At 40.7% G+C, this 143,506-nt stretch overlaps 3 protein-coding genes across 7 annotated transcripts; 1 reads left to right on the forward strand and 2 right to left on the reverse strand.

The window, feature by feature from the left end:
- Positions 1-22,017: 22,017 nt before the first annotated feature.
- On the reverse strand, positions 22,018-76,059 carry NHLRC2 (NHL repeat containing 2). The gene is made up of 11 exons (XM_080642455.1): positions 75,613-76,059; positions 72,030-72,182; positions 67,693-68,148; positions 63,594-63,715; positions 53,970-54,099; positions 35,637-35,736; positions 32,292-32,523; positions 30,937-31,059; positions 29,891-30,097; positions 28,134-28,359; positions 22,018-23,850 (listed from the first exon to the last, which is right to left on the reverse strand). Exons 1-11 carry the CDS (start codon positions 75,788-75,790, stop codon positions 23,594-23,596), a joined length of 2,184 nt encoding a protein of 727 aa, XP_080498581.1. The 5' UTR covers positions 75,791-76,059; the 3' UTR covers positions 22,018-23,593.
- Positions 76,060-76,266: 207 nt separating this feature from the next.
- Positions 76,267-96,091, forward strand: DCLRE1A (DNA cross-link repair 1A). 2 transcript variants are annotated; one of them, XM_080642454.1, is made up of 11 exons: positions 76,456-76,512; positions 76,840-77,775; positions 77,815-78,105; positions 80,285-81,985; positions 83,499-83,632; positions 84,986-85,104; positions 87,192-87,332; positions 88,811-88,956; positions 89,744-89,898; positions 93,087-93,228; positions 94,239-96,091. In XM_080642454.1, the coding sequence occupies exons 2-11, from the start codon at positions 77,517-77,519 to the stop codon at positions 94,397-94,399; spliced, it is 3,249 nt and encodes a 1,082-aa protein (XP_080498580.1). In that variant the 5' UTR covers positions 76,456-76,512; positions 76,840-77,516; the 3' UTR covers positions 94,400-96,091. The 2 variants fall into 2 exon arrangements, with proteins under 2 accessions (XP_080498579.1, XP_080498580.1); XM_080642453.1 differs by lacking the exon at positions 76,456-76,512 and adding an exon at positions 76,267-76,316 and having other exon boundaries at positions 76,840-78,105.
- Positions 96,092-123,443: 27,352 nt separating this feature from the next.
- Positions 123,444-139,852, reverse strand: PLEKHS1 (pleckstrin homology domain containing S1). 4 transcript variants are annotated; one of them, XM_080640895.1, is made up of 12 exons: positions 139,733-139,852; positions 139,504-139,550; positions 137,767-137,855; positions 137,548-137,654; positions 136,689-136,823; positions 135,350-135,425; positions 134,367-134,483; positions 132,391-132,516; positions 130,566-130,672; positions 129,897-130,103; positions 129,061-129,162; positions 126,889-127,823 (listed from the first exon to the last, which is right to left on the reverse strand). In XM_080640895.1, the coding sequence occupies exons 2-12, from the start codon at positions 139,529-139,531 to the stop codon at positions 127,616-127,618; spliced, it is 1,302 nt and encodes a 433-aa protein (XP_080497021.1). In that variant the 5' UTR covers positions 139,532-139,550; positions 139,733-139,852; the 3' UTR covers positions 126,889-127,615. The 4 variants fall into 4 exon arrangements, with proteins under 4 accessions (XP_080497024.1, XP_080497023.1, XP_080497022.1 ...); XM_080640898.1 differs by lacking the exons at positions 139,504-139,550; positions 139,733-139,852 and adding an exon at positions 123,444-124,132 and having other exon boundaries at positions 127,688-127,823; positions 137,767-138,401; XM_080640897.1 differs by lacking the exons at positions 137,548-137,654; positions 139,504-139,550; positions 139,733-139,852 and adding exons at positions 123,444-124,132; positions 137,939-138,107 and having other exon boundaries at positions 127,688-127,823.
- Between the last annotated feature and the right edge of the window lie 3,654 nt (positions 139,853-143,506).

Consider the following 143,506-nt stretch of genomic DNA (forward strand, 5'->3'; position numbering starts at 1 on the left):
GAGAGAAATAGAAATTTGCTCGGGCGAGGGAGGTCTTTGGCAGTTTGCTCAAATGGAAAAATGACAAGGATTTGTACTCTATTCATCATTCTTCTTTTTGTTAATCCTCACCTGAGGGTATTGTTCCCATGGGTTTTTTTTAGACAGAGTGGAAGGGAGGGGAGAGACAGAGAGAGAAACATCGATGTGCGAGAAACACATCGACTGGTTGCCTTCCACATGCAGCCCAACATGGGCGGGGTTGGAGCTGCAACTGAGGTACGTGCCCTGGCTTGGAATCGAACCCAGGACCCTTCAGTTCGTGGGCCGATGCGCCAACCACCGAGCCAAACTGGCTAGGGCTCTCATCTATAATTTTGACATTGCCTCCCACGATCTTTTTATCCTGTGGTTTATGTCTATCTGAAATGCGTCCGATTCTAAATTGACATTTTAATGAAACGGGTTTTGTTGCCCACGATGAGGCAGTATTGCTGGCCCAGGAGTCCAGGGGCTGGGTTTGAGTCTTGGCTCCGCAGCTCCGTCTGGGTACCTCCGGGTGCGTCATTTAACAGCTCCTTGGTTCCCTGCCCTCCTTGGTCAGTGGGACACCGACAGTGCTCACTTCCTGGTGGTGTGTGAAGATAAGAGGGCAGAGGCAGCACTGCCACTTACAGCAGGGCCGGGCACCACCGGAAAAGCCTCAGCTGGTGTCCAGGGATTTCTGAGAAAAGTGACAGAGCGTCTCTTCATTAGGCCAATGCCTCCATCTGCAAGCTCTCTGCTCTCCGCCACCCTTCCTCGGAGGAAACCAGGCGGCAGGACGCCTCCTGAGTGCCCAGGTTGAAGCCCTGAGTAAATACCCGACTGAATCTCGAGGGAAGCGAGCGCATTTTGTTATGGGCACACAAACATCTTATCAGTGTTGAGGCAAAGTAAACAATAGATGAAAGGACGTCAGCTTTCCAATTTTTTCTAACGTGTAGGCCCAGAACGTGGCAGGGTGAGTTTCTCAGCAGCGTTAGGGGACCCGTGGTACAATCAAGATAACCATGATGGGTTCACTGGGACGAAGGGCCCTGGACGACCTTTCTGATTGCCTGGGTTCTAAGCCAGTTCTGCCATTAGCCATGGGACTGTGGGTCAGCTCCCCCTGAGAACACGGTGGATCAGCTACTCGGTCCCCACAGTCCTGTGATCTCCTGAGTCCTCTGACCAGCTCCCCCAGGCTGTCCTTTCTCACTTTGGGGGCCCACCTAATACACCCGACCTTCCAAAAGGCCCAAGGCAAAATGTGCTTTTCCTAAGTCCGGGGGTGGGGGGACCCCCACCTGGCTGTGCTCTGAGGTGGCATAAGGTGGACCAGCCAGCTCCTCTGGGATGTTCCCTGCAGGGCACCACCCCACAGCAGGGTGATGGGAACCAAATGGAGGTGAGGGAGAGGGTCCTCTGCTTGGAGAAGAAAGGCTGTGACGTCATTTATCCAGATGGCCAGCAGGATGTACCCAGTGCTCCTTCAGAGACGGGTGGTCTTTACAGGGAGATTTAGAACTTTCCATATTTAGTTGCATTTTGCAAGCAGGCCAGCTGTCTCCCAGTAGGAGTGTGTGTTTCTTCCTGACGTGGGTTCACTTGACACTGTCGTGCGTGCTGCATTTGAAAACACGCCCCGAACGTGCAAATCGAATGCAGGTCTCCGCCGCGCTTAGATGAGAAGCCGCCTTCTGCTGGGAAACGGGCCGCCGGTGCAGAGGCGCGTCTGGGTTCACTGCTGATTCGGGAAGGTGTACGAGTCATTGCAAAGGGCTCCAGAGGCAGAGTAAGAGCTTGGGAACACACTGTGAGAATAAACACAAAGAATGCCTTCCCCCCTGAACGTGCCCCCCAAGCATGCTGCTTCCCTTCCGTTGGCTGGCCAGCAACCGTGACCTCTGAAGTGGGGATGCCACGACAAGTTTGGGCTTCGTGGCCGTGACGGGCTTGGCTCCCACAAAATGGGTGATTCTCTTGTGTTCTCTCAGTAATCGTGTTTACTCTACGTAACAGAATGGAGTTTAAAGGAGAAGACCTTTTTAATCCACCACTTTTTAAAGCACAGGCTGTGTTGCTGAACCCAAGTTTGAGTGCCTAATGCTTCAGATGGCCCCAAATCGCCCTGGCCGGGTGGCTCAGTTGATTGGAGCATCGTCCTGTACACTAAAAGGCTGCAGGTTCGATCCCCGGTCAGGGTGCGTAGTTTCTCTCCCTGTCTCCCTCCTTCTCTCCTTCTTTCCCTCCTCCTCCTCCTCCTCCTCCTCCCCCACTTCTTCTCCCTAAACATATCCTCAGGTGACAATTTTTTTTTTAAAAGGCTGAAACTCAAAACATCAGAGTTTGGAGTAAGGTTTATTGGTCAAGAAGACAGAAGACCTAATGGTGCCTCAAATCCATCTTGCTCGGTGGACTAGGTTTGGGAGTTTTAGGGGGTTAGAGGGAGCAGGTATGCAAAGTGCTGGTGGGGCAAGTTTTAACTGGAGGAACTTGGCCATTTATGGTAAAAGGGTGTCTTCCTGGATATTCCTGGACAATGGACCCTTTGCTTCTGAAAGGGTTCAGGGTTCAATTCTGGTTTTGTCCTGGTCCTTTGGTTCCATTTGTGTGTGTGTGTTTTTTTTGGGGGGTGGGGGTGGGGGAGGGATGCGAGTGAGACTTTGGTTCCAGGTGGAGCCGGAGGTCCAAGTTCCCTTCTGCGCATGCTTCGGCTGCATGACTGGTCTGTGGTCTCTGAAAAGCAATTCAGTATCTCATTTAACAGGATGGGGCCATGTTGAGCTGGCTCTGTGGGTACAGCTGGATTGAGACTTAATGCTGAATGTGTGGTTATAAGTGGTGCACTTGCATATAGACGGGTTCCGACTTACCATGATTTGACTTACAGTTTTTGACTTTACGATGGTGTGAGCATGAAAAACGCGCAGTGGAAGCTGTACTTTGGATTCTGACCTTTTCCTGGCCTAGCCAATTGCAGGACGATACTCTCCCGGATGCTGGTCAGCCTGCTGAGGCTGCCAGTCAGGTGATCACAAGGATAAACCACCAGACTCTCCAGTGCACGCCTTGCGTTAGATGACTTTGCCTGACCGAAGGCTCCTGCGCGTGTCCTGCGTGCGTTTAAGGCAGACGAGGCTAAGCTGTGGTGTTTGGTAGGTTAGGTGTATTCTTTTCAACGGGGTCGATGCGGGCTTAACCCCATTGTAAGTCGAGGAGCATCGTACGGGGCGATGGTGAATGCAGGATGATGGTAAGAAAGAAAATGCGAACTCTGGAAACCATGACAACCCCCGGGAATCAGCGAGTGCCCTCTGCCCGGCTGATGGGGTCCTGGGCGCACACAGCCCGGCCTTCGCTCACTGGCCAGCCTCTGCCAGGAGCGGGACTCTATAAAGTAGGTTGGGCTATCGCAGAAAGGACTCCTTTTCTTTTCTTCCTCCCCCCTCCTTTCTCTCTCTCTCTCTTTTAAAACTAGAACTTCCTACCTGTATTCGTTTTCTATGCTGTTGTAATAAATTACCACCATCTCGGTGGCTTCAAACAACACACAGTTACTGTCTCGCAGACCTGGAGGTCAGAAGTCCACCCGCCTAGGGGGAGCCTGGAGACAGGGGCCGGCTGCCTTCCTGGGGGAGCCGCTAGGAAAGAACGTTCCGCCTTTTCCAGGTCCTCGAGGCCACCCGCTTCCTTGGTGCCACATTCACGGTTCCAGGATTGGGATACGGGCATCTCTAAGGGCCGTTATTCTGCCTCCCACATAGTCAGGACCACTGAGTGCTGCTGGGAGTGGAGTGGGGAGAAGGGGGTGGGGACAGGACAGTGACTGCATGTGGCACTGAGATTCATGTCACGCTTCTTTAGCCGTCAGAATAGGCTAGAACTTCTGGAATGGATTCGGACCAAACCCATCACTCTGGCTTCTTCCTTGCGAAAATCACACAGCTCACTGTGCGTTTTTATCAGAACATGAACTCGACGGACGTGACAGAGACAAGGGTATGTCAATGTGTAAAAAGATTACCCAGCATCGTTTACAAATGGGACGGCACCCAGGAGACAAAAGGAAAAGATTTGCTGTCGAATGTATCTCTGACCTTCCCAGCGAGGCGAGCCTTCCAGGGGAGAGTTTAGGAAGGGGGTGTGTGTCTAGGAGGAGAGATGGACAAGCCCCACGTGCTTTCCAAGCAGCTGCGTTTCCCTTGGCCCTGCCCTGGTTTGCATCGTCTGCACCTAGTCCTTACCCGACAGCAAATAACGTTAGATGTTTCCTTAACCAGAGACCTTGGTGGCTTTCCCTCCATGGGACAGGGGGCCACTGCTGCTCCCCTACACAAGAGCAAGAACACTATTCTATGCCTTTGGGACCATCTCCATTTTTATTTCATTTTGTTATTTATTTTTAATATATTTTTATTGATTTCAGAGAGGAAGGAAGAGGTAGAGAGAGTTAGACACCTTCAATGATGAGAGAGATGCTCGCCCCTTCTTTCCCCACACTGGGGATCAACCCGCAACCCAGGCATGTGCCCTGACAGGGAACTGAACCGTGACCTCCTAGATCAGTGGTCGGCAAACTGCGGCTCACGAGCCACATGTGGCTCTTTGGCCCCTTGAGCGTGGCTCTTCCACAAAATACCACGGCCTCGACGAGCCTATTTTGAAGAAGTGGCGTTAGGAGAAGTTTAAGTTGAAAAAATTTGGCTCTCAAAAGAAATTTCAATCGTTGTACTGTTGATATTTGGCTCTGTTGACTAATGAGTTTGCTGACCACTGTCCTAGATCAACACTCAACCACTGAGCCACGCCTGTTGGGCACAATCTACATTTTTTTAAAGGAAATATTTTTGGGGGAAACTCAAGTTACTTTTAAAAGATCCCTTCTCAACCCTGCCCCCAATCAGAATCACAACCTCCAAAGGAATATTCTAAGAGAAGGAGGTGGGTGGGTTAAGTGATCATGAACTGCCTCAAGGCCTTTGTCACTTGCCTGGGGGCCAGCAGCCAGCCGGGAGCGAGGTCATGTTCGGTTGTGCTCAGGTCTGAGGCCGGGAAGAGGGGAGCTCACAGTCCTTTGACAGCTATGCTGTGTCCTTGTTTTAATCTTTAATCTGGTTACCATATGTTGTCTCCAAAGGATTAGTTAATTAAAGGGCCTTATTTTCAGAGCAGGCTGGGCTCGCATTTGGCAATATTCCAGAAAATGAGAACAAAATAAACTTGTTAACTGCAGAAGTCTGAAGAAATGCTTAATAATGTTTATATAATTTTTTTATAAATAAATTTTTAAAAATTAATCTGGGCTGGATTGACTCTGAATTGACTCTGAATTCATGAGCATTTGACCCACGAGAGATGAATACCCACCATTTTGTCAGAAAACATAATTATCCATTGGCAAGAATAAAACCAGTGCCTGTGGGGTTGGGATATCCCTAAATCAACTATTTCTTAGGTAAAATTTAGGCAAGTACCACTCAGTTAGAAAACACTATTGCATTGTTGTTGTTGTTGTCTTAAAACAGCGGTAAATATTTGCATAGAGTTAATGTAAATAATGACTAGTTTTTACCTAAGGTCTCTGGAGCAACCTTAAGACAACAGCAGTGTGTTCTCTCTGTTCTGGAGGCTGTAAGCACGAACCTGAGGTACTGATAGGGCCAGGCTGTGTCCGAGGTTCCAGCATTGTTCCGTTTCCTTCCCCCAGCTTCTGGTGGCTTCTGGAAATCCTTGGTATTCTTTAACTTTTGTTTTTGTTTTTTAGATTTCTTTATTGATTTCCGAGAGAAAGGGAGAAGGAGAGAGAGAGAAAAACATCAATGATGAGAGAGAATCATTGATCGGCTGCCTCCTGCACGCCCCTCACTGGGGATCAAGCCCGCAACCCAGGCATGTGCCCCTGGCTAGAATCGAACCCGGGACCCTTCAGTCCGCAGGCTGACGCTCTATCCACTGAGCCAAGCTGGCTGGGGCAGTATTCTTTAGCTCTTGATGCCTCTCTCAATCTTTGCCTGTCTTTGTACAGCCTTCTCCTATGTGTCTCTGTGTCTTCACATGGCCTTCTCACCAGTGTGTCTGTGTCCAAGTTTCCCTCTTTTTTTTTTAAGGACACTGGTCATTGGATACACCACTCTAATACATTATGACCTCATCTTAATAAATTTCATATGCAAAGACCCTATTTCCAAATAAGGTCATATCTGAAGTTCCAGGTGGACATGAATTCGGGGGAGGAGGGGACACTATTCAACCTGGTACAGTTTCCATTTCACTGGCTCAGCTTCTCCATAAAACGGATGAAATCATATGGCTTGCTCATGTTTGGCTTTAGTGTAATGGGTAAGTTATTAGTCATTCTTCAGGAAGGCTCGTTCTTAAGAGTCTTACTCCTGACATCTAGTAAGAATGGAAGCTAAGCTTCCTCTGGAATTATTTTTATGCAACCTGAAAATTATTAAGCAAGGAATCTCTTTTTCCATGTAATCTCTTTAGACTAGCATTTCCTGGAACATACATTGGGAAACATCAATTTAATAATTTGGGCTATGTGTCAAGTGGAATTAACAACTAGAGATGTAAGTGCTGTGGTCTGAATGTTTGTGTCCTGCCCACCCCGCAAATTCATCTGTTGAAACCCTACCCCGCAATGTGATGGTCTTAGGATGTGAGGCCTTGGAGAGGTGCTGAGGTCATGATGGTGGTGCCCTTAAGAGTGGGATTAATGCTCTTATAAAAGACACCCCAGGGAGTTAGCTGTCCCCTTGCCACCATTGAGGGTACAGGGAGAAACGGGCTGTCTACAACCCTTCAGAGGGTTTTTGCCAGAACCTGACCTTGCTGGCACCTTGAGCTTGGACTTTCAGCCCCCAGAACTGTGAAAAGCAAACTCCTGTGGCCTACAAGCTACCCAGTCGGCGATGTTTTCTTACTGCAGCCTGAACAGACTAAAGGAAAATAAGTAGAATTCTTGTCGTCAAAGCTTTGTGACACACACACACACACACACACACACACACACACACACACACACACAGAGTTTGGACCATGGTCGGCCACATGAGTTTTTGGCCTCAGGAGGGCTGTTTTGGAATTTCTACAAGGGCCACTTGACTGTTCATCAGTGATTGGGTAAACGCCTTCTTTCTTTGACAACATTAAGAGACCCAGGAGGACTCTGCAGATGGCTAGAATGGACAAGCATAAAGGAAAGAAGTAGCTCATGAGTGTGAGGTCCTCGCCTAGAGTTCAACACAAGTATCCAAGACACTGAAATCCCTGTATCAGGAGAGGGGGTTGACTTTCAGGAGGACTGTGTGAACCCTGCTGATCAGCTCTCCAGTGAAACTGGCAAAAATTTTAAAAAGCAACCATTTAAAGTCACTGGGACGGTCCTAAGGCCAAGCAGGAAAGGAAGAAACTATTCAAGAAAGTCCACAAAAATCTGCTAAAAAGTTGAGAGCCTGTGGCATTTGGAACAAGATGGCTCTCTCCCTTGTCCCTCCACCTCAGCAAGGGGAGGACTCCACTCAGACCGACAGTCAAGAACAAAGGACCCCTCACCCCTCAGCTCCCAGATGAGGGGCTTCCTTCCTGGGAGGAGCAGGACCTGTGTTTCCGACCCCCAGTGACCTGTTGCTGAGGCTTCATCCCGGGCAAGTGTGGTTGAGAGGTGGGGGTCCCTTCTGCCCCACTCGAGCTCCTGGGATGAAGGCTCTCCTTGGATAAAGTACACTGAGAACACTGGGGCCCCCGACTGCCCCTGCCCTGGCTGATTAGGCGATGGTTCCTTGCCAGGAGAGGCAAGCCAAGAGGACCTCGGGCTGCTGCCGCCCCACTTGGCACTGAGCACTCAGCTCCTAGAAGCTTGCCTTTGTGCCATCCCAGTTCCAGAGCCCCAATGGAGGAGAGGGGGAGAAGCAGCGTGTGAAAACAGTTAGCTCCTAATCTCTTCCCAGGAGAACTGAATTCATTTACAACCGAGGGTGAGAAAGCACAAATGTAAAGGCAGCCCCAACGACAGTCAGTGGAGGTTGTGATTAAAGGCCATTGAGAGGTGATTCATGGATTTAAGGGACAAGCCTGGACTCACAGCCTACCTAGACTATAGGCTGGCTAGTCTGTAGGAGAGAACTGAGGAGTCAGACATCTGGGAGAAGCCCTCCTGAGGTCAAAGCAAATATCAAATTCTGACCTAACAAACTAGTCCTTCAAAGGAGCCTCGATTTGATTGGGTTCATCTGCAGAGCGATTTATGCCCCAGGGTACTGTTGACAACAATAGAGCAATTAGCTGGAAGTTAGTATGAGTTTTCCAGCTGGATGTCATCAGCGAAAGAGGAAGGAACCCCTACCAATACCAGAGTCATCCCAGGGTGACTGTAGGCCAAGAAAAAGCCGTGCCTCCCTGGGGAGCAACATCAGAGGCTTCGCAAGGTGTGTGTGACTTTAATGAAATACAGCCAGTCACTAAAATTAAGCAAATAATAAGCAGTGAGCCTGTATCCAGAGTTGCTACAATATGTTATCTAAAATGATCATTTTAAAAAAAATGATTATGAGGCATGCAATGAAAAAGGAGAGCATGACCCATACACACACCAGGAAATAAGTAGGCAACAGAAACTGTCTGTGAGAGCAACCAGATGTTGGATTTAACAAAAAATGACTTTGAAATAGCCACTAGAAATACGTTCACAAAACTAAAGTGTGATTAAAGCACTAAAGGAAGGTGGGTATGATGACAATGTTGCATTAAATAGAGAATATCAATGAAGAAATAAAAATTGTAAAAAAAAAAAGGCAAATTGAAGTTCTGGAGTTTAAGAATACAGTAATTGAAATAAAATATGTACTAGATCAAGAGAATGAGAAGACAAACCACCAACTGGGAGCAAATATTTGCAAAAGACATCTCCGATAAAGGACTGTTATCTAAGAACTCAAGTAGAAGAGAATGAGCACCCTGGTTTTAAAAGGGAAGACATCAACAGACACTTTGCCAAAGGAAAGATACAGATGGTAAATAAGCATCTAAGAAGATGCTTATCATTGGTCACCAGGGAAATGCAAATTAAAACAACCAGATGCTACTACATAACTATTAGAATGGCCAAAATCTAGAACACCAACGCCAACAAATGCTGGTGAAGATATGGAGCATCAGGAACTCTCATTCATTGCTGGTGGGAATGCAAAATGGTACAGCCACTTTGGAAGAAAGTTTGGCAGTTCCTTACAAAACTAAACGTGCTCTTACCATATGATCCAGCAATTGCACTCCTTGGTATTTCCAAATGTGTTGAAAACTTATGTCCACATGAAAACCTGCATGTGGATGTTTTTCACAATGAGCAGGTTTATTCACAATTGCCAAAGCTTGGAAGAAAACAAGATGTCCTTCAGTAGGTGAATGAATAAATAAACGGTGATACATCCAGGTCATAGAATATTATTTGGCACTAATAAAAATGGGGTATCAAGCATGAAAAGATATGGAAGAATCTTGAATGCATACTACTAAGTGAAATAAACCAATCTGAAGAGGCTATGTACTGTGTGATTCAACCATATGACATTCTGGAAAAGAGAAAACCATGGCGACAATAAAAACATCAGCCGTTGTCATGGGTTAGGCAGGAGAGAAGAATAAATAGGCAGATCAGAAAGGGTTTTAGGGCAGTGATACTATTCTGTATGATACTATAATGGTGGATACATATCATTATGCATTTGTATATACCAAAGGTTTTTAGAAGCTCCCTGCCAGGAACTTTGGGTAAATGTATTATTACACAGGAGTCATGGCATGTCATTCTTTTTATGTTGCTAGATTCAGTTTGTTAATATTGAGAATTTTTGCATCTATATTCATAAGATATTGGTTTATAGTTTTCTTATGATGTCTTTGTCTTGTTTCGGTATCGGGCTCCTAGGATGAGTTGGACAGTGTTTCACTTTTTGGAAGAGTTTTGTGAATAATTGGTATTAATTCCTCTTTAAACATTTGGTAGAATTTACTAGTGAAACCACCTGTTCTTGGGAATATTTTTTTGTGGGACGTTTTTAAGTTACTAATACAGTCTACTTATTTTTATAAATCCTTTAAAATTTTCTATTTCTTACTGAGTCAGGTTCAATCATTTTTGTCTTTGTAGGAATTTTTCCATTTCATTGAAGTCACATTATTCATTCACGATCCTTTTTATTTCTGTAAGGTCAGTAGTAATGTCTCCTCTTCCGTTTCTGCTTCTCTGTATTACTCTTCTGAAGACGGGAGTGAGGTTAGTGCCCTGCTTTCTTTGGACAGGTACTCATACCTTGTGAGCATGGCAGTGGGTGGGGGCGATGGCCTCTGGTGTTTTTGCTTGTGTCTTCTGTTGGGAAACCTCTGCTCTATGAGTGATGTGAGGTGATGGTGTCTGTGGCCCCAGTATTCTTGGCCTGCTATACCTGGGGTAGAGCCTCCACTGTCTGAGTGTGGCTGGGTGAAGGAAGGGAGCCCCTGACCTCTTGGCTGTGGGCACCTGAGATTTAGCCTTTTCAACACAACAGGGGTGTGTGGAATGAGAATGCTGGCAGCTTGCTCCCCTGGGGGAACTCCTGTACCCTTTACTGGGAAGGATGGGAGAGGAAATCTAGTCTTCTCAGCCACACCCACCTAGAGTGAGGCTTGTTAATTCTGATCTGGTGTAGAGAAAGGATTGGGTCATGGCTCAAGTGCCACAGACTTTCAAGATTTTAGTAGATTTTTTTGAATAAATGTTTCTTCATTTGCTGTATGCTTTTGGGACAATGAACAATCCTATATAGTAAAAGGGTAATATGCAAATTGACCCTAATGGCAGAATGACCGCTTGACCAGTCACCATGAGGTGCACTGACCACCTCTCGGTCCCTTCCCCTGGCCTTGCAGGCTCCCATTGCCCAATGGTGAATGGGGAACTGGGGGTGGGTGGTGGCGGACACGGGCGGCACCAGGCCAAGGCCTCCGCCCTGCCAGTCACCCCACACACACAGGGTGACCCACAGCGGGGCAGGGTCAGCAAGCAGGTGGGAATGGCCAACCTCTCGGTTTTTCCCTCCCCCCGCCTGGGCCAGCAGGCTCAAACGAGGAACCAGGGTGGGTGGTGGCAGGGGGCGGGGCCAGCTGCCAGCAGCCGAGGAAGATGGCCCTGACCACAGGCCAGGCCTAGGGATCGTACCCACGCATGAATTTTGTGCGCCGGGCCTTTAGTTTATAAATAACTGCCATCAGTTATGGTCGTTCACTGGAAAGAGGGTCCCCAGAGCGCCTCATGTGACATTTAGGAAGTATGCTTCGTCCCTGGCGTTGATTTATCTTTCCACAGAATGCATAGCTTAATGGTTGGCTTTATAAATTTAGGTGGCCATGGACAGGTCAGGGCGGGCTGACAGAAAACAGAAGACTGAGAAAAGAGACTTAGGAGGCAATATGTGGGGAATTAACAATGAAGAAAATGTTAAAATATGAGATGATTAACTTTGATTAGAGAAGGTTAAGGTTATGAAGAGCTAGGGAGGAAGTGTGCCTACTGAGCAACCGACAAACGAGAAGCTTACATGCAGCGCAAGGTATGCAGATTGGACACAAGGAGTCATCTCTTGGCAAGGCTGTCAAGTATTAGGGTGCACGGCTCATCAGGGGCACAGAATCGCATTTTAAGACTGGCTAGATCCCTTAGTGGCTGCTCTCATGGGTGACTCACAGGCAGCTTCTCTATCACCTTATCCATTCCAGAATTCGGCAGAGGCACTTTATTAACAGAAATTATGACAATAACTTCAGTTTTGTACCTTTCACCTACAACACTGAACCATGGCAAAACACCCAAGAACATTTTAAAGTTTGTAATAGCAGGTGCAAGTAAACCAAATAAGACTCTGGGCCACTCGGCTGATCGCCTTGCTCTTCCTTTAGAAAGATAAACAAATAAAAGCAGCTGTCTTTTCCACTTGACCTTCTGCAAGGCTGTCTAGGTGCCTTGATGCCCAAAGACCGGGCACAGGGTAAACAGACTCATCAGAGCCCTCGCAATGCTTGGATTCCTAGGGTATGTCAGTTTCCGGAACATGGGCAAGCTATTGTTTTTCCCTTTCCAGGAAATGGAGATAAGCTAGACTTCAAATATTTATCCTCCTTATCTTGCTTACTCTATGTAATAAGGTGGTGGTGTCATTTCAAGTGAAATGCCAAATCCAGAACAATTTCAATTTAAAGAGAGAGTCAGCTCTCTTTACTATTATGTAGTGAGCTGACTCCTTTCACATTAGCATATTAACAACATTAAGGGACCTGAATGCTCCTCTTCTTCTTTTTTTTAAAAATATATTTTATTGATTTTTTACAGAGAGGAAGGGAGAGGGATAGAGAGTCAGAAACATTGATGGGAGAGATCAGCTGCCTCCTGCACACCTCCTACTAGGGATGTGCCCGCAACCAAGGTACATGCCCTTGACTGGAACCGAACTTGGGACCTTTCAGTCCGCAGGCCGACGCTCTACCCACTGAGCCAAACCAGTTAGGGCTGAATGCTCTTCTTGTTGGCAGGATTACCCAAGCTGGCCTTTCTGAGGGACCCTCCCACTCTTCTCATGGCAGTTCAGGGATTGCCTCAATAAGAGGAAGAAGTAGCAACGGATACAGTGACACTGTGTGTCAGCTTCTCTTAGCCACAAAATTAAAATAGGCTGTATCTAGATTTAAACTGTGATTTGCAAAGTATGATCTAAGTTACTGCTTATGGAAGTTGTGATCTAAGATTGACTAGAATTTGAATTTTGGGTCCAAAAGGAGAAACTAGAGACTACAACAGGTCAAATACACACACAACTTGTGCATACTGAATTATATATGTATGCCACAAGTTAAAAAATGTTGATCTATTTTATGGAGAGAAATGGATAAATATATAGTCATAGCTAATTTGGAGCAGTCCTGTTTGGAGGATTTATAACCTCTTGGAAAATGATTAGCCAGCACTGCTGCTTCACAAACTGAAAGGTAAATTTTAGATTGTGAAAGTTTGGAAATTCATTTGCCTGTCATTTCATTTATCCAAGTTCCTTGATTATATCTGTTCCTTAATAGCTGACAAGATAAGAATTGAGCACAAAATATCATCAATGTGTAATGGAAAAAAAATCACATAATTACTTTTTTGAAAGCTTTAAGATCAAGGTCACAAATCTGTAAAATAGCACAATCACTACAAGCTGGGTAGCCCATGGTTTTTTAATAAGCCTTCATTTTAATGGGGTTCAGAATAGTCAGAGTAGTTTTGTATCTATAAAGGGTATGTCAAATCTTTTTGTGGCGTTTTCATAAAGAAAGAAGGGAGCAGGATGAATATTCAGCCCCCCACCCCCTCAAAATCCTTTTCTAGACGTTTCTTGCCTAGTTTGGAGTTTAAAAACGCCAATTGAATTAACGCGAGATTGGAGTTAACACAAAATCCTTTACACTAACAATGTTGCATTTAGTTAGCTAAAAGTGTTTTAGAGCATTTTCTGAGCCTTACTAAAAATCTGCGAATGCACCAATACTTGAGTTGGTTTGTAGTGTGTGTTGCATTCTAAAGAATACCTTATAAAAGCCTGAAGGAATAAATAACAAATTATTATTTTGAGGTGAAACTAAACAAACTGACTTTTCCATATATAATCCAAATCTCAGAATCCCAGAATGGCTCAGAACTCGGGTCACCCGGTTCCATTTCCCACCCACTGTGATAAATACTTGGATCAAGTACCTCCCGGCCTCTGTCTGAAGACCTGCATGGGGGTGGAGGGCTCAGGGCTCTTCACAGCGCGAATGACTCAGTGCTGGGGCATTTACTGGCTGTTAGTCACTGGGCGAAGCACTTTCCTAACATTATCATAAAACAATTCACGAGGTATTAATATCCAATTTTACAGACGAGGAAACCGAATGTTGATGGAGGTGAAGTAACTTGCTCAAGGCCATTCTGTTAGTGAGGGTGCCAGGTCAGCTGGCACAGAATTGGTGCTTTGGGTATGATATTATGCTGTGTGACCAGGGTACTCCCATCTGACATGATTTCTCTTCACATGGTCTAAGAAAGCACCAGAGGCTCCCTGAACATTTACTTATTCACTGCTTCTCGTTACTCTGGTTATCTGTTTTGGGATGCACACAAAGCAAACACTGCCACTGTGGGGAACAGAAATCTTTTCCCCATTTTAGTTTGCTCTAAAAAAAAAATCATAATATGCATTTGTAAAATGTCAAATAATACAAATATAGATGCTAAATAAATACTAGCTCCTCCCTATCCCCTGTATTCAACCCTATGTAGTCAGGTGTCTGTTGCGTCTGTTTTTCTATTTCATGCACAATTTCATTTACTACAGTTTAGATCAACACAATCCCAAGTTCAGTTACCACAGGGCATTAACTTAGACGCAATCATCCTCCACTGTTACACACTTCACTGTTAGCTCCTCGGTCCACAAATTGCTATGTAATCGCAGGCGCGTCCCATGATCAGTGACCAGTAAAGTCACTTCTTTCCAAGTCTGTTGGTGACTGGTCACTGGGCATGTTGCTAGGGCAGACTGTGGAGTTGTTGCCTTCTCGTGTCCTAGTAACAGAGCCACGTAGCAATTTTACTACAACAGATAATCAAAAGAGGAAACTGGCCTACAAGGCAGAAAGTAGAGCGGAGAAATGAAAAGTGAAGCCACGGGAAGGGGAATTTGAATTGAATGCAAAGCCTTATAGAGACAACAGCGGCCCGTGGGGATGTGTGATAGACTGACTCTCGGTCCGAAGCAGTGAGGGTGAACGTATCAACATAAATCAGTGACATGGCTGCGATGAAAAGGACGATGTCTCAGAGGAAGTGGCTCTGGCAAAACATCTAACATGAAAGGAACTCTTGGAAATAGATTAGCTGCTGCAAACTTGGAAAGAAGTATGACAATTTGCCAGGGCAGAGGAGAGATCACTTGCTCTGTCATACATTTTAGGAGGAAAGCAAGCATTGCTCCAATACCCTTGGAAAGTTTTCTTACAAAGAAGTCAAAACTTCATTTCTCAATATCTGCACTATTTTAAATTAGTGTGTAGTAAGTAGTAGCTTCATTTTTTTTTTCCATTTTCCATACATTTATAATGGACGGTTTTTAATATTTTAACAAACATTTTTAAAGGTCATAGAATAATAATCATCCTGTTCTCCCCATTGGTCAAGATGGCTTTGCAGTTTCAGCTGCACCGTCATTCTATGGTCTTTTCTGTGCAAAGCAAGGACCATCCATGTAGGTGTTTGTATAAACAAACATGCACATGGATAGGGCTGCTGTTTTTTACTGGAAGTTGTACCCTTTGACCCTCTTCACCTTCACCCATTTTGTGCCTCCCCCCACCCCACTCCCGGCTCTGGCAACTGCCAGCGTATTCCGTGAATCTATGAGCGCCGAGGGTTTCAGATCCCCATCCCTGTGCTCCTTTCTTTCTTCGGCATTTTTGTATTGTTTTTATGTTGTCATTAGTTCCTTTCAATTCTGGGTCCTGTTAAGTGGAGCTCTACTTTGTTTTTTTTCCAAATGTTCCCAATACCATTTCCTGAAAAGAGCACCTTTTCAAACGTTTTCAGAAAAATCTATGGTAACTATGATTGATTTTATTTTGAGTTATTTGCTTGCAGAGTTGCAGAGCTTTTTTTAAACAACTAAGTATTAATGCTCATTTCCACAAAAGTTCAAACAAGAAATCACCACTTCCAGGTTTCTAAGCAGTAAAATTATCTCATAATTTACTTAAAAAGCATACTGAAAAACAGAAACATGGCTTTAGAGAGAAAATATTTAATGTTTCATGGAAAAAATGTACAAAGCTTTAGAAAAGAGCTACTAGGCCTCAGTTTACAGCATAAGCACATTCTCGCTTTCCACAGTAACGTTTTACACTCTGATTCCGTGACAGAGGCCACCGCACACTCGTTCCAAACAATCTTCTGTTAACACAGGTACTTGAAAAAGTCACTGAAAATAGTCTTGAAATAAACGTAGAAATACAGTGTTGTATAAAAATATATTAATCTGGCTACACGAAACACTTTAAAAAATGCAAACCGAGTAAATTCTTTTAGAACTAGACCATGTCTAGAAATATCAATATATGTCCTTGTAAATTGGATTTTCATTGCATTTTTTTCATCTTTGGAAAAAAGAATAAATACAATCAAACCTTTGGAATGACAGGCATGAAGTCAGCACAGCAAACCAACTCTAGTCTCAGAAATAAAACCACAACGTTATCAACACAAAAGAGAAGCATTTGTCTTTAAAATTTGACAAATTTATGAGTTGTTACAGTTTGAAAGTAATTATATGTCACAAAGAACATTTGATTTGTCCATAATCCACATGTCAAGTAATGACAGCAATTAAAACATTTCTAAACTGTCTCTTAATGGGCCCTATCAGTAAGAATTTAACATTTTTTTATTAACCTACCTAAAATATAATTAGGAAGGTATACCTCAAAATAGAAATTAATCTCAAAGTCACATAGGATACTTTTCCTTTGAAAACTGAGATATTAGGCATTCTAGAAAAAAAAACCGACCACAACAAAATCTTGCTGTACCTGTTATTTCTGTAACCACAGTTTCTCAGCAAAAACTTCCATAGAAACTACTGTTGGTTTTAAAGAGAGGAAGCCTTAGGTGTGGACAGGAAGTGGTAGGGTCTTTCTTTGCAGGTAAATTTGGATGCTGAGTATCAGACGCATGTGTGAACAAAACATTTCACCTCTGTACACACAAAAACCTGTTAGCGTTCTGAACACTGTAATGAGCACAGTAATGAACACCATGTACAGGTTCACAGAACCAATAGGTTTCTGGTGGGACTCAGAGCAACTACAGGTTCTAAAAATAGAAGACTGTTACATGACAGAGCCCTACATCTTCAGAAAGGAACGTTCTATTTTTATTCTTCATTACCACAATTTATCAACTCATGTTTTCTCCTACATACCTTAACATTTTTCATGAGCAGAGCATGCTAAAGAATCATAAAAACAATGTTTAAATCGAGCCTATTTAAATCTGAGAGCTAGTTTTTCTCTCCACGTATTATGAGGTCTCATCTTGCTTTATTTAGAATGTAAATACATAACGAAGTATATTAAAAGCAAAAGGTGGCTGATCGTTTGCCCATCTGACTCAGTTTCAAATTTTGCATAAAAAAATCTGACCGTTTTGCTGAGCTCTGTGTCACTGTACAACTGGTCTGAAAGCTGCTGCTTCAGGGAAGAATCCGTGCCACACCCGGCAGTTACAGAAGGGCCCTGAGCACGGGCTTAGCTGCCGGTGTGGTGCTTTCCAGTGTGTGGGCGCGGGGACAGGCTGGGAGGGTATTGGAAATACTTAGGATTCCTCTTGTTGGTTGTGGAGCTTCCAACAGAATGGAACGTCCTTTGGTGCGCAGACTTGAGAGGGACATGCCCGCAAAGAGGAGGGACACACCGAACAATGAACACCTGTAACTAGGCAAACATTCCTCAACAAGTGTCTACTCTAGGGCTTTCGCTTTCCAGCTCCAGCCCTGACGATAACTAAACTGAGTCGGCAATGGAAGGGGTGCCGGCAGAGGCTGCCTCCTGCCCCGAGGCTCTGTGGTCAGACTACGCACAGCCCGAAGCAGACAGGCCCACCCACAGGCTAGCACGGGAAAGGGCCAAGGCTTGTTGGGCATGTAATACACGTGGGGCAGGTTAGCTGAGCCCCCAACTCTTAACACCATTGGTTCTAGTGCCCTATTGCAAGGAAATGGGGAAAAAGAGAACTTTTATTTAGGACAAGAGTGACTTATGGTAAGTGTGAATTCTTTATTTAAATTCCTTCTTTATGTGCCACAGGAAGAGAAGGAGGAATCTTGGTGACTAACAGTGAGAAGGGAAATTCTACTTCTAAAGGATGACAACATTACCCTTTTAAGTTGATGTACAGTTTCTTGTGGATTTTAGAAATAAGATTCAGCAAAATTAACAAATTCTAATATTACTTAATTTAAATTAACAAACTAACAATGAAACGACGTTTCTGTTTTTTGTACCTGCATGACAATGAATCATTTGTTCCATTCCTTTAAGCTGGAATAATAGGCTAACTGGGGAGAACTTGACTGCAATGGAATCGAATCTATCTGAGTCACTGTTGGAGGAGGGGGGTCTATATACCACAGTGTTATTTATGAAGTAAGCAGAGACCTTTGTGTGTGTTAACAGACTGGCCAAATATAATGTTTCTAGAGCTCACTCTGCTTATTAAAACAAAATTTCCTTAAATATAAATGAGTATTTTAGGCTTGAGGTAGTTCTGTGCTATGAATTCAGTTAAACTTTATGATAAGGTCTTATAATTACCTTTTGAAGACCAATTAGAATGACATTGTTGGAATACTGAAAAGCTACTTAATCCTTTAATACACTCACCTGCCAAGAAAAATCTGGATTTAAGAAAGCATGATAGAGAAAATCTTTTGGGGAACAATAATTACACAGATTGTTCCAAACTCTGAAGGATGAGTGATAATGAAAAATCCAAAAAGCTAAAATAATTGAATTGAATTTATATATTTATTAATTTCAGAGAAGGGAAAGGGGGAGATAGAAACATCAATGATGAAAGAGAATCATTGATCAGCTGCCTCCTGCACGCCCCTAGTGGGGATCGAGCCTGCAATCCAGGCATGTGCCCTTGACCAGAATCAAACCTGGGACCCTTCAGTCTGCAGGCCGTCACTCTATCCACTGAGCCAAACCCGCTAGGGCTAATTTAAATTTTAAAACCAATTATCACTAGGATTTTTTAGGTTCTTTGGATTGATTAATTATTAGATATAACTATGAAAGATTTGTATTGAAGACAACTTTGAGAGGCAATACAGCCTCTTCCTAAATGGAGGATCTATTATGTTTGTGTAATGGCTTATAACTTCGTTGTGTCTCTGTTTCCTCATCAGGGACATAAGAAAAAATAGCACCTTCCTCATAAGTGGTTGTGAAAATTAAATGAGTTAATACACAGAAAGCACTTAGAAAAGTGCCAGGCACAAAGTAAGCACTCAGGAAATTTAGCTACTCTCCTATTTACTTAAACCCTGCAAAGGCTTAGGAAAGCATTCACAGAAGGAAACAAGTACTCCTAATTGCTCAGTTTGTTCTCACTCTACATCTAGGAGTAGCGCTAGGAATGAGGAGACCTGCGTTCAGATAAAAAACCCACCAATCACCCCCGTTCAGTCACTGGCGCCAGGCACCGCTGCAGCATAGGGCATGTTCTGGGGCAGTGGTCGGCAAACTCATTAGTCAACAGAGCCAACTATCAACAGGACGACGATTGAAATTTCTTTCGAGAGCCAAATTTTTTCAACTTAAACTTCTTCTAACGCCACTTTTTCAAAATAGACTTGCCCAGGCTATGGTATTTTGTGAAAGAGCCACACTCAAGGGGCCAAAGAGCCGCATGTGGCTCGCGAGCCACAGTTTGCCGACCATGGTTCTGGGGGATCTGACCTTTCTATGCCACCGACATTCTAAAGCTGTTTCCTATGCTGCAAAATGGACATAACATCTACTTGTCTGATTCCTTAGGTTACCTGGAAGCTCACATGAGGCAAAATGCATGAAGATTTTGAAGATTTTGTAAAGCACCATCCATAGTATGTTACAAGGATGTGGTTTTGGGTGAGTATGTCTAGACCCTCTCAAAGGAAGTTTATGACTCTTAGTTCTAGGTCTTTAAAATAAAAATTAAACTGCAGATATGTTTCTTTATAATTATAATATAGATTATAAAATAGTAATATGCTTTATTATAAAACTGGATTTCTCATCTTGAATCCTAACTCTGGCGAATATTAACATATCAAATAGTTGGTAGAGAAATAGTTTCCTTTAGAAATTGTGGTTGCAGAGACAATGTCAAGTCATTTGTTTATGGTCATAAATTATTACTACTAAATCAATAATTAACAGCTTTACTAATTACTAAATGCTTTACAAACACTATTTCATTGAATCCTTAGAGCAGCCCCAGGAGGCAGGGGTAGTAGCCCATTTTATAGGGTTAAATCCAGTGACTGCAAAGTCCCTGCTCTTAACCACTACATTCCACTACACAACAAAACACCAGCAGAAAAAGCCACAATCACTTCTGTCTTCACTGAATCACATACTTAGAATTGGTAGATCCAAGAGCACTAAACTATGTTTTGATCTTTGGTAAGAAAAATTATTATATAGTAAGTGCTTACTATTTAGCTCATTTAAAATCTTTCAAAAACATTTCCAGTTGTTGTTTTTTAAATAACACATTGTTCACTGAAAAAAAGAATGCCATCAATAATTCCACCATTCAGGAAAACTAAGTTGAAATAGTCCCTCTGCATATATTTTTATGCAATTGTGAACTATGGAATTTAGGTGATTTGTTATTGTGTTAATCCTCACCTGAGGATATTTTTGCGTTGATTTTTAAAGAGAGTGGAAGGAGAGAAACAGAGAAGTGAGGAAGAGAGAGAGAAAAACAGCAATGTGAGACGCCAATTGGTTGCCTCCTGCACTCGTCCCAAGCAGGGCTGGGGATGGAGTCTGCAATTGAGGTATGTGCCCTTGACTGGAATCAAACCTGGGGCACCTTCAGTCCGACGCTCTATCCACTGAACCAAACCAGCTAGGGCAGAATTTAGTTGATTTTTTATGATGATTCTTAAATATGATGCTAATACAGTGGTTAGATTGAACATTTTTTAGCTGGCAGATATAAACTAAGGGTAACTTTTATATAAGCAGACAATTATTATATTACAGCAATAGTATTTTCAATATCTTTCCCAACTTTTTAATTATGGAGAAACAAACAGAAAGTATCTTATTTCAGTATTAGAGCTCAAAACTATATTGGCCATAAGAGAAACTTATGTGAGAAATTCCTGAGTTGATCTTTATATGTGTGTGTATATGTATACACACACATACATATATACATATACACACACACACTCATCCACACGTATTAAACCCTTTTTGTAGCTTTAAGTTTTATAGTTTTCTCCAGCCTGGCAATACTATAACTAAATATATTATTATAATAGTTAAGGAGAATTTTTTTTTTAAACCACTGAACTTTGCCAAAGTTATACTTATGGGTGATTAAACTATCAACTTTTCCCTTGTGAATAGTTGTTAAATATTTGCTCGAGACAGCATATTCAAGATTAGCAAAACTCTTTTCAGGGATCATATCAATCTAAAGTATAAATGCAGGAAAAAAAAACTCTACCATTTGTGAAATGCTATAAATAGTGGCAAACCAGTAGAATAATTTAGGGCAAAGATTCCAGGTATTATGTCTAAGTGTTTGTAATGCCACTCCCCTGGCACTGTGATTAAGGTGATTTACACCACCATCAGTGGATATCATCATTTATGCAGGAGAAAAGCAAAAGTTAAAAATATACACATTCCTATAGTAAACAGAAGGCAGACAAGGACCAAGAAATTTTTAAAAATAAACCTTCTCATACTTCCTCTTATGTAAGAGGTTTATGTTAGTCACAAATTCTAGGAAGCTATTTATATTGCTTTAGTATGATTTGCAAAAAATCCTAATATAAATAATAATTGAAATGTGAAAAAACAATGCAGGCTGGTAGCTGGGTAAGAATAAGAATGTTCATTAAAACTGTACTTTGAAAGTCAAGAAATACTAACCTAAAACACTGTCTAGACAAATATTTGATAGTCTCAAAATATTTTTGGGTTTTTAATGTAGATGAAAATGCATACGATATGTGTGTTTGTGTACAATATTAAAAAATTATTAGCAGATATCTCTGAATTATCAAGTTAAAATTGTATAAACTTAGAGAGTGAAACTGTTTATATCCTTAAATAGGAAAAGATAAAGTCAAAATATTCTCATCCTATCCAACTGGCAATGAGTATCATAATCAAATGATATTAAAAAATGGCCATGGCCTATTTGCCTTTTATTATAGAACTTTTTTTTTTTTTATTTTGAGGAAAGGTTTATGAGGTAATTACAAATAGAATTCTTTACATTTCTACCTCTCTTTAAATAGCATTAGCAGGTTACAAATGAAGCCAAAGTCCTGATCTGTGCATTTCCTTACTGCAGAGATTTAGGTAACCTGAATAAAGAAGAGGTAGGATGTTCAATTATATTTCAAAAAATGTAAGAAAATAGGTAGATGGTGGTGCTTAAAAGATTATATTTCAAATTTAGCACTGTTTTTGAAGGGAGGAAAGGCATACTGTCTATAAATATTGAATGTGGTTCATCTGATTTTAAAAAAAAACTTGTAAGCTGATTAAACCACAAACCTGTTGAATCAGTTTTTAGTAAAAATAAGAATAGGTTTTAAATAGTTATAGAGAAATTACGATAAAAAAAACTTTCAACATCTTTTGGGGTTAAAAAAACCCAAGTGTTATTAAGTCCCTGTATGTTTCAACCTTAATATTTTAAAGAGTAACGTATTAGGATATACTATACATATTAATAGCATGAAAGTGCATTACATGGAAATTCACTTTGAAGGCTTAGAAGTAATTTTAAAAAACATCACAATAAATGATAACTTAAATTCTGAATATGGGGCCTGAAAATACCGGCACCCAACAAACCTGCGTTTAATGCCTACATTATGTGAATTTCTAAAACACACAGACCAGTACACCAGGTTCAGCTGTCACAATTCTTTATCATTAAAAAATATCACAGGAATGTGACCCAAAGTCCTTTCTCCTGGAAAGTCCTATTTCTGAGAACTCGTTCATTGCCTGGTAAGAATGTTCATTCAGTAAACAGTTAAAAACAGTTAAGGGAGTGAGTCTGTATGTCCTTAGAGACTTTTCTGTATAGAGTTGTAAGGCATTAATAATGGTAAGTTAGAAGAGCAAGTAACATAATAAAAATAGAAATTCTCTTTTCAACGTATTTCAACTGAGAAAACTGCAGAAGAGAACGAAGAACACATTTACCATCCAGGTCCTCTAAGCTTCTACTCTGAGGAAAGATTTCTGGGGGAAGGAGAGGCTTAGAACAGACCTTATGCCCTGAATGTCAGGTGTCCTTATACAAACATGTGGACTGGATCTCGGGTATTCTTTAAAGTTATTGTGAAATTACACATTTAAATGTGCTGCTCACTATTAATAAAGGTAGAAAAAGTTAAAATATTTAATATCATTATTGTTATCAGCAAGCACTGCAAATTATCTCATGATAATATTCTGTAAGTGTGGACTTAAGTCGTGTGCCAAATAGCTGCATAGATAACAACATGGTTCAGTTGACGGTCAGTGACTTAGTTGGTACCGCCAGAATGAATGAATTTGCTTATAATAAATAATTAAATAAGGAGCATAGCTGTACTTTACTATCAGCTGCTAGAACTGAGCAGTGGGTTTCTTAGTATCCAGAGGCAGGAGTGAAGTTTCTTGTCATAAGTTACAGTGACAGTGAGGATGAAGAACAGACGGCTGTGGAGACTGGTTGCTAGCTAGCTTGCTAAAACACGTACTTGAGTTCTACTGGAGCTGTGCAGCCTTGCCGGGCATCGGTTATCTGTAAAGGCTGACTGAACAAAACTCCCTTCATCATACAGGCACTGCTGTCGGCGCTGCAGTAATAAAGAAACACGCTGACAGATATAACGGCTTCAGGTGACAAGCAATCCCCAGGAATCTGCAGTGAGATGGTTGGTTGATTGGCGATGTTCTCTATTTCGCCAGATGGCACCTGTCCTTGAAGAAGCCATTCATTGCCTAAAAGGTAAAAAGGTAAATTTTTAAGACTGTATAAGAAAGATAAAAATATGAAAACTACAAAAAAAATCTAGGGAATACAAATGTATGTTTAACTCTGCGGTGACTTGCAAATTAAGATTATAATACACTATTATCAAAAGGTAATAATAAAAAATAACAGATTTTTTAGAAATAATACTGCATATATTATTCTAATGTAAAAGCTAAGATATTATGTCTACCTCCTTATTACATAAAACTCTTCCAAGACTTAAATACATAGATCATCTACATAACAGAAATCTAATAAACCACTAAAAACTTTAATCTTCTAGTATTTAAAAGCTTTAAATGTCTTTATTCATCTAGTGCCTCTGTCAGAAGGAACACATGCATCACCCTGAGGAAGCACGTGCTTACAGACATTCAGCTTTAGGGGGGGTTAGAGATCAAGAGCCAGCAGCTGGGAAGTGCAGGGCACGCTTCCCTGACATCTGAAGTAGAATACACTGAGCATAATCTAATGACTGACCGATGGCAGCCACCTGCAAAAATGCAGCCACCTATTCAGTAGTGATGAGGTTCTGGGCCTACTCTTTAGCTTTCCTGTCTCTTTCTTTTGACCTCAGGATGAGCCAACACTCGGAGCACCTGTCTTTATTGGTCCTCTCCATCTCTTCTTTAGTTTACTGCATCTATTATTCTGTTGACCAAAATATCAAACTTGAGAAAAACATGCCAAATAAGAGTAAGGAGAAGGGGAAAGGTGAGAATCTAAAGAGTTAAATCCAGAGTTTTTATGCAGGAACTTTTAAAGATCATTCTTAAATAACTGTTTAAAATTCTTTGGCCTTCTTTATTTCTGAACTGAGGAGTATGTTTTATTTTATTGAATGTTTGATTTTGCTAAACAGCAGGCTGGTGGGAAACTTCTTATATTTTAAATCAAACAGCAAAGTAAACTGGGCCTTTTTAATACCTAATTCTTTTTTTAATATATTTTATTGGTTTTTTACAGAGAGGAAGGGAGAGAAAGAGGAATAGAGAGTTAGAAACATCGATGAGAGAGAAACATCGATTCAGCTGCCTCCTGTACACTCCCCACTGGGGATGTACCTGCAACCAAGGTACATGCCCTTGACCGAAATCGAACCTGGGACCCTTCAGTCTACAGGCCGATGCTCTATTCACTGAGCCAAACCGGTGAGGTCTTAATACCTAATTCTTGAAATAAAACACAGAAAATGTTACTTTAGATATTTCTCAGATACGTCACACGTGCAATTTGTGAAGTTATAATATGCTAGTGGTGCTTTGTTTTTATGCTGTGTTTTTTTTTTGCTTAAAACCTTCACATATGCTGAAAACTAAGATTATACAGACCAAAATTTAGTTAAAAATAAGTGTCTCTAAATAAACTGGCCAAGAAGAAAAAATGTCCTTTAATCATAGGTGTACAAATGTACCCTATAAAATAATTTCCAAAAATCTTCTTTGCTCCTATACAATAAAAATGGAACCGATATTTTAGACAAGTGATAAAATAGCTAAGAATTTGCTCTATAAACTACTTCACTTTCCTTTAATACTATCCCTATCTATGTTCCAATGAATCAACATTAATTTGTGTGTTTGACAAAGCAGAGTTAAACATGTCAATATCCTCTTTTAAAAATCAATACCCTGCTCTATAGTTCACACAGAGAAGTTACATTAACAGTGAGCTCCAAATGATGCAGTGCTTTCAAACCAATGGACACAGGCAGAGCAGCTAAACTGGCCGTTGAGAACTTGTCTGACTATGGAGGCATGGGTAGTCGGAAAGTCTGAATACTCTTCTGTCTGCAAAGCCAGCTCCAAACACCCTCCTACATACTGCACGACTCAGCCCTCTCTGGTGTGGGCAGTAGGGAGATGGCTTCCCCACAGGCTCAGACACCCCAGAGCCAGATTCTCAAGCTCGAACCCAGGAGTTCCTCCTGGCTAGCCTACCAAGATCTCTCTGTTCTCTTGGGTGGACACCAAGTGGGTTGTTGCAGGACAGTAGCTGCCGCCTGAGAATGTACCAAGGTGAGAAGGCACAGAGCCTGGATCTGGGTAACGCACAAAAGTGTGTGAGAGGGCACGAAGGAGGAGGGTCAGGGAGGAAATGGAAGATTGAGTGAGAACGTGTGAAAGAGCGTGGGAGACTAGGACAGAGGAAGATCATGAGACACAAGAAGTCAGCATTTAGTTCTGGACAACTAATATTTTACTTTAAAATTAGGGTCCAGTGTCTGTCAGAGATGCTAGAGAGCACTGCTGTAAGGCAGGCCGGTCACTGGTTCCTTACTATAAATTGATAAGTTCACATTGATTGAAATACATATTAAATCTTCACCTAATTAACTTATAGTAACTGAATACTTTGAAAATAGGCTCAAACAAGAAGGATACAAATTATTAGCCTGGATCCTGCTCACAGTAATTCATTTGTTTTCAATTACACATCCTTCAAAAATGTTGTATTTTTCTACTTGAATGGCATACTTTTAAAATATGGCTTTGGAACCTGTTTTCTCGTAGGAAGCGAGTAATGGAGCATAAATTCTGTCTGGCATCTCTAAAGAAAATGTGGCTTCAGGCTTAGTAACTGGTAAGTCAAGTCTTAATGATACTATTATATTGAAATAAAATAAACAGCAATTTGAAAGCTCTAAAACATTTGATAGATGCTATCTTGAAAAGCAAAAGATAAAACAACCAAAGAACTGAATTGGAAAGAGCTCACGTCATGTTACTTCAGTGAAAAGTAAGCGTATATTTTCAAAAATATATTACTGAAAGGCATAGTGGCAAACACAATTAATACTGGATAAGGACTCCAGAGACCCACGTGGATGGCACATGACCTGCCACTGTAGCAGACCTGCTTATAACACTACTCAACACTCACCTGCACCCTGTGGCTACACTTGGCTGGAGAGAAACAGCCTCCATGTGGACTAGTCTGGCTTTCCATCCATGATGGGTAGCCTCCAGCTATTCAGCAATCACACTGCATTTCCTTCATGTACTCACCCTCCCATCCTCTGGATGACCCCCTTCTCTCTTCAAACCTCCAAAACCTTCTCCCCTCTCACTCACTGTCAATTGATGGCCCGTGCTTCCCAAGAAAATAGAAGCATCAGAAAAGAGCCTCCACAGCTCTGGGTCACACATGGGGCCTTCTCTCCTAACTGTGCAAATGTCCACAATCTGCTTGTGCACCTGGTCTCATCCCCTCTCAAATCCTAAAGGATAGCCACCACATCTCATTAACTCTTTCTCTATTGGATCTTTGCCATTGATAACCATGCTGTTCTCTAACTCCATTCCCTCTTCTCTCTTCTAGCAACTGCTCTATTTCCTCTTATCTTTGCAGCTAAACTCCTGAGTTATTTGGATTTTCACCTCCATCATTCTGAAAGGCTCTCAGAAGACATCAGCTAACTCTCTAACATTAAATCAATGATCAATTCTTAGTCCTTATCTTACCTGATCTGTTAATAACTCTTGACGCAGCTGGACATTCTCTGAGTTTTGCTCCTGCTTGCTTCCCTGATCCCTCTCCTCCCTCTGCGCTCTGCATGTTGGAGTGCTCTAGCACAGTGCCACTCCAAGATAGTACGTGGACTGTTACTCATCCACAGACCATGAGTTACGTGCAGACACTGAGAGTAAGGTTTAGAAACTTTCATAACATCCAAATGGGTAACTGGTGGGGCTTTGAACTTTCTTTTAAAAAAAAATGAAATTAATTTTTAGGGCTAATAACCCTACAGCTAGTTTGAGAGGGAGTAGCACAATGGAAAAGACAAAACCAATTATAAGCAGAACTGGGTTCAAATTCCATTTATGACCTAATTCCATATATGTCCTTGAGCATTTACCATAATTAGCATCAGCAGTTATTATAATCACTTTATCTCTTTGAGCCATCAGTCTCTTCATAATAGAAGGTGCCTTTCACAGCTCTAACATTGGATGACCTACCGTTCTGAGACCACAGAGGTCAGCCTCAGGTGATGGACTTGCCTACTAGCAAATGCAGGCAACTATGACTGAGTAATTTTGGATGAGTTACACTGTCCTTAATAAAAGAGATAAGAGAATTTCAGACTAAAGAAAACTGCTAAAGTAGGGTTAGGTCTAGATCTATTTTGTCACAAGACTTCCCTCAAATGTTGCCCAAATAGTGAGTAAAAATATCATATACAAATGAGAAAGATTAAGCATCAAGAATTTATGGAATATTTGCACTTGCAAGATTATTCACATACCTTCAGCTGTTAGAAACCAGCAACTGGGTGCCCCTTCAGTGAGCTTTGTTCCTGATGGGAGGTCTAATCTCAGCTGGAACTGCAGAGTCTGTCCCGGAGATGCAGCCACAGGGGAGAGTTGAACAGCTGGAGCTGATTTCGGTAATTTGGGTACTGTCTGTTTTTCTACTTTTTCTACTAGGAACGGGCCATCTACCACAGCATTTCCAGAGCTGAAGACCGGGAGCTAGGAAATAAGAAAATTTGTTTATTCAAGCACAGGTACTTTAAAATAATTGTAGAGGGAGAGTTTATTTTTAGACTTCGGGCTGAAATGAGGTCTAGAAATATATTTTGTTTTGACAAAAAAATTACCAACATTTATGAATGAAACAGAATTAATTGTTCAATATGTTTAAAATAAAATTATATCTATTTAAATGTAGTGGATATAATATACATCCTATATAATAAAAGGCTAATATGCAAATAGACCGAACAGTGGAACAACTGGTTGCTATGACGTGTGCTGACCACCAGGGGATGTGTGCAGAACATGGTGAGCGCTGGCTGCAGTGGGATGGTAGAGCAGGTGAGTGGGGGCGCTGGTCGCTGTCATCGGGGCGAGCCTCTGGTGGTTACTAAAAATCTTTGCTCCCATGCGCCGCGGTCCTGCCCAGCGCTTGCACCTGCTGCCAGTGCCTGGCTCCGGTCCCCATCACTTGGCACCATACACAGGTGCTAGCAGTGGCTGCCAGCCCTGACCACCCCTGAGCACTTCTCCACCTCCCCCTGCTCCTGAGGGGTGATCAGAGCAGCAGCCACCACTCGCACCCACTGACAGTGCTGGCCCCGCTTGCACCCACTGCTGGTACCGGCCCCAATCGCGCCACACCGTCAGTGGGTGTGAGCGGGCTAGTGCCATCAGCGTGTGGGAGCAGTGGCAACAGGAGCAGGGTGGGGCTGCCTGCAGACTGGGGGCCACGGCAGGAGGGGTGCGGAGGATGGGCCGAGACCCACCCCTGTGTCTACCGTAGCCTTATGGCCCACAGTTCCTTTCAAGGTGCACGAATTCATGCACTGGGCCCCTAGTCCTCTTATAATTTTCATTGCCAACTGTATGATGCCATTCATATATCAGATCTGTGTTACAAGAATTACATGCTTTAAAATAAAAACAAATTGTCATAACATACCTTGGAAATTCCTAGAATTTTAGGAAAAACAAACTCTTGCATTTTTTTCAGGCAAATGTTATACACTCAGGGGGAACTTAAAAATTTTATTGGAGACCATGTGTATATCTTTAAAAACTGATGAGAACTTCTATCTTATTTTCAATGTCTTGAGAAACATGGCTTCTAGACCTTCCTTTGGAAGACTATTTCGTAATGAATTCACCATAGGAAACAAAGATTACATGCTAATTTAAGAATCATTAAAAATAAGACTAAACAACCCAACCCACACAGTATGTGAGGGTAATTGTATCAGTGTGACCACATATTTAAAAACAGAGGAGCCCTTTTTATTTTTTTCCTTTTCTAAAAGTTCAAATTCTTTCCAACTCCCAGTATCTTTCTCAAACACTCTTGACACAATGGAATTTTCACTTAAAAAATAATATGATTTCCTTCAGATAGACATTCACGTACTCCTCTACCTACATGCTTCACTTTCACCACTGCAGGCAGACTAACCAAAAGTGCAGTCAGTGCTGAAGATCTTAGAGTTACGCATAAAATGGTACCGTTAAGATATACTTTAAGATCACTTACCACAGAAATCGTTTTTGTTTCTAAATCCATCACTTTAATCTGATGATTATTCGTGTCTGCTACATATAGTAACTGGCCATTCTCTCCAATACACAAGCCTCCTGGTTCATTAAAGGTTGACTCGGCAAAACTGGAACTGACATTACTTGCATCTCCAGTTCCTGCTAATGTTGTACACTGTTTTGTTTTTGGATCCACAACTTTAATCTAGAAAGAAAAAAATCATATATCTGAAACTCAAGTTCATGTTTGTAGTATGGAAAAGTACAGTATCAAGCAAGCCAGAGAATTTCTGCTTATTAGTATTCTTAAAAAAAATCATAGAAAAGTAGGCATTTCCACAGTCTAAGGGGAGAGCTGAAAACTGTAAAATCCCTAGTTACATCTTACCCTCTGGAAGTAAACTTGGATGAAATTTTTTTAAGTTTCAAATGTTATTCTTTTTTCTCACAATGGGATATGGTTGGACTGACTTTCTTCTCATGAGCATCTAACATTGGCTGAGGATTGCTACTTATGTTAAACTGAATGATTTCCTTTGTCTCAATTGTATTAAATGTATAGTCTTTCATCACAAAATATCAATATTAATCTTCCACAAACTTTAGAAAAAATAAAAATAGAAATAGTTGGATAAATGAAATGCTTTTAATTCTGTTTTAACAGAATTATTTGCTAATAGGTGCTACAACTATGCAACTAAAAAATGTTCATTTGTTAAATGACATATTAATTTCTGTGCTTCTTACCTTCTTCTTATTTACTGAATTTGTTACTAAGCAGCTTTGATGGGTTGCAATTCCCAATTTTGGCTGTATCCATTGGAAGTGTGTTTTATTTATTAGTCTTTCCCCAGCTCAGAGTACCATCATACCCTCTTTGCAAAGAAAGGACCCAGGAAAGAAAAGAGGTCTTATATATAGTTGTCAAAGACCGTTACTCCTCTTTATGTTTTAGAGTGGCACCTGGAGGTGGCTCACAGGTTTTCAGCATTTTAAATACCACAGATGAAAAACAAGGTGTTACATAATTCTGTCAAGACTCACCTTGTGATTATATGAGTCTGCCACATAAAGTAAATTTCTTTTCTTGTCCCACGTTACTCCAAGGGGGTGCTGAAGCTTTGCACTGATTCCTACTCCATCAACATCACCAAAAGCAAATAAGTTCTTTTTTACAAAAGAAAAAAAAAAAATAGCACATATTAAAATTTCTACAGTGTTGTGTTAGCATATAAAGTGAAAATTAAGATGGCTGTATATGCTGCTTAAGTTAAGAAAAGATCTGATTTCATATAAATAGGGCTGGGCATTTCAGACTAGAATAAAAATGATAGAATTTTGAGTTTGTATTAATGTGTGGTACTTTATAGTTTTATTGACAATAATCACACATCTGGTCAGGAACAGGCTAAGCTGACCAATCTGGTACTCTATCCATCATCCTGCCAAATATCTAATTTACACTTTCCTCGTCTCTTATTAATAAACTAGAGGCCCAATGCACGAAATTCGTGCAAGGGGCTCAGCCCTCGCAGCCCCAGCTTCATCCAGAAGGTCATTCAGAAGGATGTCCGGAAGGTCGTTCGGCTGTCCAGTCTAATTAGCACATTATGCTTTTATTATTATAGATACTTTATCCTTCCTTTCTCTCTGAAGCCTGGACATCTATATATATAAAAGACTAATATGCAAAGTGTCCCCTTGGGAGTTCGACTGGAGAGAATGGGAGTTCAACTGCTCGCTATGACGTGTGCTGACCACCAGGGGGTGGCACAGAACATGGCAGGCGACCGGTGGCGGGGTGCGGGTGGCGAGGGGGAAGAAGGAGCCGGATGGAACCATGTGCTGGCGGCATGTGGGCAGCGAGGGAAGGAGGCGGCGGGGAACTTGATCAGCCCTGATCGCCGGCCAGGCCTAGGGACCCTACCGTGCATGAATTTCATGCACCGGGCCTCTAGTTTATACATAATAAACTAGAGTGAGTTTGCTTTTCTTACATGGTTTTGTTTGTGTTTCTTTACATTCACCTTTCCTTTGACTTGACTTACACTTTAACCCAAGGGTCCTCAAACTTTTTAAACAGGGGGCCAGTTCACTGTCCCTCAGACTATTGGAGGGCCGGACTATAGTTTAAAAAAAAAAACTATGAACAAATTCCTATGCGCACTGCGGGCCCGGGACGAGTTGGCTGCTAAGCAGGACAGGCAGCGGCACCCGGCGGGCTGGATAAATGTCCTCGGCGGGCCGCATGTGGCCCGCGGGCCATAGTTTGAGGACGCCTGCTTTAACCTATGGATAAGCCAAGAACGCTCTCTCTCCCAAATTTTATGAACTATTCACAGTTCAGAAAAGCATGTTTGTAAGTGTCTGGGCACCCTGTGCAGGAGGGATTTCATTACCATGGGATCTCTTTCTCCTCCTACGAGGTGCTTCACTGCTCCGTCTTTCAGTGAAACGGTTCTCACAGTGCTGCTCTCACTATCGGCTACAAACAGACAGCTCCAAGGATCTTCTGAGGCCAGAGAGAGACCTGAAGGTTGGGCAAAACCTGCCTTGTGAGGATATGCGTTATTTCGATTTTCTTCATTTCCACTTCCAGCAAACCGAAGGCAGGTTCCTTTTTTTAAGTCACTGGAAAAGACAGTTTATAGGTGAAATCAACATTGTTATATGTATCCAATTTAGTTATTAAACGAGTGTTAATGATGAAATCAATGGTGGTAAGCATTGTAAAAAAAAAAAATCTAGTGATCTTGGCTCAGTTAAATTGTGCAAGTCAGTTTTCACTGTAGTTTACTAATTGTTATCTAACTTATTTATCCACTGTGTAGGGACCTTTCTATATTTTTGACATACATGAAACAAACTATTCTCAGTGGTCAGACAGGAAATCCCTGATAAGGTTAGAATTGTAAGAATAGTGATTGTATCATTGATGGGATAGATTTTTTCCCCTCCAAATGGTCAGGGACAGGTACAGCTTGATCCCACTTTAACTTCTTCTTAGATTCATACAATATTAGGTCCTGAAAGGGAATTAAAAAGATTATCCAGCTCTTGATAGTTTAAAGCTTGAATTTCCATTTTAAAAAGTTTTGTTTTCTTATACGTAGTAGACTGAAAGATTACTTCGACAGACAACCAGCTCAAGAATTACTCACTTTAAGAAACGAATACAGGATGATTATGCTGCTCTAACAAATCAATTTCTTATATACACTAGGGAAGTTTCTACTTAAAGGATTATTGCAGGATTCCTTATGTAATGCAGAGAAAGTTTTACACCATAGTTTCTGATTTTATGCTGGAGGGATTGTAAGGAAAGAGAAGAAGCTGACTTTGAAGCAAAATAATGAGAGATTCCATGCATATCACATCCAAATATGGCACAATATACAAAAGTCTAAAATGACCATCAGTCACTCTTTGGTTGATATGTTCCCAAAGCTCAGTTAGGCAGGGAGCAGAGGATGGAGGCAAAGAAATACAGAATGTATGACGTATGGCCACTTACTCAGGGAACTGGAAAAAAAAATCCAGTCAGAGAAATACATGTAATAACTAACATGTCAAACAAATAAATTAAAGGTAATTACTACAAGGAGTCTTAATCTAAAAAGGAGTTCCCTTGAGAGGTAGAAAGAGTTGGAAACAGTAACTTCTAAAATGTTAGGAGTCATTCCCACTCGAAGATCAGTAACAAAGATAAAACATCCTTAAAATTATGACACAGGTCAATGTGATTTACGTGGACACTTTCCTAATAAGAATGAGAGTAAACACTCTACTTATTTGGTATTTAGTCCACTCTTGACCATTTAGGTCCAACACAGCCATCACTTAGAACATTCTGGCCATCTCCATTATTTCTTTCTGCTGTTTAAAATGACGTCTCACGTGAAATGTTTGGTCACTTCACTGTTTAGGCTACTATTCTCTCCTGCCTGGGTAACAGCAATAGCCTCCTCACTGCTATCTATGTCTCTAGTCTTGTCCCTCTCCAAATGTTCCCAGTGTTTTTCAAAAAACAATTCTTATGTCACTTCCCAGCTTAAAACTTTCTAAAAAGGCATGTAGAATAATGTTCAAATCTCTTAAAAGGGCTCACAAGGCACTTTGTGATCTGGCTTCTACTGACATGACTAGAGTCATTTCTTGCCTGAAAAACCTCCACTCTCCCGTTCTATGTTCTACTCCTCTATCAGGTTTTAGTCTAGTAATTTCTTCCAGGAAGCCTTGATGGATATCAGGTGTTCCTCTTATTTACACAAGGAACAATTTCAAGTTGAAGGACTGCTGCAGTAATTTTTTTTTTTATAAACAGCACCTTCCCAACTGTCTTGTTTGTTTGCTAATCTGGTTCTTACTCAGGAAGCCCACTGAGGACAGCAACCACATCTTTTCATTTTATTCTTAGTGAATATATTTCATTCATATTGCCTAGCATAGTGCCTAGCATACAGTATGTTTAATAGTTGTTAGATGAATTAACTGTTGCAAACATCATACAAAGGAGCACACACATAAACACTATTTGAAATATATCTGATATTTTGGATTATGCATACAACTGCTCCCTTCTATTGATAAAGATAACCGAGATGATAGGCACTTTCTATGGTGACTTGACAGTCTTTTTGGCTAATACTTTCATTCATTTATTTATTCTGCAAACCCTTACTGGCTCCTAATAAGTACCAGATACTGTGCCAGGTACGGAGGACACAAAAATGAATGAGAAAGGGTTCTTTCCTTTCAGAGGCAGTCTAGTAAGACAAAATAGTATGTTAACAAATAAGTGCAACCAAAAACAGACAAGGAGAGACAGAGGAAAAGAGAGAGGTGGAGAGGGGAAGAGAAGACGAACTTACCAAGGCAGTGATAAAACTACGTTAGCAGTGCAGGGAAATCACAGGGAAGACTATGATCAGTTCTACCTGGGGTGTTAGGAAGAAGAGAAAAGGCTCTATCGAAAAAGATCTAAAACTTTGTAGAGACACCACTTTTTCACCTTCATATCCCCAACAGTGGCAACAAAGCTACAACCACTTGCTGAATATGCCAGGCATTAGGCTGAGCTCTTAACACATATTATTGATTCTCAAACAAACCTAAGAGGGAAGTATAAATAAGAACACAGAGTTAAAATGGCTTCCCTAAGCTCACACAGATAGTAAATGGCAGACCAGGATTCAATCTCAGGCCCGACTACAACACCGAGCTATCAACACGATGCTTTATAGCACTCCAATACCTGGACTAACGAGTGGGGATACCTGCACTGCGTGTCAAGAGAAAGTGCTCACCAAACGCCTCCCGTCTTCTTTCTGGACGCTCAGTGGGATTGCTCATCCAGGGTCCCTGAAGTTAGATGAGGTGTGGTCGTGAGACTGACTTTGTCTGATGAAATGTAAGTAGAAGGGATGTGTCACTTCTGAATAGAAGCTTTAAGAGGCATTAAGCGACTCACTGCCCCTCTCTCTGCCAGGCTGACTGGCAGAGCGCTAGGTGGTGGCTGCCACATCAGCCTGTGTGGCAGAGCGGCGCTCCCAGTGCACCTAAGTGAGTGAGCAAAGGACCAAGCCTTGTCATCAGCCACGGAGAACCTGCGCTGTTAGTTATGGTAGGGTGTCCCAGCACCTCCTGACCAGTACAGTAAGTGTGGAGAGGATGGAGACTTGTGAAAGGGAATTCTGTGAACTCCGAGTTGTGCAGTTTACCCCAAAAGAGATGTTGCCACTTACTTTTTCTTTGGTAGTCGGCCACAGTCCAGTAGGAGTGCCCATATCTGATGAGTCCCTGCCATGGCTATCCACAGAATGTCATCTCTTTGGACCTCTGAACCTTTATAAAAGTAAATAGTAAATAATATGTACATATTTTGGTTAATAGAAAAACACCATTTTTTTTGAGAAATTTAAGGGAAGACAGTAATGTGTTTATAAATCATCTGATAGAAGAAAATAAAAATATTGCAATGTTTTAAGTTGTTTTTGAAAAATTTCTATTTTCCTTGTGAAAGACATACTTCTTTAGACTTATAAATGTACTGGTAAATTCACAGAAATCCAATGTATTCTTAATAGTAACATGTCCCTGCATCCTGGGCACAATGTTCTCAAACATCTGATTCTTTATTTTATGTGATAAAAGAAATGGGTTGGCACATACTTTCCAAGAAACTGGTAGTCAAATAACCAGCACTAACCACCTAAATTATATACTTCAGTAACAGTTTCTCATGAAAACACTGTCTATTTTAATAGTTTAAGAAATGTTTCTATCTGCCACAATATCAGCTTTTACACTTAGATACACATCACAACTGCTATTTAAAAATCAACTGTTTAATTGGTTAGAAAACTTTTTCAGAAATATATAGCTGACATACAAAAAAGCTCGAGTATAATATAGCTGTTTACTGAAATTAAATAATTAAAATGAATAAATAGTTGTAAAAATTAATTTACAACTTATTACAATGTGACAAGGCTCTATTTCTCAAATTAATTTTGTTAAAATATTTAAATATTTTAATTTTAGATGTATTCTAAGGTTACTTTTACATGTAATTGAGATATTTTAACTAAAATCATTTGGTCAGACACATGCTCTAAGAAATTATATTAGTAAGGCTATTTTATTTATATTTTCTTTAACTTCAAGTAGTTTGTATCTAAAAGAGATTTTTCTTCCTTAACTTGTATTACTTTCAAGTGCCTTTCAATTTAACAACAAAAATGACGACGAGGGTTCTCAATGAATGTGGTTGCTATGTGCCAAGCATTTTAGAGATTATCACTGAACTTTTCTCAAAGCCCCGGAAGACAGGTAGTGCTCTTAAGTCCTTTTTACAGATGAAGAAACTGAAGATGAAAGAGGGTAGGTAACTTGCTAGGATCACAGAGCTAGTAAATGAAGGAAGGAATCGGAACAGGCAATCCAACAGAAAAATCTATTTTACATGTTACCTTTTCTTTGCATTCTTAATTACTATTCTATAAAATATAAAGGAAAGCAGTTTATTTCAATTTAATTTTTTCATAGACAAATATTGTTATAAACAAATTGTATTAAAAGTGACAATGGCATTTCATATATTCTGGGGTCTCAGTCTCTGTTTAATGTTTTAAAACTAGATCAAAGGCTTTTCATAGTTATTTTATTTTGCCCCTTCCATGTGAGGATAAAACAGGAAGGTGACTAAAGCCAAGAGAGAGCTCTCACCAGAACCCAGTCATGCTGGCACCTTGACCTTGAACTTCTAGCCTTCAGAACTGTCAGAAACTAAGTTTCTGTTGTTTAAGCAACCCCAGTCTGTGGTATTTTGTTATGGCATCCTGAGCTGATAGAGTCCCCTAAGAATAGACATTAGACAAGGATATCTGCTATAAACACTTATTTAGCACAACAAGAAAAAGTATGAAGATTGTAAATAAAACTGTAATTATTAGATAACAGGCTTTTAGAGCCTCGACCTTGCCAAAAAAGAGCTGTGTTGGTACACATGTGCGAGACCACATCAGGTCTCCATTATCTGGTTCTCCAAACAGGCCAGTCTAGTCCAACGAGGGTCTACTATTTGAGGACAAACACTTCATAGTAATAAGTATTAGTTTGGTCCTGGTTTCTGTGTACTTATTTCCTTTAAACTCCTAAGGAATGAGAAGAAGTGACCAGGCTGTGTCAGGTCAAGATTCAGTTGTTGGGATTCCATCTATCACTTGATGATGATGGTGGGGATGGTGATGAAAATGATAACCATCCAGAACACTTCCTATGTTTAAGGTGCTGAGATGATAAACATTTTACATGAGTTATTCCCTTTAATAACTTAATAATGCCTTCCAACCTTAAGACGTCTAGTATCATCTCTATAAAGAAAGTGAAATTCACAGAGGTTAAATAATTCGTGGAAATTTACACAGCTCAACCTGGAATATTCCATTAAGAAGTTGATTACAAATCAACAGTGTTCTGATCAGAATGAAGGGATACAGAAGGCAGCCTCTGCTCTCTGGCCAGTCCTTTTCTCCCTCCCTTTTGTCTCTGCCTCATGGATTTAGCTCTGGCTTTAAGTATCCAAGTGCAGTATCATGTGTGATCACAAATAGCCATCTGATCAAACGTAACCACGGCTTTCTACTTCAGGCTCACTCCTTATGCCCTCCTCTCCCTATGGCCTCTGGCTAAGTAATCTTTTACAAGTATATTTTCCAGTCCCTTGACTTCCCATCTTTGATTTTGTTCAACTTAGTAACATCTCTTTGTGACTTTTATGAAGTGACTCCATTCTTAGAGCAAACAATGAAAATAACATTGCTATATTAATCATTTCTTTGTACAAGCACTGTTCTAAGGGCTTTCCATATATTCTCATAATTCTCACAATAAGCCTTTGAGATAGGTACTATTAGCATCTTCAATTTAGATGAGGGAATTGAGGCATAAAGAGTCTAGTAGCTTGTCGAAGTCACACAATCACACTAAGATGTAAAACTGGCTCCAGGGTCCATGCTCATAACCAGCATGCTACACTGTCTTTCAAGAAGTTTTTACTCTGCCTGATCATTTCTCTGAGGACTGAAGAGTTTTTACAAATAAAATGAGAAATTTTTTTTTTAAAAAGGTAGTCTAGCATTTATAATGTCTATCAAACTAATGAGAGTCACATTAACAATTTATACTGTTTATCCTAGATTTTAAAATCTAAAGCACATAACTGTATCACTGAGTTATAAGCATATATGCATAACCCATGGACACAGACAATAATGTGGTAAAGGCCAGGGGTGGGGGCGGGTGTGGGGTGGAGGAGGTCAATAGGGAAAAAAAGGGAACATCTGTAATACTTTCAACAATAAAGATGCATTTTTAAAAAATTATACCGTTCATCCTGGTTTTTAAAATCTAAAGCACATAGTTTTATCACTGAGTAGGGTATTACTTTTGTTCCTTCTAACAATATGAACATTTCCATTTTTATTTAAGAGCACACTTAGTACCACTGACTTTCAACAGTCACAAATTAAAAATAAAAAAGGATAATGCCAAAAGCTAAAAAGGTTTGGGAAAGTCAAAACCCCTCATAATTATCCATAAGGATTACTGAAATAGTTTCAGAAAGCAGAAATAAAATCAGCAAATGAAATATAGAAATGAAAAAATACCTTCAATCCAGCTTTTAAATATTGTGTTATTTTAAGTAACTATGCTCAAAATAAAGTCCACTGACTAGAACCCTCTTAATAGCATCTGTGAAATCGTCCATTAGTGTAAGTAGTTTTTCTCCATAGTCTCTAAACCTCCTATGAAGCAAAGCCTTAAGCCACTAGGAAAAAGCGACAATGCCCAGGGCACAGGAAAAGACTAATTGGAGGACTGGAAGAAGGGTAGAAGAAAAACATCTCTTCACTTCTGGGAGAGGGGCAGGGAACTGTCTTTGGCCAAAGACTCCATACTGACACCAAGCAGGGGTTCCCCACTGCTGGGGGGAAAGGAGGAAACTCTTCAAAACCACTCACAGATTAAAGGCAGAGTTTGGCTGCCAGAGAGAAACAGAACAGAAAAAATGGGGAAAAAAGCTCCATTTCCTTTCAAGGACCACAGGCACACAGGGGTCCTAAGAATGAGGCTGATCAGAACAACAGAGAACACTCCCTTAGAGAATGACAAACAGCAACAGGTCACCTGTTACGCAGCTGCAAGAGTGAAGAGAGAACCACTGTGGTTCAGCTGTGCAGGATGACTGAAAGCCGAGATGGAGTTCTAACACTGAGGAACCTCCCACTCCCCTACACCCAGCCTCTAGGTCCCCATGCTTAGGCAACACCAGCCCACAGCTAAAGGAATTCAAAAGCGATGGTGAACTGACAGAACTCACAGCAATAATAGCACCCAGACCCAGCCCAGCTTCTGACGACATTGACTCAACCTCCCATAATAGTTGGATAAATACTATTAATCTCAGCCTCTATAATTCCACACAAGATGACTGGAATTTAGTTAAAATTGAAAAGACAAACATAAGTAAGCAGCACCCCTCCTCTGCCTCCCCACCCCCACAAAGAAAAACAAACCCTCAGCCAAATAAAGAAACACATACCCACCCCTCATCAAAACCAAAAACGAAAAAACACAAAAAAAAACCCCACACATTTTCAAGAAACAAAGCAATCAACAGATACAGACTCAAAGATTACCTGAAATCTGGAACTATATAACATGGACTTTGAAATTACTATGCTACTATGTTAAAGAATCTAGAGAAAAAGGTGGCATACCTAAATATGTAAGGAATTTCAGCAGATAGATGGAATCTAAGAAATAGTAATATGGAAATGCTATAAAAATATAAATGAAAAATTGCTTCAACAGTCTCATCAACAGACTTGACACAGTTGAGGAAACAATGACCCTAACAATAAATCAATAAAAATTATTCACACTAAAACACAAAGAGAAAAAAGGGTAAAATAAAAAGAGTATATATGTAAAAAGTGCTGGGTATAATATCAAGAGTCTAACATATGAGTAACTGAAATCCCAGAAAGAGGAGAAAGGAGAAGAAAAAATATTTAATGGATGAGAATTTTTTCACAGATAATGAAGGACATCATACCACACCATAGACTCAAGAATTCTAACAGGATAACTCCTAGACATATCAGTCAAACTGCTGAATACCAAAGAGAAAATCTTGAAGGTGGCCAGAAAAAGCACACACTTTTATTTTTTGTATTTATTTTTAATATATTTTTATTGATTTCAGAGAGGAAGGGAGAGGGAGAGGGCAATAGAAACATTAATGATGAAAGAGAATCATTGAACGGCGCCTCCTGCACCCCCCCACACACACACACACTGGGGGGGGGGGGGTGTCAAGCCTGCAACCTGGGCATGTGCCCTGACCGGGAATCAAACCATGACCGCCTGGTTCATAAGTCGATGTTCAACCACTGACCATGTGGGCCGGGCAAAAACACACACTTTATATACAAAGGAACTAGGAAAAGAAATAAATCAGACCTCTTATTTAATACTATGTAAGCTAAAAGACAATCAAATGACATCTTTAAAGTATCAAAGGAAAAAAGAAAGTCAACCCAGACATATATGGAATAAAAATATCTTCCAAAAATGAAGGCTGAATACTTTTTCAGACACTCCCCTCCTCCAGAAAAGGCCAAGAGAAATCATTGGCAGCAGCCATCTGCTACAAGAAATGTTAAAGGAAGTTCTTTAGGCAGAAGCAATATTAATCCAGGACACTTGGGACTGTTAAGAAAAGAGCCACTTTGGAAAGCACTTTGGCAGTTTCTTATAAAACTACACATTTATCATATGACCCAGCAATTTCATTCCTAAACATTTTCCAAAGAGAAATAAATACTTATCCTATCTAATAAAAGAGTAATCTAATAAAAGAGTAATATGCAAATTGACCATCACTCCAACACACAAGATGGCCGCCCCCATGTGGTCAAAGATGGCTGCCACAAGATGGCCTGCATGGGAGGGCAGTTGTGGGCGATCAGGCCAGCAGGGGAGGGCAGTTAGGGGTGACTGGGCCAGCAGAGGAGGGCAGTTGGGGGAGACGAGGCCTGCAAGGGAGGGCAGTTGGGGGGGACCCAGGCCTGCAGGGGAGGGCAGTTGGGGGGTACCCAGGCCTGCAGGGGAGGGTAGTTGGGGGGAACCAGGCCTGCAGGGGAGTACAGTTAGGGGGGACCAGGCCTGCAGGGGAGGGCAGTTAGGGTGAACCAGGCCTGCAGGGGAGGGTAGCTGGGGGAGACCAGGCTAGCAGGGGAGGGCAGTTAGGGGGGAGGGACCAGGCCTGCAGGGGAGGGCAGTTGGGGGGAACCAGGCCTGCAGGGGAGAACAGTTAGGGGGGACCATGCCTGCAGGGGAGGGCAGTTAGGGGGGACCAGGCCTGCAGGGGAGGGTAGCTGGGGGAGACCAGGCTAGCAGGGGAGGGCAGTTGGGAGGGACCAGGCCTGCAGGGGAGGGCAGTTGGGGGGGACCTGGCCTGCAGGGGAGGGCAGTTGTGGGGGACCATGCCATCAGGGAGGGCAGTTGGGGATGACCATGCATGCAAGTGAGGGCAGTTGGGGGGGACCCAGGCCTGCAGGGGAGGGCAGTTGTGGGTGATCAGGCCAGCAGGGGATGGCAGTTGTGGGCGATCAGGTCAGCAGGAGAGAGCAGTTGGGGGTGGGGGACCAGGCCTGCAGGGGAGGGCAGTTGTAGGCGATCAGGCCCAGCAGGGGAGGAGAGTTAGGGGTGACCAGGCCGGCAGAGGAGAGCAGTTGGGGGAGACCAGGCCAACAGGTGAGGGCAGTTTGGGGAGGGAGGGACAGCCCTGCAGGGGAGGGCAGTTGTAGGCGATCAGGCCCAGCAGGGGAGGAGAGTTAGGGGTGACCAGGCCAGCAGAGGAGGGCAGTTGGGGGAGACCAGGCCTGCAGGGGAGGGCAGTTGGGGGCAACCAGGCCTGCAGGGGAGGACAGTTAGGGGGGAGGGACCCAGACCAGCAGAGGAGGGCAGTTAGGGGCAACAAGGCTGGCAGGGGAGGGCAGTTAGGGGCAATTGGGCTGGCAGGGGAGTGGTTAGGGGGTGATCAGGCTGGCAGGCAGAAGCAATTAGGGGCAATCAGGCAGGCAGGCAGGCAAATGGTTGGAAGCCAGCAGTCCTGGATTGTGAGAGGGATGTCCAACTGCCCATTTAGGCCTGATCTGGGATTGGGCCTAAACGGGCAGTCGGACATCCCTCAAGGGGTCCCAGATTGGAGGTGGTGCAGGCTGGGCTGAGGGACACCCTCCCGCCCCCCCATGCACAAATTTCATGCACTGAGCCTCTAGTGTCCACATAAAAACCTATTCACATGTGTTTATACAGGCTTTAATAACTGCTATAGACTAAAGGCATCTGAAATGTTTATCGACTGATGAATAAACTGTGGCACAGCCAAACAATGAAATACTACTCAACAATAAAAAATAACCAACTATTGATACCAGCAACAACAGAGATGAATCTCAAAAGCATTATGCAAAAGGAAATAACCAGGCCTAAGAAATGCACTGTTGCCAATGGTTGGAGAGGGTGTTGGAGGTGATAGGGGGAAGACTGAGCAAAGGGTCATGAGAGGACTTTCTGAGGTGATAGAAATATTCTGTATCTTGATTGCAATAATAGTTATAAGACTGAACATGTTTGTCAAAAGTCATATAACTCATACCTAACAAGGGTGAATATTACTTTCTGTAAATTATACCTCATTAATTGGACTTTAAAAACATTGCAAACACAATTCAATGTGATAAGATAGTATAAGAATCATCTCTCAAATTTTAGGCCTATAAATACAGCTGCTTTTAGTTTAAGTTTTTGTATCTTGCTTTTTTCACTCACCAGTTACATTGTATAAAATTTATTCCTCAAAAATTCTGTATCATCTGCTTATTTTTATAGGATACATGTATTGTATAGTATTTTATCACATATTAATGGAACTCCAAGAATCATATTATCTAAGCACTAAGTACCAACACTGTAGATTATAAGACTAACATACTAAATAGTTAAATGTTGATCATAAAAGGTTATATAAGAACAGTTAAACTTCTATGTAGGGAAAATAATGATTAAAAGGCCAAGGAAGGTTAATGGGATTCGGGCACATTATCCTTTCTATAAATGATTCTAAATCAGGTAAAGTCTACTTAGTGAACTTTAGGATGAAAAATCTCTCAGGTTATTGCTGGCAAGAGTGAAGTCATGCATTTTAGAAACATGGCAGAATTTCTGCTGAAAAAATGAATTTATTGTACTTAGTAATTATTTTTCTTACATTGTATAGTTCTGACTGTATTTAGAGTGATAATGCTTTTATCACTGTAATGGCATAATTAGGTTAAATATTCAGAATGAAAATACATACACAAACACATTTACATATTACAATGGGTATTTCAAGTCCCATTATTTATTAACTGGGTCTCTTAATAGGGTATATATTTAACTATGTATTGGTCCTTGTTATTTTTCATTCTATTTACCTAATCTATTTTGCTCCTTTGTAAGGTTTAATTTTTAATTAAATATGTATATGAATGGATGCATTATAAAGTTTAATAATTAAGCATCCATATGCACACCACCTAGCTCAAGAAAGAACATTCGGCCCTAACCGGTTTGGCTCAGTGGATAAGAGCATCGGCCTGAGGACTGAAGGGTCCCAGGTTCGATTCCTGTCAAGGGCATGTACCTTGGTTGCAGGCACATCCCCAGTAGGGGGCGTGCAGGAGGCAGCTGATGGATGTTTCTCTCTCATAGATGTTTCTAACTCTCTATCCCTCTCCCTTCCTCTCTGTAAAAAAAAAAAAATCAATAAAATATATTTAAAAAAAAAAAAAAAAAACATTCGTGCATCCTTTTATGACTATAACCCCTCCTCTTTCCGGAAGGAACCACCAGTCTAAAAAAATTTTTTTCACTTTCTTATTTTTCAGTTTTACCAAGTCTGGATTGATCCCTGAAGATATAATTAGTCTTGCTTACTACTAAATCTTCTGTAAAAATTATCATATTGTAGGTCTCTTTTGTAACTTGCTTTTTTCACTCAACAGATTCCTTCTGATACTTGTCCATGCTGCTAGGTGTATCTATGATTCATTATCACAATATCTAACCTATTTTTTATGTTTACTCCTGATAATTCCACTCTCAAATTCCTAACTATGGTAGCATTTCCGAAACATTTTATAAAATTATTAAAATATTTTTAAAACTCAAGTATTTATAAGAACAATTTTTGTCAGCCACAATCCCCTTCAAATTTTGTTTAATTCAAAATCTGTTTAACTAGCTGTACAATTATGTGATTTAAATTTCTATGAACCAATTCAATCTGAATGCTAAAAGCAAGTTGTTTCTATAAAAATAAAGTTAGGGTTAGGGTTAAAAATTGTACATTTATAGTTCTTAAATTAAAATAAAGCATTTTTAGTTTTATGATTCTGGTTTAACAGATTTTCCCCCCTAACAGTTTAGTTATCACAGCCAATCACTTCAATAAGGGATTCTACTGTATTTATTTAATTCTACTTTTATTACACAAAGGATTCAGGTAACCTACAAAGAAATAAACCCTGCTAAGATAAATACATTTAAAATCAGTAAGAAAATTGAACCAGTAGGTACATAGGGTAGGAAAGAGAGATGCAGTCACACTATTATTAAAAATTGGATGTCATGTTTCCATTACCCTTTGCTAACGATAAATCTGTCTGAGTTTCTCAACAATGCAAACACAATCAATTATTAATTTAAATTTTCTAGGAGCTTAAAAACAAACTTGATACCTAGGAAAAAGTATAACTATCTATAATACTGAGATCAGAAAAAATTTTTTCTAGTCAATAAACTATATAAGTTATTTATAAGGTAAACATTGAAATCCTAGCAATTCCTATAGTAAAAACAGGAACAAATCTTATAGGATTGTGTTTTGATGAAATACATAAATGAAACAGATATACAAACATATACATAAATATAAATGAATGTGATTTTATGTTGATATATTTTTTAATGAATGACATGTTGCAAAAAAGTAGTTTAGTAAAAACAAACGTAAGAACAAATATTCTATGATCTAATTTTCCATACTCTGACAATACATTAATCCAGGATTAGATTTTAAGAGTATTTTAAATTAGGGGCTCTTAAAATGTTTTTGTGTAACATACCACTTTGAAACTCTGATGAGAATCTGACCAATTCCCCCAAATCTTAAAAAGAATTTCTGGGAAGTTTAAGTACCTTACAAAACCTAACCATGAATGCCTTGGGTATATGATTCAAGGTTAAAAGCTCTCAAGCTAGTCATTGTGATTACAGGTCCTTCAGACAGTGCTTGGAAACCTTTTTCTCTTGGCCAGGAATTTGGAAGGTGTTGAACTAAAGTGTATTCAAGAATACGCCTCTTGCCAAGTACCTGAGTGAAGCTATTTTAAGCTGTAAGTTAAATGAAGAAACACATGCTTATAATAACCTGTTGAGCTAAGTAAGGTAGGACTCACTTCCTTCACTGAAAACTGAGCTTAGTAATGACACAAGCCTCAGATAGCATGTCACTCCAGCTGGAAGCTAAGAGAGTACTTGTCAATAGAGCCAAGATTTTCCTTGGAAAGCATTTTGGGTGCATTCTCAATATAAGACAAACAATCAGAAATTTCGTCAGATATAAGTATTGCTACCCCAGATTTTTTTTTTCATTTCCATTTGCCTGAAAGGTATTTTTCCATCCTTCACTTTCAGTCTGTGTGAGTCCCTTGTTCTGAGGTGGGTCTCTTTTAGACAGCATATATATGGGTCATGTTTTTTAATCCATTCAGCCACTCAATGTCTTTTGATTGGAGCATTTAGTCCTTTTACGTTTAAAGTTATTATTGATAGGTACTTGTTTGTAGCCATTTTTGTTTTTTGTGCCTGTGTTCCTTCTTCCCTTTTTAATTTCTTCTTTTTATAGCAGTCCCTTTAGTATTTCTTGCATTGCTGGCTTGGTCGTGATAAACTCCCTTAGCCTTTTTTTTTGTTTGTGAAGCTCCTTACTTCCCCTTCAATTCTGAATGATAGCCTTGCTGGATAGAGTATTCTTGGATTCAGTCCCTTGCTTTGCAGCACTTTGTAAATTTTACTTATATCTGACAAAATAGACCTCAAAGTGAAGGCCATAACAAGAGATAAGGAAAGCCACTTCATAATATTAAAGGGATCGATACAACAAGAGGATATAACCCTGATAAACATATATGCACCCAATGCAGGAGCACCCAAATACATAAAAAAACTCCTGGAAGATATCAAGGGAGAGATCGACAACAATACAATTATAGTAGGGGACTTTAATACACTACTGACATCACTGGATAAATCCTCTAGACAAAAAAAATCATCAAAGAAACAGTAATCCTAAATGACTCACTAGATCAGATGGACTTAATTGACATCTTCAGAACATTTCACCCCAAAGCCATGGAATATATGTTCCTTCTTAAGCGCACAAGGGACATTTTCAAGAATAGACCACATATTGGGTCACAAGCAAAGTCTCTCCAAATTCAAGAAGACTGAAATCATATCAAGCATCTTCTCAGACCACAATGGTCTAATATTAGAAATAAACAACAATAAAAACAATCAAAAAAATTCAAACACTTGGAAGCTGAATAGCATGCTACTAAACAATTATTGGGTTACCAAAGAGATCAAAGAAGAAATTAAAAACATCCTGGAAACGAATGACAATAAAAACACAACAATCCAAAATCTATGGGACACAATGAAAGCAGTCCTGAGAGGGAAGTTTATAGCTCTACAGGCCTACCTCAAAAAAAACAAGAAAAAATAGCCCTGACTGGTTTGGCTCGGTGGATAGAGCGTCGGCCTGCGGACTGAAAGGTCCCGGGATCGATTCCGGTCAAGGGCATGTACCTTGGTTGCGGGCACATCCCCTGTGGGAGGTGTGCAGGAGGCAGCTGATCGATGTTTCTTTCCCATCGATGTTTCTAACTCTCTATCCCTCTCCCTTTCTCTCTGTAAAAAATCAATAAAATATATATTAAAAAAAAAAAAAAGAAAAAATAGTAGTGAATCATCTAATTCTACAACTTAAAAAATTAGCAAGAGAGCAACAAGAAAAGCCCAGAGTGAGCAAAAGGAAGGAGATAATAAAGATTAGAGCAGAAATAAATGACATAGAGACAAAAACAACAACAACAACAACAACAACTAAACAACAATACAAAAGATCAATGAAACCAAGAGCTGGTTCTTTGAAAGGATAGACAAGATTGATGAACCTCTAGCCAGGCTCACCAAGAAGCAAAGAGAGAGGACCCAAATGAACAAAATCAGAAATGAAAGAAATGAAGTAACAACAGACCCCACAGAAATACAAATGTTTGTTAAAAAATACTATGAACAGGAGAAACCAAGATGGCAGCATAGGTAAACCCCTAAACTGCTGCCTCGCACAACAATTTCAAAACTACAACTAAAAGACAAAACGGACATCATCCAGAACCACAGGAAGGCTGGCTGAGTGGAAATTCTACACCTAGAAGGAAAGAGAAAAGCACACTGAGACTCACAGAAGCTGAGGAAGGCAGAGGTACAGAGGCGCCAGCACGGAGAGGGAGGCAAGCATGGAGGAAAGTTGGGGCAACCAGGCCTGCAGGGAAGGGCAGTTAGGGGTAACCAAGCCGGCAGAGGAGGGAAGTTGGGAGCGACCAGGCCTGCAGGGGAGGGCAGTTAGGGGTGACCAGGCCTGCAGGGGAGGGCAGTTAGAGGTGACCAGGCCTGCAGGGGAGGGCAGTTAGGGGCAAACAGGCTGGCAGGGGATCAGTTAGGCATCAATCAGGCTGGCAGGGGAGTGGTTAGGGGGTGATCAGGCTGGCAGGCAGAAGCGGTTAGGGGCAATCAGGAAGGCAGGCAGGTGAGCAGTTGGGAGCCAGCAGTCCTGGATTGTGAGAGGAAATGTCCGACTGCCCGGGCAGTCGGACATCTCTCGAGGGGTCCCAAATTGGAGAGGGTGCAGGCTGGGCTGAGGGACACCCCCCACCCCATGCACGAATTTCGTGCACCGGGCGTCTAGTAAAAAATAATATACAGAGATCCAACAGCAGACTAGAGAATTGCAAGAATCAAGTCATAGATTTGAAATTCAAAGAAGCAAAAAACACCCAACCAGAAAAGCAAAAAGAAAAAAAGAATCCAAAAATATGAAGATAGTGTAAGGAGCCTCTGGGACAACTTCAAGCGTACCAACATCCGAATTATGGGGGTGCAAGAAGAAGAGAGAGAGCAAGATACTGAAAACCTATTTGAAGAAATAATGACAGAAAACTTCCCCCACCTGGTGAAAGAAATAGACTTACAAGTCCAGGAAGCGCACAGAACCCCAAACAAAAGGAATCCAAAGAGGACCACACCAAGACACATCATAATTAAAATGCCAAGAGAAAAAGACAAAGAGAGGATATTAAAAGCAGCAAGAGAAAAGCAGTTAGTTACCTACAAGGGAGCACCCATACGATTGTCAGCTGATTTCTCAACAGAAACTATGCAGGCCAGATGGGAGTGGCAAGAAATATTCAAAGTGATGAATAGCAAGAACCTACAACCAAGATTACTCTACCCAGCACTCTACCCAGCAAAGCTATCATTCAGAATTGAAGGGCAGATAAAGAGCTTCACAGATAAGAAAAAGCTAAAGGAGTTCATCACCGCCAAACCAGTATTATATGAAATGCTGAAAGGTACTCTTTAAGAAGAGGAAGAAGAAGAAAAAGGTAAAGATAAAAATTATGAACAACAAATACATATCTATCAACAAGTGAATCTAAAAATCAAGTGAATAAAAAATCTGATGAACAGAATAAACTGGTGAATATAATAGAATCAGGAGCATAGAAAGGGAGTGCACTGACAATTCTCAAGGGAAAAGGGGTATGGGGGGTGCGGGAAGAGACTAGACAAAAATCGTACAACTATGGATGAGGACAGTGGGGGGGGGGGTAAGGGCAGAGGGTGGGGTGGGAACCGGGTGGAGGGGAGCTATGGGGGGAAAAAAGAGGAACAATTGTAATAATCTGAACAATAAAGATTTATTTTAAAACATTACTATGAACAACTCTATTCCAACAAACTAGACAACCTGGAGGAAATGGACATATTCCTAGAAAAATACAACCTTCCAAAACTCAATGAGGAAGAACCTAAAATTCTCAATAGGCTGATAACTATGGAGGAAATTGAAGCAATCATCAAAAAGCTTCCAGCAAACAAAAGCCCAGGGCCAGAGGGCTTCACAGAGGAGTTTTACCAAACATTCAAGGAAGAACTAAAACCTATCCTTCTCAGACTATTCCAAAAAATTCAAGTGGAAGGAACACTTCCAAGCTCATTCTATGAAGCCAACATTACCCTAATAGCAAAACCAGATGAAGACAACACAATGAAAGAGAATTATAGACCAATATCCCTCATGAACATAGATGCCAAAATCCTAAACAAAATTCTAGCAAATTTGATTTAGCATTACATCAGAAAGATTAGACAACATGACCAAGTAGGATTTATCCCGGAGATGCAAGGATGGTACAGAAATTCTATGCTATAAAGTATGACTGAAAAACTTTTAGCCTAGAAAAATATTTAAGCACTCCTTGGCCATTAAATAAATCCAACTTAGTAAAGCATCCAGTAAAGTACATCCTGTTAATAAGCCCTGTAAAGTCTGATATATGTGACAGATTGAATTACTGGTCTCAATTCTTCACTCTTCTGTAATAATATTACATACCCACACCCTTGACATGGCCTCATTGTAGGCAAGTTGTCTATCCCTGTCCCATAACTTTGAGCTTAGTTATGTGACTTGCTTTAATAACAGTAGGTAAGCAGATATGACATAGCTAAGGCTCAATATGTGTAACTGGGCTTAACTCTCTTGTGCTCCTGCCTTTTGCCAAAAGAATATTCTCAGGAAGCTACTGGTCCAAGGAGGAGGAGAAACAAATAAAGCAGATGTATACCCAAAGAAACACTTTGGAACCAAGCCCAGACTCTGCCTTGATCCCATATGTGAGTGAGAAATAAGGTTTAGATTTGTATAAGTTTTGGGATAATTTCTTATGAAGCATTACTGTGACAATTACTGACAGATACAGTAACTACAGGCTGTAAGTTGCAAAATGTAAAAATTACTGATTTCTATATGGACTAGTATAAATCACTGGGGGCTCATACACTAAGGGCAGACACTTTTCTTCCTTGGGGAGAGTAACAGCACACAAAATAACAAATTCTCACCTACTTTGACTATTTTACTGACGGTTATGTTTCAGACTATTTTCTTCTGTAAGGCTTATGTTGAAATAGCTCAGTGGCAGGGAGGCGGGAGTGGTAAATGCTAGTGGGAAAGAGTATTTTTAATCCTGAAATTATTTAGAATTGTTGGTGCATGGTGATAAAAAGACTGAGTTGTTGTTAGTTTTATCAGTTTTCAAATTCTATATATATTAGAGGCCCGGTGCACGAATTCATGCACAGGTGGGGTCCCTCGGCCTAGCCAGTGATCGGGGCTGATGGGGGGGGGGGAGCATATGGCCAGGGGGAAGGACCGTGGGAGGTTGGCCAGCCGGAGGGAGAGACCACGGAAGGTTGGCTGGTGGCTGGGGGAGGGGCATTGGGAGTTTGGCCAGCCGTGGGAGATTGGCTGGCTGTGGGAGGTTGGCTGTGGGAGTGCACTGACCACCGGGGGCAGCGCCTGTGTTGAGCGTTTGCGCCCTGGTGGTCAGTGTGCGTCACAGCAACCAGTCGACCAGTTGTTCAGTTGCTTAGGCTTTTATAAACTAGTGGCCAGGTGCATGATATTCGTGCACGGGGAGGGGGTCCCTCAGCCCAGCCTGCACCCTCTCCAATCAGGGACCCCTTGGGGGACATCCCTCTCGCGATCTGGGACCACTGCTCCTAACCGCTCACCTGCCTGCCTGCCTGATCGCCCCTAACTGCTTTTGCCTGCCTGTCTGATCTCCCCTAACTGCATCTGTCTGGATGATCGCCCCTAACTACCCTCCCCTGCCAGCCTGATATCGCCCCCAACTGCCCTCCCCTGACAGCCTGATTGCCCCTAACCCCCGGCCAGCCTGATCTCGCCCCCAACTGCTCTCCCCTGCCGGCTTGATCACCACTAACTACTTCTGCCTCGGCCCCCACCACCATGGCTTCTGTCCGGAAGGAAGCTGGATGTCCGGAAGATGGCCGGTTGACCCTGTCTAATTAGCATATTATACTTTTATTAGTATAGATCAGTGGTTGGCAAACTCATTAGTCAACAGAGCCAAATATCAACAGTACAAAGATTGAAATTTCTTTTGAGAGCTGAAAACTGACTTCTGCACATGGGCCACGAAGTTTCAATTGCACTGTACATGCGCGCCTGCAAGTGGTATTTTGTGGAAGAGCCACACTCAAGGGGTCAAAGAGCCACATGTGGCTCACGAGCCACAGTTTGCCGACCACTGGTATAGATAGATTATATAGGATAGGATTGGTTAAATGGGGGGGGAAAGCCTTTTTCAGCAGGAGGAGATGCTCTTGGCAGACAAAAATACATAATCCCTATATCTGAACTGATAGCCAGCCATATGCACTATACTGCCAACCCGGTCATTAAAAAATTGAACCGCTTTCTTACACCTTACACCAAACAGCTGTTGCCCTTAAAACCCCTCCTCAGCCCCCACCTTAGGTTCTGCCTTCACAGTTCACCCAGATTAGGTTCTGACTGGTCGGTTTCTATGCCAGCCAGTGTCAAAAGCTCCGCCTCCTAGGCAGCCATTGGCTCCTCGCAGTTCACCCAGATTTAGTTCTGATTGGTCGGTTTCTATGCCAGTCAGCGTCTCCAGGCTTATCTCCGGGCCTGATCAGAGAGGCGGGGCTGATCAGCAGCCACCCCAGGCTGCTGGCGAGCGGGCTGAACTCCTGACCTCTCCGAGAGCGAGACTCGCCAGCAGCCTGGGGCAGCTGCTGACCAGCCCCACCTCCCTCTCTCTCTCCGAGAGGTCATCAGTTCAGCCCGCTCACCAGTCCCCACCCACCCGAGCCTGCTGCGCGCACAGCCTGGCTTTCGGTCGTCCCTTTGGTCGTTATGGACCCTTGCTCTTTATATATATAGATAATCTATGTTCTTACTGATTGCACCTGGGATGTACTGCTCCCTCTACCACCCCATCCTCTTCCCCACTATGATTATTGTGATACAGAATTCCAAAAAGGAAAATCTCAAAAAGAACTTGTGTAAAATCCCAAAGTACAGGTAGTACCAAAAATTCATCCACTTATTTTATGAATATTAAAAACTCTATAGAAAGTTAATCAAATGAAAAAAATCAAGGTCTTTGAATTATAAACAAATTGGCATCATGATAAAAAATTATCTCAGATGTAAAGCCATTCAACTAAACTGATGCTTATCCTATATAATAAAAAGCTAATATGCAAATATACCGAACGGTGGAATGACCAATCACTATGACGCACACTGACCACCAGGGGGCAGAGGCTCAACACAGGAGCTGCCCCCCTGGTGGTCAGTGCGCTCCCACAGGGGGAGCGCCGCTCAGCCAGAAGCTCTGAGCCGGGCTCACAGCTGGCAAGGAGCAGGCTTAAGCTGCCAGTTGGACATCCCCCGAGGGCTCCTGGACTGCAAGGGTGCAGGCCAGGCTGAGGGACCGCCCCCACCCAAGTGCTCAAATTTCGTACACCAGGCCTCTAGTTCACTCTATAAATATATTAAGACCATCCAAACCATCTAGTCCCAAATTCCATTTTCAGTGTATTCTACTAACTTACTTTATTCATTACTCTGTTTTATATGTAGATAACCATCCCTGTATCACTGAGGGCCAATGAGAAATAAGAGGACTTATGCTCCTGGGTCATCTTATAGTCAATTAATGTAGGTAACAAAGATTGTAAAGATAATGTCAATCTTATTCATTATCAATACCTACATAATACAGTAGGGCAAAGTGTTTTTTTAATTGCTCAAAAGAAGCTATCATGGTTCAACACAAATTTTAATAATCTAAAAAAAGTAACTGTCACTTTTTAATTTTTTTTTCAAACTAGAAAAAAAAGGACATTGTTAAATGGTATAGTTCATGAATAATCTTTTGAAGTTCTGAACTATGATCCTAATTTAAGAATATTCAGAGCTACATTAATTGGAAGCTGCAGTTAAACTGAGATTCTTTAACATTAATTCAGAATAATATATACACTACCTTGTGTGTAAAACATGTGTAATGTTAGATGTTATATATAATAATATACTCCATCTTACATACATTACTGCTGGCTTTGCTTTTAGACAATAAATCTCAAGCCACAGGCATAAAAGTATAAAATTACTAGCAATAGAATTAATCCAAATGAATGTCCCCAGCATCTTTTTAAAATCTTACATTTATGAAACAATGTTTACTTATATTAAGTATTAAAAGTTTACATACCTGATGATCCCAAAATTACATCCCACGGGGAACTAATGGGCTGTTGCTCTCCTTTAGCTCCACCTTCTTTATCTGTACCTTGAATCCCAATGCCAGCTACAGTGCTCACCATCTCAGCTTCTAGGTCAATCTACAGAAATGAGTATGTTTTATGCAATGCATGTTACCTTTTATTTTCTTTTGTACATGAAGATTTTCAATAAAAACATATAAAAGGTATTTGCAATACAAATACTTCCTTTAAAAACAAAAAAGTATAAATCCCTGGGAATTAGGGGGAAAGAAGGATGAATAAGTGGAACACAGGATTTTTAGGGCAGTGAAACTATTCTGTCTGATGCTACAATGGTCAATGGATACATGTCATGGTGCATTTGTCCAAACCTACAAAATGTGCCAACCAGGAGTGAACCCTAACATAAACGAAGGTCTCTGCATGATAATGATGTGCAGGTTCGATAAGTGAAACAAATGGTATCACATTGGTGTGGAATGATTGATGATGAGGGAGTGTTGCAGGGATGCGGGGAAAGAAACTGTGCTTTATGTTCAATTTTGCTATGAATCTAAAACTGCTCTAAAAAATAAAGTCTATTATCTTTAAAAAATTTAAAAGCTTAAAAAAGGTTTAATTAAGCATAGGGTGATCTTGTTATTCAAAAGCTCAAAACTCAGTCCTTTTCATTTCCTCACCTGTCCATGCCCCCACTTCCCTCCTGCCCCCCTCATCTCATCATGCCTCTACCAGAAATGGTGTTGATCTTCTCTTAACTATAAAATATTTTAAAAGAAAGTGAAATTTTAAAGCAAAATCTAAAAAATTCACATTTCTTAAAATTAAATGTATTTCAATTATGCTTGGCTACTAAATGGCACATATATAGCTTAATATGTGCCAGCTGCTGATTCAGGTGTCATCCATCCATTCATCCTCATAATGACTACGATTATCATTATTGCACAGATCATTATGTAACTTTCTCAAGATTCTATAGCTAGTAAGTCCAGGATCTGGGATTTGAATACAGGCAGTGCTAGCTCTACTACATTATGTTGCCTCTACTGTATAAAATGGAAAACTAATGCATTCTACTGGGGAAAAAAAGCTATGGTTTCATCTGAAACCCTTCCACCAACACTTTACCATGAACATTTTCAAACTAGAAAAAAGTTAAAAGAATCTTGCAGCAAAGATCCATACACAAACCACTTATTATCACCATTTCACTTACTTGCTTTATTACATATTTTACCCAGCTATCAATCTACCCACCAACAATGTATAGGATTTCCAATTGCTCCACATTCTTGCCAATATATAATGTTGTCAGTCTTTTAAATTTAAACCATTATAGTTGATATAAAGTGGATAAAAGTGATCAACATCCTGAGTTGAAAAGGAAATGTAAATGACAAGGTCATTCTTATACCTTCTTTTGAAAAAATGTCTGATCAAATCTTTGACCCATTTTTTATTGGGTTATCTTCTCATTTTTTAGTTGTAGGAACCTTTATGTATTTCATGGATACTTCATAAAAATGTTTTGTAAATTTTTAAGGTTATTTTTTTGACAGCCTGTAGCTTGTCTTTTTTTTTTTTTAACAGTAAATTTTAATGTGCAGAAATTTTAATTTTTGATAAATTTGAATTTATCACTTTTTCTTTTATGATTATGTTTGTGTCCTGTCTTTGGAAATCTTTGCCCACCTTTAAGTCATGAAGATACTGTTTTCGTCTAAAAGCTTTAAATTTTTAGCATTTACATTTAGGTCTGTGATGCATCTCGAGTTTATTTGTATACAATATGCGAGGTAATGTGTTTCTTTTTATCCCCCACATGGGTATCTAGTTGTTTAAGCACAATTTGCTAAAATGACTTTCCTTTCTCCCTTGATGCTTTTTGGGAAGTCATAACTGTATTTGATATGACGTTTCTTCTAGGTGCTTTATTCTTTTTATTGATCTATATATTAACAAAGTATCACAGTCTTGATCAGTGTAACATTAAGTAAGTCTTGAAATCAGGTACTATAAGTCTTTTAACTTTGTTCATTTTCAAGATTTTAGATATGATAAATTCTTTACTTTGCATTTTCATGTAAATTTTGGGATCCACTTAATACCTTCAAAAAAGCCTGGTAAGAGTTTTGAATGGGATTGCACTGAGTTTAAAGATCAATTTGGAGAGAACTGACATCTTAATATTGAAACGTCCAATCCAATACTGTTTTATAATTTGAAGTACACAAGTCTGGTGTGTATTTTGTTAAATTTATTCTAAGTACTTTATGTTTTTATTGCTACCATAAATAGAATTTTACTAGAAAAAATTTAACTTCCAATTAACTGTTAGTAATATATAAACACACAGTGAGTCTTTTTTATTGACTTTGTATTCTGCAACCTTCCTAAATTCTCTTATTAGTGCAAGTAGCTTTTTCATAGATTTCTTGGAATTTTCTATGTATACTAGAGGCCCGATGCACGAAATTCATGTAAGATCTCACTCATTTGTGGAATATAATGAACAACATAAAGTGATCAACAAAAACAGATCCAGAGACAGAGAAGCATCGATCAGACCATCAAACCTCAAAGGGAAGGTAGGGGAGGATGAGGGTAAGGGGGAGAGAGAGATCAACCAAAGGACTTGTATGCATGCATATAAGCCTAACCAATGGACACAGACACCAGTGGGGTGAGGGCATGAGTAAGGAGGTGGGGAGGTAATGGGGGGATAAGGACACATATGTAATACCTTAATCAATAAAGAAAAAAAAATTCATGCAAGAGTAGGCCTTCCTTCCCCCAGCTGCCGGCACTGGCTTCCCTCCGGCCACCAGCAGGCACCCGTTATCCGGGCTTCCCTCAGGCGGCCGGCAGGCACCTGGAACCCCGGCTTCCCTCGCAGCCCCAGCTACACTTTTATTATAGATGACATGCCACTGGCAAATAAAGACAGTTCTTCCTATATGCCTTTTTTGTTTCTCTTTCTTGCCTTACTACAACAGGTGTGGCAAGAGTGGGAATCCTTGCCTTGTTCCCAATCATGGAGGGAAAGCATTCAATATTTTGCATTAATTGTAGCTATATAGCCATTTTGTAAATGCCCTTTGATCATATTCACAATGGTTATTTCCTTTTCAAGTTTACTAATTTTTTCATTAATAGGTATCGAACTGCCCAGCCCGTGTGAACCAGGAGATCACTGTTTGATTCCTGATCAGGGCACATGCCCGGGTTGTGGGCTTGATCCCCAGTGGGGGGGCATGCAGGAGACAGCCGAGCAATGATTCTCTCTCATCACTGATGTTTCTCTCTCTCTCACTCTCCCTTTCTCTCTGAAATCAATTAAAATATATATTTTAAAAATAGGTATTAAATATTTTAAAGTTTTTCTGAGTATAGTAATGATTATTGTCTTTTATTCCTTTACTACAATGAAATACATTGATTTATTTTAGCAATATCCTCTTGCATAATTTTTATAATCTCTCAAAATTGTAAAGATTATTATTAATGTAACCCTATCTATATTTTTTACTGAACTCAATCTGCAAAAATGCAATAGGCAGCTAGGGATAGGTCCTTGAAATAATATTTGATCTAAAAAATGTATTTTAGAAATTGACATGACAATCAAAGAATTCCTCTTGCAAAAAGCCCCTGGTCCAGGTGATGTTACTGGGGTTTTTTAATGAATGTTTAAAACCATTAATATTTAAGTTAGACAAATTATTCCAAAAGTAAAAAAACAAAAAACTAACTAGCTCATTTAATGAGTTTAGTGTGACCTTGATTCCAAAACCAGGTTACAACAGTACAAGAAAATATAGAATCATTTAATTTATGAAAATGAATTTTTAAATATTATATATAATTTTGGATAATCAAATCCAATTAGACTTCTAAAAAATTTATCATTAGGTAAGGTTTATCCCAGGAATACAAAGATGGCTTAACATTAAAAAAAAACAGTAATATAATTCATTACATCAACACACTGAGGGCAAAATATTACCTAATTATTTCAATAAATATAGAACATACACTTCATAAAATTATAATAAAATAATCCTAAGTAACTAAGAATATAAATAAAGTTTCTTCATAAATATTTTTCCCCCAAAGCTATAGAAGACACTAAACTTCGGAGAAAATTGACATGCATTCTCTTTAAGAATATGAGCATGACAAAATACACACTCACTGCTAATGCTTAACAACAACTGAGGTTCTATCCAGCAATATAATAAAAAAAAGATGTGTATAAATAAGAAAGGAAAATATAAACCTGCCATTTGTTTTTTGCTGACATCATAATCTATATAATCTATATAATAAAAGCCTAAGCAACCTTTATGGTGGAACAACCAGAATGACTGGTAGCTATGATGTGCACTGACCACCAGGGGGCAGACGCTCAATGCAGGAGCTGCTCCCTGGTGGTCAGTGTGCTCCCACAGGAAGCCAGGCTCACGGCTGGCGAGCGCAGCAGTGGTGGCGGGAGCCTCTCCTATCTCCGTGGCAGCACTAAGCAGCAGTGAGCTGAGCGGTAAGGAGCAGCAAGCAGGTGGGTGGTAAAGAGCGAGGGGTCCTGGACTGCGAGAGGGCACAGGCCAGGCTGAGGAATCCTCCCCCACAGTGCATGACTTTCGTGCACCGGGCATCTAGTTATTTATATAAGAAACAAAAGATTTTGCAGAAATGGATATGCTGATTCTAAAATTCATAGGAAATTGTAAGGTACCCAGAACAGACAAAACAATGTTGAAAAAGAAGACTGTGAGAAGATCTGTATTTAACTGATTTCAAAATTTATTAAAAGTTACAGCAATCAAAACAGTGTGGTGTAGATCAATGGAATAGATCTGGAAGTCCAGAAATAAAACTATGCAAGTATGAATAATTACATGACTCAACAATGAGTACTTAAATATTGATCCAAGAAAAATAAAAATGTCTACAAAAAACTTACACATGAATTATTTTCCCACTAGCGGCCCAGTGCACGAAATTCGTGCACGGGGGGAGGGAGGGTGTCCCTCAGCCCAGCCTGCACACTCTCCAATCTGGGATCCTTCTCACAATCCAGGACTGCTGGCTCCCAACTGCTCGCCTGCCTGCCTTCCTGACTGCCCCGAACCGCTTCTGCCTGCCAGCCTGATCACCCCTAACCACTCCCCGGCCAGCCTGATTGATGCCTAACTGCTCCCCTGCCAGCCCGTTTGCCCCTAACTGCCCTCCCCTGCAGGCCTGGTCACCCCTAACTGTCCTCCCCTGCAGGCCTGGTCCCCCACAACTGCCCTCCCCTGCAGCCCTGGTTCCCCCCAACTGCTCTCCCCTGCAGGCCTGGGTCCTCCCCAACTGCCCTTCCCTGCAGGCCTGGTCACCCCCAACTTCCCTCCTCTGCCGGCCTGGTCACCCCTAACTGCCCTCCCCTGCAGGCTTGATCACCCCCAACTGGCTTCCCCTGCTGGCCATCTTGTGCCCACATGAGGGCAGGATCTTTGACCACATGGGGGCAGCCATTTTGTGTGTTGGAGTGATGGTCAATCTGCATATTACTCTTTTATTAGATAGGATAGAGGCCTGGTGCACGGGTGGGGGCCAGCTGGTTTGTCCTGAAAGGTGTCCTGGATCAGGGTGGGGGTTCCCTTGGGGCATGGGGCAGCCTGGGCGAGGGGCCTGTGGTGGTTTGCAGGCCGGCCATGCCCCCCGGCGACCCAAGCAGAGAACCTGGTATCTGGGATTTATTTATCTTCTACAATTGAAACTTTGTAGCCTGGAGCGGAGCCAAGCCTTCTGCTCGCTCCGTGGCAGCAGCCATTTCTGTTGGGATTTATTTATCTTCTATAATTGAAACTTTGTAGTCTTAAGCGGAGGCCTGGGCCGGCCAGGGCTGCAGAAGCTTGGCTTCCTCCATCGCCGGGGGCAACCCTAGCCTCCTACTCTCTCAGCTCCGTGGCTGCCGCCATTTCTGTTTGGATTTATTTATCTTCTATAATTGAAATTTTGTAGCCTGGAGTGGAAGCCTGGGCCGGCAAGGGCAGGCGGAAAGCTTGGCTTCCTCCATTGCCAGGGAAACCCAAGCCTTCCTCCTGCTCTCTGTGGCTGCAGCCATCTTGGTTGGGTTTATTTGCATATTCGCTCCCGATTGGCTGGTGGGCGTGGCTTGTGGGTGTAGCAGAGGTACAGTCAATTTGCATATTACTCTTTTATTAGATAGGATAATAGCCAAAAATTGGAAACACCCTGAATTTCAACCAACTGATAAATGGACAGACATAATGTGGAATATCCATACAATGGAATGCTATTCAGAAATGCAAAGGAATAAACTACAGATGAACCTCAAAAACATTACATGGAATGAAAGAAGCCAGGCACAAAGACCATATATTGTATGACTCTATTTATATGAAATGTTCAAGAGACTTTCTATTTCTATAAAGATTAGGACTGTGGGTGGGAGTAGGAATTAACTGTAAAAGGCATGAACATTCTTACTGAGAGGATGAAAATAATCTAAAACTAATTTATGGTTATGGCTGCACAACTTTACAGCCCCTTCCCCTGGCCAGCGCCACCCGCATCAGCGCCCCCACCCCGATCGGGGATGGGGCCAGCTGGCCAACCTCCCGCAATACCTCCCTCCAACCGGTCTGGCCCAAATAGTCCCCAATTGGGGCGGGCTAGCACCAGGCCTCTAATCCTATATAATAAAGAGGTGATATGCAAATTGACCCTCACACCCTCACAAGATGGCTGCCTACGACCATGCCGGCATGGGGTTAGTGAGGGACAACCAAACAACTAAACAAGGAGGCTGCATGGGGCAACCAAGCCGGCAGGGGGGTTAGTGAGGGACGACCAAACAACTGAACATTACGGCTGCGTCGGGCGACCAGGCCGGCAGAGGAGTGCAGTAAGAGGCGACCAGGCTGGTGGGGGGCGGGCAGTAAGAGGCAACAAGGCCGGCTGGGGGGGGTGGGCAGTTGGGGGTGACCAGGCCAGCAGGGGGGCAGTAAGAGGCAACCAGGCCAGCCGGGGGGGGGGGGCAGTTGGGGGTGACCAGGCCAGCAGGGGGGCAGTAAGAGGCGACCAGGCCAGTGTGGGGCGGGGGGGCAGTTGGGCAACCAGGCAGGCAGGCAGGTGAGCGATTAGGAGCCAACGGGCCAGGATTGTGAGAGGGATGTCTGACTGCCGGTTTAGACCTGATCCCTAGGCTGTCCCAGATTGGAGAGGGTGCAGGCTGGGCTGAGGGGACCCCCCCCCACCGCCCGTGCACGAATTTCATGCACCGGGCCTCTAGTATCATAATAAAGTTATTAAAAAACAAGTACACAAAACACTACATATTTTACAAGGTCAGATACAAATAAAAATATATGAGTTGAACATAGAATGACTGCCTGCAGGTGTGTTTATGCAGAGAAAATGGGAATGGGGATAAAGAGGAATTTATAAATTAATAAATAATATTCTGAACAAAGGATAGGTCTGCATTGAAAAATGTGAGCTGTAAATGTAAGATTATGACCAATCCTCTGTTAATGAGGTTTAAGCAAAAGTAAAATACAATAAATATTTTTTAAAAGAGAGGAAGAAATAATTCCACTTTACGTCCTATTTTCTGCAGACACTATACTAAGCCATATAGTATAAAAATAACTTTGGGTAACCTAAATATGTGATTATGCTACTTAAAAAGTATTTGAAATACAGTCAATACTTCAAAACCTGTGGGTTCTAAAGCAAGAGATATAATGGACAATTAAAAAAGGTAAGTACTCACTGAATATTGCAGGGTAAATATTTTACTTCTTTAATACCCTGTTAGATATCTATGATATGATAAATTAAAGAAGCATACAACCCCAAAAGATATTGCTAAGGACTTTAAGGACTTAGTAACAATAGAAAAGCACTTTTTTTCCAAAGTATATACCATGAAATCATTAGTTAGTCCTATGAAAAGTTCTGCCTAAAAAGTAATCCTTGACCAAGGAAGTTTAGAAATACTACACACATATACCCCTAGCAATGTATTCACAATACATTAGCATATTAAAGTCTCTAAAAAGAGTCTCCAAGACTTGAAAAAAAAACTAAATCTGCTTTATTTTATAAATCCATAAAATTATTTTTTCATGGAACACCTTTTCATATTAAGAGAAATATACACTTTAGAAAATGCATCATTAAATAGATGTTCTTTATTCAGAAATTCATTCAACAAATATCTATTGAACACCTGCTGTGGGCCAGGCCCTGTTCCAGGTGCTTAGGATTTCAGAGATAAGGAAACCAAATTTCATGACCTCATGGAGATTTTCATTACAGTGGATATTATATGTCCTACACGTTTTTTTTCTATTATATGTATAATAGGTGATAATATTGTCAAATAAATGGGCATAGATATCGATAGACAAAGAAACAGCAAGAAAATCAAGAAAGTATCTGAAACAGTATGTTTAGGCATGATGGATTAGATCAGTGGTCGGCAAACTCATTAGTCAACAGAGCCAAATATCAACAGTACAATGATTGAAATTACTTTTGAGAGCCGAAAACCGACTTTTGCGCATGGGCCACGAAGTTTCAATCGCACTGTACGTGCGCGCCCGCATGTGGTATTATGTGGAAGAGCCACACTCAAGGGGCCAAAGAGCTGCATGTGGCTCGTGAGCCACAGTTTGCCAACCAGTGGATTAGATCAACTTAGATTTTAGAAAAAGACAGCAACTTAAAGACCACTGATTTATAGCCAAAATCTTCATCAATAAGGAATGTTTAAAATGACTTCTACAATGGATATGATGCAGTCATATCATTCATGTGACTAATATAGATAAATAAGTTAAAAAGACTGCAAAGATTATGTAAGTACGGTAGGATTCCACCACCATTTGTTTAAAAAACAATTGTCTAGAGCAGCGGTCACCAACCGGCGGTCTGCAGACCACTGGTGGTCTGTGAGGTCCAAAAGGTTTGCGACCGCTCGTCCAGAGTCAGTCTTTTTATTATAAATGTATTTGTGAGTAGAAAATTTCTGAAAAGACACAAACTTTAATAATGGTTGGTTACCTCTAGGGAGATGGAATAAAAGATCAGAGAACTATTTTTTATCTTTATGATTAACTCATTTTTTAAAAACAAGATTCATTACTTTTATTCAGATATAAAACAACTTTTAAGACTTACTGACTGATAAGTATTTGTAGGCAAAGCAAAAAAGATGAAGGCAGGAAGTGGTATGATTTTTTTTCTAGGTTTCAGAAAATTTAACTTTTAAAAGGACAAAGCACCACTTTGTATATAGTGGTTAGAAAAATATCTCAAAATGAGGAGCTTTTGGGTGATTAGGCATGAGACTTTGAAACAAAGGGCAAAAAAGGGGACTTGACTGAGGGTTTATCTTCTGAGACAACTATAGGCTGACACCCAGAAAAACAAGATACCTAAGAATAAAACTAAAGTCAGCACCTCTTAAAATAGCTGAATATAAATGATTTGAGGTATTTAAGCATCGCCTTCTCACTCTAAATATTTAATGTAGCAAGTAAGTATCTGTTTTTCTGATTGGAAGTATAAAACTATTTAAAATGGAAAATTACCTTTCTTATAAGGTGGTTTTCAGTATCTGCCACATATATGATATTGTTCATTATGGCTACACCCTGTGGTGAATTAAAAGTTGACTCTGAAAATATTCCATCTTTTCTTCCAGGATTGGGTCCTAAAAGACAAGATAGCCATAAGACAAAATTTTTCCATTTAGCAAAACCTCCAAAAGAAAATCTGTATTTAAAGCCTGGATTTTAATATAAATAACATGATGTTTCTATCTGAACACTAAAATGTTTCCTAATATATCTGTTTTTCTCAAGAGTAACAAGAGTTGTTAAAGACAGGGTGTATTGGATAATGGCTACTAGTGTACTTAACTATAGTAACATATATCAGAAAAAAATACTTTTAAAAGCATCTCAAGTACCTGTTTCCTAATTAAAAAGAACTAAATATAATTTTAATTTTTAAGCATCTAGATGAGTGATATTGGACAATTTGGGAAGATATGCTCATTTGATAATACTATTGACTGGTGAACAACATAGGTTTGAATTGCATGGGTCCACTTATATGAGGATTTTTTTCATTTATTTTAAATTTAAAGATCTACTTGGCTTTATTGAATGATTCATCAATCAGGCAGCATTCCATCTAATAAATAGGAAGAAGCTCTCTATGTGGATTTTTTTCAATAAATACTGTAAATGTATTCTCCCTATGATTTTCTTAGTAGCATTTCTTTTCTCTAGCTTACTTTTTTGTAAGAATACAGTATATGACACATATCCTATATAATAAAGATGTAATATGCAAATTGACCATCACTCCAACACACACGATGGCTGCCCCCATGTGGTCAAAGATGGCTGCCCCCATGTGGACACAAGATGGCTAGCAGGGGAGGACAGTTGGGAGGGACCAGGCCAGCAGAGGAGGACAGTTGGGGGCGACCAGGCCTGCAGGGGAGGACAGTTGGGGGGACCCAGGTCAGCAGGGGAGGGCAGTTAGGGGCGACCAGGCTGGCAAGGGAGGGCAGTTAGTGGTGACTGGGCCAGCAGCGGAGGGCAGTTAGGGACAATCGGACCGGCAAGGGAGCAGTTAGGCGTCGACCCGGCTGGCAGGGGAGTGGTTAGGGAGTGATCAGGATGGCAGGCAGAAGCAGTTAGGGGCAATCAGGCAGGCAGGCAGGCGAGCGGCTGGAAGCCAACAGTCCTGGATTGTGAGAGGGATGTCCGACTGCCCGTTTAGGCCCGATCCCGGTGGGGTCCCAGATTGGAGAGGGTGCAGGCTGGGCTGAAGGACACACCCCCCCCCTTGTGCACGAATTTCATGCACTGGTCCTCTAGTATACAATATGTGTTAATTGACTGTTTATGTTATCAGTAAAGATTCTGGTCAACAATAGGCTATTAGTAGTTTAGGCTATTAGTAGTTAAGTTTTTAGAAAGTCAAAAGTTGCATGTGAATTTTCAGCTGCACAGGGGGATGGCACCCCTAAGTCCCAAATTGTTGAATGGTCAATTGTACAATGAAAATCATGAACCCTTTCCTTATGGAAAAATACACATACCCATAAAATGTCACAAATAATTTCAAGAGTTTCCTAGATCCTCAAGTCCACTCAAGAATTTCTTAAGAGTCCATGAACCCTAGGTTAAGAATCCTTCATTTACTATTTCACTTTGCCACAAAGTTCTATACCTTATAGACACTGAAAAATAAAGAGAGTGATTCTGGTCTAGTGACCTTCTTCTCAGCTTTTGTAACACGTTGAGTTTTAAGAGTGGAGAGTAATCAAAATATAACTGTTATTTCTTTGACCAGAGGACAAGCCATTCAAAGCCTCTAAGTCAGCATTTCCAAACTATGCTTTGCAAAACTCCACTGTCCATAAGACGTTAGTAAGACAGGTGGATAGAAACAAAAACTCAAGAGCCCAACAGACTTGATTTAAATCCCAGCTGTATCTCTCTCTAGCTGATGACTATTCTTTGTGTCTCAGTTTGTCTTCTGTATAACGGAATAATATACCTCACTCACAGAACGGTAAGAACTAAATAAATTAATACAGGTAAAGTACTTAGAATAATGCCAGAAGTTGCCTGGCCAGCATGGCTCAGTGGTTGAATGTTGACCTATGAACCAGGAGGTCATGGTTCAATTCCGGTCAGGGCACATGCCCAGTGTGAGGCATACAGGAGACAGCCAATTAATGATTCTCCCTTATTGATGTTTCTGTCTCTCTCTCCCTCTCCCTTCCTTTCTGAAAGAAATAAAAATATATTTAAAAAAATAAAAAATGCCAGAAGTAAATGTATTACTATTATACTAATATTATTATTACTATTATTGACAGTTTTACTGTTATTACTATTATTAGTACTATTATTATTGGTGGTGAGAGTTCCCTGCAGGGGAAAAAAGGAAGAGAATTGTGGTCACTTCAAATTAAAAGATACTGTGTACTCTAAAATCTCTTGGATATTCATGAGGTACATTAGCAGAGTAAAATATATGAGCAGTACAGTAAAACCATCACCAACAAAAAAAAAATCTGTTAAACCACATCTAACTAGTTTTTCCTGGTGTAGCAGAACACAGTTCTTTTTTAAAAATTCCAGAATAACTATTAATTTATTACAAGGTAACAGTATGCCTAAAAACATGTTTGGGAAAGCTAGCTTGCTGTGAGTTTTCTCTATTTAACAAAAAAAGAATATTTACCTATACTATTTTGAAAGTTATAAAATCTATTATAAACTCTTTTAACAATTTAAATTCAACCTGCTACAACATTTTGAGTAACAATTCTCATAACTGCATGCCATAAACCAAAATACTAAGTTACTAAAACAAAATAAACAACATAAAACACATGCATACTCTAACAAAAACACCAACAAGAAACAAAAAATTCAAGAGCTAAAGGATAATATCTTGGCATATGAAGATTAGCACCAGGGTTTAGGAACATAATTAGTTTATTTGCACTAGGAGTGCAAGTATCTCTATTTTATGCAGTATGTGTTACCCAAGCGGGACTGCAGAGATGAATAACTTTTCTCTTTGATTAATATGTTGTTAATAATAATAAATTATTCTTAAATTAATAAGACTTTATTAATTATGTAGATGTAAATAAGAGTCCTTTTTAGATCTAAGATCAGAGAGATATGGAACAAAATGATCCATGCTTGAACGATACTTATATTTTGCTAAATCCAAAGAGAAATGATCTAGATCAGTGGTCGGCAAACTCATTAGTCAACAGAGCCAAATATCAATGGTACAACGATTGAAATTTCTTTTGAGAGCCAAATTTTTTAAACGTAAACTTCTTCTAACGCCACTTCTTTAAAATAGACTTGCCCAGGCTGTGGTATTTTGTGGAAGAGCCACACTCAAGGGGCCAAAGAGCCACATGTGGCTCGCAAGCCGCAGTTTGCCGACCACTGATCTAGACATATGAGTAAGTTCTTATGGAAGGAAAGAAAAAGAAAATTATATACAAATCCTAGGTTATTTATTTTATAATCTAAGTCTCAAGTTCCTAGAGAATTGTCTTGGTCTTAAAAAAGATATGGAAAAAAAAAAGATAAGGCTATATTTTGATGGAAAGTGAAATACTTCCATTTAAAATGCCCCAAATCCAAAATGTATACAGAGTATACAGTAGGTCCTCAAATACATTCAGCATTGTTTTATTATAATGTTGATAGTATGCCACAGGCACTTAACTCTTCTTTATATCAATTAGCCTATGGTAAAATTTGTTGTGTTATATGTTTTTTCATTTGAAGTTGCAGAACCTATTGACGATGTTAAGTGAGGATTTATTGTAATATTTTCATAAGATACAATAAGAGTGTGGTATTTTTTCTGAAAAAACAACATATACAAATATACTTTAAAAATTACTAGCTTAAAAGATTTTCTCCTTTTGATTTGAATGGGGTTTTGTAGGGTTTTTTGTTGTTTTTTTTAAGGGGTTACTTCAGGTACCATACATTAATTAACAAATTTCATAAAGTTAAAGTCAATGTATAGTGCTATAATTAGCTCTTATTTATAAATTTCAATATATTTCCTTGAACTTTTTTCACTAAAAATACATTACATATCATAATTAGAAACAAACTTTACCTCCAATGCTGTACTGAATTTGTCCATTCTTCCAGACGACCAAAATTCTATGATGTCCAGTGTCTGCTATTACCAATCTCTTAGAAAGATGGTCTACTGTTACTTTGCCAGGAAATAGCAATGGTGAAGGTGGCAAAGAATCTTTATAGAGTTTTATTCCAATTTTATTAGCTCTGATCTGTCCCCTGTCTTTGTAATACTTTAAAGCCATTGAAGTATACAAAAACAACTTCTCTTTGTGTCCCTCTCCAATCAAAGAAAACAACATGTTTCCACGGGGTCCAAGTATGACCACAGTTGGCCAGCAGGAAACCTCCAGTTCTTGCCAAAGGCTGGCATCTGCATCGTTAACCACAGGGTGGGTGATGTCATATCGAAGAACAGCACTCTTAATGTTATCCAGGACTTTTTCATTTGGAAACTTAGCCGAGTGAACACCAACAATCAGAAGACCATCTAAATGAAAGAAGTTAAATATTATGAAATATTAAAGCCTGAAAAGCGTCATCCACAAATTAGGTGTTGGCTCATTAGTAAATATAAATAGTCCAGAGGGGGAAAAAAAAACAATAAAAAAGGCAGAACTAAATTAGTGTGTGTATTTGACTGCATTTATTTATTTTTTTATTATTTTTTTAAAATATATTTTATTGATTTTTTACAGAGAGGAAGGGAGAGGGATAGATAGCTAGAAACATCGATGAGAGAGAAACATCGACCAGCTGCCTCCTGCACACCCCCTACTGGGGATGTGCCCGCAACCAAGGTACATGCCCTTGACCGGAATCGAACCCGGGACCTCTCAGTCCGCAGGCCGACGCTCTATCCACTGAGCCAAACCAGTCAGGGCTATTTGACTGCATTTAAACACAGGTCTAAAAAATTAACATTCAAGGTTTCTTTTATTTCTAGAACATTTTCTTGGATTCTAACTTTAGATTATTAGCTCCAGTCAGTTGTTTTGATTTTATTCTTCAGAGTCTCCAAGTAGTCTTATGTTGGACCTCTTCTGCTGTCTTCCAATTCAATCATTTTTTAACTCTTGTTACTTTTCTTTAGCTCATTTTTATTCCCTAAGTTTTACCCCCTGCTTTACTTCAATGCCCCTTACTCCATTTTTACATGAATTTATTGTCCCTTTGGCATAATTTGGTATTCATTTCTAATATAATTCTGACCTTTTCCTCCTATTTCTTTTCTGAGTTCAATCAGGACATTTCTTTTTCCTTTTTCTTTTTCTTTTTCTTTTTGGTCCATTTCTGTTTAGGTTTTGAATTTTGATTCAGGTTGCCTTTTCATTATTCCTAAAATCTGTTTGAAAATATGTAATTCAATTGAAAAATTGTTAGTTTTTGCCAATATTGTGAGAATTTTCATCAGCATTTCAACTCTGAGTCACATTTTCAACTTTTTACAGTTTTATATGGATATGATGTTTTTAATTTTCATTTCATGTTGTGGACAGGGCTCTCAGTTTGAGAGCGCCCTCTTCTGACAGTTGCCTTTTTCTGTGCAGTTAATCATACAGAACAAAAATAGGAAGAACTTAGCCCTAAGTGTCTTTTCCCTTTGCTGAATTCTCTGAGTCCTCCTAAACCTGGTGGTGGTGGTTTTAGGAATCCTGACACAAAATGAAATTACATATTGACTCATTAAAAAGTTTAGTTTCACTATAAAATAAAAAATGCATTTTCTAGTTTTTAATAAAGTATAAAACAGAAAAATAGTATGTGCTACAATGAGAATTCCAGCATTTATTCAGTTGTATTGTGGCATTTAGGTTTTTAGAAATCTAATTTAATTATATATTAACATATACCAAGTAATCACATTTTTAAAATATGCCAAGTTTTCCTAATTGTTTTCTTACAAAACAAGAATGCTTTTCCTTAGATAAAAGCCATTCTGCTAAATTTGGGTATTATATAATAACATACCATTAATGTATCCAGCATGAAAAGAAAAAGAAAAATTTAGAAACTCTCAAGTAGAAAAGGAAAGAAAACCACCAAGGCACCTGTTAGAGTAATATAAATATGAACTGAACTGTTAAGAATTAACAACAACCTTAGGGCATAACTATATTTTAAACAATGTTTGAAGACCAGACCACTCACTACTATTAAGTACAGTATCTTTTTACTTTAGACTTTGGCATTAAGATTTCTCATGTGCTACTGTAAGCGTGATATTGATCACCATTACGAACCTGACTTTAAAAGCTGTTTTACAGAGGAAGGAGACTGGGTATTAAATTGGAACTCTTTCATGGTGTTTTGAATTAATAAGCACTCCCTCACAAAGCTAAGCAATTGTGGCTTACTGATAAAATGAACTGAATATTCCATGGAATTTAAAATAGGTGGCCGAACATCACTTTTAATAACTATTAGCATTGCTGCAAGTATGTTCAGAAATGTATCAGATAGTAGTGAGACAAGACAGGCGCAAGAAAGCCAATGAAGTTAGCAACAGTTCACTAAACTTTGATGTAATTTCTGGGTATGCCTTCTTTTATGACTATGAATTGAAAAAATATCTTCTAAAATTAAAAAATTAAAAAAATTTATTTTTTTCAGATGTAGCATATTACTGAAATAATGTTCCTTTGAAATTATAATGTTGAGATCATTTAAAAAGTATTTTACTTTTCAGAAGTGGATTTGTATGTAAAAATAAGGTGTTAATTACAATGTGCTATAAAAAGAAGGTTTTCAATAAAGCGATAAATTACAAGGATCCATTCTAAGAATGTGTTCCAGGTATAGGGTTAACCAAGAAAGTTAACCAAATACAGTCTTTTAGGGGTAATCTTAGGTGTGGAAAAGGTTAACTCTGGGATTCTTAACCCAGTCTGTAGTGCCTCCCTAAAACTCAAATGTTGTTATGATGTGATCATTCTATTAAACAAACAACAACCTTTACTGTCTCTGTATCTTCAATGGAAGGAAAAGCCTAACTATTAAGAATGTTATACAAAGCCCTTCGGTACATGGTCCAAACCCAACCTACCTTCCTCTCCTTTCGCTTTTCCCAGGAGCTCCTACAATCTTGCCAAACTAAGCTATTTACCACTCCCCAAGAAACCCACACTTCCATGCTTTCCTGCTTGTTTATCTGTTGCTCCTCCACCTGTCCCATTCTCATTTTCAGCTGCACTGCTGCTCTTTCTCCCAGTTCCATCTAAATTGTCTCCTTCTCTGAGAAATCTTTTCCCAATGCTTGTAGGCAAAGTTAGTCCTTTCCTCGGGTTCCATAATGCTTTTCATTCAACTCTGATACATTGATACATATTTCCCCAGCAGTTAGCAGAGTAACTTACACATAACACATGTTCAATAAATGTATTTATTTACAGTTGCTTGAAGAAGACACACAGCATTCAAAACCTAGGAGATGAGATACTCACAGTTCTTAAATCAATCTAGATGAATTTCTGAAAACATGATTTAGCTACTGGGACTTTTGAGTTCTTAATAAATCCCGTTGTTTGGCAATTTCAAGATATAACCTATTACTTTAAAAGCAACTGAAGCTTCATTAGCACTGAAGATTATCTTTCACTCCTGTTTTTTAAGTTTCAAGAGGTCCTTCACCTTGCACATGTATACTCTCTTCTCATCTTTACTCACAAGATCATTGACTCTTTCTCCTTTTTATCCAAGAGAAGAGCTTTAGTTAATTTCAACCTAATTAAATGGAACCTTTAGTTTCATTTACCCCCATGCTCTCTTTTAGGAAAAAGTAAACAGAAAAAAAATTTCTGAAAAAATCTAAACTTCTAAAGAAAATATTAAGATTAATCTCTTACATCTTCAGAATTTGCAATACCATAAAAGAGGATTTCCTAGTGTGTTTTGGAAGATATTTTTCATAAAGCAGGTCAAAGAAAGAGCATCTATTATAGTATTCTGTATTCCACTGTTGTTCATGTCCATGTCATTCAAAATGAAAGGAAGAATAATCACATTTCCTATTCAGAACTTTAAACCTTTATATCACAGTTCTTGAGAAGAGTATAAAATCAGAGTCACACATTTAATTTTTTTATAGAACAAATTCAGGTAAATCTAGATATATAAAATTAACTTTTAAAAATACTTGATCCTGAGAAAAGTACATTATGTCCTATTTTTAGAGAAAAATCTACTAAATGCTGGTTCCAGTATCACTAAATTTAACTCTTCTGAAAAGGTACATGGAGTCCTTAATTCATAGATTAGAAATTACTTTTAGAATTACTGAAGTCCTGCCAAACATTCATTCGCCTATGAGGAAATGAGTCAGCTACTCTTCCAGTGTCTGGGTCTGCTAGGAACCAATGAAAGGGCAATTACCTTTATCAGAGTAGGTGTGTTCTAAGGCGTGGAGATCAGGCAGTAGGTGAATGCAGTTTATGCAGCAGTAGGTGAAGAAATCAAGGATGACCACTTTTCCACCCAGATCCTTGTAAACAGAAATAGGACCCTCCGTGTTCAGCCATTCTAACCCTGAAATTTACACGAAATAAATTATCATGACTAAAAGGACAATTTATCTAAAACTTCCACTAATATATGAACCACTTATTTTTTAGGAGAAGATGGGTGTGAGGAGAAGAGGAGGAATAAAATGGGAAAGAGGCTGTAATGGGGCAGCCCTGCAAATATAGCAAAGAAAAAGCTACCAAATTCTTTCAAAAACAGTGTAGCAGTCTGTGTAAGAAAGGAAGTAAGATCAACACATTTAGGTAAAAAACAAGAGGAAATATCAAATATTATTAAGCACACAATAAGGTACAAAAGGGCTACTGAAAATGAGTCAACCTTAAAAATAGCAAGACATGACTAAATATCAAAAAAGAGCAAAGTGTTCAAATCAAAGGTTAAACATACAAAATGCCTAAACCAATTTCATAAAAGAGCAGAAATGCTTGATTTGAAGGAGACCATAAATGCAAAATATTTTAAATGCAAAGTTAAGAAAAATACACTGTTACAGATTTCATGTAAGCAACATTAGTTTCCTTTCCTCCAAAGAAAAAGAAAATCTCATTAATCTGCACTTTTGCAATTCAGAATTTATAATTACTTGACCATCATTTACAATTTTAACTATGCACCATGAAGATAGACTTTGTTAACCTAACATTGAAAGTACTGCTTTTTGCCCTGGCCAGTGTGGCTCAGTTGGTTGGAGCATCATCCCATGCACTGAAGGTTGTGGGTTTGATTCCTGGTCAGGGCACATACCTAGATTGTGGGTTCGATCCCTGGTTGCATGCAAGAGGCAACTGATCAATCTTTCTCTCTCTACTTTCCTTTCTTTTGAAAAATCAATAATGAAAAAAAAGTAAAGCATCTTCATTTAACCAACTTAAGACAAAGATAATGAGTTTGTTGCTTATAAGTAAACTAGAGGCCCAATGCACGAAATTCGTGCAAGGGCCTTGGCCCCTGCCTGCCGCCGCAGCAGCCACCTCTGCTGCGGCCCCCACCTGCTGCAGCTTTGTCCAGAAGGAAGGATGTCTGGAAGGACATCCGGTCTAATTAGCATATTATGCTTTTATTATTATAGATAAATGCAGCTACTAAAACTATTAATTATACTTTTAAAGTGTAATTGACATACAATACTTAATTATATTTTAAAACAGGCATTTGGAAATATTTTATATAAACTGAAAGCTAGAGTTGGGTGGAGCCAGTGTATAATAAGATCTAGTGACTAATAACAGTAACTAGAGTTACTCAATTATAACAAAATCCTAAAAACAAACCAACAAAAAAATCAACAGACAGTAGGGGGGTGAGGGCATGTCCTGGGAAGTGGGAGCAGCCAGGGAGAGGTCAATGGGGGAAAAGGAGACATATGTAATGTACTTTAAACAATAAAGAATTTAAATTTAAAAAATTAAATTAAATTTTTAAAAAAACACCAAAAAATTGCTAATCAAATTACCACTTCTGCCAATTAATCCAACTTATTAAGGTTTTAGGGTGAACACTTCATTATCCATTTTAATAAAGTGTTAATTATATGCCAGATCAAGTTATTATATACAATTTCAAGTTAATTAATGTATATTTTATATCCCAGTTGCAAAATATTTATGAACCTGTCTTTTAAATTTTTTTTCTGTAAACAGTCAAGAGTGACTTATATTGAGGGCAGAGAAAGTATTATTACACGTCAGTTTTTGTGCTAAGTGCCTCTCAGGCTTAATAATATCATACATTTTATAAAAACAATGACAATAAATATAATTTTAAGAGCTGCTAACATTTACTGAACTCTCCTGTGAACTAAGAACTTTAGATATATGACCTCCAGTCTACGTAATAAACAGGAAAGGTAAATACTCATTCTATTTTGCAAGTGCGACATAGGCTTGGAGAAGTCAAGTCACTTGCTCAACGTCTGCAGCTAACAAATGGAATAACTGGGATTTAATCACAGGTCTGTCTGACCATCCATTATATCACACTAGTTCCCATAAACATGTGTTTCTTTTAAGAAATGAACAAAAACATACTATTTTTGAGACAGAGTTATGTTTATGACTTCTTGATATCAGTTTACTGATAAAGAAACCAAGAAAAGTCATCTCTAGCATTCTGTCCTCAGTAATCAGGTCCAGCAGAAAATCTGACTATGTCAAATACGAAGCTCCAATATTTTGTTACATTATTTACCAGTCAGAGGTCAAACCTGATGGTAATAAAATACACTCATTATAAATACAAAGTCCAGAAAATAAAAACACTAGCCTAAATCTTAGCTGATGGCCTGCTCTTATAACTGTATTACATAACTAACTTCTCACAAAGTTTTTAAAATATATCGTCTTTCAAAGTTTCTTTGATGGGATAAGCACTCATGTTCCCAAATTTTTGGTAAGAATTCCGCAGTATTTCCAATCCAGTATAGGATTAATAACAGAAAATAAAAAAGCACTTTTCAAGGTGGGAGCAAAAGGCCTGGAAAGACACACCAGACTGTTGCTGGAGGTAAAGTTCCGACAGACCTCCCTGGAGACACGGAACCCTGCCCCATCCACCCAATTAACTATACATGTGGTTTCAGTGTCCCGCCAGGAGACATGCCAACACCACCAGGCAAAACAATGACAGTCCGGACCAAAGAGGGGAAAGCAGGGTTTCATTTACCACAGCAAGATGTGCCTCGCACATAGCACTGCCTGGAGGTCCAGCTCCCTCGTGTTCCAAACGCTCACAGAGCCCGCCGGGAGTCGGACCTTGGAGATGGGCCACAACTGACTCCGATTTTTACAATAAGTTTCACGACTTGGAATGGAGACGTGTAGCGGAGCTAAGAAACCAGCCCATCTGGGGTCTTTTGCATCCCACCCTGGCAGAGAGTACCCGTTGTGAGGCCCTGGGCAAATTAACTTCGCTTTCCCGTGCCTCAGTGTCCTCAACAGTAAAACAGGACTCGTGAGAGCACCTCCATGAGTGGTAGGGAAGGCACAAAGAAGATAATTAAGATAATACCCCCGAACGGTTCGGAACTGTGTATCACATAAGAAGAGACTGATAAAACGCTAGCTAGGTTGGTGCAGAAAACGACGATGAAGATGCTGGGCAACCAGACGGAAAGGGCAGGGGGGCACAGGCATTTTGATCCCTGCCCACCGGGACCACTAAACATTCACGGCAGGTCGGTGGTTAACCGAAGGTCCGGACCCGGCTCAGGATACAGGACGGGCAGGCAGGCCCCGCCCTGCAGACACCCACCGGGCGCCGCCGCTTCGGGGCACCTGGGCAAGGCAGCGCCCGCGAACCTCGGCTCCGGCGGCGGGCCAGGCGCCCGGCACCACCCGCCGGGCACCACCCCGCCTCGCCCACCGCCTCGGGGGAGGGCGCGTCCCGAGGAAGGGGAGGATCCGGAGGGGTCCCCACCCCGAAGCCAGCCCCTCACCTTCCGGAAACTCGGGCACTGACAGGTCCTGCTCCCAGCCGTCCACCTTCTGCAGATACTGGTAGACCAGACTGTTCTTCTCCTCCTGGGTGACGGCGTCGAGTAGGGCGTACTCCAGCGAGGTCTGAGCCGGGAGCAGGCCCGCGAGGCTGCGGCTCCGGACGCCGGGCGCCGCCATGTTCCCTCCGGACGGTCCTGGGGCGGCCGCGCCGCGGGCCGCGGGCCGCGTTCCTCTGGGGACAGCGAGGCAGCTTTTCCCGTCCTGCGGTTTCAAAACGGCACATTCACCTTGCTCTCCTCCAGCCCCAGTCCACACTAAGGGCACTTTTTTCTGTTGTAAACATGCATTCAGACGCTCAAGTCCCTACAAAACGCAGCCAATTCTCGGCGCGTAATTAAACTACCGCCCTAAGCTGCCCCGCCCCTTCGAGCCCTCCGGCCACAGCCGAGGCTGGACGTTCGGAACGCCAGATTCGACAGGAAAAGACCTCGGGTAGCGTTCTAGAAGCTGGAAGAGAATCATTCCCCCCACCTTTCGCCTTTAGAACAGAACATAAAATTCAGTGGATCCGCAGGACTATACAAGGGCACATATTTTTTTTTCCATATTTTTTTCATTCTTTTTGAAGTCCGGCCCTTAGACCGGAACCAGCCGATTCGACACGGCCCTGACCGCGGGAAGCAGTCCCGCCAAGACTGGAAAGGTAAAGGAGTAGGGAGATATATATATATCCTCAGGCTTTTAAAAGTTGGGGGTGACTGTTCATGGCTTTGGCTTGTACAGAAATATAGTCATTTGTCGCCCTGCAGTGCTGAAAGTGCGGGCGCGAATGGATTGCCAGCAGAGCAGGGGGAGGGGAGCGCGGAGGGAGCGGACGCAGCTGTTCCCAGGGGTGGCAGGTGGGCTGCGGCGAGGGTCCCCGAGGACCCGACTTCCGTCTTCAGCGGGGGAAGGCTGTGATTGCTTTTATGGGGCGGGCTGTGCTGGCAGCTCATTCGCTCCCGGCCCTGGAGTGGGTAAGGCTCCACTCTCTGGCCTTGCAGCCTCCCGCGTGCAAAGGGAAGGTAGAGCCCGTGGAAGGCCATGGGCAGGTGAACCTTGGTTTTGAGGCTGGTGGAGAGAGGGCTGGCTGCCTCCAGGGCGGACCACCTCTGTGGTCTGGTGTTAGGAGGGTGGCCTGAGTGCAGGCGCGACTTCACGTGTTTGAATGTTTGTTTATTGTGCAGAATTGGTTCATTGCCGCTGGAGGAAGACGGTGGACTGGCCCAGGAAACTGGAGTTGTTGAATATCCAGGAGTCATGGAGGAGGGCAATTACGTTTACTGGGAATCACACACTGCTTTGATTATGGGGTGACTCGTCTTAATTAGCAAACCGAGGTAGCCATTGAGTGTTTGGAACACCTGCTGAGCCAATTGCCCAGGGACTGTGGGTGGATTTGAGAATTATTTGGACAGTTGTCCAGTGGAAAGAGAACTGATAGCAGCTTTATAACACTTTTACAAAGCTCGTTCGAAGACTCCCACTAATGCTTAATTTTCAAAGTATTACTGATTCTTATTTTTATGAATCAAGCCCTGGAAAAGACCCAGTGTCTGAATGAAATAGTAGCCACACCAAAAAAAAAAAAAAAAAAAAAATTAAAAAAAATAGAAAACTTCTCAGATGCTACCACCGTGGTAGTTTCTCTTAATTTTATTGTAGTAGGTGGTCTCAGGTATAAGGTTTGTAGTTTGCCAATATATTCATTACCAGATCTTTAGATTCCCATCAAGTTAGTAAGTATTTTAGGTTGTTTTTATTTTCCCCAGCAAAATAATTTCATTGAAAAATTTTGTAACAAGAAATAGACTCTCCGTGTACTTAAGATTAGTGCTTCTTTAATGGTAAAGATTATTTTGCCATGTTAGAAGACACTTTTTCGGAAGAAGACATCTGGGAATACAAATCCAAAAGGAAACCAAAACCAGTACATGCACATAATTGCCCTGAGAATATTCCAAAATCTGTAGAAAAAGCAACAGATGGAAAATACCAGTCAAAGCGTAACAGAAATAAAAGAAGAACTGTGGAAGCTAAGGAGAAGGCAAAGGACCCTGAAGTGTGCAGCGGAGTAACAGGTAGTCAGACTTCTGTAGTTGGTAGTCAGACTTCTGTAGTTGGTAGTCAGACTTCTGTAGTTTGTAGTCAGACTTCTGTAGTTTGTAGTCAGACTTCTGTAGTTTGTAGTCAGACTTCTGTAGTTGGTAGTCAGACTTCTATAGTTTCTAGTCAGGATTCTAGTTGTGGAGATGGTACCCAGCAATCCCAAGGCAAGACCACACCAGGAAAGCACTGTAGGACTCACAAAACCAAACAGGCATCTCCGAAGATCCGTCCGGTGTATGATGGATACTGCCCAAACTGCCAGATGCCTTTTTCCGCGTTACTAGGTCAAACACCTCGATGGCATGTCTTTGAATGTTTGGATTCTCTGCCACTCTCTGAAACAGGTAAGATTACAATAAAAGATAGTGGTCTTTAAATGGACTTGCAATAGGCCAGACCCGTGGTCGGCAAACTGCGGCTCGCGAGCCACACGCGGCTCTTTGGCCCCTTGAGTGTGGCTCTTCCACAAAATACCACGGTCTGGGCGAGTCTATTTTGAAGAAGTGGCGTTAGAAGAAGTTCAAGTTTAAAAAATTTGGCTCTCAAAAGAAATTTCAATCGTTGTGCTGTTGATATTTGGCTCTGTTGACTAATGAGTTTGCCCACCTCTGGGCCAGACATATCAGTCCAGTCAAGCAAGGGAAGCAATAAACTAAGAGAGAGGAGACACTCTAGAACAGGGGTGGGCAAACTTTTTGACTCGAGGGCCACAATGGGTTCTTAAACTGGACCGGAGGGCCGGAACAAAAGCATGGATGGAGTGTTTGTGTGAACTAATATAAATTCAAAGTAAAGGAGCAGAGGAGAGATCAAGAGAACCCTCCGCTCTTTCGGCTCCGCGGGCCGGATAGAACAGCCGAACGGGCCGGATCCGTCCCGCGGGCCGTAGTTTGCCCACGGCTGCTCTAGAAGCAAGCAAGATAAAAGCATGTGTACTCTTCCTGAAAGAGGTAAAAATACAACAGCCAATGGTGTAATAGTAAAGAATGTTGCAAACTTGAAAACAGTCCAAATGAATTTTGTTTTATAAAAGTCCCTAAACATCTCAGTTATTTTTCATAAACGCTAATTGAGCACATATGCTAGATACTTTCACTTGCTTTACTTGACTCTCACAACAACTGCACAAGGTAGGTGGTATTGACATTTTATAGATGAGGGTTCTTAAAAGTTAAACAGCTTGTCCATTTTGTTATCTTTTTATGAAGCAGACTTTTAGAGACTTAAGAATATAACCCAGTCTTCTAACTGTGGTTATGTTGGCTACATCATGCTAACGGTCAGGAAGAGGAACTGGGACGGAGTCTCAGGTTATTAAGTTCTAATGTTAATAATGTGCCAATTGGTAATCCATGTTTTTATCTTTTAAAATCTCTAATAAACGTCATGTTTAAAAGGTAGAAAATTCAACTTGGAGCATATGGAAAATGGGTTTTGATGATTTGTATATTTTTAAAGTTATGTATGCAGTATACAGATTTTTAAATCTCAAAGAATTAAAATTCAGTAAAGTAAAAATAATACTCAGTAATTTTAAAGTTCTGCATGAAGATGCAAAAGAACTCTTAAAATTTGTCATTAGTTTTTCTTATAAAAGTATAGCAAGTGAAAGCCTCACCAAGTGCTAGTCATTTGCTTTTCAATGGCTTGAAATCCAGAAATGGAGGTTGGAGTCCCATGGTGAACACCTCAGGGTGAAATGTCTTGTAGATGAAACCACCTCAGAGATTTATCTTTTTTTTTCCTCTGACTAAATTCTTTTGAATAGTTTCAGATGGACTCTTTTTGAATTGAACTCTATAACAAATACTTTTATGAGGCAGTTTTAAGTTAAGTTTTAAGCAAAAAAGTCTTCTAATTTAATGTAACACCCTTGGGTGGGGGCTCACTATTTAATAAACCAGGAAATAAACATATAAGGGGATATGCCAAGATGGTTTACAGAATGTTACCCAATCATAATGGTATGGTGGGGAACGGTTTCCAGATCATCATTAACCAGTGTATCAAATTGAATTTCTAATCTTAGAACAGAATCTAAATTGCCCAGGGTAAAAACAGCTATAACTAATTAAGATTGTTATTACTAAATAATGGAAGCTAATTCGTTACTATAATTGCCATACATCTGTGTTGTTCCATAAGAAAAATTGGAGTAGAACTCTCGTTCTGAGAGGGATATCGTTCTGTATTCTTCATTGCCTGAGCAATAGTGAACTAGTTACTAGTGAAAGTGATGGTGTCAGTTTGTAGCACCTGTTTAAGAATATGTAATGTAAGTATGATATGGATTTTAAAGGAGCTCATATTTGTTTGATTTAAAAATGATAACTAGCACTTTACAAAAACATACTGGATTACTGTTAATTTATGCTGATCTTTTGATTTGTGTTAAGAGCTATTGTCCTAAGGCCTCAATATAGGGCTGATGACTACACTATGTGTTGATTTATACGTTGATACTGTCAAAATATAGTCTGTGCTATGACACTGTAACTTTTTTTTCTTTATTACAATTTTCAGAGTGTCCTGATGGTCTTCTGTGTACCTCGACAATTCCTTCTCATTACAAGAGATACACTCACCTCCTGCTAGCTCAAAGCAGGGCTAGTAAGAGTCCTCTTAGCAGTCCATCCCATGGGGTAGCGGGTAGTTTCAGTGTGATTAATTCAGGCTTTCCTTGTAGCCTTGAGGAAAGATGGCCTCCGGATCAAAAACAAACTGAGACCTTAAAAAATGTTTCAATTGATCCCTTGTTCGTGACACAGTGTCTAAAAAAATCTCAGTCTCCAGCTGAAACCAAGAAAAAGATTTCCTCTTCAACAAATATCCAAACATCCCAACAAGCTCTGGAAGTAGCACAATGTGTTAATGAGGACAAACGAGTAGGAGCTGGTTTGCCTTTTGCCGGAAGACTAGACAGCCAAAACAACTCAGAACACACCAATTTGCTGTGGCCAGAAAATGACTTGAGCGACTGTGAAATCTCCTATTCTCCTCTTCAAAGTGATGAAGAAACTTACGATATAGATGCAAAGCTGGATGATTCACAACAGGAGCTGTTTTTCACAGAGAGCTCTAAAGGTGGCAGCCCAGAAGAAGATGACAACAGCTCTACTTTGTTTAAAAACATCCACTGTCCCTTACTGAGGAATCAGCAGGAGAGCGGCTCCGAAATGAATAGCTTCTTAACTCAAGAGAGATACAATGAAGAATTGTATACATACAGCACTCTGAATGATTCATCTCAACCTCTTTTCCCAAATGAGGGTATTATTTTATGTCATGACCCAGCATATACTGATGAGGGTTTCTTGTTGTTTCCACCTGTGTTGGCAGGGGGACTTGCTTCTTCTAGTTGTCAAGCCACTGCAGCAAAACCTGGTGAGCCCAAAGTTCACTCCTCCCCATCCAATAAACAGAAACGGATCAGTGAAGAGTCAGCTGTTTACAATCACATTTCTCTTCCATTACTGCAGAGTAAAATGCCAAAACCTTTTGAAAGCCAGGCCCGAGGAGGGGGTCTTTCTTTCCCTCCAACCCAAAGGAAAATTAGAGAATTACCAAGTAAGAACTTCAGTACTAAGAATAATGCTAACTCAGCCTGTTCCTGCAGAAAGGCATTAGGTGGTAAGCGAGACAGTCAAGTTGCAGTGTTAAATCCAGACACATTTTCGAATACAGCTACTTCTGCTAAGTCTTTGAAAATGTTGGCATCTGGTTCTCAGTGTAATGCAACACAGACTTCTACGAAGGTACTGAAGCAAATGGATATAGGGGTGTATTTTGGTCTACCACCTAAAAGAAAAGAAGAGAAACCGATGGGGGAAAGTGCATTAGAAGGCATGAACTCCAATCCAGTGGTAAGTCCTCATAAAAAGAGGCCCAGGCAGCGCAAGAGGAAAGCAGAAAGTTCTTTAAGTGATTCAGAATTTGATGCAAAGAATTTAAGTGAGAATTGGCAATCTGTGGAACCTTCTAGTAAGAGGGCACGGCATCAAAGAAAGAGACTTAAAAAGTCAGACTCGCTACAGGAAGGAACGCCTCAGACGAGGTCAGATTACCTGATTAATAAGACCAAAGCTAGAGTCAATTTAAGTAAAGACAAAGTTTTCATAACGTCACCTTGTGGCAGGCTGCAGAGAGGTAACAAGAAAAGCCCACACTCATCTCCTGCAGGAGAATCAAGAAAAAGGACGTGTCCATTCTATAAGAAAATCCCTGGTAAGTTGAAATATCAATGCTTCTTGTAGCTACAAAGAAGCTCCTCTTTTGAATTTTGTGTTCATTTTCTAGTGTGTGTGTTTGCATGAAACATTTTTTTGTGTTTCTTTTATTTTTTATACCACTTCACTGACTTGTAACATAGATTTGTGTGTGTATGTGTGTATTTAACCTTTCTTGCTCCATTCAGTAAAGTTTTATTCAACATGTTCTGTACACAAGATACTGTACTTAGATAGGTTGGTATTATAGATTTAACAAAGACTAGTAAAGCTCAGCTTAATACAGGAGGAGGAAAAGCTCCCTATAAAATAACTATAATAAAACACTGTCTCTAAGCATTTAAGAGAAATGAAAAGTACTAAATAACTTCAAAGAAGGAAAATGTCACAGGTTATATAGGTCATTGTAAATGCCAAACATTTTTAAACCATATCATAACTTAGTTTCTCAGCTTTTCATAACTGTCATTTCTCATGTCTTCATAGAAGAGTTAGTAGAAAAATGTGTGTTAAAATGAATTTTGTTATTGAAGGAACTAATAACTCTTCTTGTGGAAAGAATACAAAAGACAACTGCCAAAATACACTTGGTTTTAGGAAGATTTTTTGAAGTGCTTTATTGATGATTTAGAGCTATAATTTGTTCAAAGTATTTATGTGAAAAACAGCATTTTTGTACCCATAGCATTAGTTTTGTTTTTAATACTTATTTTTACTGATTTTTTGTATTTTAAATGTCCATTATGCAATGTGTTAATATGTCTCAATAGAATCATTTGCTTGTTCATTTGCATATAATTGGGTATTTCATGAACCCACTTGGGTATTTCTTTCATGAACATTTTAGAACAGCTCAACTTTTTTTTTTTTTTTTTATTGCTCCTCTAGGGAGACATTTTTTTCCTTGTTTCCCTCCCTCTCTCTCTCACCCCCTCACAATGAAATTCAAATTCTACTGATATATTGTTTATCTGTTACTGTACTGTAGTAGCCCTTTGGAGGGCCAAAAGCCATTATAATAACTAGGATTATTTGGTCCTTCAGTCATTTTTGCCCCCTTACCAGCATATCACTATCGCCCCATTGAGCATTCTTTTTTTTTTTTTTTTTTTAAGAAGAAAGTTAGCATTCTCCTTTGGCTGTTTTGCAGAAATAAAGGAATTTAGGTGCCCCAGTAAGAATTGGGAAACTATTCAAAGAAGTAATACTCAAAATAAAACAAAGAAGTAATTGATTTGTAGTTTAGTATTTTTATTTTTATTTCTTGGTATAATTACTCATTTTTTAAAAAAAGCCTATACTGGAATATTTAGTGGAAACTTACAAGACTCATTTTCATCTCTAGTATCACCTTTTGCTGAATTAATTTGGCCTAAGTTTTAAATTCAGTTCCAAAGTTGGGTTAGCAGTGAGATGTGAAGATGTTCGAGGGTTCAGTGTTTGTAACCAAACCAGGTATCTTTTCCTCTGTTGGCGTCACTCAGGCAGCTGTGCTGGTATTTTCATTGCAGGAACTGGCTTTACAGTTGATGCCTTTCAGTACGGCGTGGTGGAAGGTTGCACAGCCTACTTTCTCACCCACTTTCATTCTGATCATTATGCTGGATTGTCTAAAAACTTCACATTCCCAGTTTATTGTAGTGAGGTAAGTTTTAGTGTTCTAAATTATGAATTTGTAGAATGCAGTGAATTTCTAAACAATTTGGTTAAAAGGGAATAATTAAAATTGTAAGAGCTATCATTCTGCTGGACAACATGTAAGAAAGCAGACCCCACATTGAGATTCTAAAATCTTATGCGCTGTCAGTAGTTATAAATGTTTTTTATTTGGACACAATAGATAAGCTACTTCACAATGTACTAAAAAAAATCTACATTTCATTTAGTAAACATTTATTGAGTGAGTAAAAGATAATTTAAGGCCAAAGACCTAACTTCAGCGTACTTACAGCCTTAAGGGACGCTTTCACAAATAATACCTGGATGGGATCATTATGGTAATAGAAAAGTGAACTGGGTGCCCAGAAGTAGGGTGAAAGGAGTGCTTTATTCACTCTGTCCCAGGCTACGGTTAGAAAATGTTCCATGATGGAAGAGATAGCTTGAATGAATTATTGAAAGGTGAACATTTCATCGCCTACTACTACGGGCTTTGGCTAGAATTTGATTTAATCCTCACAACATTCTTGAGCTATCCTCTTTTTACCAGTGAAATAACTGAGGCTTGCAGAGGTTGACTGACATGCACCAAGTCACAGAACTAGTAATAGCAGAGCCAGAATTTGAAGACAGGTCTGTTCGATTCCAGAACCAGTCAGAAGAGAGGATTCCAGGTAGAGAGTGGAGTTTGTTATAAAAAGGCAGACACCTGAGAAATAGACCCATTCCACGCACTTCAGGTATTTCAGAATGGCTAACCACAAGATAGGGAATAATAGGAGATAAAACCGCAAAAAGTGGCAGGGGCCAGATCATGAAGGGTTTTTTTGTTTTGTTTTTGTTTTTAAATATATTTTATTGATATTTTACACAGAGGAAGGGAGAGGGAGAGAGAGCCAGAAACATCAATGAGAGAGAAACATTGATCAGCTGCCTCCTGCACACTCCCCACTAGGTATGTGCCCACAACCAAGGTACATGCCCTTGACCGGAATCGAACCTGGGACCCTTGAGTCTGCAGGCCGATGCTCTATCCACTGAGCCAAACCGGCCAGGGCCATGAAGGGTTTTGTATGTCATGCCATGGATGGCTTTTCACAGGTGAGACAGAGCCAGTGACACAATGTAAGCTGACCTGTGACACATTCATCTTAGGAAGTTCTTAGGTGACTGTACTTAAGCAGAGTGGTGACACAGCCATCTTCCTGGCATTCTGGAGGGTTTACATTGGATGTAAGTGGGAGAACAGGAGATTATTAAGATGCTTGGGTTCTCACTAGATATGAAATAAAATACTTAGTGTTTTACTGGAGCACAGTAAGCACATTCTGTTTTGCAGATAACTGGCAATTTGTTGAAGAACAAACTTCATGTGGAAGAACAGTATATCCATCCATTACCAATGGACACCGAATGTATAGTGAATGGCATCAAAGTTGTTTTGCTTGATGCCAATCAGTAAGTATTAAAGTTACCTTAATAATAGCCTATTTTTAAAAAAATTCAAAAGGAAGACGCATTGGCATGGTTACTTAAGAACTTTTTTATTGGAACTAAAAGGCTTGATATTTCATAAAACTTAAGTTAAACATGTTTCTCCTTTTGAAACAAATGATGTACCCAATTACAGAATCAGAGAGCATATGTAGAGATCCTCTAAATGTTATCTAACCCGTTTTTTATCCAGTTTAAATTACCATGCTCGACATATGAAACTCATTATTATTTTCAAATATGTTAACACTAGAGGCCCGGTGCACGAAATTCGTGCACGGGGCGGGGGTGTCCCTCAGCCCAGCCTGCACCCTCTCCAATCTGGGACCCCTCGAGGGATGTCCGACTGGGATCGGGTCTAAACAGGAAGTCGGATATCCCTCGCACAATCCAGGACTGCTGGCTCCCAACTGCTCGCCTGCCTGCCTTCCTGATTGCTCCTAACCGCTTCTGCCTGCCAGCCTGGTCACCCCCTAATCACTCCTCTGCCAGCCTGATTGATGTCTAACTGCTCCCCTGCCAGCCTGTTTGCCCCCAACTTCCCTCCTCTGCCGGCCTGGTCACCCCTAACTGACCTCCCCTGCAGGCTTGATGGCCCCAACTACCCTCCCTTGCAGGCCTGGTCCCTCCCAACTGCCCTCCCCTGCTGGCCTGATTGCTCACAATTGCCCTCCCTTGCAGGCCTGGTCCCTCCCAACTGCCCTCCCCTGCTGGCCATCTTGTGGTGGCTATCTTGTGTCCACGTGTGGGCAGTCATCTTTGACCACATGGGGGCAGCCATCTTGTGTGTTGGAGTGATGGTCAATCTGCATATTACTCTTTTATTAGATAGGATAGAGGCCTGGGGCACGGGTGGGGACCAGCTGGTTTGTCCTGAAGGGTGTCCTGGATCAGGGTGGGGGTTCCCTTGGGGCGTGGGGTGGCCTGGGCGAGGGGCCTGTGGTGGTTTGCAGGCCAGCCACGCCCCCCGGCGACCCAAGCAGAGGCCCTGGTATCTGGGATTTATTTATCTTCTATAATTAAAAATTTGTAGCCTTAAGCGGAGGCCTGGGCTGGCCAAGGTGTGCGGAAAGCTTGGCTTCCTCCATTGCCAGGGAAACCCAAGCCTCCCTCCTGCTCTCTCCATGGCCACAGTCATCTTGGTTGGGTTACTTTGCATACTCGCTCCTGATTGGCTGGTGGGCGTGGCTTGTGGGCATAGCAGAGTGATGGTTGATTTGCATATTACTCTTTTATTAGATAGTATGTTGCTGCTGTTCTTTAAGAGAGAATCTTTTGGCCTGGCCAGTGTGGCTCAGTGGTTGAGTACTAACCAATGAACTAGGAAGTCAGGGTTTGAACCAGTCAGGGCACATACTCGGGTTCTGGGCTGGATCCACAGTAGGGTGCATGCAGGAGGCAGTCGATTGACGATTCTTTCTCATCATTGGTGTTTCTCTCTCTCTCTCTCTCTCTCTCTCTCTCTCTCTCTCTCTCTCTCTCTCTCTCTCTCTCTCCCCCCCCTTCCTCTCTCTGAAATAAATAAAAACATATTTTTTAAAAAAAGGAAATAAGCTTTGGCCATTTAAAAAAATACCACATATAAATTAACAGCTTGTACTCCATTCAGCTACTAGAAGGATTTCCACCCCCCTTTAAGTAATTTTTCAGGCTTTTGATACTAAAGAATGAAAATTTTTGGAGGGAAATGGTTTCCCTCTCTATTTAAAATCACTATTTACATTGGAAAAATGCAACTATTGACTTGTCTTCTTTCTACTTTTCCTAGAGTGTTAGCCTCCTGTACCTTAGCAATCACAGATGCTTAGAAAATTAAAATTAAGACTAAATCTAGGTCTCCTAAAATCAGAGCCAATGCCCTTTCTTCAGGTTGTCTTTAAGTTTTTGTCTGCTTACTCTGCTGCTGATTCTTTAATCACTAATTATAACAACTCAAGTTCTAATTTTTTTTAATCAAACTTATTGAGGGGTAACTTACATAAATAAAACGGATCTATTTTAAGTGTTTGCTGCCTGTGTTAAGACGATTTCTTTGAAATGTTTGTGTTCAGCTGCCCAGGTGCTGTCATGATCCTTTTTTACCTTCCGAACGGGAACGTCGTATTACACACCGGAGACTTCCGAGCGGATCCCACCATGGAACGTTCTCTTCTTGTGGGCCTGAAAGTCCACACGCTGTACTTAGATACCACGTAAGCAACACTTTGCTTGTGTGCTTTCTTTTCCCACAGACAGCATTTGCCCTGTAGATTGTGAATAATTTGAGCATTTGCTTAGGTAATCAAAACTGGTATTTTTGTCAATGATCATTTTAGGACTATTTATCAGAGGGATGCTGTTTAAGGACAAATTTGGGATTACATGTCATAACTGACTACAACTCAATTAATTTTTATCATTTCCTTTTAAAGATATGGTGTATGTGAGAATCCTACTACTGAAACAAGGAAGAATAATTAGGGGCAAACATTTGGAAAACACCATTTTAGGTTATCCTTTCAAAGTATCTGTAACTACAAAGTATAATTGTGAAGAGAAAATTGAGACCAAAGTATGATTCTGTTTCTGAGTATTCAGAATTTGTGGGGGGTTTATTTTTACCTCAAAAAGGTAATTCATAAGTGACAACTTTTAATTACTAGGTGCTATAAACATTAATGGTATATATAAGCCATTATCTTTTTATTAGATATTAAAATACCTCACGAATTTGTTAGAAATTTATTTGTTTCAAACTGTTTCATGGAGAAATGAGTTTGGATGGCATATTTTAGTAAAAGATGGTCTTTCTACATCCTGTTTTTGAACACTAGCTATTTTTCCATCCCTTTAAACACTAGATAAATTAAGAGAATAATAAATTTTAAAAACCTTTTCTTGTTACTTAGTACTGTTCTACATACAATTCTGAATTTATTTATAGGTCTTTGTAGGATAAAGGATTAAGATTTTTCTCTATTCTGATGGCTGACCAGGAAAAATAGTTTTGAAAATTGGGAAAAGTATGTTCCTTTGGTGTTGGTACTTGATGACTTTTTAAATGAAAAAGCACTTAGCTTTCATCTCAAATATAGATAGATAGTAGTCTTAGGGTTAGTCTTTCATTGGACATTATTGTTTTGAGGTAGACCCAACCGGGTTTGTTACATTCCTGTAATGCTGTATATATTTCTGTATCCCAAAGAAGAGAAGACAACCATGTGAATATTAACTGTTTGGTTTAAAACTACTTCATTAAGTTCATGTTTTGTTTCATTATTTTAATAATAATTATTTTTTACTATAGCAGAATTCTTTAGTCCAAAGATAATCCCTATCAGTAGATTTTCTTTGCTAGTGATAGGGTTAAAAAAAAGATATTGAGGATTAATTTTAGAGCTAAAAAAGCTGGCTGGCTAAAAATAATCTTGAAGGAAAGAGGGCAATTTCTTTATTTGAAGGTGATAAAAGAAACATAATGAAAAAAGTATACTGAAAATGCATAATCCCATCATAAATTATCCATAGCTGGTAACAAATATTATACCCACAGGCAGTGAGATAACCTGCAGTGGTGTTAATATATGATACTACTGTTGTATGTAATTTTGCTGCAGCTTCTTTTCTTTAAAATTTAATGCCATGGCTTTCTTGTTGCTCTTTTAATAAGTGCCATATTTCCATATTACAGATACTGCAGCCCAGAATACTGCTTTCCGTCTCAGCAGGAGGTTATCCAGTTTGCCATCAACACTGCCTTTGAGGCTGTAACTCTAAACCCACGCACTCTTGTTGTCTGTGGCACTTATTCTATTGGAAAAGAGAAAGTCTTCCTAGGTGGGTGTTAGCTGTATCTAATTTACATTAATATATTATAAAGACCAGCTTCTTTTTGCATAAAGCCCTGTCAGTCTCTTCTAGTGCTTGAAATTTATTTCCTAAAATGGTTCAATATTACCTTTGAAGTTGAAGGAAAATTTGACAGAGTCTGACTCATTTAAACTTTGAAAGGCTTAACTTAACAGAAACATTTGATGCGTGGTTATGGTAGCCTTTATAGCTACTAAGTGTTTACAGAGCAAATGCCCATGCTCCCTTGGTATTTTAATACACTTTAAAGATGGCTGGTATATAGTTGTGTCACTGCATGCCTTTGATGCTAACCATCAATTAAAGACCTTAGGAAATAGTTGTAATTTTTGTTCCTAAATGATTTCTGGATATGTCATTGTAGTTCATCTATAGTACTGAATTGTTTTGCGAAGTACTTTCCATTTCTTCTTACCAATCATCACATAAGGTCAAGCATTAAGATATAAAGTGATGAAGCCAGGATTTTAATTCTTCCAAACTTGGTTTCTTCCCTTCTTCTACTCCTTTCTATACATATTTTGCAGTTTTTAAATACTAGATTTTTAAAAATAAATTCTTTGGTTTTTCTCACAATTTATTCCACACAGTTAACCAACAAAACTATTCAGCCTTTTTGAGATATTATGGCGAAAGCGTGAATGTTTTGAATTTCTTTTTATTTGGAAAATTCTTATTTTAAAATTCGGTTAAGTTGTAATATTTTTTCATAAGCTGTAATTTTACTATCTTTAATCTTTTTCTTTGCCTATAGCCATTGCTGATGTTATAGGTTCAAAAGTGGGCATGTCCCAAGAGAAATATAAAACCTTACAGTGCCTCAATATACCAGAAATTAATTCCCTCATCACTACAGACATGTGCAATGCACTAGTTCACCTTCTCCCAATGATGCAAATTAATTTTAAGGTAAGTATCCAAGAGATAAGTTTTTTAGGATGAATTAGAAAAGATAATCTGATAACTATAAACTAGAATTCCATTTACCTGCATTTAATGTAGTGGGATTCAATTACAATGAAGTCATTACCGATAGTAAATTTGCCCAGAAAATCTTTTAAGGGGAACTTAAGATGTTTTTCATTTTGTGTGTGTGTAGCTCTATTCTGTAATTCACATACCCACCGGGAGTGTAGGGACTTGAGAACTGGCATAAGGGAAGAAACATATGCAGAAAAGGATACAGCTATCAGGTCATTCAGACCTTCTGTTCATAAGATCATTTTCCAGTTCTTCCTGGGTGAGTGGTGAAATGAATGGCGAATTCTAAGGAGGTCTTACTTTTTTTTTCCAGGCCTATTCTGTGTTAATATCAAGCCCTTATAACATTGATATATGTTGAAAATTTACGTGTGAGGATTAAATAAAATAGTAGAAGTGCAACGTAAGAGGAAGTCTGAGCTATAAGTTAAGATACATAAGATATGACCTCACTGTGACTTGTGGGGCTTATCAGATTTATTCATATACTAAGATTTTTTTTCCATTTGGTAACATGTTGACACCTAGCAATGGAATACATCAAAGCTGTGTATTAAAAATGATTTAGAACATAATAAACACAAAAAAGATGTATTTTCCTTTTTCTCTATAATGTTCATGAAATAACTCTTATGGAGCTTTTTGAACTAACTTGGGATTACTGTATCTGTCTTATAAATAGTAACACTAGTATTTTGTAAAGAAAATGAACTTTAGGTCTATCTTTTAAGTAAGGAAATTCTAACTCGTATAACTACTACTCTGTTCATAAGATTAAGGTAAAATGTTTGTGGTCTGTTTTCATGAGTATATAATAATAAGAAATGTTAGGGGTAACGATGTCAGAGTTTTGTCCATTGGAAACATTTTAAATTTTGGAGGCATCCAATTTGTGTGGAGGCTAATGAGATGGTGATTAATTATAAAATGAACAGATATCTTGAAGAGGGTATAGTATTTTAAAATCATTTTACAACTTTATTTTCTACTAATTTTGTTCCATTTGAACAAATTGTCCATTTAGGAGGACGGTGGGGGTGGCGGTGGAGGAGTTGGAGTATTATGAAAAAGAAAGGACTGGAGTGTTTAAAAGTGCCATATGCTGCAGAGAGGTCTTATAAGGAAGAATGGCAATTAGAACACTTTTGGTGACCTGTAGAAGAACTGTTGTAGTGAAGTGATATTGGAGGAAGCCAGATGGCTAAGGGCCAAGGAATGAATGAGAAAGTATACAAAGGACCAAATGAATGAGAAGATACACATATGGCCGATAAGCACATGAAAAGAGACTCAGCGTTGTTAGCCATCAGGGAGCTGCAAATCAAAACCACAGTAGATACCACTTCACATGCACTAGGACAGCTCTAATAACAAAGACAGGCAATGCCAGTTGTTGATGAGGATTTAGAGAAATTAGAAATGGCGTTCATTACTGGTGAGATTTTAAAATGGTGCAGCTGCTATGGGAAACAGTTTGATAATTTCTTAAAAAGTTAAACGTAAAAACATATCACCAAGCAATTCCAGTCTTAGAAAATTGAAAACATGTCTACACACAAAAACTTCTAAGTATATGAGTATTCATAACGGCATTATTCATAATAGCCAAAAAAGATAAACAACTCAAATGTCCAACAAAAATGAATCAATAAACAAAATGTGATATATCCACAAAATAGGACTATTATTGGGCTATAGCCCTAGCCATAGGCTCAGGGGATAGAGCATCAGCCTGTGGACCTAAGAGTCCTGGGTTCGATTCCGGTCAAGGACACACGCCTGGGTTGCGAGCTCAATCCCCAGTAGGGGGCATGCAGGAGGCAGCCAATCAATTATTCTCTCTCATCATTGATGTTTCTCTCTCCCTCTCCCTTCCTCTCTGATATCAATAAAAATATATTTTTTAAAAAAAGTAATGAAGTACTAAATATGCTACAGTATGACTTAGCCTTGCGAATATTATGCTACATGAAAGAAGCAGACACAAAAGGCTACATTTTTTTTTTTAATCCTCACCTGAGGATGTTTTTCCATTGATTTTTAGGGAAAGTGGAAGAGAGAGGGAAAGACAGAGAGAAACATTGATGTGAGAGAAACATGTCGATTGGTTGTCTCCTGCACAAGCCCCAACCAGGGCCTGGGCCGGGAAGGAGCCTGCAACCAAGGTATGTTCCCTTGACGGGAATCGAACCCAGGTCCCTTTGGTCCACAGGCAGTGATCCATCCACTGAGCCAAACCAGCGAGGGCCAAAAGGCTATATTTTGTGTGACTCCATTTATATGAAATGTCCAGCATAGGTAAGTCTGTAGAGATAGCAGGTAGATTAGTAGTTGTCAGGGCTTGAGGGAGAGGGAATGAGGAATGGATGTTTCTTTTTGGGATGATGCAGATGTTCTAGATTTAGATAGTGGACATGGGCATACAACTTGTTGAATATGCTAAAAACCACTGAACTATAGTAGGATTTAGAGAGGTGATTTTTTGGGGTAGCTATCTGAATTGTCGTTTTTAATTACTTACGTTTATAATTATATTAAAAACTACATGTTTAATATATAAACATAAGTAATTATATGTTTAAATATAATTACTTATGTTTAAAATTGTCCCATCTTAACTTTTTTCAGACTACTTCAGCATGCTTAACTTTATATAAGTAAAGGTGAAAATATATTTTTTCAGTTTTTTATTTTTTTGGAAGCAAGGCACTAGATCAGCGATTTTCAACCTTTTCAACTCATGGCACACATAAACTACTTACTAAAGTTCTACAGCATACCAAAAAAATACGTTTTTTGCCGATCTGACATCAAAACATAGGTATAATTTTAATTCATTCACTCCAGATGGCTATGGTGTTGACTGTTGTCATTTTTTTATTTGACAGTCTCAGGAAAAACAGGTTAGTGCCCCTGACTAAATAGTTCAGGTATTGCATGTTTTAAAATTCTTGTGGCACACCAGTTGAACATCGCTGCACTGGGTTGTTGCAAGCTAAATTCACCAAGCGAAAACTTCCTGTGACTGTGCCCATGTGACGCCTTCAATCATGGTTTCAGTGCACATAACCCATGTTCCTGGACCGTTAGATCCATATCCTATTTTTATTTAACAGGGTTTACAGAGTCATTTGAAGAAGTATGATGGGAGATATGAACAGATTTTGGCTTTCCGACCTACAGGATGGACACATTCTAATAAGTTAATGAGTATAACAGATGTCGTGCCCCAGACCAAAGGAAACATTTCAATATATGGTATACTTATTAAATGTTCTCACTTTTAATATTTGCAATTACATGTTTTAGAATTAAAGATGCAAGAAAAACAGGCATGACAATCTTTAACGATTCAAGAGTTTCAAATTGCTCAGTGAACTCTAACCTGTATCTCTAACAGATTATAAGCTGATATAAAGGAGTATGACCATCGTAGGTAGACATTGTCTGACACAGATCATGTTGTTTGCCAGATCAGTGATATGTAGGGGAAAGTTTGGAACTACTTGAAACGGGGAGGGGGCGCGGATGTGTGCTGCAAGTTTAAACGGCGCTGTGATGCTGAGAGTGGGAAGACAGTGGGTACATATGGTGGCAGCCAGAGTCCCAGAGTGGACTTGAATTTTTTCATCTCTTGGGGGAGGTTTACCGTTGTCCTCAGAAATGGACTAATTACAGTAATAGCCCATGGAAACATTATTGATATGTCGCCAATCCAGTGACTGACTTGCAGCTTTAACGACCTCACTTTACGCAGAACAGAACCCTTCCTCCCTGTTTCAATGGGACTTGATCTTCAGGGAAGAAGATGAAGGGAATTTTTAAAATTTAATTTGTTTTCTTTTCGCTTATTTTTTGTGTGTGCAAAGTTTGGGGACTGGAATCTGCTTTCTTACTCTGGAAACCAAGTGTCTCCTGCTTGTTTTTCAAATTTTACTCATTCTTCTAGTATTTCTCTTGAAATTCATAGCTGAGCAGAGTGCTTAAGGAGAATTATTTAAAAAGAAACCATAATTATAAATAAGAATCTATGAAAATGCATATTATTACCTACAAAGGAAAGTCATAGAATTTTTTAATGTTCAAAGTTTTGTATCATTTTAATGTTTTCATCTTTATTTTTCCTAAAAGGTACATTTTATTATCAGAAATAAAGCACCAAGGAGTTTTTACAAAAACACTCTGAATCGCTTTCCTTTTACGATTTTCGACTTGGACTTTTTTTTTAATTTGATTTTTAGTAGGCAATCTTTTCTTTTGTGTTCTAGGAATTCCGTATAGTGAACACAGCAGCTACCTAGAAATGAAACGTTTTGTTCAGTGGCTCAAGCCCCAGAAAATCATACCTACCGTGAATGTTGGCACCTGGAAATCTAGGCACACAATGGAGGAATATTTTAAAGAATGGAAATTGGAAGCTGGATATTGATGTTACCCTGAAGGACTCTGAATTAGTTAAGCAACTTAGGTGTAGCTTGTGAGTAGTTAAATCTTTAGTGATATGAAATACACTTTATGTGGAAAACCTCGCAAAGGTCACTCATATGGCTTATTTTCTTATTTACATTTGAATAACTTGGTGCTGAATGCCTCTCAGCATCCTCAGTGATCACTGAGGCTGGTCTCCCTGACACCCTGGATCCTTGCCCCTCCCGGTGGGGGCAATTATGCTCTCCATCCAGCCTTCACAGAGGAAATAAAGGCAGAGTCTGGGACCAGAAGGATTCATTATAATGGACAAATAGATTGAGAACATTATATATAAGTAATTATTTGTCTTTAAATTTATTTAATATGGGGCATATTTTATGAGATAAAACTTTTATGTCATATGTATACTTAAATAAAAAATTAATCTTAAGTTTTCTATATAGTGTCTTGGTTTTTAGGATTTATAACTGTGCCTTTCATGCAATTTTATAAAATTTCAATTAAAAAATTCAGCATTTTACTCTGAAGAAGATGTTTCAAAGAGCCTAGATCCGTGGTCGGCAAACTGCGGCTCTTTGGCCCCTTGAGTGTGGCTCTTCCACAAAATACCACGGCCTGGGTGAGTCTATTTTGAAGAAGTGGCGTTAGAAGAAGTTTAAGTTTAAAAAATTTGGCTCTCAAAAGAAATTTCAATCGTTGTACTGTTGATATTTGGCTCTGTTGACTAATGAGTTTGCCGACCACTGGCCTAGATGATCACCCAATAAAGGATGGAGGAAAGTTTGCATGAATGATGTTTATCTCAAGATAGTAGATAACTGAAAGTTTAGATTGCAGTGTATTTTTAAGTAAGATTATATAATTTATTTATGAATCTTGATCTCTCCAACACAGATTCAATAACTGATCCAAAATGGAAATTTTAGACCAATGCATGTGAAAAATGTATTTATGGGGTTTAAATATGAAAATGGTCAGCATAATGAATATATGCATGTGTGCATATGTATATTCTTACATCACCCCTAGCAGTGAAATTAGTTTTGGGAGTTCTTACTAAATGTTTTCATGGAAAAGTATTTTCAGTATTGATTTCAGTTACCGGAGGGGTAGTATTCTCCATGAACTTTATTTTCATAAGCTTGGACTTTGTTATAGAGGTAAGGGTTATAGGGATCACATTTATGGGAGGAAAAGCTTTTAGGGGCACAGTGGTGATCAATCCAGTTTAACTATGTTCTCAGTTTATTTCAATTAAATATTTAAAATAGTTTAACTTGTTGCCCTAACCCAGTGGTCAGCAAACTGCGGCTCGCGAGCCACATGCAGCTCTTTGGCCCTTTGAGTGTGGCTCTTCCATAAAATAGGCCTGGGCGAGTCTATTTTGAAGTGGCGTTAGAAGAAGTTTAAGTTTAGAAAATTTGGCTCTCAAAAGAAATTTCAATCGTTGTACTCTTGATATTTGGCTCTGTTGACTAATGAGTTTGTCGACCACTGCCCTAACCGGTTTGGCTCAGTGGATAGAGCGTCGGCCTGTGGACTGAAGGATCCCAGGTTAGATTCCGGTCAAGGGCATGTACTTTGGTTGTGGGCACATCCCCAGTAGGGGGTGTGCAGGAGGCAGCTGATTGATGTTTCTAACTCTCTATCCCTCTCCCTCTCTGTAAAAAAATCAATAAAATATATATTTTAAAAAATAATAAATAACAGAATGCTCAATTAATATATAAAAAAATTAAATAGTTTAACTTGTTTGGCCTTGGCACCATAAACTCTTTATAAGTAATTAATTAAGAGTCATAATTAGAAAAAGAACCTAAAGATTTTACAAATTTGACATTTTTAACAGAGGAAATAGATGGTCAGATCATGTGGGGTCACTTTTTATTTATTATTTGAGTATTAGGGTTTTTGTTTTCTTGAGTTATCATTTTTCATTGGTTAAAAGGTTTTTAATGATTTTGAATGTTTTACTTTGATAATCAGGCATCTTATTTAAGAGCAGCCACAGCCTTTACAAAAACATCTTTCTACAAAAACAGCACCATTTATGGTGGCTTGGAATGATTTTGTTTTGCTGCTATTGGCTGGAGAATGTACAAGACCTCATTTAGGGACCATCCCAGATAGTTTTATAAGTAAGTCACAATCACAACCAAATTTTTCGAGGCTCTGTTGAGTGCTGTATATGAAATTTTTAGTTCCAGTACCTAACACTTTGGTTGATAAAAAGTTTCAATTTTAAAGTGAAATGGAAGAAGAAGAAATCTACTTTAATTAATCCAGAATAAATGGATGATAGCTCCAGAGCATCCTAAACATGTGTAGAGAAGGAGAAGGAGAATTTAAGCCAACTTAGGGAAAAATGTTTTACCATATATATATTTGGAACTTCTCAGAAAGCTTTTTTACCATCTTACCTGACATTGAACATTGAATTACCAGATGCAGGGACAACAGGCAGATTTCAAGTTCTCATTATTTTGATGTAATAGGAAAATATTTTCCACTTGATGTCAATGTCTTTTAAATATATTTATTGATGTTCTGGTTTTCAGAATAACTAATTTAAATTAATGTTTTATTCAGTGATTGAGTTATATTCCTGTGAACCAAATACATTCAGAATTTCCTTATTTGGTCCCAAATAACCATCAATAACTAGACTAAGAAACTAAGAGGAGAATCATCTTCAAGTACTAATCCCCAAAATGTTCTGTCTTAAAAGAGTATTGATAGTGTAACTTTTGTAACTTTTCTGGTGGACTTATGTTCATTCAATTTATTTGGTATTGATCTTAGAAAATTTCCAATAAAGAAGTTATTTGAGCCCGGCCAATGTGGCTCAGTGGTTGAGTGTCAACCCAGGAACCAAGAGGTCACCAGTTCGATTCCCAGTCAGGGCACATGCCAGGGTTGCAGGCTTGATCCCCGGTGTGGAGCATGCCAGAGGCAGTCAATGATTCTCTCTCATCATTGATGTTTCTATCTCTCCCCCTACCTTCCTCTCTGAAATCAATAAACATATATTTTTTAAAAAATTGACTTCCTAAATTCTCTTAAATGTTTTCTTCAAATGAAAAGAGTCTCATTCCAGAAGAACCACTGACAATAAAAATACATTGAATCTGCTCAGTTGATCATTTTGGTACATTAAAATGTCTGTTATGTAACATCCATTTCAGCGTAGGAACAATTTAGAGACTAAGCTGCTCTTTTTGGTCAAGCTACCACGTTAGTTTGTCACTAAAATCCATCAGTGGACATTTGAATCCTGCCTTCAGGAAATTGCATTCTATCAATCAACATTACTTAGTGATTAGCTATTGGTGGTGTGGGGATTTAAAAACATCTAAGCTCACTATTTGCTTTGTTCCAAATACGATAAACTTGTTTTTCAAGGAAAAAAGATGTTCCATAAAGTCCAGTTACATTATCTGTATAAGCCATTTTGTTATTTCAAAATGGAAAGCAAGAGCTTAAGATTATAAAATGGTATCAGAGCAGCGCTTTAATACACTATTAGGTAATGGTATTAAGCTGCTTTTTAAAGTTTCTTTGAAAGAACTGTTTTTGGACTTCCTGTTGTGGCTCTGAGCTCTGCTTGTGTATCACATGGGATAACCAGATAAAATTGTAAGTGAACTAAAAGCAACAGTATCTGGAAGGGGAATAAAGGCCACATACCCTTGTTTTTTGCTAAATCAGCCAGTGTTGTTTTGTGTGTGTGTGTGTGTGTGTGTGTGTGTCTTTTATCATGGAAAGGGTGCCAAAATCTGTTTTATTTTTTTAACAGTTTGAGATAATTCGCATACCATATAACTCACCCATTTAAATTGTGCAGTACGTATGTTTTTTTAGCACATGTACTAGTTGTGCAACCATCACCATAATCAATTTTAGATTAATTTTATCATTCAAAAAAGAAATCTTACACCCATTAGCAGTTACTCCCTAGACCTTCCCCTCTCCTCCTTCCCACCTACTTACCCTAGGCAACAACTACGTTTTCTGACTATAGATCTACCTATCCTGGACATTTCTTATAAATGAAACATAATGCAGTCTTTCATTATTGACTTTTTTGACTTAACAGTGTTTTCAAGGTTCACCCATATTTAGCATGTATTAGAACTTCAGCCCTTTTTATGGCCAAGTAATATTCCATTGTTTGAAAATACATTTTATTCATTCATCTGTTGGTGGATATGTGTGTTTACATTTTTTTTCTATGATAAATAATGCTGCTTTAACATTTTGTACAAGTTTTTGTGTGGACATATATTTTATTTCTCTTGGATATGTACCTAGAAGTGGAATGGCTGGGTCATATGGTAACTGTGTTAAAATTTTGGGGGAGCTGCCAAATTGTTTTCCCGAATGACTAGACCACTTTTCATTCCCAGTTGCAATGTGTAATGGTTCCAAGCTCTCCACATCCTCACCAACACTTGTCATTGTCTGCTTTTTCCTTCCAGCCATCTTGGTGGGTGTGAAGTGGTATCTCTTTGTGGTTTTTATTTGCATTTCCCCTAAGACTAATGATGTTGAGCATCTTTTTACTACCTTTTTTGAGAGAGAGAGGAGAGAGAGAGAGAGAGAGAGAGAGAGAGAGAGAGAGAAAGGAAAGGAGAGGGAGAAACAGCAAAGTGAGAGTGAAACATGGATGGCTGCCTCCTGCACACCCCTTACCAGGGATCAAGGTTGCAATCCAGGCATGTGCCCTGACCGGGAATTGAACTAGTAACCCGTTGGTGCATGGGATCATGACCAGCTGAGCCACATCAGCCAGGGCTATTAACCCTTCTTGAAAGAGGACACTTTATAGAAAACTCAGTTAAATGATTGTTCTAAAATGTATTATTTAAACCAAAGCAAAATAGTTTTATTGACTTGGGTCTAGATTTGCTAGAAATAGTGATGTTTAATAATGACAAGCCTACAGTTTTAGTCCAATGAGAATTATGAGTTAGTAACAAGGTAAATTTGAAATACATAGCAACAAACCAGGTATCATGAAGTGGTTATATGCAGTGCAGTTAAGACAGACTTGACTGCCTTGGCTTGCAGGAGGAAGCTAAATGATCTTTATAATTATAGGTCAGAAAGGAAGATGAGATAGAAGGTTTTGAGTATCAGGGTAGATAACACCAGCTGACCTTGAAAAAGCAATGTCATTTATGAAAATGGCCCACAATGGTGATGTGAATATATACATGTAACTCTTTATCCAGTTTTTAAACTTTAAAATGGCAGCTTGCTATTTGAGATCTTGATAATGAAATAAATAACTTATTGGGTCCCGTTTAGCCCTAAATCCTGTAATTATGTAATTCCTGGTTCCCATCAAGTTTTTTAAAAGTACATAATGAAAACACAATGCGTTAAACAGCTTCACTGTTCACATGTCATGAGAATAGATGATCAGCCAAGAAACTTATCTTTTTGTTTCAGAGCTGTTAACTTTAATATAAGAACTCTATACTTATTCCGGGTTGTGTCCTAGTAAGTTATTCATGTGTATTAAAATTTTAAACACATGTCTGACAAACAGGTGAGGTAAGTCAGGAGTCATTAGAAGGTCAGCATGAAGTTCTTTTTATCACCATTGGAAATCCCTGGACTAGAGGAAACAGATGGATTTGGTTACATTATCTTGCTCTGCCAAATAAACAGCTGAGGAAAATGTTAAATAGCCTTTTGCTCTGGTGTCTGTGTCTGGGCTAGAATGGTGCTTGATGTTAACCGTGCTAGCCTTTTCAGCTGCTTGACACTTAATGACAGAAACCTGAGCCTGGCCAGCGTGGTTCAGTGGTTGAGCGTCGACCTATGAACCAGGAGGTCACGGTTTGATTCCGGGTCAGGGTACATGCCTGGGTTGCAAGCTCGATCCCCAGTGGGGGCTGCAGAAGGCAGCCGATCAATGATTTTCTCTCATGATGGATGTTTCTACTAGGATCTCTCTCTCCCTCTCCCTTCCTCTCTGAAATCAATAAAAATATATTAATGATAGAAGCTTGAAATCTTTTTTAATACATAATATGAAAAAGTTATTTGATTCCTCATTGGGTGACTTAGTTTATTCCCTCGGGAAACATTTACTGGGTGGAATTATGTGTAAGATGCTGTGCTGGGCAGGGGAAGGGGTTTGGTTTCCTTAGGGCAGTGGTTGGCAAACTCATTAGTCAACGGAGTGGCAAACCGCGGCTCGCAAGCCGCATGTGGCTCGTGAGCCGCGGTTTGCCGACCACTGCCTTAGGGAAATCTTCAGAGACCAGGTGTTATCGAACTAAAGGGGTCCATTGGCCTGCATCCCTCAAAGCTAAATCAAACGCAAACAGTAATTTGCAGCCGAGAAGGGAAGGGTTTATTACTTGAGAAATGGCACCAAGCCCAGAGTCACCGGTAAGCTAGTGCACAAAGGCCTGGCCTCCCGATGGTTTCCAGGGGATGAGTTATACCGGGCAAAACTCATGATCATGGTGGCTGAAGGGATTGGGGTCATGGGTTCTACTGATGGGTCGGGGCCCGGGTAGGAGCCACTGAAGTATGTTAAGCAGAGCTGTTGTGCTAAGCCCCGTTTTAGGCAGATTCCTCTCCCTGTACTGTGGAAATCGTATGAAAGGCAAGCCTAGAATCAGAGAAAGGAGTTGAGAAGCAATGGAAGCAATCATGGCAAGAAATGATGGTACCCCAAGTAGGAAAGTGACAACGGGGTTAGAGAGAAGGAGGCTTCCGAAGGGCAGTGCTAGGACAGTGTTGGCAGGATGGGGGAGAGTGAGGACGTGTCCATGAGCATAAACTCCAGGAGCGCCAGGAACACTTTGACCTCATTTACCATGCCATCCGGGGGCCTACCTAGCACAGTTTCTGGTACATGTTGACATTCAGTAAATATTCATGATCTAAAGACAAGGGAAGAACCAAGAATGTGGCTTGGAGGTCTGACCAGGTTACCTGGGGAATGATGAGCTGTGTCGGAGCAGTAACATAGGGGTGAGGAAAGACCAATGAGTAGCTTGGACTGGTTGGGTTGTAGATTCGTGGTACTCATTCATGTGAAGTCAGTCAGTGAACAGTTGGATCTCCCGGGCTGCAAAATCTTGGCTAGAATAGGTTTGAGTGTCACCAGCATAAAGATGGTACCTTGAGTCAGAGGGAGAATAATATTTCATTAGAATATATACATAGGTGAGAGGAGACGATAGGACAGAGGCCTCTCAGCATCTCCCAAGTTAAAGGTCAGAGGTCATGTAGTTTAGCAATAGGAACAGCCAGAGAGAAAAGGGGAAAGCAGGTGTCACAAAAGACAGCAGAGAGGAATGTTGCCAATAGAGCATGAAAAACAGTTCTGAAAAAAAAATGCCTATGAGCAAAGAGATTGTTGGTGACAATCTTTTGGGGAGTTTTAGAATACACAGGGAAATTAGAGATTGTGAATCATTTTATTGTGTTAAAGACTGATTGTGTTACCATCCTTTCCTCCTTCTTAGTCCTCCCCTTTAATTTGAATGCATCCCTGAACTTGTACCCACTGCTAAATTGTCACCTTCTTATCAAAGTTCCAATGACTAGTTGGCAGTGGGGAAGTTTTTCCACATGGTCACATTTGAAATCAGTGCACTGCCAGTGAGCTGACAGGGACTTGTTTGTGCTGATTCAAAATGTGGCTCCTGTAAAAACAGCCTTCCAAATACTTGGCTTTCCCTACTTCATGATCACATCCACAGTTCCTGTGTGTCCTGTTCATCTTCCCTAGAATAAAGATATGCGTGCGCGCGCGCACACACACACACACACACACACACACACACACAGATCCAGAAAAGGATAATAGATTTTATAACTAAAAATTATGCTACTGTCATATTCCTGGTGATTGATTGACATTTGGATTGTGTATGTTTCCACATTTTCTTGACTAAGGATAGTCTCAGCCTTGCTTATTTTCTGAATACAGCTCCCCGCCTTCTTTCTTCCCTCAAGCCATCAATTCTCTTTTTATCACAGCTCCATAAGATTTATTACTTTTTCTCTATCATCAACCAGCCCTGTTTCTTGTGTCTACTTCAACAACATGGAATCTCTCTTTCCGTTATCTTTCCCATCTTGTATTTCATGATTTTCTCTTCATAATATCTCTTGGAAGCAATCAATGATTTGGAAAATGCATAGGAATATTAAGGGCATGATAGTTTGTGGTAGAGTGTACTGTGTTCAAACAAAATGTTTCTCATTGTATACCCCCCGCTTTGTCAGCAAAACATTCGTTCAAAAAACACTCTACTGAGCACCTTCTGGGCAGTGGGCACCATGTATGTGCTATAGATTTCAATAGCAAATGCGGGCCTTAGAAGCTATTCAGTAAGTCTGAATGAATGTGAAACCTCAGGCAGCCACTGACACTGATAGTTTTGGGGAAGCATATGAGGTGAGATTAGACATCACACCTGGAAACCCCTAGAGATAACGTCATGGCATCATTCCATGGAGGAGTGGTGGTCCCTGCCATAGCAGCCCAGATAGAAGCAGACTAAGTGATGGATGGCAGGTCTTGAGTAGCTTTTAGAGATGAACATAAGTGGATAAAGCACCTTCACTCCCAAGCATGGCTCTTTGATGATGAAAAACTTTTTGGTTGGAATGGCCACCAACCAAAGAAAGAGGGGTATTTTCCAGCTCCAATTAAACATGATGAAATTATCCAAGTGAACTTGGAGCACTAACACCATTTTGTGATGATCGGAAGAGTCAAGGGTTAGCTCTGTAAAAAGACCATGGATATCATCATCATAGAATCTTATAATTAATTTAGAAATTTTTGAGAAGAGATATTACTGATACAGCATGTGTAGTAATGGAAATTTTTGGCTTGGTTTCCAGAGACTATAACTTAGGCCTGGTTCTGCCACTAATTTTGTGACCTTGATCAAATTAATTCACTTCCCTGAATTACTGAAATAGATCTGTTTCCTCCACTAGAAGGAGAGAGCTGATTAATCTCTAGGTCATGCCTGTATAATTCTCTGAGTCTGGTAGCTCAGTTGCTTTTTTTTCCCCCCAGAGTGTTTCATGTCTTTGCAAGACTTGGACAGGATGGTTTGGGTCAATCTACTTATCACAATGGCTATGTTCTATAATATTAAAATATGTCAGATGAGAAAATGTGTTGAGCCACTTTATTTTGTTTCTTTATTATCTTCTTGGCTATAAATAGCAGCATAGATTTGGGATCCTGGAGATAGAACAATGGGAGAATCAGTCCCTTATAGTGGTATTATCTAGCTAAAATGGGGCCAGGAGACAATGGTATCAGAATAGCCTGTCAGTAGTAATAAGAGCAAGCATAGCCCATTCATTTTTTAGCATTCGCAAGGTATAGTGATCACCTAGGAGCAGAACAAATCCACAGACGCAGGTGATTCACTTTGATAAGGTGTTGATGCAAATAATTGGTAGGACCTATATGTTACATCAGTTACCAAGTAATGCCTCACAGCTCAGAACTGCGGTTCCCAGAGTCAGCCTAGTGACCCTACATTAGGAAGGCTTTGGCAGATCTATGGTACCTCTCTGATGATTCCATTGGTTGATAATACACTTCAGGATTTGCTCCTCCCCTGCACTTAGAATAAATTGATATCCCAAGAGGCATGAACAAAAAGCTTGAGGTGGCTTTGAAGAGAATTGGAAGTGAAACGTATAGAAGTTGAGTAACCCTGAGTAAGGCCTGCCCATTTCCTGCTCAAAGGAGAGAACGTTTGCATTCCATTCCCCCCTTCCCTGTACTCAGCATTCCCTCCATAGGCTTAGGAGAGCCAGGTTCCCAGATGGAAGATTAATTCCCCACTGGGCAAGGCAAGACAGAGGTCTGGTCCCTAATGGGAGCACTAGAGGAAAAGCTGTTCTGCTTTTTGAAAAAAGAATAACATTTCAAAGTTTCATTCTCTTCTTTTTCTGGATTATTCTCTGAAGACAGCTCTTCAGCCACAAGGAAGATGGATACAAACTGCCAGGATACAAACCCCACTGTTCATCATTCACCCATGCTTGCAACTTCTTTCTTCCCATCACGACAGCCAAATGTTCAAAAGATACTAAGCACGTCCCTCTGTTTATGCCTAAAGGGGTCCATGGAGACTTCTTTTCATCATTTCCTGGTTTGGTGAAAGGATGTTGTTAACCAATTGCCATTTTACTGGTCAGATTACAGTGTCAAGACTAACAGGGCAGCTGCTTTGCTTCACCGATAAAAGAATGAAAGACCTTGCTTGTAAATAGCTTTGTCTGTGTTAACAACCTCTTAAATTAGTTGTGCTATCCTTTCATTCCCCAACTGCTGCTACTTCAAAAGCTCTGCTCCATTCCTAGGCTGGGAGTTACCCGAGTTACCCTCGTGACTAAGCTTGATCATTAGTTCCTGGAGGTTTCTATTGGGGCAGTTGGCTTTGAATTTGGTGGGACAATGTGACTTTGTGGACTGCTGTGTGTTTGCCGGTTCCTGGTGATGTTAGAGGGGGTGTCTGTGTAGAGTAGGGTGGGGGAGGAATACTCCCTCGTGGGATCTGAGTAATGGGGTGCTACCGAATTTCCCCACCACTTTACGGGACGCCTTCCATAGTCCTTAAAAATAAGGTGATTTATTCCCAGCCAATGCCAAGACTCTGGAGAGAGCGGCCTCTTGGCCTTTCTGAAGTTCTGAACTGCACCTTTAAGTGCTGCTAACAATTGATAGTTACTTACTCCATCTTCTTAAAAATAGCCCTCTAACAACATTGCAACAGCTTCTGAAAAGGAGGTTGGATAAGAGAGGAGAAAAGAATTTAGTGCCTGAGGGAACCAAAAAAGAAAGAGGCAGGGGAGGAAGGAATGGAGAACAGGCAGGAGGAGGAGGAGGAGGGGACGGCAACCAGATGATGGAATGAGGTCATTTTTTGAAACAAAGCGTTTGCCTTTATCTCTTCTGGAGGCATCCAGAAACTTCCTGCCGCAGAGTGGTTGCTTCACTCAGGACTTTTTAACTCCTCATGGGTGTTTTTCTGAGACAATAGCTTAATAAGTGGTCGAGAATAGCTAAAACAGCTCTTCACCTGTGAGCCTCTCTCATAATCACTTAGGGCCCTAGTTTAAAAAAGACAGATTCCTGGAACTACAACAATATCTTCCTGGATAGGGCCTGGGGCTTTGCAATCTGTAAGATTTTTCACTTTTGTGTTTAAGGAGGAAGGTCCCAGATGACTTTTAATACCAACAAAAATTCGTGCATCACTACTTGAATCCATGGGTCTCAGAGCTCTGTTTTTCTCTGTTAAGATAAAATTTAACAGTTTTTTAGCACTTGGATCATCAGTCAAGAATGTGGGTGTTGCTTAGCTCCAAGCATCCTGCAACGTTAAAGAAATATGTGTGTACAAATATTGAAAGAGAAAACAGTTGCTGCAGGGCTACGATGCACAGTCAGATGTCAGAAAAGATACCAGCATACTAGGTCATGAAACAAAAAAAATTAGGACCTAGCTGGCATGGCTCAGTGGTTGAGCATTGACCTATGAACCAAAAGGTGAGGGTTGGATTCCGGGTCAGGGCATATGCCTGGGTTGCGGGCTTGGTCCCCAGTGTGGGGGTGTGCAGGAGGCAGCCAATCAATGATTCTTCCTCATTATTGATGTTTCTATCTCTCTCCCTCTCCCTTCTTTTCTGAAATCAATAAAAAAAAAATAATATATTTTAAAAATTAGGAAGCTCATTTGCTGGTGGCTTAAGAGTATACACATATGTATAAGGGAAAGATGGCACATCTGGAAGCACAGTTTGAATGGGGAAGTGGCTTTGTCGGGGATCCCTCAGCAGACTGTGCTGCAGGTGAACTTCCAGGGCAAGCTGCCTTCTGTCCACGCTGGAAGCACGCCTCCGCCTTGTGGAGGGTGCAGGCCTGTTCCCCGCAGTCTGCATGCTGTGGGCCAGGGAATGCCACTGACTTTTAGCAGTACCGTAATCTGGGGCGGAGAAACACTGGGATCTCATGCCTCACCACTCTCTCAGAGTTCAACTCGCTCTTCTGCCATTTATCCTTATTAGCTTGGCATCCTGCTTCTGGGAAAACATAACGTGCTGTACAAACTCAGAGATATCAAGCCTGGATCATTTACAAAAATTCAGGACTAATTCTGGCACGGATGTCGGGGATGGCATTCATATTTGCAGGTTTTATTCAGAGAAGAATCAGCCATCTTTCCCTAGTCTCTGCTTGAGTTTCCAGTTCTGCTGTGGATTTATTTTATTTTAGGAGTAAATCCATGCGCCTTGGCTAATTTGCGTGTTAGCTTTAGATGGTCATTCTGTATCTGAGACCCATCATTGGGGGTAAGTTAGCCCTCAGATCGGAGAGGAATAGTCTTCTCGGACCCTCGAGAACACAGCCATGGTAGCTGTTCTGCTAACTCGCCTGGCTAGGCATTACGCCAACACACACCTGCTGGGTCTGCACCAGGGGGTGTGAGTGACAATTCTCATTGTTTTATTGTCTTTGCTACCCCCAGAGCTTTCTTGTCATGGAGCAGCTAACATAGCTGAAATTATTATTTAACTTTGTAAACTTCACGTGCCGGATCCCTGAAATCACTACATTACACGAGGGTTACTCACAAAACTGTCAGTCTTTGCAATGTTAATCATGTGTAGATTTGAGTCCAATAAAAGACATGTGCTTCCTATGGGCCTTAGAATGAGGAAATAGCAAGGGAACTTCCCTTAGAGCAGGTTGGAGCTTTTCTCTGATGAAAGGAACATGTGTAGCGATTCTGCATTCTAAAAGCCAAGATTGAATTCCGTAACATTCTTAACGCACTGTTTTGTTCTGACTCCAAATTCCAACAGTACAAACAAAAGCCGAGCCTTTCTTGGATTCAAATAAAAGATGGGCAGTAACCCCCCGCTGCTTCTCTAATGCTTTATTATTTACAAATTCCTGTCCCACTCAGCTCACCAACCCATGTCCAGACCACTATGTGCAGATGTCCCGAAAGCCCTTACTCAGAGCTTTGGTGAAACAGTTTGTTCTTTTGTAAGAACCCAGTCTGGACAAGCTGGGAAAGTTCCTGGAGGCAGGTGGGGGTAGAAGAACCCTCTACTTCCTGTCCATATCTTGAAATCTCCTCAAATGCCACTACTTCTACTGTCATATGTTCTACTCAGATGTGTAACCTTAGTGTCCTTATAGCATAGGGGACCTGCCGTGAACTGCGGGGAGTAGAATAACTCTACACCTTTCACTCCTTCTCAGCCTGTCATAGGTCTTCTATGAGCTAGTGAATGCTTCTAACTAATTCATTCAATGAATGTGGAGGTTAGGAGTCCTAGGTCCAAGTTCTTGTTTTGCCCCTAACGGAATTACCTTGGATGTGTCTTTCAACCTCACTCTGTAGATGAGAATGTTAGATCAGATGGTCTTCCAAGTCTAGCACTCCATGTCTTCTAGAGAAGGGTTGAGTGTCTTCTCCAAATGAGACATGCAGGGGTGGGGGAAAAGTAGGTTTATAGTTGTAATACACATAGATAATACAACAATCTATATAGTAAAAACCCAGTGGTCATAACGCTGTAACAACCAAAGACCAGTCACCAGGAGGCTGCGTGCGCAGTGAGGCGCGCGTGGGTGGGCGGAGCTGCGTGATTTCACGCACTGGGCTTCTAGTCAGTAAATAATAATATAAGAATAAACTGCTTTGTGTACTCACAACTGTAAACCTAGTTTTGCCCATCCCTGAACAGGAGACTGTGAAGAGGGCCAGGTCCTGGGCCAGCCCTTCAGTCACTCAGTAAAGATGGGGAGTGGAGGCACAGAAACCAGAGCTTTTCGGCCCAGCTGGCCTGGCTCAGTGGTTGAGCGTCAACCTATGACCTGGGAGGTCGTAGTTCTATTCCCAGTCAGTGCACATGCCCGGTTGTGGGCTCGGTCCCCAGTGGAAGGTGTCCAGGAGGCAGCCAATCAATGACTCTCTCTCATCATTAATGTTTCTATCTCTCCCTCTTTCTTCCTTCCTATCTGAAATCAATAAAAATATATTTTAAGAAAAGAAATAAAGAAACAAGAGCTTTCAAGTCCAAGGCTATGTGTTAAATGCCCCAGCTGCTGACTGCTCAGGCTCTCCATTATGATGGCAAAGCTTGAAAATAATACTCAATGTAGTTTGTAAACAAATCTGTTAGTTCTTGGAAGGCCAAATATCATCAACAGTCTTTTGCAATTTGTTGGAGGAGGGACACTCCATAAATTGTAGATATTTATAGAGATGAAACACAATACTCTAAAGGGCTTAGACTGTGTCTTCAGGAAAAATGAAATGTCCGGCCACCATATCATACATTTAATTCCAACCAGAATCTTTATTAAGCCTCTTGGGGCAGGAGAACATGGGGACATAAACATTTTAAAACTTGGCTACTCTCCGGAAGCCAGCTGTCAAAAATGCAGTGGTGCTCTCCTTTCCCTTTGCTGAGACGAGAATGTCCTATTTTAGCCATATTTCAGTAATTTTAATTGAACTCTAACTCTTCATTAGCTAGTTCTTGAGATACCAAGACAAAGTTAAGGTGTTTACAGATATGTAGAACAATGACTACGTTTTTTTTTTTTTTTGGTGAATATTCCTAACCAAGCTTGATAATGAGTCAGGGTCTTCATTAGACCATCACCTCAGTATAGGGCTCTGTACATGGGAGACCCTTACAAAATCAAGAGATTTACTTGAAATTTCAATATATCTGAGAGCCAACTTTTTTTTTTTGCAGTGAAAACATTTTTATTTTTGTTATTTATTTTTCATTGAATTTATTGGGGGTGACATTGGTTAATAAAATCATATAGGTTTCAACTGTACAATTCTATAATACATCATCCATATATTGTATTGTGCATTCATCACCCAAAGTCAAGTCTTCTTTCATCACCACTTTACCCTTTTCTACTTCCCCCAACTCCCTTTTCCCTCTGGTAGTCACCATACTGTTGTTTTTGTCTATGAATTTGTTTCTATTTTTGTTTAATGCCTTTACCTTTTTCACCCAGCCTCTTACCCCTTCTCTCTGGCAGCTGTTCGTCTGTTCTCTGTATCTATGAGTCTGTTTCTATTTTTGTTTGGTTGTTTATTTTATTCATTAGATTCCACCTATAAGTGAAATCATATGGTATTTGTCTTTCTCTGACTAGCTTATTTCACTTAGCATAATACTCTCCAGGTCCATCCATGCTGTCACAAAAGGTAAGATTTCCTTCTTTTTTATGGCCAAGTAGTATTCCATTGGGTAAATGTACCACAGCTTTTTTATTCACTCAGGTTTCTTTAGATATATTCCCAGAAATGGAATCACTGGCTCATTCAGCAGTTCCATTTTTTATTTTTTGAGGAAACTTCATATTGTTTTCCATAGTGACTGCAACAGTCTGCATTCCCACCAACAGTGCACGAGGATTCCCTTTTCTCCACATCCTCACCAACACTTGTTGGTCGATTTATTGATGATAGCAATCCTGACAGGTGCAAGGTGATATCTCACTGTGGTTTTAATTGGCATCCCTCTGTTGATTAGTGCCATTAAGCATCTTTTCATATGTCTATTGGCTTCTGTATGTCCTCTTTGGAGAAGTGTCCATTCAGGTCCTTTGCTCATTTAAAAATTGGTGTGTGTGTGTGTGTATGTGTGTGTTGAGTTTGATATGTTCTTTATAAATTTTGGATATTAACACCTTATCAAATGTATCATTGGTGAATATGTTCTCCCATTCAGTGGGCTGTCTTTTCATTTTGTTGATGCAAAACCTTTTTAGTTTGATGTAGTCCCACTTGTTTAGTTTTGTAAAAATATTTTATCTGCCTTAAAATTTTTTTCTTATTTATTTTTTATTTATTTTTTGATTGTCCTATATTTTATTTGTAATTCCAGTGTGGTCCTGAGAGTAAGTAAGTGTAGCTTCTATCTATTCTTTCACAAAAGCCAACGTTAAAGAAATTAACACTTGCACAGTGGAAAATTTTGTAAGTGATTTGTATTTCCGTTCCTTTTCTACATGACCCCATTTTACAAATGAGGAAACTGAGGATCAAGAGATGAACTTGCTCAAGATCACTTGGTCATGGCATCAGATACCCCACCTTAGATTTCAAATTCCACAGTTCTTTCCACAGCTCTGAAGGTTTAGAACATAGACATAAATATAGACAGTTATAGCTATTTCTTCCAACAACTTTGCATTTTCTGGAGGCAAAGTAATTCTTGAAAAAGAACAATTTTTCATTCTGTGGGTTCCCCCCTTCCCATCCCCTCTCCTGTTTCCCAGGCTTTCAAACACCTGCCTTGGTTGCATATACTGAGCTTCCCAAATATTAGACCCAAGTATAAGCTTCAGAAAAAGGCAAAAAACAAACAAACAAAAAGCCTTGAGAATAATTTTAAGACATCTTCCAGTCTTTAAAGGGTCCTTTTGGTACCCAGTGTGCATTGGCCAGGCTTCCTAAGCAGGGCTGGCATCTGGTCTGGTGTTTTACTTCTCTCTACTGCTACCTGCTGGTAGTAGATCTGCAATGGCAACTTCCAGCACATAGACCACATGAGCATTCATGTTTCTAGGGTCAGAGCCTGTAAGGAGTCGGTGATTCTCAGCTCTAATGACTGCCTATTGCAATCATGTGGGACGTTTTCTAAGAATTGTTTCCTAAGCCCCACTCCTAGAGATTCTGATTCTGTTTGGTCTGGGGAGGGGCCATGCACTGATATTTTTTGAAAAGCTCACTAGAAAATCCTAATATGTAGCCAGAGTTGAGGACCACTGACCTCACCAGTCAAATCTCACTAGTACAGATAATCAGAAGTTAATGTAACCATGAAAAATATGCATTCAATTTTTTAATATTTATACCAGGTACTCCAATTTATTTCATATCCTTAATAGAATCTATTTCAACTCTGTGATTTTTATGGATTAAAAGAAGTTGAAATCAATCATTTTCTCTGTAAACTTTCAGAATTTTCATCCTGACCAAACAGGAATCCTGCCTAAAATAAGCCAGCTTTCATTATTTTATCACATTTTATATTATAAACTATGATATAAATAAATGCTAGAAGTTATTATAAAAAACATATAATTTAGAAAGAGAAAACATATTAATATGTACTTCATATTAGTGTTCCTGTAAACTTAGCATTCCTTTACCACATGTGTCCATGTTAGACTAAGAATCAGAGGCTTTCTTAATATTTTAAGTAGGCAGATTAAACAAGCAATTTATTTGAGATTTAATTTTGTCTAGTCATGAAGAAAACAGAAAATTTGCAGGAGAGAATATAATAAGTGCCAGGGCAATGTGACTCAGTGGTTGAGCATTGACCTATGAACCAGGAGGTCACAGTTTGATTCCGGGTCAGGGCACATGCCCAGGTTGTGGGCTCCATCCCCAATGGGGGCATGAAGGAGGCAGCCAATCAATGATTTTTCATCATTGATGTTTCTATCTCTCTCTCCCTCTCCCTTCCCCTCTGAAGTCAATAAAAATATATTATTAAAAAGAAAATATAATAAGCTTTAAACACACACACACACACACACACACACACACACACACACACACACACACCACGTATAGACTGTCTATTTTCACAAATTACAAACGTTGGGAAAAGGGTTTGAATTTCTTAGAAGTGAATTTGACCAATGATTCAAAGAACATGTATTAGGTTAAGTAAATATTTATCCTGGGTTCCCAGGAGACATTCTGTAGGCCTGCAGGTCAGGAGGCACCCCCACTCCCTAGCCAACCCCAATCTTCAATAGCCTCAAGGACAACGAAGCCTGCTCACTCTATGGCTCCTCGTTATTGTCGGGTTGTTTTATATCTTGTTGGACAGAATGTCAGAATTTTTAAAAATATATATATATATGTATTTTTTTATTGATTTCAGAGAGGAAGGGAGAGGGAGAGAGAGATAGAAACATCAATGATGAGAGAGTATCATTGACCAGCTGCCTCTTGCATTCCCCACACTGGGGAGTGAACCCACAACCCAGGCATGTGCCCTGACCGGGAATTGAACCGTGAACTTCTGGTTCATAGCTCAGTGCTCAACCACTGAGCTATGTCGGCCGGGCTGTCAGAATTTTTTTATCATTGACTGTACCTGTGAGGCCTTGATCCTGTGACTTGCTAGACTTCCTGGTAGCAGGTGTGCATTTTCTCCTTCACTGTGTGAACTTTCTGGGAAAAAAAAAAAAAGAAACCAAAATCAAACCAACCAACAACAACCCTACCTGGTATCTTTTGGCTTTTAGGCCTTTTTTTTAGCTTTTAAAAATTTAAGAACGCACAAAACATTTTCTGTCTTGTTAAGGTGTGTTTTTCCAGTCTCATGGAGGAGAATGGCCACTATTAGCCTCAATGGCAATTTATGTTGGGAAAAATTTTTATATAATGGACCATATAACCCATTCCTTAACAAGATGAAGCTGAAGTGTTCACTGAACTGAAAAGATTTCCAATAATTATAGCTCTTATAAAAATAACCCAAGGAAATGTGAAAAAAGAAGCAGAGTAAATTCAGTTGTTTTTAGTCTGATTGCCTCATTTCAACCTGACTTAAGTTCTGAAAATATTGTGCAATTATTTATTTTCATGGCTGACGGAATGAGTTACAAAACTCGGGAGATGTGATCTTGAAATAATTTGAAAACAGTCTGCCAGCCCAGTCTCTCACCTTTGTTTTATTAAGAGGCTTAGATTACAGTCCTGTGAATGTCCCAATATTGTCCTTTTGGATTTAGCCAAGATTCCAAGTCTGATCATTCAGACCAGATCTAGGGGAGGTAATGTGATTTTAAAAGTTCTGTTAAAATCATTTTGTACATGAAAGGAACTAATGTGAGTGTGTTTTGGTGCTGAAAAGTAGACAGCCAGTTCCAAATTCCTGAGATTAGTGTCACTATCAAACAAAATGCTAACACGAAGATGAATTGCTCCACCCGATTCTATTTAAAAGTAAATGGGATTGCACACAGGGATCCAATCTATTAGATTGAAACACTATCAAATTGTTTGGGAGGGAAAGCGCATGATGGAGGCTTTAAATGGAGAAGGGTGTGGGGAACCAGAGAATTTGTCACTTATCTAAGGTTGCACAGTGCGTCGGTGGTGAAGGTCAGACTAAATCCAAATGTTGTACTGTTCACCAATACCCCACTGTCTTGGGATCCCCCCTGTTGAATTCACTGGCAACATTACCCTCTTTTTTGTTCTTTTAATAAATGCAGACCTCTTCAAGTTTTTAACCAATTTCTTGCTTCTTCTAAATGGTGCACTTTCTCGTCTGCATGTTAAATTCCAGTGCTCTTTGTATCCAAAAGATGTTACTAGGAAGTGTCTGATCCATGCCAACTACCTTGCAGAAATGCAGCAAAATTATGAAGTGAAAAATACTTGAGGCCTTTAAAGGGTACACATGTGGGATATGTCTCAGGACAAAAACAAGTTATTCGAGAGATATTTGTTGGAAGGAGAAAGTCAAGATTATGCCGACAGCAGAAACCACAAGCCAGCAAGACCCAAGGTCTTAGGGAGAACAGTAAATTCATGAAACTGTTTTGATATTGTCAGCATGGTGAGTATATTTTAAATTTTTAAATGAGTAATTTTAAGTATATGTATTTATTAATATAGTTATACTTGCTTTTAGTGTACTTAACAAGTACAGTATTATTTTTTAAAAACCAAGGGCATAATTAATTAAATAGCAACTAATATGCCTATTATTTAGAAAGTTCATTTTCAATTCAGATGTTGGTCAATAAAAATTCTTTCTAAAATAATATTGGCAGAAAATACCTAATCTCTATCAATTTTGTATGGAAAACACATCTATTATTATAATTGCAATGCTTTTACCAAAATGTAAGCTCCATACATGTAAGCCACAATTTTTACTTATTTTGTCTAATGATATACCTCTGGTGCCCTGAATGGTATCTGAGATGTAATAGGTGCTAGAAATATATTTGTTAAACCAATGACTTTTTAAAAAAAGATAGCCCTAGCCAATTTGGCTCAGTGGATAGAGTGCCAGCCTGTGGACTGAAGGGTCACGGGTTTGATTCTGGTCAAGGGCACATGCCTGGGTTGCAGGCTCGACCCCCAGTAGGGGGTGTGCAGGAAGACTCCAAACATCTCTCATCATTGATGTTTTTAGCTCTCTCTCCCTCTCCCTTCCTCTCAGAAATCAATAAAAAAAAAATAAAACAAAAAAAGAAAAAAAACCCAGATACAAGTTGGCTAGCAGATAGCCAGGATTATAATTGGGAGGATTTACCAAGGTTAAATAGCATTTACTACTTGAATCTTATTTCCACTTTTTGGTTGAGGTTGGTCATTAGTTTAGGAATAAGAATGGATTTGGGGTTTGGCATGATTTCCCAGATCTTCAGCCCACGTGTTTGCAGCCACACATTCACCTCGACTGTTTGAAATGCCAGAGATGGCAATGGAAGGAAGCCTTATGTTTCATTCATCTTTATATCCTCAGGGTGTCTTGCACACCACAGGTATTCAATATACATTAATGGAGTTGCACTGGACTACTTAAGCTACGTAGGCAACTTAAGTTTTATTTTTTTAATTTTTATTTTTTAATATATTTTTATTGATTTCTGAGAGGAAGAGATAGAAACATCAACGATGAGAGAGAATCATTGATCAGCTGCCTTCTGCATGCCCCACACTGGTGATTGAGCCCACAATCCGGGCATATGGCCTGACGGGGAATTGAACGGTGACCTCCTAGTCCACAGGTTGACACTCACAACTAGGCCACGACGGCCAGCTTAGGCAATTTAAGTGTTAAATGTAGCTTTCTATTTTTCTTGGGCAAATCTTAATCTGGGAAAGAATCGACATAAGGCCCAAACACATAGACATACTGTTAGTCAGCCCTGCCGTGATGATTAAGCTCGGTTTTATTTCCAGACCTGAAATGAAAAGCCGTTAACATATGGGGAAATGCTGTGCAATTCCTCTCCACCTGCCAGCCATTTTCAAGGAAAGTGCTACCCACATAATTTCCCACGTGGCTGGTTGTAGAATGGATTTATGTTTTATTCAGATTCTTTGCTTGAACAGTTCAATCTGAGGCCCCCTCAAGGGCCAGGTAGGTTGACACAAATTGGCTAAGCTTGCTCTCTGTTGCCCCACCTGACCCACTCACATGGCACAGCTAGGGAGACTGCAAGGCTGAGTTTTCACAGGAGGGCACCAGGGAAGGTTGGGCACTCAAGGAGGGGGAACAGGGAGTGTACCTCCCAACGTCTTCAGCACCCCTTCCTCAGAGCGAGTGCAGGAATTATTATTGCATGCTCACTCTCAACACCATTTACTTCCTTTCCAAATGCAGTCTTCTCATCTGAAGCCACGGGATTCAGAATTTTTCCATCTGAAAACACTTATACTTTTGCTGGGTGATCATCTTGGTCTTGAATCATCAGCCTCCCGGGAAAGTCAACGCAGGGTGTAACAGCAGCAGCTTCGCCTGGTGGTCGCAGGATCTTGAAGTGGTCGTTTCCTACTGTGCATTCTGGGCACAAACTCTCACCAAATGCTGGGTCCCCACCCTTGAAGGCACAGTATTTATGCCATGAAGTTGGGTGACAGGTTGACTGAATCCTTCCATTGCAGATGAATAAAAACAGGTGTGGATGCTTCAAGCCATGGTGGGCACCTAAAGAGTAGTTCTTTCTGCCTGGCTGGTGTGGCTCAGTGTTTGAGCATCAGCCTATGAGCCAGGAAGTCATGGTTCGATTCCCAGTCAGGGCACATGCCCAGGTTGCAGGCTTGGTCTCCAATAGAGGGCATAGAGAAAGCAGCCAAATCAATGTTTCTCTCTCATCATTGATGTTTCTATTTCTCTCCCTCTCCTTTCCTCTCTGAAATCAATAAAAAAAATATTTTTTTTAAAAAGTGTTTTTTTTTTCTGAACCTAAAAGGGCCAGTGATCAAAGGCGCTTTAATTTTGAAGCCAGATCACTTCTAGATCCCTGAAGTCACAGAGTGAAGCACTGGATTGTTCCATTTTGTGGAAGGTAGCAAGGCAATGACTTCTTCTATCAGGTCATTTGTATATTAGAGTTCTAGCTTTAAATTTTTTAACTGCTTGGAGCAGGACTAAGTATATGATAGAACACACACACACGCACCTGGGAGAAAGAAATAGAGGGGGGGGAAATCAATAGGCACATGAGAAATTAGTCTAGAAATGAGAACAATAATAGTAAAACTTGGAATGGGTTGTTAAACATAATGACAGTAAAGAAATTTAGACTACAAAACAAAGATCTGAAAGAATCCTTGGGAAACGCATCTCTATAAAGTACTTCTTGTAGCTGCCATCTTTCCGATGGAAGTAAGGAAATAAATTTGCTTATTCATTGACCAGCCAACCACTCCTTGTTCTTTTAACAAGGAATAACAGACAAATTAATAAGTAAAAAAATATTATTAGATATTAACTTTAAAAAAAGGAAGTATAATTTTCAAAAGGGGAAGAAAAGTAAATACTGGAAACCACCTTGATTTTATGTAAACATCAGGATATAATAAACAAAAAATGAAATCTGTTGACATTGGGGAAAATGAAATGATGCGGTAAATACCCAGAAAAGGTCAAATCAAATGAATTGGATTATTTTTCCCACCAAAGGGCAGGACAGCATTTATGCCATGAAGTTGAGTGACAGGTTGACTGAGTTTCTCAGCTCCAAGCCTGTAACTAAACAGCACTGAATAAACACTTGTGTATCGACCCCAAGGGGAGGATTTTTGGTAACGATAAATGTTAGAACCCTATTATCCCTAGAGTCTCTGAAGGACTCACCTTCGTAACCAAAACCAAGCGGGGACTTGCTGTCCTGGGGGCACTGTGGCTGCATTCTGGGGAAGGCTCTGCATTGTGAGATTTTAACTAGTATTTCACTTTGACCTGCATTTATTATTATTCTGAGCACTCTTAAAGACCCCCAACCATATAAAGTGATCAAAATATGGCTTTTCTTGCAAAGCATCCACAATCTATTGATAAATAACCTTAATAGGTTCACACACTCCAGAGAAAATAGATGTAAAGTGATGTGGGGATATGGCTGGAGCAATCGATCCCACCTGAGAAGGGGAAGCAAAGAGATAGAGAAGGATGGCTTTTGAGCTGGACCGTGTGGGTCGACTGTTCACCAAGTAAGCAAATACTATATTAAAAGTGTTGACAGCACTGTGCTTTGCTTTATTCGTATTCTTTCCTGTAATTCCTATACCATAGAGAGTTACGCAGGCAGTTCTGATAGGGTTTTGATGATCTGGATCGTCACCTCCACTCGGCAAATTGGGGGAGAAGGATTGCAGTAGGAAGGGTGGTTAAGGATAGGAAAACGCTTTGAGGATAATGAATAATGTGCAGATGCCTCACAGCCAACATCAGACCACATGAAGAGAAGCATCTTTTGTGAACTGATGGTGACACTACCGTCAAATCTATTTATACAGCTCAGGAAATAAACACTGCATTAAACGCGTTCACAGCAATGCCTAATAAATCCATAACCCAGCTCAAGTTTGGCTCATTTAAGCCGAGAGGAATCCTGGCAAAGTCCTCTGTGATTTCACCCACTTTGTTTGGAAGTGTGAGGTATTAATTAAAGGAAAGCTGCATTACAGCATCCAGGCTGATTTGAGCTGGCAGCATCTTGCTAGCCATCTGGGACTAGTGAAGACCAATTTCTTCATAAATCTCTCGCTTTTTTTAGTTCAAACCATCCTCCTCCTCCTCCTCCTCCTATGCTTAGTTCATTTGCCAAACCTTCCGATTCCCTAACTGACCCTCACAACTTGGTCATTGTTTAGGCCTTGCAAAACCTTTTCACTACAGTGTGGAAAAGTTGTGTGATTTTTGTGTGAGGGGGGCAAGATAATGCGGCTGCAAGACAGTTTAGGAGAAATGGATTGGATTAGCATGGAAGGCAAAAAAAAAATTGTTCAAAGCGTTAGTTACCTTTCTTTAGAGCACAAGAAAACCCTGCCTGTCCTAAGTATGACTTTGAACAAAAATAGCCATTATGTTTCCTCAGCTGTTATTAGAAGAGGGCTTTAGAGGAAGGACTATACTTTTTGGCTACCTTAGCCATTATTACTTAGCTATTGATAAGTTGAGAAATATGTTACTTGTCTTTGATGATTTATTGGTATCGTTCCTCTTTTTCTGTAGCCTAGCTCTGCACATCCTTCTCTACTAGGCACTGAGCACCTTCTAGACCTCTATTGCCATCCTTTTGTTCTAGTCTTCGTATAGTCATTTACACCTTAGTATAAAAGTAGGACTTTTCAGGTACTTTTAAGATTTGATGGTAATAAGAATGATCACCTATGAAGGAATTCAGGACTATTGTTAACTAGGTAATCTGCTGTTTCTTACACAGCGATACTCTTACTATCTTCATATGAAGTCACGTTTTAGAAAAGTCTGCTGAATCAGTCGGTGAGGAAAACTGCTTCTTCCCTTATGTCATTAACTATAAATGAAGCCAATCTCCAAGGTTGGGGTGATGCCTTGATATCCAATTTCCCTACCTTAGTTTAGAGGCTATGAGGGAATTTTTTAAAACATTTTTATATTGACATAAAATTTACATACCAAATACAATTCAGTGGTTTTTAGTGTATCCACAGAGTTGTACAACCATCACCACTATCTTGCCAATGTAAGAAACATTCCAACCTGCGAAGAATTTTTGTGAGTTTATTTGAGCCAAACTGTTGATAATTGCTGGGAAGCAAAATCTCAATGGATTGAGATAATGCTCCAGAGAAAGGCAGTTTGCACTTTATACATTACACTCAAAAGAGAAGATATAAGTTGGTTATATGAAATTCATTGGTGAGAGATTAGGGAGGCAGGAGAAAGCAGAGGTGGGGGGAAACGTCTGGGATTGGATAAAAAATAAAATGATAGACATGTACATATTTTACAATGTGAGTACAGGATTGTTAATAGTCAACAATGAACATGATAAAAATAACAAAGAAAGGATTTTATAGTCTCTGTTCTGGTGCATTGGCTGTGCCCTGAGGGGTTTGGAAAAAGGGAAGTTACCCTGACATTCCAAAGGTATGTTATTTTAGATTCAAAAGACAATAGACAAGCTTAAAGTAAAGACTGACTTTTGTCAGGGAAGAGTCTAGCCTAGGACATGACTACCTCCATAAACTGCTTTAAGTTTAAAAGTTTTAATTTCAGACCATCCTTTGTGATGATTTTAGGTCTCTGAGTTTGCAAGGCCTTCCCTGAGCTTGTCAGGTTAGCATGAGGCCCCTTTTCATCCACAATCTAATTTAAAACATCTCCAACACCCACAAAAGAAGCCCTGTGTCTACCAGCAGCCACTTCCCATTGTCTCCTTCAGCGACCATTATTTCACTTTCTGTGTCTATGGATTTGTCTCTTCTGGACATTTCATACAAATGAAGTCATACAACATGTGGCCTTTTGTGTCTGGATTCTTTTATTTAGCCTAATGTGTTCACGGTTCATCCATGTTGTACTATGTACCAGTACTTCACTTCTTTTTTGCAGCTAAATAACATTCCATTATATGGACATACCACATTTTATTTATCCATAATCAATTGATAGAAATTTCCATTTTTTGACTAATATGAATAAGGCTGCACTAATATGTACCAGTTTTTGTATAAATATATCTTTTAATTCGATGAGGGAAAAATGTACCCCTAAGCAATTTTTATGTCATATCCTTTATTAGATCATCACCTTCCTGAGGGAATTTTTTTCCCTGTTAATATCACCAGCACTTGCCACAGTGCCCTGCACCTGGAGGTGCTCAAAAAGTGATGGTGGTGACAGTTCAAAGGGCTGGAATTTCATACAAATTAAGGAGTTCTGCAGGACTTCCGATAACTTCTTTGGTCCTGCCAATTACATTGTGATGGCTGTGCACTGGGGGTTTGGCCTGATTAGAAGATGAAGTAAATTTTGTTCGTTCTTCCAGATGTAAAATTCCACTCCCAACAATTTAAAAAAAAAAAAAATCAATCACTCTTTCTTTGAAGCTTTTTCCAAACCAACTAGGTAGGATTAGTCTTTAAATCTTTTACTCATTTAACACTGAATTTTCTCTTTAACAAAGGATTTAGGATCATTGGACTTGCCTTGTAGTGTGATCTGTGTATACGTTTGCATCACCCCCACTCGAGGATAAGGTTTGTAGTCAGGGATTCTTGATGACTCATCTCCTATCCCCAGGACCAGCCTTTGTCACTGGAACTGTGTACTAATTGCTCCTTAACTTGAGTGTTTTACGAAGCCAGATGGCCATGCTAAAGGAGGGGTGTAAAACATGCTAATGAGCCATAACAAGAGCCTGCACAGAATTCCCTTGGTTCCTGGAACATAAGGTGTGGGCTTCGTTGGTTTTCCTGGGCAAGAGGCCCAGAAAATGAATTGGGTATTACTGAAATCAGAGATGTGAAAAAGCTGAGTCATTGCCCACATTCCTTGTTCTCCCTAGGAAGTATGCTCCATGCTGGCTCCTGTCTGCATCATTGCTCCCTGTGGACTATTCTCCTCTAGAGCTCAGATCACCTTCTCTTCCAGGAAGTGTTCAATGTGGCCTCCAAAGGCAACCGTCTGGTTTAAATTCTGGCTCTGTCATGCGTTAGCTATAGCCTTGAGCAAGTTATTGAACTTCTCTGGGCTTGAGTTTCCCCATCCAAAAGAATGGGAGTAGTGATAGCCCTGGTTTTACAAGGCTGTAGTAGGATTCCGTGGTGTGTGCTCCCTGACTGCTTATCGTGATGAGCACCATGATCGCTCTCCTCTCTAAACTCCTCTATCATTACACTCTGTGGTAGTTAATTTTTCTAATTTTTTGATATAGTAGTGTTACTTGGCTCCCAATCATTTTTCTAGTGGTCTCACCTATCCAGAACACTCTTGAGAACCAAGAGGCATACAAATAAACGACACTACCACCAACACCACCATCAAAATAACTGTGCACCCAAATCAGTGTCACAGAAACCCTGTACCGGAAATGAATGAGCTTTACTCATGAATCCTCTTATACCCACACTCATAGTGTATGTGTGGTTAGAACAAGCTGCATCATCTGCTTTCCCGGCCCGCAGCATAAACAGAAGCAGTCCAGGATCATTGGCGGAGGGGGAAACAGTCCTCCGTACGGAATACTTAAGAGTGTGGTGAAATCATGCCCATCGCCTTGACTCTGAGAAGGAAGGCAAGAACATGTGGACAAATTTCAGAAAGATTACAATGGACATAGTTTTAAAATTAAGCTTACAGAATGGTGCCTTCTCAAATGACAGCAGGTAAATGAGACTTTGGTGTGCTCATTCTTTTCTTCCCCATATGTCATAGGCTCTTGTTAAAGAGTTTTAGACCTTGTATTTCTTCTGCATCCTCATAACAGCTCATAAGTCAATACTGACTCTCCTGAGAAATCCATTAATTGTTGGGAAAACGGCTTGTATTTATTATTATTTTAAAAATATTTTTATTGATTTCAGAGAGGAAGGGAGAGGGAGATAGAAACATCAATGATGAGAGAGAATCATTGATTGGCTGCCTCCTGCACACCCACTACTGGGGATTGAGCCTGCACCCTGGGCATGTGCCCTTGACCATAATTGAACTCAGGACCCTTCAGTCCGCAGGCCGATTATCTACTGAGCCAAACAGGCTAAGGCATGGCTTATATTTAAAAGGCCCACAGCTTGGTTTAAAGTTAATCAGATTTGACCCTGTCCAAAAAAAAAATAAAATAAAATAAATGCTACCGGAATCATTGATGTGAATATTTTATTTGGAAACACTATCAAAATAGAGTAATGCTTTTGAAGGAGGCAGATGTGACCTGTTCCCCGCTTGGAAGTTTAATACTCTAGAGCAGCACTGTTTTCTGGAACTTGCCATGAGGATGGACGTATTCTGTGCTGCGTAATGCTGTAGCCACCTGCCACATAGGGCTACGGAATACTTCAAAGGTGGCTCGTGCAACCGAGAAACTAAATTTCAACTTTTACCTAATTTTAATTAGTTTAAATGTAAAAAGCCACATGTGGCTAGTGGCTGCCAACTTAGGCAGGCCAGCTCCAGAGTTCAACCTGTGAGTGCAAAGTTCACTTAAACCTTTCATTTTCCAAAACCATCTAGCCCAAGTTGATACTGAGAATGAATGGCTCTGAGATCCTGCCCAATCCTTGGTCATTAGGTAAAGACTTCATTAACAGAAAATGAACTGAATGTGAATGTCTCTTCAACATGCTGAAGGTCTTTTCAATCCTAAATCCAAATACGAAGTGGGGATCAGGACACCTGCTTCTCAGAGCTGGTTTTAGAGTCTTGGTTCTGCCACTAGCAGGTGTGACACTGGGAGCCAGAAAGGCAGTAGATTGTTAAACGTTCGAGGCCTTCATTTCTTCCCATGCAAAATCACAGCTGGTGAAATATACAGGGTGGGCAAAGTAGGTTTACAGTAGGAGTATGCCAAACTCCCAGCTGAGTTTATTCTTGTCTCATTTTTTATTAACTATTACACTATTTTCTATACGAAACGTTGTAAACATACTTTTTGCCCACCCTGTCTTTTCTGAAGCCCCGTGTTGCCCCACCATGCCCAGGCTGGGTTAGTCCTTTGGCGCTCTGCCTTTGTTTTCCTACGTATGAAAAAGAGTGGGTTCTTTTGGCCGTCCAGGATCAATTAGTTAATGCATCAGTTAGCTAAGACCTTCCCAACTTAGAAGTGCTAAGTAGTTCTCTTATTATTTAGAGAGCAAGCAGGTCTTTGCTGGATATGACCTAAAACTGCTTTAACTTCTAACATAGTTACTAGGTCTTTAAAAAAGCAAGATAATTATTGAATTCAAGAGGCCACTCTGTCTCAGCATTCTGTTTATTTTTCTTTTCTTCTTTATTGTTTTTTCTTTGTGTGTGTGTGTGTGTGGTGTGTGTGTGTGTGTGTGTGTGTGTGTGTATTGCAGTTTGTCTCGGCGTCCTGAACCACAGACATGATGAGTGGCAGGAGGTGTTGGGAAGGCTGAATGATATCACATCTCTCTCGGGAATCTTGCCTTCCCGGAATGAGTATTTCCAACAGCACGTTCCCTAACAAAGAAGGGATTGTGTGGACCGTGACCTCACAGAGTGCACAGCACATTCTCAGGGAGGGAATTACCCAATCTCTGTCTGTGCTGTTTGGAACAAAGTCTGAGATAAGGCCTTCTATTTTCACTGTGTTCCGTAGTCTTTATCCCACTTGGCCCTCTCCACATCCCTGATGCAATTGCCAGCGAGGGCGTGGTTAGTCCCGTTGTGAAGAGGCAGATGTGGGAATTCAGAGAGGGGTGCTGACTTGCCTCGCATCACACAGCGATAAGTGGCAGAGTCCAGTACGGAGTCCGGGTCCTATCCTCACCCCTGGGGTGGGTCCCACATGTTACTCTCCAGTTCTCTTCTGATGCCCCTTTCTAATGGCTGGGCTCCTCTTCAGTGCCCTCTCCAGTTCAGACTTTCCCAATTCAAAAGGTACAACGTCTTGGTATTTTAAGGAGCATGTACAGTCCATAGTGTGGAATTTCTCGGACTTTGGGATCCGGCCTATGGTGAGTTTTACTTTCTAAAACAAAAGAAAGAAAATAATTAAATGACTAAAGATTGTCCTCAGGACTGTTTGTTCTTGGTATGTTCTCATTCACACCCTTCGAAGCAGGTTTGGAAGAAAAAATCCTGCGATGAACTACAATCAGAGGAGGGCAGGAGGACTTGTATCTCCAGGTGGAAGGTGGAGTTTTATTGTCTGGCATTCAAGGTCTGGAGCCTTTAAGGCAGATTTTAAGTGGCATCCATGGTGCCCCATGGGCCCATTTGTACCAAGAATTAAAAAGCCTCTGGATGCTAAAGAACAGAAATGACACCATCAGACAGAACAAGCCCCTGACAAAATGGGGAGAAAATTGAAGTTTGATATGTCTCCTGCAAAATCTAGCACCTCCTCCCCTTCCATTGAAAATCTCACATTTTCTCCTCTCACTGTCTTTATCCAGCTCCACCCCAACCTCCCACATGAGTCCACTCAAGGAAGAAGGGGCGATCTGCTTCGTTCAGGTGCTTAAAACAATAGGGGCCCTTGGCTGCCCTGCCTTTGCCTCCACATCTCCCCTCTTCCACATTCTCTTTCCTTCCAGAGGCCAGATCTTTGAATTGTTAAAAAGGACTGGATATCCATTTCCACATAGAGAAATTAGCCAGGAATGGTTAGGGTGGGGAAGGAAGGGGATTTTTTTGGTCATCCGAATAATCATGCTGGTGCGCACACCAGATTTCTCAGAAGCATCTGGTTGTCCCCCCAGAAAAAGGGGTCAGGCAGATGGAGCACAGGAGGAATGCTGCTGCCCCCTCCCAGGCAGGGGACTTCATAATCCAGAAAGGCAGCCTTGATAACTGCAGTCTGCGCCCAGGCAAACATCCTTTCCTTGGGCCTGCCCCCAGGCCAAACTCCTCTTGGCTTCGGAGCTGGTGGGTCAGAGCATTGTTTGGTAAGAAGATTCTATTGAACCCTAGGCCCCAGCATGGGTGTCTGGCAGAGGAAATATTGGTACCCGATTGTTGGACTGGGCCCCTGAAAGCTACCTTTTTGCCACCACACAAACGCCTACCCTAGTCTTCGAAACCCCAGCCCAACACCTCCTTCTCTAAGACACCTTTCTGACCTCCCTCAAATAGAGTTACTCCATTCTCGCTTTACACTGCCATGGCTCTCTGTTCATCTCAAGGCACACACTGGATCATGGTGAGCACATAAGATGCCTGATTTATCATTAATTTGTGAGCTCCTTAAGCTCAGGCTGAGGCCTCTTTTGTAGCTCTAGGACCTACAGCCAGCATACGGTAGATGTTCAATAAATAGTCGGTGAATGAGTGAGTGAATGAATGAATGAATGAACAAAGGAGTCCTTGCTCTCCCACTAACTAGTTATGCATCTTAGACAACTCACACAATCTTACTGGTTTCCCATTTTGATAATAGAAGTGGTACAATCTGTCTGACCAACGAGGTTATTGTGTGATATGACACATATAATCATAAACTCTCAGAGCTGGAGGAAATTCGAGAGATCATCCTGTACAGGTTTGCAAAAAAAAAAATTGTTTCTTCAAGGAGAGCTAACAGGAAAGTCCAACATATAAAAAAGGTAACTGGTAAATGTAGATTGCTCTGGTTGAAGCTCCATACTGTCCCCTTCCTCTCCTCTCCTCTCCTGTCATTTTCAGGGGCCAAGAAGCACAGTTGAAAACCATCTGTCTCACGTTAGAGAGAAGAAACTGATGCCCAGATAAGAAAGTGTTTCCCAAGGTCATGTGGCTCATCAGAAATAAAAATGGACAAGGGAAGGCATGAACAACATGGAAACTGTACTAATAGGCAGAACCATGTCTGAGCACTTAATAGGTACCATTCACTGTTGTAAGCATGTTAGATATATTATCTCATTTAATTCACCAATAACTAATATTATTACTACATTAAAGAAAATTGAGGCAAAAAAAAATTGATTAAAGGACGGGATGCAAACCCTGAGCCAGTTTGGTTCCAATGCAAGCTCTTTATGCCACATCATGTTCTGAGGTCTTGACCAGCAATTCAGTCTCCTAGTCCTGTGCTCTTTCCCAAATTACTTCACCTGAAAGGGTCCTATTTAACCTTCTGTTATTTACACATATTATAACAAGTGTTATTTACACTCCTAGTCTCTTATTTACACACTAGAGGCCCGGTGCACGAAATTCATGCACAGGGGGTTGGGGGTGTCCCTCAGCCCAGCCTGCACCCTCTCCAATCTGGGACCCCTTGAGGGATGTCCGACTGCTCGTTTAGACCTGATCCCAGTAGGATCAGGCCTAAACGGGCAGTCGGACATCCCTCTCACAATCCAGGACTGCTGGCTCCCAACTGCTTGCCTGCCTGCCTTCCTTATTGCCTCTAAATGCTTCTGCCTGCCAGCCTGATCATCCCCTAACGACTCCCCTGCCAGCCTGTTTACCCCTAACTACCCTCCCCTGCAGGCCTGGTCCCCCCCAACTGCTCTCCCCTGCAGGCCTGGGTCCCCCCCAACTGTCCTTCCCTGCAGGCCCAGTCACCCCCAACTGCAAGCCTGGTCACCCCTAACTGACCTCCCCTGCAGGCTTGATCACCCCAACTGACCTCCCCTGCTGGCCTGATCGCCCACAACTGCCCTCCCTTGCAGACCTGGTCCCTCCCAACTGCCCTCCCCTGCTGGCCATCTTGTGGTGGCCATCTTGTGTCCACATGGGGGCAGTCATCATTGACCACATGGGGGCAGCCATCTTGTGTGTTGGAGTGATAGTCAATTTGCATATTATTCTTTTATTAGATAGGATTAGATAGGATAGAGGCCTGGTGCACTGGTGGGGGGCCGGATGGTTTGCCCTGAAAGGTGTCCCGGATCAGAGTGGGGGTTCCCTTGGGGCGTGGGGCGGCCTGGGTGAGGGGCCTGTGGTGGTTTGCAGGCTGGCCACACCCGCTGGCGACCCAAGTGGAGGCCCTGGTATCTGGGATTTATTTATATTCTACAATTGAAACTTTGTAGCCTTCAGCAGAGCTAAGCCTCCTGCTCGCTCCGTGGCTGCAGCCATTTTTGTTGGGATTTATTTATCTTCTATAATTGAAACTTTGTAGCCTTAAGTGGAGGCCAAAGTAGGCCAGGGCTGCGGAAACTTGGCTTCCTCCATCGCTGGGGGCAACTCAAGCCTCCTGCTCTCTCCAGCTCCGTGGTTGCCACCATTTTTGTTGGGATTTATTTATCTTCTATAATTGAAACTTTGTAGCTTTAAGCGGAGGCCATGGCAGGCCAGGGCAGACGGAAAGCTTGTCTTCCTCCATTGCCAGGGAAACCCAAGCCTCCTGCTCTTCCATGGTCACAGCCATCTTGATTGGGTTAATTTGCATATTCGCTCCTGATTGGCTGGTGGGCGTGGCTTTGTGGCAGAGGTATGGTCAATTTGCATATTACTCTTTTATTAGATAGGATGGTGGCTGAAGATTGAAGAGTATCATTTGTGTTCAGAATACGGTTCAGACTCAATCTAAGACCTTGATCTTGTTCCTTCTGGCACTGACTTGCCTGGGGCAGGACCGGTCAGCAGGACTCACCTCCTTCTGGATGGACCGGCTAAGAAACAAGGAGACCTCGTCCAGGCTATGGGGCTTTAGGTCATTCACAGCCAAAAGGTGGTCTCCGTGAAAAAATAAGCACCCCAGGCGTGGTGGTCCTTTCCATGCAGCCACACTGCAAGGGGAATACAGCGTCAGACACAAGCATGAGACCACACTCACTGGCAGGACACAGATGGGGACACAGATGGGGTCCCTCTCTCTAATCTATCCCATCATTACTACCACTAGTTTCGTTAGCTATGTTGCACCACATCTGAAGTAGTTGAACTCCTTTTTCTGTCTGAAATATTCTTTCCTCTTTCCCCACTGTGGGAGCCTTACCCTCCCCCCAAAGCCTCTACAAAGCCATCCTATGTTCCACTTCCCTTACTCTAATTAATCGCTCCTCTGCCACCCCTGGGCTTCTATTGCACTGTGTGAGCACTCATTTATTGTATATTAAAATAAATGCGTTTTACATTTACTTGTTTATGTGGCTGTCTTTTTCACCAGAAGTATGGCACTAACACCTTTTAAAAAAATTGTTTATATTCCCATAACTCCAAGTAAACAAAAGGTGCTCAGTAAGTACGTATTCACTGAAAGTGAGCACATAATGATTACACTACGAACACCTAATAAACAAATACTGTAAACAAATTAATGAATGAGAAATCCCAGGCACAGAGAGGTCCACAGTTTTAATCGGGTATTTATTGAGCCTTAGATGGTGGGCAATGCGGGCAAAGGCAAGGCTGTGGTTCCTGACCCCTTATAGAACGTGTAAGGCAATTGGCGTGAAACATCTTATATACATTGAAGGTCTTTCTTCCCTTGTAGAAATGTAATCTTCCATCGGAATGAATTACAAAGTCTTTAAGAGAATTAGAATCAAATGAACTGTGATTATTTCAAGAAAACTCTCTGTCATGGGGTCTGTTGTGTCTGTCCCTGACCAGCAGGTTTTCAGCTGGTGTCTGGAAGTCTAGACCCTGATATGTCTTTTCCTTTTAGACCTTAGATTCTTGTTGGCTTCACTAACTTTGTTCATTCACAAATACTCATTGCTCATTCACTGGGCTAATTTCCTTAGACCTATGTATTCCATCCCACGTTTCCTCACCTTGAAAAAAGTCAGAAATTTGCTCCTTCCTGGACTTTTGGGTCCTTCTAAACCCACCCATCTCCCACTGACCCTCCCACACAACGATATCTTTATTTTAGCATCAATCAAAGATCTGCTACAACAGCAAAAGAACGGTCCAAGCCCTCCAGGCAGTTTTGCTACCTACAGTGTTTCAAAGTATGAGTGTTGCCTTCATATCTCCCAACCGAGTTTATAATCAATGATTCTCCAATCTCCGACCCACCATATCAGTCCTGCGGCTTCTGTGAGATCCAGATAATTGGTGACATCAAGAGGAGAAAGGAACACATTCAGTCTCTCCACGTGGCTTTCGTCAGGAATGTTACTATGAGATAAAACATTGGTAAAAGTCAAATCAGGCAACTACGGTATCTCTGGCTCTGAACGGTACTTTCTGGGTAAACTCTGGCCTCCTACATAGGAGATGGCCTTTTCCAGCTAAAGATCATCCAACATAGTTAGAGAAGAATATGAATTTAAATTATTGAAAAGTACCCACAGATGCCCTCTTCCACCCCTCTTGGGATGTGGTGGTGGATGGGAGACCATGAGAAGGGAGAAAAAATGAACTAAATTGATTATATAATTGTCCATATCAGGTCAGTTTGCACATTTCTCCACTGGGAATGAAGAAGACACTGAAAGAGTTAAAATGGAGAACAATCTCATCAAATGCCCTTGGCATCACCACACCTAAATGTTCCTTTCTTTCTCCTCCTAGTATAGAACTAGACCTTTTATGATTTGCATGACCAACATTTTAACAGTAAAAGCTGGGTGATATGCCCCCCAGATCAGTGTGATCCAGGGCCTGAGAAGCTAGCCAACGAAGAATCTTGACAAAATATTTGAAAATGCCACCCACCACCCAGGGAGCTCCGCCTCCAGCCCTTTTACACACTGTGCTTGGCCACCACATCAGTGACAAGGGGAAGCGGGTCAGATTCTTGGCTGACTTTGAGATTTTTTAGGAATTTCTTTAAAATTTGAATTCTGAGTAAAAAAGGAAGGCTGCCTTGCTCTAAGGGCCCACAAAAGTTTGAGAAATTAGAACTTTACTTGATTAATACGGACAATTGCACAACAGTTAGTGAGGTCGACCCCTTTTTGCCATTCATGGTCTGGGCTTCCGTTTTGGCAGGTGGAAGGCAAGAGTCACTCCTGGAACCTTGTTCTTGCAGATGAAGCCCCCTGTTCGGGGTCTCTGGAAGGGCCTGGGATTCCTCTTTGCTATTAGCAGACTCATCAGTTGTCTCTTTGAACAAACTGGAGTATAAGAAGTGAACACAAACCCTTTTTTAGCATATCTATTGACAACTTTCACATTTATGCACCTAACAGTCGTGTGAACATTAACAAGATGTTGAAGTATGTCCAACCATCAACATCGCAGTCACAGAATCAAATCCAACAAACTTTCCATCTAAAAGTGGATATGGAGTTAAAATAATCCTTCACCTTGAGAGGGTTGGGAGACAGAAGTGAGAGTGTGAGAGATATAAATGCAAACTAGAAAATCACTTCCTCAGGAGACAGAAAAAAGTCCCCGAGGATGTCATTAATGGTTTTCTGTGGGGAGAGAAGCCAATTCTCACTTTATCCTGTTTTGAAATCACTGAATGTGTAGAATGTGGTCGATGGTAATACTTTTGTATTAACATTTCTAGTGTTTTTCTGTTACTATACATTAGCCCAAATCAATTTTTAAAATGTGGTAGTTTTACTTACCAGGATTTCATTGACATGTAATGACGCTCAAGTCTTTCAGAGACCTGATCTGGATTACCAAGTTCAATGGGTTCACCAGATTCACTGGAAGCAATGATATTATCCAACTATAGACAAGAGGAATAAATGTAAGGATACAAGTCTACCAATAAGCCAGGTGTCCATGATAGTTCTAGGCCCTAAACTAGGAAATGCATCCACCATTGGATGCACAGCAGTGCTCATTCTGAGGGACTGATCCAGTAAAGCTCTGGCAGACTCAGAGTCCATTTCTTCTCCTGGGTCCCCATGCTCCTGTCGCAACTGTTTTACTGGACTAAATTGCTATTGATTTTTCTGTTTCATTGGCAGGCACTTAATGACATGAATTATTTCCCCTAACCAGTGACACTGTGAAATCATGTCACCTGGCTGGGTCAAAGACTCTGACATAGAGTTGGCCTCAGGCTACTATAATGAAGGTGATCCAAGTTGCTTCAAAAGTCTATAAAGGGTTTTACAGACCCTAGAGAGCCTCTCAACAAATCCTTCAGAACTAAAGCAGTCATTTGGGGTAATGGTTGCTCAAAACCCTAAGGGTTTTCTATTGCCTACCTAAAAAATTAAGCATCAACCCATAATTGGAAGAGTTCATTCCAGTCAAGCCAGTCTTCCCACTACATATCTACCAATGCCCTTCTAATGCCCATTTTCATGCTGTTTCCCTTACCAGGAATGCCCATTTTCTCTTCTGCCTAATGAAGTGTGTTCAGACCTGGCTGAGGTCCCGTGGCCCCTCCTGACCACCTCAGCCACTACCAATCTCTCCCTTCTCCGAACTTCTACTGCACAGTTTTGTACTTAATTTTTTTAAATGGTCTTTTAGCTTCCACTTCTTGGTAGATATCCAAAGAAACCCAAAACACTAATTCGAAAGAATAAATGCACCCCTATGTTCTTTACAGCATTATTTATAATAGCCAAAATAGCGAAGCAACCCGAATGCCTGCCCATCATCCACCTCAATTATAGCTTCTGGGTCAATAGTACTAGAAGATAATTCAGGTTCTGCCACTGCCCTCCTCAGAGGCCACCACAGCCTCTGTGCTGACTGCAGAATGAAGTCAACTCCCCATCCTGGCCTGGCTCATTTTTTTCTGTCATATTCCTTACTATGCCATTCACTCACTCTAAGTTACAGCCCAATTGAACTATTTACTGTGTACCTATCAAGTGGCTTTTGTCTCTGAAGCCTTCCCTGACTCCAGGGGAGAGGGGAACTCTCTGCTTTTTCTATTGGTTCCAGAGCTTGTTGACCATGCCTCTTGGGTAGCATTGTCATGTGATAACTGGTAGGTCTGTGAGCTCTGAGGGCAGAGTGATGTAGAAGGCACTCAGTAGGGGCTTCTAGTAGATCAATAGACTGATTGATACACACCAAACCATTTATCACCCAAGGCCCTATGTTCATATTATTGTTTCTGCCCAGAATGCAGAAAGTCTCCCCAAGTCAACCTTCAAGTCCAAATTTTACCTATCAAGTGAAGTCATATATCATCTCCCTGAAATGTTCCCTGGTTTTCTGTATGGAAGTCAGTCCCCTTGCCTCCCACCCCTCGTGCCCTCTGGGCATTTTATAAACATCTTTCTTCAGCATGGAGCCCTTTCGTCTTGTATGGTGGTTGGTTCCTATTCAGCTGGTTGAATAGGAACATTGAGCACATCACCCGTGTCTGATTAACTGATTCAGTGTTTTACTCAACCAGCCTAGTGCCTCAGGAACACTGCAGGAGCTCAGGCAAATATTTGCAGAAGGGATAAATGATTAATAAATGGAAAGGGTTACCTCTAAAAGAATACTTCGAGGACTAATATAATGACTCTCTTCTTCCGTATCTTGAGCGGTCTCTGGCAAGAAATCATGTAGTAGATGAGCTTGTCGGAGTCCTGGAGAACTTTTTTCCATTAAATGCTGAATAAAGAGATGAAGACAGAATGAATGCTTTGCTTTTTCTTTGTAAGTGACAGAATTAAAGCACATGCTTTCTGGGAAATCCATAAAAATGAATTGGATTGAGAAGATCAGAGGGTCTTCTAAGGTTACATCCAGAATCCTACACAACCTGGAGATGCCTCTTGAGTCTGGGTCACCCCTGACAATGTGAACATATGAGCTCATCTTTCAGGCCTTTCTCTACCATTGGAATCTGTAACTCAAACAAGTGGTTCTCTCAGTGGGTGGCATCCTAAGTCACCAAGCTCTGCCAAAGTCCTCCACCCCCATCTTTTTTCTAGTTTTCACTTAAGGCATCTGAGGAGATAATTATTAGCCCAGAGTTAAAACATTGCAAATTTCCTCTTCCTGCTCAATATTTCTCTTTTGTGTTCTGTTCACATACTCCTATTGTTTTCATAGCAATGCAATGTGGTAGTGCTGGTCATGTGACAGTATGAATTACAGGCTTCAGGGTGATCTAGGTTCAACCAATTACTGCCTTCCCTCCCCAATACATACAAGAAACTACTAAAGTAGCTGCTTTGTATGGCAGGGAAATAGTTGGTACAATTCAATTCTTCCAAGAGCAATGCCTTAGAGCAGGGGTTTTTAAAAAGACCTGGGATGTTCTCCAGGCAGTCCTTGAAGGGAAGTGATTTAAAAAACATAGATGCATTGAATTTGTGTCCATTTATCCAGCTCCACGGTCATGGAGCCAGATCATGCTGAGCTGGAGATGAAGAAGGGATCTAATTTAATTTCAACACCTCACAATAGCAACAACAACAATAAATCCCAGCAATGCAAGTGGTATTCTTAGCTGGAGCTGACTAAAAACCACTGGATTGAATACATAGTGTGAAAAGGCGAGATGACCAATGACATTATCTTTGGGGAGAAGGGGTAGCATGAGTGAAAAGCAAGAGGCATTTACTGAAAACAGTCTTCCCAACGCTGTTTCCCGTCACCTTCCCTACCAACACCAAGTGAGGTTTTGGTTTGGTGAGCTTGATAAGCCACAAAAAGCTTTTAAAATAGTTGGAGAGCTTCCAACTAGATAAAAACAGAAGGCTATGCCATATTAAGACGTGTCTGGTACCCAGGGAGAAGGGGAAGTCCGTGGTTACATCTCTAAGGGACAAAATAGTATTTGTGGCAGAAGACGAAAACACTCAATGCATTTTTTAATAATATCCAAAGCTGGGAAGGTCACAAATACAAGAGAGCTGAAAGGACAATTACAAATCACTTCCAGGGGACAGATGTATTTTTTCTTCAACTAAATTTCATTAGAAATTAAGTTGAAATCACACACACACACACACACACACACACACACACACAGAGAGAGAGAGAGAGAGAGAGAGAGAGAGAAGCAAGACTGATCTAGGCAAATGAAGGAAATTAATAAAAATTCTGATTTTGCCTTGAGGAGCACAGATGATATGGCAGGAAATCAAGTGGTATTTTGGCAAATTTTTTGCAGAGATAATCTGTGCCCTATGTGTGAAAGGAAGGAAAAGGTTACCAACCAGCATTTGGTTTAGCTAGGGGAGGTGATGGTGGGGGTGGGGGGAGGTTCTTCCAATATGCCCAGATGTGTATTGAGGAGCATCCAGAATGAATGAATCCATTTAGAGGTAGGCAGAGCAAGCCATAAAGCTCATCTATAGTATAGCCAACAGATTATATATAGGATAAATCCTGGGGATAAGAATCGTTCTTATGGTGGGTTAGGAAGGGGTCAAATCCATTCGAGAGACCCTTGAAGCATCAGCTGACTCCCAGGTATGGCATCCTGAGAGAGGTGAGGCGAGTCTGATTACCATGTCTGGAAGAGTATCTCTTGATGTGGTGGAGCTGATGGTCTCTGATGCGCTGGAATAACCAAGGAGAGGGCTGGGGTCTGAAGAGGGCCTTTTAGCAGCCAATGAGAGTGTCTCCTGCTTATAAAAAAGGATACTGGAATCAGGGCATCTGGATCTCTTGTTTGGAATGAGGCAACAGCCTCATCCCTGGGCTCCCTGCCTCTGGTCTTTCATCACTAACATTTATTCCGCTGGCCAGCTTTCTCTCACTAAGACATGAGGTGATCTTGTCTCCCTCCTGTTTCCAAATCCTCAAGGACTCTCAGCATGGCCGTCAGACACTCCCCAAACTTCCCTCAACCTGTCTTTTCAACCTTATGGCGCTTTGCACCCCACTTTGTTCTAATAATTTGAGTCAACTTGTAGAAACACCATGCTTTCCCTTCTGCCTTGGCTTCAGCTTCTGTTGGAAGCCTAGAACAACCTAGAAAACATGTTAAGACAATACCTGGAGACCAAAGTTTCATGAATAAAGGTCTGCCCACTAAAAGGACTTGTGCAAAGGTTCTTAGGAAGTCAACAAAAAAACTTCAAGTCACTAGCCCTTACATTAGGGAGCCATCATACTGAAAAGGCAAGGGAAAGGAAAAGCATTTTATAGAAACCACCCTAGACTTAGTCATTCCAAAGGTAGCTGTTATGTACCTCAAATAACAATGCGGGAAAATACTGTTGTTTCGGCTACTATTAAAAAATGCCACAGTTAATTTTCACTCCTCCTACCTCCATAATGGAAATCTGAAGTGTCTCTATTTTAGCGCAAAACACAAAAGTATTTTCCCCCGCTGTTAATCATAAAAATAACAAGGGTGTACATTTTCTCACTTATTTCTTCCTTGTATTAATGCCAGTTGCCAAGGAGGAGGGGTAAAAGCTCCCATTGTTTCCTGGTGAAGGAGGGCTGTGCTCAGGTGCCCTGTCATTTTGTGAGCGATAATCACCCCTGCATTCTGGCGTGCTGCTTTCGTATCCCGGCGGAATGATGATATGAACGAGACCCAGTCTTTAATCTTCTCCCTGTTGATAGGAATAAACTTGCAGCTGGCATGTGGCAACAATCGCACCTTCGCTCCTTTTGAACCGAAGGAGGGTTCTTTTATTAAGGTTGGAACAGGCAGTGGGAGCAGGTACTGGGGAAATAAGGACTTTTTTTCTAAGTAGCTTGAATGACCCCCTGACTCCTTACCTCCTCCACACTCACACACTAGAATTAACCCTCGTGCCGCCTCTGCGAGGAAAGCTCGGAGAAATGGGAGGAAAAGGGGGAAATGACAGTAGTAATCACAGGGTTCGGAGCTGTTGCGTTGACACTGATTTCTTTTGTGTTCTAAGCAGGCCCGGTACCTGTCGGCACCATTTTTTCGTGTAGCCAGTCAGGTGTGCCTCCCTGGATACAATGTGTGTGTTTATGAAGGAATGTGCTTGAAAAGTTCATATAAATCCCATTTTCTTTTCTGTTGATGCTCATGACAATGTAGAAGAAAGCTTTTGGCCTCTGGGGTGGATCTGAAACAGATCAAGGCTCTTCCCACTTTGGCTTGAGCATTCGCTGCCCCCTCTGCATGGCTTCCTCCTCCAACTTTAGCCTCCCCGACAAGCAGATAACCATCTACGAAGAGCCCGCGAGGCACCTTCTTAAAACTGAGGACTGCTTCAGGGATGAGCACAGCCCCCCACCCCAGTACATGTAGCTTGTACAGATGTCTGTGAATTGGCTTCTTTTACATGGATTGCATCTGGGGTGATGGTGACTGTTATGGATTGCATCTGGGGTGCATCTGGAGCGATGCATCTGGAGCAATGCATCTGGAGTGATGGTGACTGTTATGGGTTGAATTGTGTGTCCCCTCCCCCGCAAATTCATATGTTGAGGTTCCAATCACCAGGACCTCAGAATATGGCCTTATTTGGAAATCGGGTAGGGCTGTTGCAGGTGTAATTAGTTAAGATGAGGTCATACTGAAGTAGGGCAGTATGACTGGTGTCATAATAAGAAGGGGAAACTGAACACCGAGACATGCACACAGAGAGGATGCCACATGAAGACTGAAGTTATGCTCCCCCGGTGTGTGTGCCTGGTTATGGCAGCCCTTGGAAAGGAAAGCCGTGACTTTTCAAGGGATTTTAACCAACAGTGCAGTACTGAAGACTGCCAAGATGGTGTGGAAGGGTGTGGAAGGGGGTCTGTTCTAAGCGTGTTTATTGTTCACTGCTTTAAAACGGTTTTGTTTGCTTGCTTGTTTTTTGGCACCCGGGTGACACTGTTATCTGACGACTCACCTGTCGCTGCCGATGAGGAAGTACTCTCTGCCAGTGGTCCTGATGGACATCACCTCATCGGGGTGGCACTTAAACATCTTCTGTACACATCGCATTTTTTCATGGCTACTTATGCCAATGTCTACACTGGAATTTCTGTTCGATATAGACATAAAGTATCAAACAGATACACACACAAAATTAGAAAGAACACTGACTAATGCTTTATGTTAGGATTCAAATGGAGTAAAACTTGAGGTTTGCTTGTTCAATGTGTTGAAAATTACCTAATTATTTTAGAAAATAAGTTTAGATCTGGGTCATCAAATACTTTGTTCAGCATAAAACGTAATTCAAAAATTCCCATTTTGCTTGGATCCTTGATTCCACAATTATCATGGTTCCTAATTTTTTTGTACATAGTTCCTTAAAGACAAAACATTCAATCTCAATATTTTTTTTAAAACTATCTGGGCTTTATGAAATGGTGATTTCATCTGCTCTCTCTCATCCCTAAATTAAGCGCATCAATGGCTTTTGTAACTAAATATCAATGAATAATTTACCAACTAGACTATACAATATGGAATAATTATTTAGCTATCTTCTACTCATATGTTCACCAGTTAACTTATTTTTGGCAAAAAATATGCTCCTTTTTTAAATTGATTCTTTTTTAGAGAGAGGAGGTGAGAGAGAGAAACATCGATGTGAGACCGAACATTGATGAACTGCCTCTTGCAGGGGCATCGAGCCCGCAACCCAGGCACGTGCCCTGACTACTACTCCTTTGGTGCAGGCCTTGCTTCTTCCAATAATGACTTCAATTTCAGTTTGCATGCAACAAAAATTAAAAACTTCTGCTCAATTGGATACATACCCATCGATTTGAATGGAACCTCGGTGATGATGGTCTTTGTAATAGGAAAGACTAAAGCCCTTCTCCCCACTCCTTGACAGAACAAAAAACCTCTTTTTCCAAGAGGGCTGAAAAATGGAAACATTTTGCATCTCAGTTAAAGCTCAGAGGAAGAGGAAGGATTGAAACATTGCTCAGGAGGTTGGTGGGAGGCCCGTTAAAATCCGAGCGAGTACTTACTGCTGAGGAGAAAAGCTGAGGAGGTGGTGATTTAATAAAGTAATCTTGTTTGCAGACTTCATTTTCATAATAATATGTAAATTGTTTGCCTAATAAAAGAAAGTGAACAGAACTCAGTTTGTTCCCAGTGAGTTTTTAAAAAGAACTGCTTTAGTTGGAAAGCATTGTTTACTTCTGGAAAAGTCTTCAAATGTGTCAGCTACGGGGAAAAAAACAACAACACGCATCTGTAATAGGCCAGGAAAACGGAGGGCCCAAAGACCAGTGTGTGACTCTTATTCAGCCACAGCGGGGACCTTCATCCAGGCACCTGCGTCCAGCTCACATCCATTAAGTCCTCTGTTTCTGAAGCTTAACTTGGCTGGCTCTCTAGATGGGAGCAAAGGTTTGTCTCCCTTCCTGCTGACCCACCAGCCACAGGAGCAAGATGATTCTGCCTTGCCCTTTGGCTTAGCAAATGAATGCGAAACCACCTGCTATGAAAAATGTGGTGGCAAAAGTGGTGACAGGGGTTTCCAAAATATAAAGTGTTTCTTCTTCTTCTTTTTTTAAGATATATTTTTATTGATTTCAGAGAGAAAGGGAGAGAAAGAGAGAGAGATGGAAACATCAATGAAGAGAATCATTGATTGGCTGCCTCTTGCACGCCCCCACACTGGGGATCAAGCCCACAGCCTGGGCATGTGTCCTGACCAGGAGTCAAACCCATGGCCTCCTGGTTCACAGGTCAATGCTCAACCACTGAGCCAAGCCAGCCAGGCTTAAGTGTTTCTTTGAAAGTGTTGAAATTATATGCAGTTTTGATTTTTTCTATATTTTTCAAACTGTCTACAAGAAATATAAACTACTTTCATTATTTAAAAAACATAACCAAAGGTTAAAATAAAACAAAAATAATTGTTCAGTGCAGCTGGTGTGGCTCTGTGGTTGAGCATCCACTTATGAACTGGGAGGTCACAGCTTAATTCCTAGTCAGGACACATTCCTGGGTTGCAGGTTTGATCCCCAGTAGGGCTTGCAGGAGGTAGCCAATCAATGATTCTTTCTCATCATTGATGTTTCTATCTCTCTCTCCCTCTCCCTTCCTCTCTGAAATCTATAAAAAAAATACTTTTAAAAAATAATTTTTCAAAAAAGTTTGGTTTTGCTTTCATAGCCAGACGATAGTTCTAATTTGTTCTTGGGTTGGGGAAAGGCAGCCTTTACTAAAGAATTAGAGCTTTTTTTAAATACAGTGAAAAAAGAATCTGGGTCAGGTAAAGCAGCTGATGGGACCATTACTCTAGTGGTCAGTGATTCTTGGACAGCTGTCCTCACTCTCCCTCTGCAGCCTCTCCCCAAAGGCCCCCCCAAAAAAGGAAAAGGAAAAATATAACAAGTTTCAGCTCCTTTAATAATTGTAGGTCCTTGGACAAATTAAGGAAATCTTCCCCAGTCTTTTCTGGGTATAGTTTGTTGTTAGTAGCATCTCTAAGCAACAATGGAACATGAAACAAATGGAACAAATTGTCCATGAAAATCAGAAAAAGCCAAATTTCTAGCTAGAAGAGGTCTTAACAAAATAATTAACTGAACCCAATGGCCTCTGCTCCATTCTCCAAACCAAGAATCATTGTCCCAGAATGCCCCGTGTTATCCCCACTAAAACCATCTTCTGTATCCTGGTTAGATTGATGGGAATTGTTCCTCATTTTCAATAAAAGGGTTTTTCCTTCTAAGAGTATGCCTCCTGGGTACCTGGACTCTTCCGAGGGTTGGGTTCCATTGTGGCTGGCTGTTCTCACCTGTCAAAAAGAAGAATTAAGAGCTGTTAGTCCCCAAACAACAGGATGCTTCATGGATTAGCCACTTGATCATCAAGTATCAGGATGGTGCCCATGCATGTGGATGAGATGGGTTATCTGGCTCCTCCCCCACCTGGGCTGATGGTAGCCATGGCAACAGGACCTTTCCAAGCAGCGCTCACCAAATGTCAGTTCTGTGGAGATGACTGAAGAAGCTGTCTTCCCTGGACGTTGCTCCTGCTCTGACAAGAGAGTCTCACCCTAGCTGGTGTGGCTCAGTGGATAGAGCATCAGCCTGTGGACTAAAGGGTCCCAGGTTTGAGTCCAGTCAAGGGCACATGCCCAGGTTGCAGGGTCAATCCCCAGTAGGGGGCGTGCAGGAGGCAGCCGATCAATGATTCTCTCTCATCATTGATATTTCCATCTCTCTCTCTCCCTCTCCCTTCCTCTCTGTAACCAATAAAAAATATATATACATTGAAAAAAAGAGTATCCCTGGGGGGAAGCAATACCAAGAAGGACAGAGAAGAAAAGGGCAAGGGCAGGATGCTATGGATCAAATGTCACTGAGAAAGCATTCCTGGCTGAAAGGAAGCCCACAATGAGCCTTTCTCCATGCCAGGAACTCACTTTCCCCAGAGGGAATGTACGAGCGAGGACCACGGCATGCTGAAGGTGCCCCAGCCCCAAGTGGCCCGTTCCCAAGGCTGCCTGTCTCTGGGGACTGAGGCTGACACGGTGACACTGACCCATGATGCAGAGAGGAGACTCTTTCCTGGACACTCTGCCAGCAATCCCATGACCATTATGGGACCTGAGAGAAGGGGAATCCCACAGGGTAAAGGGCCTCGGGGCAGGTGAGGTCTTTAGAACAGGAAATCATGGATGGCCAATTTTCTACCTTGAATTAATGACTCACACCCTAGAAGGAAGCCCGGAACAGGGCAGTGCCAGGACAGTCCCAGGAAAATGGGAAGAGGCCAAGGGACTTTCGTTGCCCTTGGGCACGGTGTCATTCCTCCCTCTCCTTCCTCATTTCTCTTTTTCTTTGACATGAACTCATTCTTTCCTCCTAAGGCATCAATGACTGACAGTCTTTCTTTTCTAATCCTCACCCGAGGATATTTTTTCCATTGATTTTTTTTTTTTAGAGAGAGAGAGAGAAAGGGAGAGAGGAGGAGAAAGAAACATCGATGTGAGAGAGAGAGACATCCACTGGTTACCTTCTGCACAAGCCTTGACTGGGGCCAGAGAGCAAACCTGCAACTGAGATATGCGCCCTTGGCTGCGAATCCAACCCAGACCCTTCGGTCCATGAGCCAATGCTCTAACCACTGAGCAACCAGACAGGGCAGCGATGACAGTCTTAAGGTTAAGACCACAAGTTCCCAAAGTCTTCTTGGGCTGGCTGGTCAGAAGCATGAGAGAGCTATTTGAAGACCAGTGGAGTTTTTCTGGATGCTGAGCTCACAGCTTCCAGGTCCAGAGAAAAGTGTTTCTCTGTGGAGGGATCCCTATATACTAACGGTGATAATTACATGAACAAATAAACAAATAGCAAGGGAAATAACCACCAAGACCTTTCTGGGGAATCTTAAGGCATCCGTCAAAGAATTGTTGCCCTTAGCCCCGGCCTGGTGTAAGGGTACACTTAGCTCTGTGCAACAAGCTGGAATGCCTGAGAAAGGCACCAGGCCCCTGAGGCCAAACCCTCCATCCCCTGGAAGAGCAATTCTGTATGAGGAAGAACAACATAACATGCCTACATTTTGTCCAACCCCTCAAACTCATGGACATTTAAAAAATTTACCCGAGATTTTGCATCTAATCCATTAGGTTCTTTCCAGTTTTAGGGATTTCACTGCCTAAGCAGAATTGGGACCCGTGGTTTTCAGCCCTTCACCCTTCCTTCCATCCATCTATGGAACTTGGCCAACCCTCCCACTGGACCTTTAGCCTAGTGAGTGTTGGAGTTCAAAGATCAGATGATAGGACTGTGCAGGAGTGTTAGCTGAGGGTGAGATATTTTCAAGAAGTGTGTTTATAGCAAGCTCTTGGTTTAAAAAGCCAATCATCTTTTTTTTCCTGATCAAGCAATGATTCATAGAGCCTTTATAGATTATAAATGTTGCATATGTTGCTGCTTTGGTGTCTCAGAACTCGTCCTAGAAGGTAGCTCCTTTTACAAATGAAGACCTGCATTTGATAGAAGAGCCAGGTCGTAGGCTCCCAGCAGAGCCCTACACCACACCACACCAACGCTCACTCACAGACACTCCCGACAACGTTCCTCTCCCTGCGCACTACGGATGCAAGAGAGCTTCCAAGGACATTTCCAGTCAAGCGTGGGGACCTCCCCTCCCTCTTTCCTCCACCCACCATAAAAGGAGATGCAGATGAGGCAGTAGGGTATGGTGGGTTAGAGTGCTAACTCTGGAACCTGGATTTAATGCATCTCCATCTGTTAGGAGAGATGTGATCTTGGGCACATTATAGCTCCTCTCCATACCCCTGTTTCTTCATCTGTAAAATGAAAATGAAATATTACCACCCTTATCGGATTGCTGTCAGCATCGCTTGAGATAATCTAGCGAGGAGCGTTCAGTATCTAATAGGTACTCAGTAAGTGCTACTTGTTAAGTCCTTTGTAGCTCAGATATCCCATGATTCTACGATTGTTTAATAATGACTAGCATTTATTGAGTACTTACTACATTCCAGGTACTTCTAAGGAAAATTTGTATAGTGGATTTCATACATATGACCATAATAGATTTCATACATATGTATACATATATTAGATTTTATGTATATTTAATATATAATTTATAGGGATAATATGAAATATAATTATATATGAAACCCAGTATATGTATATATGTATGAAATCCACTGCATACATATATATGCAATATATTACATCAATGCTTATGTAATACAAGCAAACTCATACATATGAAATAGCATTAGGTTTATATATATATCACATAACAGCACTCTAAGGCTTACACTATTTTTACAATGACACAACACCCATTTTACAGATGAGGGCACTTACCAGAGGGATTAAGCAATTGGTCTTCAACCACAGAACTGCAAAGAAGCAGAGTCAGAATCCTAACTCGAGAGTCTCAACCACTTGGCTCTTCCTCCCTCCTCAGAAAGAAGAATGAAATCACTTCACAGTTCTGCGTGCATTTCTGGGCATTGCCTCCAAACAGGAAAGCCTTTCAGATTTAGCTCTTTGATCTCATGCAGGAGAACCTACCCACTGCTGTTGCCTAACCGGGTCGTTGTAATGTCCTTTGGCATTTGATGAGTGTGCCATCAAGGGGTCCTATTTCCCTCCCGACTGTACCGAGCAAGGTTATGAAGAGCCCATACCGGCGATTTGGGGCAGGTAAGCTTCCAGATCACCACGGCCTTAAGACCGCACACGAAGCACAGCAAACAGTACTTACTGGAAGCCAGGAGGCCCCTGGTTCAGCTCTCAGCAAAGAGCCCGCTCCCTGGGGTTCCTGCTTTACCCCCGCTCACTCTGCGCTCCAGTGCCAGGGTCACGATTCATGCACAAGCTCTGAAATGCGAACCAACAGGAAGTTCCCCGACTTCTAGCTTAGGACAGATTTTACTCTTGCCCCAAGTTGAAATGGAAGCTGGTATCCCAGGGGAAGTCCCTGGCTTTTAATCTTCTTGTGGCTTGGCACAGACCTGCGGGCCTGCCCTTGCCATTCCAGTCGTCTAGAGTAAAAGAAAGAAAAGAATACATATTTAAAAAAATTCCTGCCAGACTTTGGACCATAGTCACAATGACTTATTGAGAACAGTGGCTGCCCAGCCTTGACCTGCCGTGGCTCCCACTGAAACGATTCCCTTGCTTCCACTATCTATATCCTCCCCTGTCCTCCTGGGGATGAGAGGAAGGATTCCTTTGTGCTGGATCGGGAAACAAAAGC

The sequence above is a fragment of the Plecotus auritus genome (genome assembly GCF_963455305.1).
Source record: "Plecotus auritus genome assembly, chromosome: 9".
Classification (NCBI taxonomy): domain Eukaryota; kingdom Metazoa; phylum Chordata; class Mammalia; order Chiroptera; family Vespertilionidae; genus Plecotus; species Plecotus auritus.

Excerpts from the sequence above, each read along its gene's own strand:
- NHLRC2 (XM_080642455.1), bottom strand. The coding sequence starts at position 75,790 with ATGGCGGCGCCCGGCGTCCGGAGCCGCAGCCTCGCGGGCCTGCTCCCG. Across the intron at positions 31,060-32,291 it reads GAGGAGAAAGAGATCCCATG|AACTTATTTGCTTTTGGTGA; the intron begins GTAATGAAATCC and ends TTTGTAAAAAAG. Across the intron at positions 23,851-28,133 it reads CTGGTTTCTAACAGCTGAAG|GCAATGAATGGCTTCTTCAA; the intron begins GTATGTGAATAA and ends TTTACCTTTTAG.
- DCLRE1A (XM_080642453.1), top strand. The coding sequence starts at position 77,517 with ATGTTAGAAGACACTTTTTCGGAAGAAGACATCTGGGAATACAAATCC. Across the intron at positions 78,106-80,284 it reads TCTGCCACTCTCTGAAACAG|AGTGTCCTGATGGTCTTCTG; the intron begins GTAAGATTACAA and ends TACAATTTTCAG. Across the intron at positions 87,333-88,810 it reads ACGCTGTACTTAGATACCAC|ATACTGCAGCCCAGAATACT; the intron begins GTAAGCAACACT and ends TCCATATTACAG.
- PLEKHS1 (XM_080640895.1), bottom strand. The coding sequence starts at position 139,531 with ATGGAACCCAACCCTCGGAAGAGTCCAG. Across the intron at positions 130,673-132,390 it reads CTCGAAGTATTCTTTTAGAG|TTGGATAATATCATTGCTTC; the intron begins GTAACCCTTTCC and ends TCTTGTCTATAG. Across the intron at positions 127,824-129,060 it reads GAAGCCGCAGGACTGATATG|TGTGGCTGCATGGAAAGGAC; the intron begins GTGGGTCGGAGA and ends TTCCCCTTGCAG.